This window comes from Eptatretus burgeri, chromosome 18 (genome assembly GCF_056783735.1).
Source record: "Eptatretus burgeri isolate ZD-2024b chromosome 18, Ebu_testis_v1, whole genome shotgun sequence".
Lineage (NCBI taxonomy): Eukaryota > Metazoa > Chordata > Myxini > Myxiniformes > Myxinidae > Eptatretus > Eptatretus burgeri.
The window spans coordinates 11929516-12073694 of NC_140978.1; the positions used below are offsets into that span (position 1 = coordinate 11929516).

At 44.6% G+C, this 144179-nt stretch overlaps 3 protein-coding genes across 6 annotated transcripts in view; 2 read left to right on the forward strand and 1 right to left on the reverse strand.

The window, feature by feature from the left end:
* RAD50 (RAD50 double strand break repair protein) overlaps positions 1 to 14826 on the forward strand; it is an 89098-nt gene extending 74272 nt beyond the window's left edge. For both annotated transcript variants that reach the window (XM_085864346.1, XM_085864347.1), the window contains 9 exons: positions 395 to 505; positions 2626 to 2718; positions 4607 to 4720; positions 5120 to 5247; positions 8339 to 8563; positions 8741 to 8826; positions 9672 to 9814; positions 10198 to 10331; positions 13563 to 14826. In XM_085864346.1, the coding sequence (XP_085720472.1) occupies positions 395 to 505; positions 2626 to 2718; positions 4607 to 4720; positions 5120 to 5247; positions 8339 to 8563; positions 8741 to 8826; positions 9672 to 9814; positions 10198 to 10331; positions 13563 to 13749 (1221 nt within the window). In that variant the 3' untranslated portion in view covers positions 13750 to 14826. The remainder of the gene's footprint in view (positions 1 to 394; positions 506 to 2625; positions 2719 to 4606; positions 4721 to 5119; positions 5248 to 8338; positions 8564 to 8740; positions 8827 to 9671; positions 9815 to 10197; positions 10332 to 13562) is intronic.
* A 14970-nt stretch (positions 14827 to 29796) lies between these two features.
* LOC147008621 (glutaredoxin domain-containing cysteine-rich protein 1-like) lies at positions 29797 to 101167 on the reverse strand. The gene is made up of 6 exons (XM_085863877.1): positions 100823 to 101167; positions 97352 to 97735; positions 89221 to 89286; positions 33764 to 33796; positions 33398 to 33523; positions 29797 to 30542 (listed from the first exon to the last, which is right to left on the reverse strand). Exons 1-6 carry the CDS (start codon positions 101162 to 101164, stop codon positions 30414 to 30416), a joined length of 1080 nt encoding a protein of 359 aa, XP_085720003.1. The 5' UTR covers positions 101165 to 101167; the 3' UTR covers positions 29797 to 30413.
* Positions 101168 to 112050: 10883 nt separating this feature from the next.
* LOC147008622 (phospholipid-transporting ATPase IA-like) overlaps positions 112051 to 144179 on the forward strand; it is a 449885-nt gene continuing 417756 nt past the window's right edge. Inside the window, exons 1-4 of one of the 3 annotated variants that reach the window (XR_015053196.1) lie at positions 112051 to 112545; positions 116872 to 116909; positions 141085 to 141134; positions 142313 to 142430. Coding sequence is in view for 2 of the 3 variants with exons in the window: in XM_085863761.1 (XP_085719887.1) it covers positions 141086 to 141134; positions 142313 to 142430 (167 nt within the window). In the remaining variant the exon portion in view is untranslated. The remainder of the gene's footprint in view (positions 112546 to 116871; positions 116910 to 141084; positions 141135 to 142312; positions 142431 to 144179) is intronic. The other 2 variants (XM_085863761.1, XM_085863762.1) reach the window with 2 other exon arrangements.

The following is a 144179-nucleotide window of genomic DNA, read 5'->3' on the forward strand; positions in this document are numbered from 1 at the left end:
ATTATCCGGTGCGTACTTGGCAGCTCCGCTCAGCTGCACCTGACATGGTAAGTTGAACGCACGTACCCGAGGGCACATACCCCAATTAGCAAGCCGTTCACAGGTTAAGGTATCACGTGAAGTAGTGTAATCCTGCCCGGATTGGCCGTGCCAATCGGTGTTTGTGGTTGCCTGGCAACCTGCCAGTGCGTGGAGTTAACCATGCTTGGCTGCCTCAGGACCTGGTGTTCGGAGGGACCGAAGTGCTTCCACTCGTAGCAAGCCTTAAACCCCGAGTCTGCAACAATATAATGGAGTGCTTGAGAAATTAAGCAAGTTTGTGTAAGTTGTGGAGCATATACAGTTTGTTCACTGCTTTTCCTGATTTGTACTCTTCTTTTTCATTTTTTTCAAGGAGGCAGAAGAAAAAGTTTTTCCACTCATGAGGAGGATCCAGAGTCTGTTGCAAGAAAAAGTTGAAATAACAGAACGGAAGCAACATCAGCATGCACAAGCTGTGGAAGAGGTCTCTCCATATGACATGGGCATTTACATTTCATTGACTCTTGGAATTGTTGTTTTTCTGTTAATCTAAGGCTGATAGTGGAACTTGTACATACACAGTGCCTTCAGAAAATATTCACACCCCTCGACTTTTGTCACATTTATTGTGCTACAGGCTAAATTTAAAATGGATTAAATAAATAAAAAAATTGTTACCCATCTACACAAAATACCACATAATGACAAAGTGAAGAAAACATGGTTTGAGAAATTACTACGAATTAATTAAAAATGAAAAGCTGAAATGTCTTGCATCAATAAGTATTCAACCCCCTGAGTGTCAATACTTTGTAGAAGCGCCTTTGGCAGCGATTTCCACTTTGAGTCTTCTTCGGTATGTCTGTATCAGCTTTGCACATCTGCATTTCGGGATTTTATCCCATTCTTCCATGCAAATTTGCAGAAAGCTTTGTCAAGTTGAATAGGGAGCGTCGGTGAACAGCAATCTTCAAGTTTTTCCACAGATTCTCAATGGGATTCAAGTCTGGGCTTTGCTTGAGCCACTCACGGACTTTCACGTTCTTGTTCTGAATCCATTCCAGTGTTGCTTTGGCTGTATGCTTCGGGTTATTGTCCTGTTGGAATGTAAATTTCCACCGCAGTCTCAGGTCTTTTGCACTCTGAAGAAGGTTCTTCTCAAGGATTTGCCTGTATTTGGCTTCATTCTTTGTTCATTCTTACATTTTATTCCCTTTTCTAGATCTATGCCTCCTCACAATTCTATCTCAGAGTTCTACGGACAATTCCTTGGACTTCATGGGAGAGTTTCTGCTCTGACATGCACTGTCAACTGTGGGACCTTTCATAGAAAGGCGTGTTTCTGTCTAAATCATGTCCAAGCAATTGAATTGGCCACAGGTGGACTCCAATCAAGTTGTCGAGACATCTCAAGGCTGATGAAAGGAAATTGGATACACCTGAGCTCAATTTGGAGTGTCATAGCAAAGGGGTTGAATACTTATTGATGCAAGACATTTCAGCTTTTCATTTTTCAATATTTTGAAAATTTTCTAAAAACATGTTTTCACTTTGCCATTATGGAGTATCTTGTGTAGATCGGTGACAAAATAATTTAAACTTAATCCATTTTAAATTCAGGCTGTAGCACAACAAAATGTGACAAAAGTTGAGGGGTGTGAATACTTTCTGAAGGCACTGTATCTCATGCAGGATGAAAACAATTGACAAACGGTGTACTTTTTTTTTTTTTAAACATGAATTGGTAGTAAATAATGAGCAAGCACATATGGTACATTGGATTTGATGCCTGGTGTTGGCTTAATGCTTAGGGTGGCAGCCTTGGAATCCTAGGGTCCTGAGTGAAAATCCTGCTGCCATTGAATTACCAGGTGGGGTTGACTCAGCCTGTCATCCTTCTGAGGTCGGCAAAATGAGTACCAGCTTGCTGGGATGATTGAGCCATTTGAGTGTCCTGCATCGGAGTGGTGACCCATCCAGGATTGTGCCCAATAGCCCAGGAGACTGTTTTGGCAGCACTGATTCTCTGTGTAGAGTGTGGTCCCAACAGATGGATGGACATTGGATTTGAATCTCACTTCCTTGTATCATGAGCTTGTTCAGATGGGAGCCAGGTTTTAAAATTTTTTATTTGCTTCTACATTATTCACTTGCCTCTAATTTAATTACACTAGTAATACCTGCTCCTTCGAGGAGTGAGAGGGTTTGTTTTTTTCAATTGGCATCATTTCCCCACCCTCAATACCCACTCCCTCTCCGGCAGGGGTCATTGGTTCAACCACTAGCACTATTCCACGTGTACAAACAGGGTGGAGGGTGGAGTAGTTGGGCAATTTATTTAATGCGAAGAGGGAGGGAGGTGAGTTGGAGGATTTATTTAATGCCTACAACCTGACCCTGGGTATCCCAAGCATGAATGCAAAATTTGCTGGAGATTGGCCAAGCCATTTTGGATTCCATAAGGAACAGACATGAAGATCCACAGACATTTCCATATTTTATTGTGGATACTATCTCTTCCCTTGCTTTCACTTGGTTTTGAGTATTTTGTTTATTTTCCAAATGACTTTTCATATGCAATTTTTTTTTTTTAATTCTGATTAGATCAACACTGTGAAAGAGAAGAGGAAAGATATCACCACTTTATTAAGAGAGGTTGAAAGTTATGAAAATTCTCGCAAGGATGAACATCGGAAGGTAACTGACAAGAATTGTTAATTTTGCAGTGTGATTGCAATAAATTTGTTTTCACAAGGTTTTTCAATTCCTTTGAATGTTTGTTTATTATCTTGCCAAAACGAAGTTTTGCAAGATATGTTAGTCAGCTTGTATGTTTTTATCTTGCCAAAACGAAGTATTGCAAGATATGTTAGTCAGCTTGTATGTTTTTTTTTTGTTTTTTTTTTCTGTAATCACGTATAAATCACTCTGCAGAGCACAGTTATCATTGGAAATTTTTGTAACTTCGCATATCAGAGGCCTATAGAGGTCCCTTTCAGTGTACAAAATTTTGAAGGTCAAGGTCAAAGGTCAAGGTCATTTTGTCGCAAATCAGGGGAGTCGACCAAACCCTTATTTTTTGAGTAATTTTGATCGGATCGTCTTCAAACTTAATGGGAATATAGTTCATGGTCTGGCGCTCAGCTGATTAATTTTTGGTGGCGATTAGCCTTGACCTTCATGGTTAGCACCTAAGGTCAAACATATTTGACCCCAAGGTCAAATTTTCAAGTTTTAGGAACCATATCGTGTAGTACCTCAAATTGAACACCTTGATGAGTGCTTTCTAGATATGTCAAGCTTGAGACATTATGATGTCATTTGGTGACGTTATGAGGCAAACGCATATTTTTCATGGTTACTCTAGAACGATTCTCATCAGAATCTCTCGTAGGCAGATATTCCTCAAGGAGTCACTCCTGGTGGATAGCAGCTCTGTTCACCTCAGTGTGACCTTAAAGAAGTCACACGTGGTCACCTTTTGGCAAGATACGGGTCACCCTATGGGTGACATTGGTTTATTTGTTTATTTATTTGCTCTTCTAGCGATGAGTTTATTTATTTTGGAAACATTGTGCTCTGGTCATAAGTCTGTATCTGTTCAGGAAATGGTTCAGAAACATTATGCATGATATCCAACCCCCCCAAAAAATGTTTTGCATGATGGTTACAGTGGTGGCACGTTGCTGAAGACAATGGACTGATGTCTTACAGATTGTGCGTTCAAATCCAGTTGAAGTTATCATTGATAGGGATTTCAATTCATTGCTTCAGGAAGTTGAACTAGTTTGAGGAGTAGTACCATGCCACTGTTGAATTGTCAGTATAAACCCAATTGGTTCATTGTAACCTTTTGGGTGGGATTATCTGCCTGGTTTACCTCATTTGGCCTACATTTGATGCCAGTTCACTGTGGTTGACTCTTATTCCTTTCCTTTGTTGCAGGTCATTCTGAATGGCTATGGGTCTGACCCTTTCCCGATACATAAGGCATAAAAATACCATCGTAAATGAGCAAAAGTGGTGTTGACTGCTCATTATGGCACACAGTGATTTCCCTTTGTGGATTTAGATGATGTTATGACTTTTAAGGGGACGAGGACAGTCCAAATTGCAACAGCTCGGTAATTATGTTTGGAGATATTGAGATTTTTTGCCTGGTGTTGGCTTAATGGTTTGGGTGGTGGGCTTTGGATCTGAGGGTCCTGAGTTCAAATCCCACTCAGCTGTTGAATTAATACCAGGTGGCGTTGACTCTGCCTGTCATTCTTCCGAGGTCGGCAAAATGAGTGCCAGTATGCTGGGTTCTGTATTGGAGTAGTGACCCGTCCAGGATTCTGTCCATTCGCCAAGGAGACTGCGTAGGCAGCACCAATGCTGTGCACAGAGTATGGTCCTGATGGATGGATGGATATTGAGCTTTGATGAAGTTGTCAACATTCCCTCTGTCACCTCACTTTTGCATGATCCAATATTTTATTTCCACCTAAGAAAATCCTTTGCGAACTTTTAATTTCTGTTTTTGATGGTTTTGTTTACATCATGTAGCAGCCATGACTTTCTCCTTTTTATCATCTTTGAGCAGCAGAAAGAGAGAGAGATGGAGCTGCTTCGTCATGAGCAGGCAAATGCAGAAGCCCGTCGGAAGGAGATTGAATGCAACATCACGACTATTCGCCAAAATATTGACACACAGCAGGTAATAACTTTTTGCTTTTATCATTTATGTACGTTTCATTATTTTGAGTACAGGGCATTGGTTACTTTACCAAACAGTTAATATAGTTAAAGAATATCTGCTTGCAAATGGTAGGATTCTTAATCCCATACATTTCCTTTCTTGATATTTGTCTTACTTTTTCTCCAAAATGTTTTCATCTCCCCCCCCTCTTATCTTCCATATTATGTGCTCCCAGTACCTGATTTTTCTCATTTTTATTTCGAATTTTGACCTCCACCACTCATGTCCCAGTGTGCCCAATGTATAAATGGTGCCTTTACATATTGCATAGCAGCCATAGTTTTGGTTCATGCAAATTGTTATGAGGTTTGTTTTTCATTCTCTGCCTAATTGTCTCCCACGACTTCTGTTTGGCAGTTGCGCGAGCGCTCCCTTCAAGACAATTTGACACTGAGACGAAGGCAACAGGAACTGACCACTGTGGGAGAGAAGCGAAAATGTCTTGCAGTACAAATGGGGCACATGAATGTCAATCAAATAAAAACGTGTGTGACATGCCATATACATCCCCTCTACATTCCCTTTTCTTCCTCCACAGATGCATGATGTCCAGTCGACATAATGTTTTGTGTTAATCTGAATTATTTCTGAAATTTGCATGAACAATTTGTATTATGATAATTGATTATAGCTGTGTGTTATAGCATCATTGTTGCATTTACTGTAAATTTATTTATTGTTCATTGGAATTATCTTTTGCGGTTTTTATCTCCCGCCGCGTGGCGGAAGGGGGATATTGTTGTCACCCAGGGTGTCCGGCTGTCCGTCTGTCCGTCCGTCCGGGTGTCAACATTTATAGCTCTGAGTGCGATAACTCATAAACTGTTCGCCATATCGATTTGAAATTTGGGTCACACATGTACCACCTGAAAAGGAAGAACCCTATTGCTTTTGGGCGTGGCCGGATCCAAGATGGCCGACTGGGGCGGCCATCTTGAAAAAAATGTTTTTTTCGCCATATCGATTTGAAATTTTAGTCACATATGTACCACCTGAAAAGGAAGAACCCTATTGATTTTGGGCGTGGCCGATCCAAGATGGCCAACTGGGGCGGCGTCAACATTTATAGCTGTGAGTGCGATAACTCATAAACTGTTCGCCATATCGATTTGAAATTCGGGTCACACATGTACCACCTGAAAAGGAAGAACCCTATTGATTTTGGGCGTGGCCGGATCCAATATGGCCGACTGGGGCGGCCATCTTGAAAAAATGTTTTTTGTAATAAATGGAAAACCGCTTATCTGATTTCAATTATTTTTGGTTACTACGTTCCTCACCCCTGGGGAACTTTTTCGAGATGATGACCAAATGGTGTCTTGTTTCCAATTCACCTCCCTCATTATCTGGAATATGTATGACCTTTTTCATTCAATGGCGGGGGATTCCCCATCTCTGATGGTATATTTCATTTAAAGTTGTTTTGCAGTGTTACTTTCGTGCATCAAACGTGATTGCTGTCTCAGTTTACACGGGTGCAACAAGGAATATATATTCACTGTACTTCACTTTCGTGGAAATTACTTTACAGCGAAAAGTACGAAAGTTAGAATCACGTGAAAGATGAGTGAAATACCTTTTATACGTATACCGTACATTTCAAATGTACAGTATATGTATAAAAGGTAGTATACAAAATGGATACTTTGTTTATGCCACCTGTCTCTCAAGAGTGACTTTCACAGTCTTCTGACGTACACTTCCTTCATTTTGATAAAACTATTTTTTACTGATTGCATTAATTGGTGTCTACCTATTGTAACTGTTCTCTTTGCAGTTGCTAAATGTTACTGTGTTCACTGCTGTTCTGCACAGTGCCTTAATTTCCAAACTTGGCTAAATGTATCCAGGGCTCCAAAACTGCCCATCTTATATCTTGTATGATCTTAAGCAGCAGGTTGCTTTGGATGAATTACTAATCCACCTTCTGAAGCTGTTGTCCCTCAGATAATGTTCCAGGAACATTCTTGTTCTTTGTATATATCAATGACACATCAGTCATTGGAAAATACATGATATCACTTTGCAGGCGACTCCACTCGGAAGGAAAATCGTGACTGCCATGCAGGGTGCTGAAGCCTCCTCCGCTGATCTGGAGAAAAGCAACGTTTATGACTTGGAACGTCTTTTCGTACAAGAAAGACATGCATTTTCCCTTTGTCCCTCCATCAGGACCGGCAGACAAATCCCCCAATTGCTTTTTGTGGTCAGTCTCTGGAAAAGGTACAGACTTTGGAATTCTTTGGCCTTGCTAATTGCAATACCACCTCTTGGGAAGATCACATTTCCAAGCTTGTCTCCACAGTTTGCCACTACATCAGAATTTTCTGCAGACCATTCTTATGCCATATACATCTTAATTTGGTGTACTAAGTCTTCATCCACAGTGTGATGGAATGCAGCTCTCCACTGTGGACTGGTGCTGCTACTTTCAATATCCCCCCCCCATCCCTTGAAGTCCCAGAAGCTAAGCACCCAACCCCTTCTGTGTGTCATTGGAATCTGAAGTCAAGAACTTAAATCTCAGGGTCTGCTTCTTGTCACCATCGGCAGGTTGGTGGCCTTTTTTCGCCATTATATTCTTATCTTTCTCTTCCTCCCCTCTCACTTCACCCAGCCTTTTAATGTTACACGTGTTTTGCCGAAAACTATCTCTGAGTGATCTTCCTCAAGTCTAAACCGAAGACTCGCCTCCATTCTTTCATACCCATCTTTTCTCACCTGTGGAACTGTCTTCCTGAGTCATTATCTAGAGTTCTTCTCTTGAGGATATCAAGTTTGCCCACCAAACCACCTCCCATTCTCTCTCATCCTATTTCCACACCCACTTAGATCAACCGTTTTTTTCAACTTTTTTCTGCAATTCATCTCTGCTAGAGTGGGTGAATCTGTTTTTCTGTCCCACCATCCTATTTTGCCTGTTGATGTTTTGCTCCCTGTTCTGCTCTTCCATGAGCCTTGGAGCTTGCTTAAAAACAAATATATTAAGTATGGAAACATTGTAAAACCGTGCATCAACGATCATTTAATGGCACTGAAATGATAGATGAATAGTCCCCCTGCCCTCCCCCTCATAAAAACATCTTTGTAACCCATTGCAAACCTCAGGGTAACATACATTTATTTTATTTTGGCTGCTTAACTATAAAATGAAGTTGCATGTAACCAAAATATTCCCAACAAATGAGACCTCAGTTTGTATGGTGAACCTCCACTCGCATACACCACACCGTTATTTTCTTATGGATGTGTACAATTTGTTAAATTATCTAAGTGTGTATAAACATGTTTCTTACCTCTGCAATTAAAATTTATTTATATTAGCACCATTAAAATTTCCTTTTTTATGAACCGAAGGACTCATGCCTGAGCATATCAAAAGCCACGTAATTTATGAAAAAGAATTCTCTTTTGATGTAACCAGGCATGATGGTGCTTCATTTTATAAAACTATTTAATTTTTTTTTTGTTATTGATCATGAAATGTCAATGAAAAGTGATCAAAATTCAACATGCTCTTTGCTGTTTTCCCTGTGGTCCTCCCCTTTCCTTCCCCATTGATTGCCCTGTGAGCAGTGAGCAGCAAGAGTTGGTGGAGAAGCTGGACAATCTGAAACAACGTCGAAACTGTGCACAAGGGCGTCAGCACGGTTTCCAGGAGGAAATCCAACGCTGCAACAAGGAGTTGCAGGACCCACAGTTCCACAATGCTGCCGAGAGCTTCCGGCGCATGATGATCAAATCGCGTATCACAGAGCTCGCCAACAAGGATTTGGACATTTACTACAAGGCTTTGGACCAGTGTGTGATTAATGACTATTATAGTATATAACAATACTTATGAAAATTCCAATTTAATAGCCCTTTTGATGTGTTTCATCCCAATTAAATTTTATTTGCAGCAAGTTAATATTGTATTGGAATAGTCACTGTGCCAAAGCGATGATCATGTTTATGCAATGATTTGTGCCAACACAGGGCAATCATGAAGTTCCATAGTATGAAGATGGAAGAGATTAACAAGATAATACGTGACTTATGGAGAACCATTTATCGTGGACAAGGTCAGTCTCTTTGAGGACTGAAGTACCTGATGAAGTTCTCTTGAACAAAGAACAACTAGATAATGTGCATAAAGGTGAACGAGAACGGCACTTGGTAGTGCGCATACCTCCGTCAGGCTGAACAGTTTACGTTTTGTATCCCCCGATAAGCTGGATTTGCATCTGGACTTTAACCAAAATCTAATCAGCTTGTTCTTGTTACCTACACAACTCGTCCACCAAGTTTTGTCATAATCCGGCCACAACTTTTGAAGTATCATGCTATATATCGTTTTTAGTGGTGAACAATCACCTAAAAAAATTCTCAATGGTGAAGAATCACCAAAAATAAATTCTGGTGTCCTGATCCAGATCTTCACCGAATCGATTTGTCCATGTCACGTACCCAACCTGTCCACCAAATTTCGTCTGAATCCGTCCATAACTTTTTGAGATATCCTGCTCAGAGACTGACAGAAACAAGACAAATACATAACCTCCATCCACCTTCGGTGGTGGAGATCATGAGGTTGTACTTTATGGTTTCAGGAATTATTTCTAGATCCTGTTGGTATTTAAAGGCAGTTCAGCAATGTCATAACTTGCTGAAACCATCCTTATGGTTGATAAAATTTTTAATGAACTTGAATAAATTTATTTTGTTCAAATGTAATTGATCTTTTTTGTTGTTGTCATCGTTACACCTTACAGTACTATTCTATTTTGATTGTTTGTGCTTGTGCCCCATGATTTTGATGAAATTTCTAAGCATGACTATTTGTTTGTTTCTATCATGCTGTGGTTTCGTTAAAAATTGTCATTTGAAGATCTGTATTAATCTATGTTGTACATCTATTTCCACACAGACATTGAGTTCATTGAGATCTGCTCAGATGCTGATGAGGGTATGTTAACATCAGACAAACGGCGCACATACAACTATCGTGTGGTCAGGGTGCAGCAGGACACACGACTTGACATGAGGGGTCACTGCAGTGCTGGACAGAAGGTAGGTCGAAGTCACATGTGCTACGCCACACATGCACACTGAAGGTTGCTGCAGTCATGCTTATTTTGTCAATGGATTTTGCCACTTTAATTTATTTCATGATTGCAATGCTTTAGGCAATTATCGTCACCAAAACCTTTCATTATAGTTTTGGCTGACATCAAAAGCTAACAAATGTGCCAAGTCAGATTTTTGTCTTCTCTTAATTTGTAGTTTATCATTCCAGACACTGAAATTGTCATTCTTAACAGGATCTTCAATTTATTGATTCAGCTTGATGAAGAAGCACTTCAGCATTTATTTTTAATTGCCAGCGTTTACGAAGTTCAGAAGAATTGATCTCGCCATATTTGTCTAACTGCATCCTCAATTTTCACATTCAGGTACTGGCTTCTCTTATAATCCGGCTTGCATTAGCTGAAACCTTCTGTCTTAACTGTGGCATCCTAGCGCTGGATGAGCCTACCACCAACCTTGATCGTGAGAACATCGAAAGTCTTGCTCATGCCTTGGTTGAGTATGTGTCCCAACTGAAATGACCACACCTGTACATTTTTAAAAATTACACCAGCACTTTTTAGTATCTAAACAGCAATAATTTCATATTAGTTTGTTGGATAATAAAGCTTTTAACGCAAGGTTAAAAAAAAAAAATCGTTTTATTGCACTGACCATCAATTGGAATTATCCTGAAAATTTTTGAACATGCAAGTCATTTCCAACATTTGCATGAACGATTGGTTATTGGAATCATCATATAATCTTTGTACATGACATTATTATTCCATTTGATTTGTGAAGCTTATGCTATGTTAAACACCACCATTATAAACTTCAAGATATCGAGCAGTTTTAGGTGTTCATGCCTTCTCTACTTGCCAAGAGTAAGCTGTGATTATAATTAGCACGTTTGGCACGCCATCAGTGTTTCGTGTCTTTGTGAGATCAGGAGTATAATGTTATTGAGTACAATTAATAAGTTTTACAATCTTGTAGAATGTACATTTGGATATAAATTATTCCTTTTGAGGGTCCTTCCATGTTTGAAGCTTTGTGAGGTGAAGTATTGTGTAGTTATTGTCATAAATTACATGAACTAGCGAATAACCTGTCTTTGCGGCCGGGTTGATTCCCCCCAGAATTGATGTATATTCGTATGACTTCTAATAATATTGTTGCAGGTGACCATGGGGTGGATATGTGGTCAAATATAACACCTACACAATTCCCAATTTAACGATGGACCATCGAAAGGGACTATACGCCGTCTGCCAGGAAAGCCGAACAGATCTTTGCTTCGTTTTTTTTGGCGTACAGAAGACACTAACGAATGAGAATTTGTCGCTGCAATAGCTTCCCCCTTTATTCAGGACTATGAGGTTGAGCAATCCCGAGGAAACTTAACGCGGGTTTTATATGACCACCTTACGAGGATTCACGCCAATTCACAATGGCTGCGAGATTTACTCGCGCTGCAATTGTAATGCCAAGACCAACACCGATGGTGAGAACAGGTTTAATAAATAATGAGAGAAGAACGTGATAACAGGGGAAACACATATCACAATAATTATTTTATACAAGTCTATTATAAATCCTCGCATCCACAATGTCTCAGTTGGCATTTCACGTTTATCTTATTCATACGCCAGATAGTAAGACAGATAGGGAATGACAAGAGGAAGAAAAGCCTAACCCACAGAGGATACCTGTGTGAGATTGTTTAGAAATTGTCTGCTTGGGGGAGCTAATAATGGTGGACCTCTCAGCGGGCAAGGACAGGTTCGGTCGAGTTGTGTCTGGTTCCCTTGGCCTCCTTAGGACAAAAGCTCTTTTCCCAGTGCTGCTGTGTTTGGGGCTGGCTTCACAGGATGTCTCTCTCAGTGCCACCTGAGCATATTGACCTGAACCACTGAGGCGAAAACTTCTCTTGAACTCCACTCATTCTGAACTGTTCCCCAAAGCCTACTGAGTCTGAACTACATGCTGCTCCTTTACACCCAACGCTCCACCACTCCACACACTCACCCCACGACCGCACGCTCATTGGCTCTCCCCCATGATCCTTCGTGCTACGACATGCCTACTGCTGCCGGCAAGCCATGGCGGTCTTTATCCCAGCGCGCAGCTGTGAGGTGTACTGGGGTCGTCCTTGTAGGGGATGTGCTTGGCTTATGGAGCTGGGTCAACAGTTCACTGTGGGTGGTATAAGTAGCTAAGAGCTTTGGTGAAACCAAGAGTGCGACAATTAACCTTTTAAAAATCCATGAAATAATTTCAATGGCGAGATTAACTAAAACGTTCTCCATTACTGAGTACGGATACTTTTGCTTGTCGTGTTATGAATCGAACATGCATTCTTGGGGGGTGATGTTTGGACACCTTATGCAACTAAACCTAACCTAACTAAATACAAGACGTAATGACTCGGTAAATCAATACAGAACATCATTAAATGAATACGAAAATTTAATGTAATAGAGTGGAAAGACCTCTTATCATTCACTTGTGCTTGATGGATTAGATACAGGTCGTTTTTCACTCGCATTGTTGGGTTTGGGGAAAGTTTTATGAAACTTACTCAACGAAAGTTACCTGATACAATATTACTCAATTATGACGTCCAAAGAAGTGCAGTCCACAGTACAGCACGACATGCAGATTAAAAACGAAACAGGAATGATAGCAGATTTAAAATAAAAAACCCCGTTTAATGGCACCCGACCGATTTAATGGATGTTAATTTACAATACAATAGCACTGTATTATATTCACAGCCTTAGCTTTACAATGGAATAATGACCTTCCATAGTCCTTGAGAGCACATGTCGAGGCGTCGATCACCCTTTACTGAGGCATAAAGACGTCGATGTACTTGAGAGAAAACTGTTCATTATCTATCAATGCATGCGGCCGCACGGAGAGCAGAAAACACCAGGAACACCAATTAGTAATTGAGGAACCTCAGAGAATGCTCTGCTCTAATAGCAGAGTCACCCCCTTATATACGGTTTTATCTTTTAATTAATTTTATTACATAATCGCTCTTCCTTTCATCCAAAGACCAGCTGGATTATCAGCTGGCTTATGTCTTTCAACATCAGTATATCAAAAACAGATAAGCTGGACCTGGGGTTTTCCAGATCCAATTACACACTGTTCTTTTGGATGATTCAAGGTTGACCACACTTATCTCGTACACAATATTCCTGTGGAACACAGCAAAGCAGAAATATATTTATATCTTTTAATTATCTGCAAGCGAGTGGATTGAGTTGGGAAGAAACAAAAAGCTTTAAAAAAGGTACGAATCCCAACACACATACACTTTTCTTTCCGTTTTCACGGACGAAGCACATTTGCTATACCTTTAGACGCAGGTGCGGAAAAAGAATGTGCATCAGCAAAAATACATGGCCTATTGCGAAAAGTGCTCTTCACTTTATTCATTGCATATCAGCGAAAATATGTGAACCGGGAGTGCGTATAATGAGGAGTGGGTGTAATTTTAAAACCTTCTAATTGGAGCACCACAACTTGGCATCACCTTAAATCACTTTATGTTAAAAAAAAGAAAAGAAATTTCTCCATCCCACTTATATCATTTTTTAAAATGTATTTACATTTTTGTCAAATTGGCAAGTTTGGTGTATTCTCTATTATGACTTCTGGTGGGCAATGCGGGCATGCTTATTTGTTGTTTAAATGCTCAATTCACAAATGTGGTGCTTTTTATTTTTATTTTTAGAATCATCAAAAGCCGATCTCAGCAAAGAAATTTTCAGCTGATGATTATAACACATGACGAAGATTTTGTGGAACTCCTCGGTCGGTCTGACTATGTGGATCAATTCTACCGTGTCCGTAAGAACTTGGAGCAGAACTCTGAAATCACCAAATGCAACATTACATCACTGCACCCATGTCCCATGTAAACCATGTTTAGTTTTTCATAGTTTGTTCATGTGAGGCAAAGGTTTTTATTTATTGGTATTGTCAGAGACAGAGACAGAGACAGAGACAGAGACAGAGACGGCCGGAGTGTGTGTGCACGTGCTTTAGGATCCATTAAATAGAATCTCACATGCCTCATTATACAGCTCACCATCCACATTATTGGTGGTTTTTGCAGGTTTCATTATTATGATCTTTACTGTGTGTGTTAGTGTTATCGTGTAAAGGTGCTGTGCACAAAGTATGGTTGTTTCATAAAGGGAACAGGACACATCACATTCATAAAGGGAACAGATTGCAACATCGTAAAAAAAATGCCATACATGCATTGTCAACTGAAGATTTTGTCTGAGAACAAGGGCACAGATGTCTGAAATTTTAGCCACAGAGCCTTCAACTAAATAGGACACATTTGCCAACCCTTTCTTAAGGGGTATTTCTATTAAAACTTTTTATTCCCCACATAAGTGAGCTCATTGAAGAGCTAAATCAGGTTAACAGACTGATAAAAGAGCAGAGGGGAAGAGGCAGATAAAAATGTAGATGCACCACAGTTTGTGAAAGGCAATGGCAGACAGAACAGATTGGGGTTCATCAAATTTATAAAAAGTCATGTGGTTCGAAGAAAAATCCAGGAGGTGGTGATGACAACAGTCATTTGAAGCACGAGGGTAAAAAACAGACAACAGATAGAGTTGGCTCAACAGATGACTAAAGATGGTATAAAGCAATGGAGGTGAGTTTCAGATGAAGTTGGGGAGGTAATATTGTAGGGCTTTCTGCAACAACGTTTGCAATATAAAGGGGCTGAGGAAGCTTGGAAGGAAGAGAGGGTGAGGTGAAGTGAAACTGGAAGGCTTGGCAAATGTGTCCCATGTAGTTACCAGTTGAAAGCAAGATGGTGATCAAAACACAAGACCACTGAAACTTTGATCTCTATCAACGTACATTTGGTTGTGCTTCCATGTTTTGTCACTATTTTGCGATCTCACCTTTTGAACTACATTGCTTGTGTTGTTTTATTTCTTCAATAAAGTCTTACATTTTGCATTGCTCCATTAAGAGTGTACTTTATGGTACCACAGTAATAAGATTCAAACTTCACAAAAATATTTTTCCTTCGAAACCCCCCTCCCTCTCCCCCACAAAAGAAACAACCCCCGTAAACATTATGTAATAAAAACAATGAGTGGAATCTCAAATTGAAATGTACATGTTCCTGAAACCATTCAAATCGTTAAGAATTTTGTTTTTCTCACTTTGGCAGATGGAGCAAAGCTTCAAAACTGAATTGTGGTTTGTTTGTTTCATCATGTGACAAAACGCATGGTGCACGAACATTTTGAATAAAATATGTGACTTTAAATACAGACTGCTGCACATGCATCAGAAAAAAGACCATCTGAAGCTAGCTTTGCACATCCAATTACATTACGAAATGCAATCATGTTTCACAGACTAAACAACGCGATTGTGCTTCATTTACCTGTCTGGCTTTTTTGGAACTCCATGCACTAATGAGCATTAGGTACGATAATGACATAAATAGCATCAAACTGCCCTCAGAAACAATGCTAAACATCTTTGCAATCTGCTCTCTCACAAAAGGATTGGATGACCATCTCCACAGCATCTGATATCGATTCTGCACGAGAATACTTTTACAAAAGCCTACTTTCTCTCGTACATTGGTTCATCCTGTATGCGACTATCCTATCCATCTGCTCAGCAGTGGTGATGCACTTGTGGTCGACCAGCTTGCTTTCTTAACATTGAAGGCAAATCCAACTGAGGGCAACTTTACTTCACTCTGTAATGCAACAAGAGAACAACAAGAGTGTTCATCTTTGGGCAAGGCAGAAGCTATCATCTTGCAAATCTCAACGCTGAACCTTCCAGCCATTCTCCATAAAAGTCCTGATGGCACCTTGTCAATTCCATCTCTGGAACATGCATTCCCTCCTTCACGTCCACTGGCCTCACCACAAACTCTGCTAGAAACGAGGCATAATATTTCAACTTGGTGTTTACCTCAAAGTTTCGAGGACTCAATCCATCCTGCACTGTCCCCCGGCTTATCCTGTCATGCTCGCTGCTGACGGGATATGTCTTTATCACTGGAGAAGGTAGATTAAGTTCTGTCCAGCATCGGTGATTGGCCCAGATGCCATTATCGCCTGTGCTTTCAAATCCTGCTTTGCTGCTCTTGCTACTGTCTGGTCTGGTTACCTTCCATCTGCCTATCTGAAAGTTGGCCAACATCACTCTCATCCACAAGGATGCAAAAATAGATCTTGGCAACTTCAGACCCATAAGTTTCCAGTTATTAAAAAAGTAATTAGGTGAGGGGAGCAACCATTGCGCAACAGCCAATCAGAACGAGGCATTCAGGAAAACCACTGTACGATCACTGTACTTCTTATTCCGTGGCTTCTTTCTTTGGTTTTAATAATTGTTATGGCTTCAATTTCGAGTGACGAAGGATCCAATTTATTGGCGATTCCATGGAACAAGTTTGAATTGCGAACATACCCCGTGGGAGTTCATTCGTACAACTCTCAGGTGAGCGAAAGTAAGGATGACAGATAGTTTTGGAATTTGGTAAGATTTTCATCGCATCAGAAAAAGAAACCAGAACACCTCACAAGAGTGAGGCAAGTTTCATATCATCATTTGCGACTTAATTTTGCCCAGCGCATTTAATTTGCATTAAAAAAAAAAACAATTTTAAGACAATGGGCCGAAAGGGCTGTTTCTCGGCCCAAAGGGCCGGAATCGCACTTTGGACTCAGTTAATGTCTACACATATGTGTCTCGTATATGCCTGTCAATTTTCATCGAATTCTGTTCACGAATAATGGAGAAATAGACGTTAAAATGAACTGTACACAAGAAAAGAGAGAACACGAGCGGTGCTTCGACCTCGTGGGGTGGAAGACCCCACGGGGTAAAAAGTGGAAGAGTTCATTACTTACCAAATTCCAAAACTATCTGTCGTCCATGCTATCGCTCACCTGAGAGTTGTACGAATGAACTCCCACGGGGTATGTTCGCAATTCGAACTTGTTTCTCCCCCCCCACCCCCTCGAGCTGCGAGCATAACAGTTCTAAAACATATCTTCAATGAGCCCTACACAAAGCAGCTGGATGTATGCACAGTACAACACTGTACGTACGCAAAAAACATCTTCCACGAGCCGCGAACGTAACCTGCTTCCTATACGTGTATTGTGGCTTTGCGGGATGTCTCACTATGTGCACTTTAAACATATGGTACTGTACATACTGTATTGTACCTGCACAGCATAAAGATAGTTTCGTGGGATGTCTCACCATTGTAACACTTCATTTCCCGTGATGCCATCCCCATGAGTTACAGAATGAAAACACAAACGGCATCTATTGATGTATCCAGTAATTACCGGGTCGCCACATATAGTCAGGTGGCTCGGTGAAATTACCGTTACTGACCGGATAAAAGCATCAAGTTTTGCATGGAGTCAGGGTTCAACATAACTTCAAAATCTGGGGTGGGTACAATGCTAAACGACTTCCGCTTTCGTCTCATTCCAAGATAGCCGCCTTGATCACACCACACCTGATTAAAGACCAGAGTATTGACTATTTACCCTCTTTGTATAGCTATGTAGTACATTTTACGCCACAAAATAAATATTATAAGACATAGGACCATAAGGATTTTAATTTTAAACATTTTAATGTTGATAGAAACAAAAATCATGGCCAAATTCAAGATGGCGGCTATGTTTTTCAGGTCGGAATATATATTTCTCGCAGTTTAGAGTATTTTGCATGTTGCTTTTCATGAGGTTGTTTTAGGAGGAAATAATGCAGCATTTCTGATTCCTACAAACCTGTATATGAATACCCTAATATACTTTTAATGCAGTAATGTACTTTTTACATGTATCTGTCTTTTAGAGTTCAGGCAATTTCATACATCTGCATTGGCAAAGCAGTGAGCAATCTAGGTTGGCTTTGGAACATTTACATGTAGTGCAGTCCCCTTTGCATGAACATCTGATTAATTCTCTGCAAGCCTTAGAGACCTCAGGAATTGTTATCCAAACAGGCAACCATGTTCCAGACTCCTTAACCCAGCCAAAATCTTGGGGGGAAGGAACCACTTGTTGAGTTTCTGTGCTGGTTGTCCAGATTCCTGCCTGGTATATCACTCGTCGAAGATGTTGAAGCAACGCATTCTGATTAGGTGGTAAACGATCCATTGAAAGATTTCTCCGACATAATAAATCCTGTCTTATTTAATTAACAGAGGTCAGTGGGCTGCTTTTATCACACAGGATAGCAATTCGTCTCAAGAAGTTGGAAGTTATTGGAATCAATGTCAAGTTGCAGAAATTGATGTTCTGCAATATGCACGAAAGTTTCTGTTACATCTTGATATGCGTGCCACGCCTGCCACACTGACTTTTTTTCCCTTTCCCCGGAAGGCAGATGTCGTGTCGCATCCAGATATTGCATGGAAGACGGGCAGTGCAACGGAATTTTCTGGTCCAAGATTAGCGCTGATAGAGTTTATTCTATAGTATCTGTAATTCCTGCCCATACCAAAGGCAACTCAGACATCCACTAAAGGTGGTGTCCTTAAAACAGTGAAATTGGCCAACAAGTATGACGATAATATCAGTATCTACAGTGCGTACTAAAACGCTTTTGCTGCCTTGCTTTAGAGCATGGAGTATGTGAACAACAATCCGCGTGTCCCCTTCCTCGTGATTATATTTCCCCATTTGTAAGGATGACCCTAGCGACAAAACAGACCCATCCGATGTGATATGGAGAGATGTTCCTTCTGGATGCCTGAACTGTGCAACCATGCCAGTAAGAAAGCTTAAAAGCTCCTTTTTATTTTCTGGATCACGTAAATAGCCTAACCAATTCCCTAGTAGCTTTGCCTCTCTCTATATCGAGTGCAGCCTGTGGCTGCTGGTTGCATCATTGGTTGGGACGTGGCTATGCCGCTGATGCAGTGTCCCCCTTACCAGTACACTGGTACTCATTTTGCTGACCTCGGAAGGATGACAGGCTGAGTCAACCTCCTGGTGTATTAATTAAGTGGCGAACGGGGCTTGAACTCAGGACCCTAGGATCCCAAGCCACCACCACAACCACTAAGCCAACACCAGGCTTCGTAGCTTTGCCTGATCTGACACCTTTCTGCGAATACTATTTCGTCTTTTTTTCTCAAGTAGATTCTTTCAAACTGTCTGAAATATGTGTCCCAAACTATGTCTATCCTCTTTGTATCTTATAGATGCTTCTGTTAGTGAGGAATAAATACTTTGTCAGCGTACTCACTGAAGGTAGAAATTCCATTAGTTGGAAGGCAGTGAACAATTTCAGCTCCATCCAGTACCTTACAGTCAAATATTCCTGGTGGATCCATTTCATCAGATGGCTCGATACATTTCAGTAAATCTGATTTACTGCCCGGTAGATGAAGCTTTCCAAAATTTGATAATGAGAGTGGGAATGACTGTATCTCATGGGCAAAAAACTCTTCCAAATCAGATTCCCTGTTTTGCAAAGCAATATATAGCTGACCAAACAGAGCTACATTGTTTTGCAACACCTTCATTTTCTTCCCTTGCTTTGACACTTCCTTTTCCTGAGGTTTTCTGAACAAAGCCAATTAATTATTCTTGATAGTATCATAAATAGAATGGGTACAATCCTCAAGAGCACATTTCACATAGTTCTGGTACTGCTTTCTGCCAGTTTTCTCAAGTGCATACAGAGAGGTTATCACTGATTCATCTGCACAGGTGCGGTTGTCCAGTGAAACTAGTTCTGGGAAATCATCCAAAAATAAACATTACACTTTGAGACTGATTTATGACTGGCTATGCCTGTTGTATCTCTCCAGACTGTGCATCAGTATCTGATTGTCGGCCATCTTGGATTTCCATGTGTCACGTGACTTCCATAAGGTGTTGAAGGTGGTACCCACGCTGAAATCAATCTATAGGTTCTATAGAAACATACAAATTCTGGTGTTTTTATCCGCCAAGTAACGGTAATTTCTAAATATGACACTAAGCCACTTGACTAATATAGACATTACCCAATGGAAACATTCAGCGTATCTTCGTGTAAATCGCCATCTTACAACAAACAGCACCATCTGAGTTGTTACATTTTACAAATGCTCAGCATAATCTGCCTGCAGATAGGAAAGACGTCATGTCCTGTGAGTTAAACAATGGAAATGTTCAGCATATCCATTGGTGTAATTAGCAGCTAGCTACATCCGGACTAATTAGACAATGGCATCACTCACCACATCTATTATCAGCTTCCGAATACAGCACCCGTAAAAATCCCCCACAAACAATGTGCAGACTACTCACATCCTGGATCACAGTGCGAGAGCAAAGCAGCCAGCTTAAAGGCCAAAAAGGACCGGTATCCCTTCTCCCCTGTGCAAACGCTGAAGGGGACTTCATGGTAAAGCCCATGATGCACTGCCGTTCCCTGAAACCATGTGCACTAAAATATCAAAAACAAGCAGGTTCTGCCCTTGGATTTTAGGGTGAACAGGAAGGCATGGGTGACGTCTGAACTTTTTATGGACTGGATCCATACCCGTTTCATTCCTCAGGTCGAGAGGTACCTGGCAGGAAAGAACCTTTCGTTCAAGGTACTCCTGCTGCTTGACAACGCTCCTGGCCACCCCATGGCCCTGAACGGCGCTCACCCAAGCTTTGAGGTCATGTTCCTCTCACTGAACACCACCTTTCTCATCCAGCCGCTTGACCAGGGGGAAATATCAACTTTCAAGACTTATTACACCCAGTGCACCTCATCTTCATCATCAAAATAATTAATTTTTTTTGTATATGCTGTCAAGGCTCTTCTGAGAGCTAACACACAGAACATAACAACAAGAGGGAAGGAAAAAAACAGTGTGGAACACAGCCGTGAGGAAGGGAGAAGGATGGGTGGGGTACCCAGGTCGAAAAACCAGTTAAAACCAGTACACATTTTCAACTGGTCTCTATTGGTTCTAATTGGTCTTTAACTGGTCTCTATTGGTTTCAACTGGTACCAGTTAAATTCAGTCAGAATTCCAATTTCCCAGTTGAAAAAACCAGTAGCTCATATTTGTACCAGTTAAAGTCTTACTGGTTCCAGTTGATACCAGTTGCAATGTTTTGCAATCAACTGGTCCCAGTTGATACCAGTTGCAATGTACTGGTCTTCCAGTTGATACCAGTTACAATGTACTGGTCCCAGTTGATACCAGTTAGTTAAATACATGTATTTCAACTGGTAATATATCACTCTATTCCAATTTCCATATTAAAACCAGTAAGAAACCAACTGGCTTTACTGGTACCAGTTGGCTACTGGTTTTCAACTGGTACCAGTTGACCAGTAAGCTACTGGTCTTTACTGGTTTTTTGACCTGGGTACACAAGGTAAACAAGATGGACATCACTGGGACTTTCAGGAAGGAAAGAATGGAATTTGAAGGAGGTTGATTAGTGAGGGGAGAAAAGATTGTGGTTTTGGATTGGGGCAGATAAGAGATGGTGGTGAACAGTTGTTTTGAATACCTGGAGGGAAGAGTGGGATGGAAGAGAGTGTGTGAGTTTGTTCAAAAGGTGGGGGAAAAAGAGGAATGAAAGAGTGAAGGTCAGCAGTGATTCTTGATTTTGGTAGTTTTACCATAAAGGGGTTGCTGGCGTACCTTGAGTGCCCTGTGGAAATATGGGGGGGGGCAGCATATCTCAGACAGAGTGGGGGGGGGGGAGGCTGGAGAGGAGATGGGAGAAGACAAAGACCAACGACCTGCTTGTGGTGAGAGACCCAAAGACAGTCTCATTGCAGGAGATACCAATGATCCTAAATGCTTTGATTTCCACAGCATGAAGCCAAGAAAGTTGAGAGGCGGGAGCACTATCCCAGAGGAGGGAGCAGTACTTCATCAGGTTGTGGGCGAAAGCTTTGTATGGGGTCAGGAGCTCAGGTGGGCCGAGGAAGGACTTTGCACAATGGAGGATGCCTAGTCGGTGACTGGCTTTGGAAGCTCGCTTGGAAATGTGGTTTTCCCAGGAAAGATCATGGCAGATATGGAGACCCAGAAGATTGAATGAAAGGACTTCTTCAAGAGCATTGTTGAGAAAGTAGATGGGGGGGGGGGGGGTTCCAGATCGTCCTTTTCGAGACACTTGCGAGAGTGTGAGATTTGTCAGGATTGAAAGACATGTTCCACATGTTGGACCAGCTTATGATTTTATCCAGATCTGCAGAGATTGAAGAGGCTGCTGCTTGCCGATTTGAGGGATGACAGATGATGCAGCAGAGGGTGGAGTCATCAGCAAAGAGATAAAGAGGATTTTCCAGTGGGTCAGAGATCATTGATGAAAAAGAGAAAATGAACAGGGCCCAGAACATTCTAGCCTGGACAGGAAGAGGGGATGAGAAAACTCCATTTAGGGCCACACGTTGGCTGCGACAGAAGAAGTATGTGAGCCATGAGTGGAGATGGCCTTGGATACCAGAGGAAGAGAGTTTGGTGAGCAGGGCAGGTTGCCAGACGATAGCGAAGGCACGTGATATGTCTCGGCAGATGGCTCTGATTTCATGTCTGGCATTGAGGATCTCCATCCATTGTTGGGAGAGCATATCCAGGGTAGAGTGACCTGGTCTGAATCAAAATTGATGATCGGAAATCAAGGCATTGGAGAAGAGGAAGGATTTAATATCTGAAGCAATGATGGATTTCATAACCTTGCTGATGATTGGGAGAAGACTGATTGGTCTGTAGATGCAGGGATCTGTTTTTTCATCTTTTTTTTTTAATCCACAATGATAATGTTTGCGGATTTCCAAGCAGATGGCAGATGACCTTGGGCAAATGAGAGGGTGAATAGAACAGAGAGAGGGTGAGCAAGAGCAGCAGAGCAGGTTTTTAGGACACGTGGGCTGATGCCGTCTAGGACCGGTTGCAGAATCTGAGTCGAGGTTTGACAACAAGCTCTCCACCTTATCAGGAGAAAAGGACACAGAGTCCAGGGACAGCTGAGTGCGACTGGGTAAGGTGGGTTGAGAAAGCGATGGGTTTGGGACACAAGATTTAGAAGCAAACACAGAGTTTAGGCATTCAGGCTTTTCACATGGTATCAGCTCTGCGTCAATTTGAGGTAAGGGAGGGGATGGAGGGGAAACACACCAGAAACAGACTTAATTAGATGTCAGTATTTGGAGGAGGGGGACAGGTTTGCGGCCACAGACTTGAGATTAGAAGGATGTTGTTTTCTGGCTTTCCTAAGGGAAGACACACACACTTGTTCTGAGCTTTGTGGAAGGAACTGAGATTGCCTTCATTTGGATTAGCCTTCCATGATGCGAAGGCAAGTTGTTTCAGGACAACTGCCTCGCCACAAGCTTCAGTGTACCATGGGCATGTACCATGGGCTTCAGTGTACCAGGAAGGGTAAGATAACTGAAGAAATAATAATAATGAATTAATTATTTGAGTGAGATAAATTCTTTAATTAATGTTGTTGATTAAACATATTTACATTTAAAGATAGTATTAAATATTGGAGGTATTTAGATTAAAATACAATAAATAAATATTTTTTTCTAAAATACATTGTAAATAAGCATTAAAATAATTTATTGGTAGTTGCTGAATTATGCAATGCAGCATGTTAAAATCGGTTGTTAATGACGTCATGCAAATATTCAAGTAAAGCTAGTTTGAGTCTGTGGTTAGATGGAGGTGCTGTGTAATGGACATGTCTACAAGGTAAAGTGATAGCCTGGTGTTGGCTTCGGATCATAGCGTCCTGAGTTCGAGCTCCGTTCGACACTGAATTAGCACCAGGGGGTTGACTCAGCCTGTCATCCTTCCGAGGTCGGCGAAATGAGTACCAGTGTACTGGTAGTAGGGGCACTGCATCAGCGGCATAGCTGTGCCCCTAACCAATGATGCATCCAGCAGCCAAAAAGGCAGTATACGGTGGGAACAAGGTCAAGTGTTTATCGCTTAATATGTTACACTGGACAACAAATATTTTGCTACCGGGGTGGAAACATATGTTCTTGACTAAATTGAATCTGCTGATTCTGAAATTTAAGTCAGAATTTTCTCAGCACGTCAGGATTTTGAGTTATCCATATGTTCCAATTCCAGTAACTTGCCCTGGTGGGTGATTTTGAGTGATCATAAATTATTGTTTTTTTGTATTTTTAGTTTCATTTATAGAAAAACAACTGTTATGGAATATTCTTACCTCCACCACCGAAGGTGAAGGAGGTGATGTTTTCACCCCTTTCTGTCTGTTTGTTTGTTGCTTGCAAAATCGAAGATTTTTCAAGTATATTGGTCAGTCGATTTTGTTATTATTCTGTGTGTTTGTCTGTTTTTGTTGCCTGCAGGTCACAATTTTAAACCGATCTTCACGAAACTTCACTACTTGGTAGAGTTTGTCATAAGGAAGAAGCCAATTGTTTTTGAGGTCAAAAGGTCAACATAGGCCAAAGGTCAACAACTTTGACGAGATTTCTAAATGCCTCAATTTTCATCCGATTCACTAGAAATTTGAAGAGGGTAGATAATTCATGTCAATGAATTCAATCAACCAATTCTTTTTAAGGTCAACATTGGCCAAAGGTCAACAACGAAGGTGGAATTTCTAAAATCCTCAATTTTCATCCGATTGACTTGAAATTTGAAGAGGATATATATTTTGCGTCAATGAATTCAACTACCAATTATTTTTGAGGTCAAATTTGTTTATGGATTTTGCATGTGTTGTGCTCTACATGATATCATCTTCTTATCATTCTGTCTGCCTGTCTGTCTGTCTGTCGCTTACAGGTCACAATTGTCAACCGATCTTCACGAAACTTCACCACATGGTAGAGTTTGGCATAAGGAAGACGCTTATTATTTTTGAGGTCAAAAGGTCAACATAGGCTAAACGTCAACAACTTAGGTGAGATTTCTAAAATCCTCAATTTTCATCCGATTGACTTGAAATTTGAAGAGGATTTTCATTTCAGGTCACTGAATTCAACCAACAATTATTTTTGAGATCTACATCGGCCAAAATGTCAACACAGGACGGATTTCTAAAATTTTCAATTTTCATCCGATTGACTTGAAATTGGAAGAGGATTTATATTTCAGGACACTGAATTCAACCGCCAATTATTTTGGAGGTCCGCATTGGCCAAAAGGTCAACATCGGCCAAAATTCAAAAATTGTCCATTTTCTTCCGATTCACTTGAAATTTGAAGAAGAGTTGCAATTTGAAGGACTGGTCATTCAATTCAACTCGCATTTATTTTTGAGGTCAAATTTGTTTTCTGGATTTTGTAAGCATCGTGCTCTGCATGACGTCTTCTTCCTATTGTGTTTGGCTGTCTGTCGCCTACAGGTCACAATTTTAAAGCGATCGTCATGAAACTTTACCACATAGTAGAGTTTGTCATAAGGAAGAAGCCTATTGTTGTTGAGGTCAAATGGTCGACACAGGCCAAAGTTCAACAACTTAGGTGAAATTTCTAAAATCCTCAATTTTCATCCGATTGACTTGAAATTTGATGATGATTTATATTTCATATCAATGAATTCAACCATCCATTTATTTTTGAGGTCAACACCGACCAAAAGGTCAAAATAGGCCCAAGGTCAACAACTAAGGTGAGATTTCAAAAATCTTCAATTTTCATCCGATTGACTTTAAATTTGAAGATTATTTATATTTTCAGTCACCGAATTAAAATAGGCAATTATTTTTAAGGTTAACATGGACCAAAAGGTCAACATAGGCCAAAGATCAACAACTAAGAAGGTATTTCTAAAATCCTCAATTTTCATCTGATTGACTTGAAATTTGAAGAGGGTTTTTATTTCAGGTCACTGAATTCAACGAGTCCATTATTATTGAGGTCAACATGAACCTAAAGGTCATCATAAGCCAAGGGTCAATAACTTAGGTGAGATTTGTAAAATCCTCAATTTACATCCGATTGACTTGAAATTTGAAGATTTATATTTCAGGTCACTGAATTCAACCACCAATTTATTTTTAAGGTCCACGGAGGCAAAAAGGTCAACATAGGCCGGATTTCTAAAATTGTCAATTTTCATCCGATTCACTTGAAATTTGAAGAGGAGTTGCAAATTTGGACATTGAATTCAACCACAAGTTATTTTTGAGGTCAAATTTGTTTTATGGATTTTGTAGTTATCGTGCTCCACACTACATCTTAATTAATTGCCAGAATTCTTCGGATTTCGGTAATTATGTTGGTTGGTTGTGTGTGTCATTCTGTGTGTCTGTCTGTTGGGTCGCCAATATAGGTGACCCTTATTGTCAGTAATTCTGTCTGTTTGGATGTTTGTTTGGATGTTTGTTCGTTTGTCATCAGCATAATTGTTAGTAAACGTGGGCGGATTTTGACCTAACTCAGGTGGTAGGTACATCTTATGACCTAGTGCTTTGGAAATTATGATGGTTGCTAGGGACGTTTTGGTTCCCGAGCAACAACCGTAAAACCTTCAAAATCGGTACCGTTCACGCAAAATCAATTCCGAAAGCCATTATCGTAGGGTTATGAAATTTGGCCCGAATGATCTACAGGTGATGCTCTATCAAATACATTCCGTTTTTTCTGATATATGGAATACTTTACCGGCAGCGCCCCCTACAATTAGGGTATGCGCGAAAATTGGCGAAAATTGAAGGCCACCGAGCGACCAGGTGAGTGCATCGATACGAATGAAACTTTGCAGGTTCATGGTACTCAATGAGTACTACAACTTTGCCTCAGGACATATTGACCGATTTCGCTCAGGTCAGGGGTCAAAGGTCAATTAGTGCAAAAATCGATAGTATGCGAGAGCTGGAGGTGCCTTCGTGCCAAACCCTCCTAGGGTTATGATCGTATGCTCATGAAAATTCACACTAATCGTCTGGAATACATTGTGCACAAACGATCGAGCCGGATTTTCGATTTAGATCTTTGTTCATCCACAGCACCCCCTCGAACTTTGGGGATTTCCAATTTCAAACCGCATTTTTGGTACTTTTTATTCAAATGGATACCGAGTAGTTATCAGTAGATGGAACTGGATGAGATTTGATATGCATAATCTTAAGGTGATTCCCTATCCGCTATATGACATCCATTTTGCTCTATATCTTATAGCTTCCATGCTCGGCGACCCAGCGCCGGCTACCGGCTTGTCTGTTTGTGTGTTTGTTTATCCTGTAGCACCCACACCATTTCAGTGATCATGACCAAACTGGGTACAGACGTCGGCCATGGTCCAACTCAGACACTTGTCGTTTTTGGTGAATCTAGGTCAAAGGTCAAGGTCACCGAAAAACCGAAATTCTTATTTTCGCAATAACGTCCGCTAAAATGGTCGTATCGACTTCAAACCAAATCCAAACTGTGCATCTTCTAATACTGCATCCAACCATATGTCTCATTGGGGTGTCACACCAACACCCTTCTTAGCGGCCGGGGATCGAATGTCAGGGGGGGTCCGGTCAAAACTTTCAAATTGCGATAAAAACGCCATTTCAAGTCCGATTGACTTCCAAGTTATGATCATGACCAAACTAAGTGCTATAACTCATTAAACAGTAGCACTATCGATTTATAAGAACCAAATTTATTTCCAGGTTTTTGTTTTTTCAGAGATCATGGAGATATGACAAAGTTATTCTGGCAATTCCTTGCTCAACGAGCAATTTCGTTTGTTTGTGTGCAGGATCTCTCACAAAGTTGTGGTCGGATCCGGATGAAATTTTGTGGACAGGTTGGGTGTGTGACAGGGATGAACTGATGACATTTTGATGAAGATCCAGATCCGGATCCGGCTACGAGCATTTTGAAAGTGATTATCACTATTGAGGGATAGGACCAAAAATTGTATATATAGCACGATATCTCAAAAAGTTGTAGAGGGAATCGGACGAAACTTTGTGAACACGGGTGTGTGACAGTAAAGAAATGATTCAATTTTGATGAAGATCCGAATCCAGATCTGATAATTTTTTCAGTGATTCTTCACCAATTTGGTAATACAAATGCCACTGTATTGTAATCGCTCTCATTCGGTTTAATTGAAGAAGTTTAAAAAAAAGCAAGATTTAAAGGAAAAATGGGATTGTCATATCTGAGCTGCTTGATGCAGAACTCCAAACTCAAACAATAGTAACACATCCCCACGAAACCATGTATTTCTTTACCTTTGTTCTGTGGTGACCTGCTTTGCAAGACCAAGCATGCGCAAACCTTTCCTGGCCCTACATCATGTGTCTGTATCATATCCAGTTCTGATTGGTTCCATATCATAGACTTGAGGATGAATGGGAAGAGGTCTTGTGGAGAGCAAACTGTGAAGTAGTGATAGGCAATTCCTGGAATTTTGGAATTGATTTGATTCCGAGTACTTTTTTCGAGTATACGATGGAATCGAGTACTTTTTGCGTTTTCTTTTTTAGTTGTTTGGGTGGGGAGTGGGAACTATTGTATATGAATGATGCTGAGAAGGGAGGGTGGAGGGGTGGGAGTGTTTTATTGGAATTATCAATATTTGTTATTAATTGGAAAGAGCAGTCAAGAGTCGGATTGAGGCTCATTTGGAATCATCTCCATTTTTATAGAAAACAATGATTCAAAAAATAAAAAATTACAATGACCTGCATGTAATCAGTGGTTTAACTTCAAAATAAAAAAAATCTCCCAAACTTATCTTGGGAGTTTTAAGGTGCAACTCACTTTGTCTACCAACAAGGCAAACATGACGACTAAGGAGCTTTCCAAAGAAGTCCCACATGAAGTGGTGGAGATGCACTGTTCAGGAGAGGGTTATAAGAAGATTTAAAAGTCACTCATTATCCTTTTGAGCACGTGGCCAACCATCATTAAGAAGTGAAAGATGTATCATACTACCCAGACTCTACCCACATCAGGTCGCCCATCCAAACTCAGCAGCTGGGCAAGGAGGAAACTGGTTCGGGATGTCACTGTAAATCCAACAATGACTTTGAAAGATCGGCAAGTGTTCGGGGGGGGGGGGTCCAACATGGGGGTCAGTGTTCATCAATCAACAATATCCTGTTCCCTTCACAAAGCTGGCCTCTATGGACAAGTGATAAGAAAGAAGTCATGACTGAAAAAGATGCATCTAAAAAAGCTCATATGGAGTGTGCGAAAAAGCATCTTAATAATACAGTAGGCATGTGGAAAAAGGTTTTATGGTCAGGCGAGACATAAGTTGAACTTTTTGGTCTAAAATCAAAACAGTACATCTGGCGCAAGACTAACACTGCATATCACCCAGTCAACACCATCCCTACTGTCCAGCATAGTTGTGGCAGCATCATGCGACGGGGCTGCTTTTCATCATCAGGGACTGCCAAGTTTGTCAGGATAGAAGGAACAATGGATGGTGCAAAGTGCAGGAGAATCCTTGATGAAAACCTGCTTGAGTCAGTCATGAATCTGAAACTGGGTAGGAGATTCACATTTCAGCAGGACAATGATCCGAAGCACAAAGATAAAGCCACACTGGAGTTACTGAATAAGTTGAAAATATATGTTCTTGAGTGGCCCAGTCAAAGTCATGACTTGAACCCAATTGAACATTCATGGTGAGACTTGAAGATTGCAGTCCATCGATGATTCCCATCAAACTTTGCAGAACCAGAGCAATTTTCACTTGAAGAATGGGTAAAGATTTCACCATCTCACTGTGCAAAGCTGGTGGAGACCTTCCCAAAAAGACTCATGGCAACTCCACGAGGTAAGGATAATGGCCGTTAAAGAAGTAGGAGGAGACGAGTTGTACAGATGTTCTTGTTATTAGAGCTGTTTTCTAAAGTGCTATTGTCCTTCAGCAATAATGTTTGAGGGATTGGTAGTGTTTAATTTCAGACAGATTTTTTTTTTACATTTGCAAGCCAAGCAGAATGCATGGGTGTGGGATGCCAGGTCACTTTGGTGTGCAGGATAGCAGCTTTTATGTCATCACCACTTGAGATCTTGCATTCTCAAGAATGAGGTCATACATGACAGCAAATAAATATCAAAAAATTAACAACAGCACGTCTTCGTCTTAAAGTAGAATGAATGACTGCCTTCACAAATGTTTTTAAAAATGTGCAGAATTTATTTCCTCTCAACAATGAGAAGCAAATATTAAATGAACCCCCTTCTTCCCCCACATTTCTGATTTGTTTCAGTCATACACATTCATTTATTTCTTTTTGGTCTTTAAAATGCATGTAAATGGACTCCATTCCAACTGCAAGATCCCACATCAAGAAATAATTAAAACTTGCCAAAATGTAAATACAAGATAAAGATGTGCAACACCGTATGAAATGGAGGTAATAACCAGAAAAGTATTCACATGACCTTACTTTAAAGACGTCTTTAATAAATAATTTATATATTATCTATAATGTTAATAACTTAATACAAGCCATTCAGGTCTTGTAAAACCATTGAAGAAGTCGCTGGAGTAATAACCAGCTTAAAATTAAACATCATGCCCCAAAGAGATTCTCCATCACAAGATCAGAAAACAAAAGAGAAGACAGTTTCCTCTCGTGTCGATCTCTAATGTTCATATTGATGAACTTTATCCAAGACCTGTCTCGTCTTTCGCATATGAAGAAACATCCAAATCTTTTCTCTGAAGACTTCCGAACTTAGAGGCTCGTACTTGAGTGTCGCCAGTCTTGTGTTCTGCAAGCCAAAGAACACAAATGTTGAGCATTATGTGATGATATTATGATGATTTTTATTTTTTTTAAATTAAACGTAAGGTTATAAGAAACACAAACTTGTACTTGGTGTTCAGCATTTTTGTTTGACTTGCGAAGGTGATATGAGTTGTTGAACATGAAAGGGTTTTACTCGTGAGTTCAGATCTCTGTTGTTCTCACCTGTATTATATGATTGCTTTGAAACACCTTATACTTTTGATGTAATGATCATGAATTATAATGATTAACTTGCAGGACAAAGACTGTTCTGGAGACGTCGGTGCGGTGGACTTTAAAAAAACAAACGTGAATTACAAAGACTTTTGTATACAATGGTTGAATGCATGTGAGATATGGGATTTATATATGGGAACCTGTGTTCTTCCCAGCGTGAGCCAAGGGTTCATATGGGAGCATTAGCAGGCCAACCCACTTGAGTATTTCAACACAGTGTTTTGTTGTTAAATACTGTACCAAGACATGTCGAGTACTAAGTGTAAATGTTGGTTAAGTACTACAAAACGGATTCTCTGCATCTGCTGTTAAACCTTGAGGATTGCTTCGGAGAAAGCATTAGGGAATGATTTTCCAACATGTCAAATCAAAACAAAACACAATTATTGCAGAACTTCCTTGTATTACCTGTTTTAAGAGATGCATCTTATCTCTTACAACATGATTTTGTATGATCTTATAATAACGGCCAATGTCTGTTTGTCAGTTTTGCTTCTCCTCCTAAAATGATTGTAGCACAAAGTTGAAAAGGGTACCATATTAATCGCAAAGGATTGAGGCAATGCAGGGCCAAAAAAAATTGATTTGGAAAAACGTTTTCATTATTCACATCGATAAGTGCCCAGACAAAGCAAGCGTGAACTTTAGTTTGTGTGGCTTGGTGACAAGTCCATAAATGCTGCTGATTGGCTGTGTGAGGCTAGGTGCATTGTCATCGTATTCTGGCAAGTGACATCAATACACCTTTTCCCATTCTGTGAATTGCAAAAGAGGAAAAAAAAATAGATATATCTGTGATCATAAAGCAATCGCCTCGGGCAAGCCTCCTCCGGTGCCCGTGATCCAATGATGGCCATATTCGTTTTGGACTACCATATGACCTTGACCTTTAACATTTGGGGATAGAGTGCAAATTAAGAAAATGTGTCCCCATCTGCAATCCATCCCAAAAACTCAACATCATGAAAATCGGAGGAGATTTATTCAAGTTATGATCAAACAGCTGGTTTTTGTTAATTATCTCACAATCCGAAAAAAAAAGGTCAAGGACACGAATCAAATATCAGGTGCACAACTTCAGTGCAGGTACACGATTATGATGCAATTACATGTTGGAAGTCCAAGCGCTCTTTGAGATTTCTCATTGGCAAAATTGAGCGATGACAGAAAACGCATTTTTTCAGACTGCCATTTGACCTTAACCTTTAACTCTGGAGGGGTATGATGTAAATTATGTGTAAATGCTCCTTGTTTTAGGCTATCTCGAGAGGGCAATTTGGTTCCAATCAAACGGAACTTAGTTGAGTTTTGTTGAAGCATGTTAGAGTCCATAATTAGGTCATGCCCTTAAAATTGGATCAGCATCAAAATAAATATGTCAACCACACATACCTTTTATTCCCATTACTGATGCAAAATTTCATTCTGAAAGTCCCAGCCGGATCCGAGATACAGCTTGGACATCGGCAAAAAGGGAGAAAAACCTAATTGGTGGTTTGGTACTCCTCGTGGGTGTAAGACCTTGACCTTTAACCCAGAGTGGTATGATGTAAATTACTCGAAAATGTGCCGCGCTTGATCTAAGCTATCGAGAATACGTAATTTCATTCTGATCGGACAAACTTTTGTCGAGTTATGATGATAAATGTTTAAATGTCTATAATTGGGTCAAACCTTAAAATTAGGTCAAGGTCAACAAAAAGTATGTCATTGTATTTCCATTATTGATGCAAAATATAGTTCTGAAAGTCCCAGCCAGCTCTGAGACACAGCTCGGAAATTGGCAGACAAGGAAGAAAAAGAAGAAGAAAAGATTTAAATAAATGTAAACAGTGGTTTAGTACTCAGAGGGATCGAGGAACTCTGAAGTATCATGAAAAATTGGGGGGCACTAATTGTAGAAACGAACCTTACAAACAGCGATGAGCCTTCCTCTATCCATTAGGGGGAGGCTTAATTGGACAAACAAACACCAACAAAAAGTGGGCCTGGGGCTCACGGTCTTTTGTGTGCAAGGACATTGCATACGTCGTACAACATTGACCAAAGTGACTCGAGCTCTAGCCTGTCTTGGGAATTTGTCATTGCAGTACATCATTCCTCCGTTTGGGGTAAAGAACAATGCAATGGTGCTGCTTCGCCACAAATGAGAACCATCACGTGATTGAAATGTTTAACTTTGACCGTTGCTGTTTGGACAGAATGTTTCATTGGGTGTGTTGCAGTTTCTGTGCATGCATTGCTTAATTGATTGTGTGCTTCCCATGGAGTTTTTAGTCTTTCCCGAAATTAAATGTTAAACCTGCTCTTCCTATGCAGTGCCAGCAAGGGGTGTTTCATATCAGAGCACCATATTTCAGGTTGCGTGTTCTGATAATATTAGTAGGATTTCCCATCTGAATTTAGATTTTGGACGTCAATACTTTGGTAGCCACGGCGTAGTTTTGGCGAGCCATGGAAGGGGACCGTTGGTTAACGGCAACTTGGGGGCATTTCCATGCATCCTGTGCGCTATATACAAATCCTCAGTTGAAATACATGGAAGTGCTTGGAGGATGTGGCTATGGTGTGGTCATGGTGAACCAAAATCCCCAAACTCACCTTGCACTTGTTTTTCACAATCCTTTCCATTCGCTTGTGGAAATCCTTGCAATGTGCAGGTAATCCCTTGTTCCTGCTTTTTACGATGACTTTGGAAAATAAGCAAATGTCATTGTTGGTCCAGTTCTGCAAAAAGAGAACACTTATTATGATAAGGGCAAAGCTGTCACTTCAAAAACCTTCAGTGTTCGAACAGGTCGAAGTTTGAGTGCGAGCCACATACATGGGCCCGTCTCGAACGTGTCCGTGCGGAGTGTACATACTTATCCGTTTACACAAAAAGAGTGAAATAAACGGCCAACTCATCAAGTTGACCTCTAGATTTAACCAATTTTATAGTCACAGTAAAATAAAGCTCAAACGTACCTCTTCCATCAATGGATATTTTGCTTCAGCAATCTGCAAGGAAGAAAGAGTGGCATTCGAATCAATCTTCGGACCATTCCAAACCAAACATCAGTGGTTGCTTGATATAATATCGGACAAATGCATGGATTGTTGAAAAAAGGCAATTGTTAGCTCTGAAATGCGATCATGTAAATGTATACCGACGTACGTTGAAGCATTTCTCATCTGTCTTTTCAAAACCGTTCATCAACTTTGTGAACAGAATGCTCGTGAAGCGGAATTTGCCGTCCACGAAGAGCGCACTCGCCAAAAGTACAAAGAGCCGGACACCGGAGAAGATGCGCATCTTGGAAGGCAACTGGATTCGAAGCACCTTGAGATGAAATGAGAACGTTTTCTCTCCTCGAGCTCCTCGACCCGTTGCCTGCCTCGAAAATGGAGCTGAAAATCAGTGGTAGTCATATTTATACGATTGGCGTTAAGCTCATGAGCTCGTTTTCCCTTTGATATCATTGCTGCTGGAAACACCAGTGGGCCGTACAGTGGAAGCCTCGACAACACAGTGGAACTTTGCTGAAGAGCGACTCGGGGCTGGGTCACAGTCAGAGAGCTTGAGGTTGAGGCACGATTCGTCCGACGGAAACTTCCTTGAGGTTACCGTGGGGGCTTGTCACTCGGATGCTGCAACATCCGTGTCAATGGCCAAGGGGCTAGGGGTCGAGGAGAAGACAGTTGGTCTAATGGAATCGCTGCATGTTATTCCAGTAAGTGTTCCTCCAGTGATGCCTCCTTTTAATCCAAAAATAATCTTTTTTTTTTTTTTTGAGATATCAGGATAGCACAGCTGTCTCTAAACTGGGTCCATTCACGATTCCCTCCGTCATAAACCTTGAACTGAATCAGAGTCCTATTTTTTGCTTGGGGTTCAACCTCACATGTCACTCGCGATCAGAATGGCAACTTTTCTTCGAAGTTGGGCAAACGTCTTATTTGCGATTCGTCTTGCTCGTTATTCCTTGCATTGCTCAGAACGAGGAAACTATTAAACGTACAGGGGAAAAGTTTGACTCGATATCGACTTGTGACATATCGGGATGCTACGTCTATTGAAAATATTCGTTTGTTCTATAAAAAAAATCCCCTTCCCCCAGTGTTGCTCTATAATATTCCATAGAACTTATGTTCTTCCATACATTTTGTTCTTTTGAAATTTAATTTCTGGCTGGCCTTTTTCATGGGTTCAGTTTTCCATCTTCCCTGTTTTCTACATTGGACTGGCAGGATATGCACGCTCACCTCTGAGCTGTCTCGCCTTGGTTCAAATGTTGGCTCACCGATCAACTGTCACCCTGGTGTTTTGCAGGCAACGTGTGGCATCAATATGTGAGCCATCCCTCAAAATGATTTTAAGCTGGAACTTGGTCTGCCAGCATTATTTGGTGGACATTAAATATCTCATGGCATATTTTGCAAAGAGGCGAGTTATTATACACCTTGAACAAATTACAAAACTTTCATACTATCTCATCCTCGAGAATCCTGCATCAGAGTGGTGACATGTCCAGGATTGTAACCCTCGCAAAGTGACTGCTTCGACAGAAGTTTGTGTGTGTTTTTTCATTTACACATCCAATAAATTATATCGTTGTCGTGTTGCTTGGAATTGCTCAGCCGGATGCATATCGTTGAATTATCTAAAAAAAAGGCCGTTGACGTGAAACACGTGAATTCTACCCCATGGTTTCTTTGTTTTTAATGCAGCAAACTCTCTTTATAAGATAGCAAACGGTGTAACCTGGTTTCATGGAACCTCCAAGAAGCCCACACCACTTGCTACCTACAATGCAGGCATGACTTTGTAATTTGGTCATGGTGTAGGCAATAGCTTTTCTACTCTTTACGAAGCACACCGTGAAATCTTTAATGCCCACCACCTCATGCGAGCAGATGGGATGCCCAGGTTAACGCTCATCTGAGGGACAACACCCACATTGATGCCTCGCCCTGCATGCAAGACATCAGGATGACAGTTTAGAACTTGGCTGAGATTTGAACTCAGGCTCGACATCTCAGAGGCATGTATACAAATGTTGAGTCCAACCTATATTCAAACGCTGTCAGATGTGGATAATAGTGTTATGGTACTGTGATCCTCAATGACCGACACGCCACCCGGCGGGTGGAGGATGAGATCTCCTCGTCCAAAAATTAATTTGGCACAAATCAGCGTCTGAATGCAAAGACCCTGGCGGGATTGCCAACAATAGGGCTAAGTGAAGGATTCGGCAATGCGTATTTGAGGCATGTAAGCGTGGACCAAATTTGCCTCTTTACCAGATTCATAAAGCCAATTTCCTCAGCAATATGGATCCTGCTCTCGAAGACCACACCAGTTTTCATCAAGAGCGGAATTATTACAGAGAAACAATGTGTGGGGAGGGGTTGGGAGGACACGCCATGCTCTGTGACAATGCAATCAAATAAATCAAAAATAAACAATGGTCCCTAAAACCATGACGACCTCAATAATTACGCCTTGACGCATTAATTGGGGGGGGGGGGATATGGGACCCAGAAGGAGTTTGACGTGGTGTGGGTCGGTCATTCAGCTTGATTCACTCTCCTCTCCATCTGGACGTTTGGTGTGCAGCAGTTCAGTGTAGGTCCTGACCTCATGTTGCTCCCCATGCCTTCCCTCCAGGACCTCTAGCCCTTGAGAGTTGAGTTACCAATAACGAAACTCGACCAGGCAATCAAGACCGACAACCAACAACAAATCCAGTAGCGTTCCCCCCCCAACCACCTGCTGACCCTGTAATCGTCGTGGGTCATGCCCATTGGCTGTGGCACTGAGGAAAATTGTCATTTGAGGACAGATTGATGATGTGGGAGATTTCATAATGTGGGTTAGGGGGTAAGTTGGGGCTTACACACAGACACTTGGCTCGGGAGACAAGAGCTTTCTAAATATGTGCATGACACTTTCTATCATTATGGGAATTAAACTACACTTATGCGACCAGGTATTATGAAATAACTATTCCAAGCTATTCCCCATTTTACCCCTGGAGTTTTATCCATAACAATAGTTTCCATTAATGGATCATGAATAATAAAAAAGGATAGGATCTTGCATGTTCACCATGCGGATTTTCCAATATCATAGACGATATCCACCTGCAGAGTTAATCCCCAAATTGCAACTGACCGATTTTACATCAGAGCTGAGGCATCCAGTAACTCGATTAAGGCTATGAAGTCTTAGTACCTTTTGCTAGTGTTCATACCTTGTGAAAATTGAACTCTGACTCCTCTAAAGCATAAGCATTGCCAACCGAGATGCAAAATACCATTGACCATTATTGTCCACACTTTAAGTTATCCCTCATTTGTTGTTTACTGAACCGATTTATAGTGTCGTTATGGTTCTGTGAAACCGGCACTCCCCCAAGGCAATGGCATACAACATATAGTGGTCCCGAAACAGTTATTTCATGAGTATTCGTTTTAGATAGCACCTACGTCATGTGTCGTGGGTTTATGGGGCATTATGCATTGCGCGGGCTCCAGGTCGTGTTTTCCTTTCCATTCTTTCCCCATCTTTCATTCTTTACATTATTTTGCTTTGCTGTACACGACCTTTCTTCACACGTGCATGCACACCAAGGAGCATAGCAACAGAGGCAAGTCAATTGCATACGCGCACCATTTCCCATTCAAATTGTGTGCCATTATCCAACAGCCGTTACACGTCAGACTTCACCAGACTCAAACCCAACATCGCAGCATCTCGTGCACCACCACAATGCTTGTATGAAAATCACTACACCATCAGACCACAACCCAAGCTCGCTTTATGTTTGCCATGAACAACCATAACGAACGACCAACCACCTCCATCATTCACAGTCAAAACGCGCGACCAAATACGCACTGCCATGTTAATCTCGGAGCGAGATCGCATGGCAGAATGTAGAGCAACTGAGCCAATATCCGCTTCCGAACCATTGCATGAGTGGAGCCAACGACATGGTAATGGTCCACACACCACTGTGGGCATTAGAAAACACCCATCACTCAACTTGATCCACTCCCAAGCACTGCCCCTACCAGAGTATTATAAATGGCTGTGCGCCCCGCACATTAGGCTCGGCTCGGTTCTCTGGTTTGGTTCTCTGGCTTGTTTTTCTGGCCGCCTGTTCTTCTGGTTACGGGTTCGAGGACAATGGAGCTTTGTGGAGAGAACAGAGCGAGTGGAGCAAGCGAGGGTCATGGATTCTACAACCAAGTGGAAGAGCCAGATGGCAGACCGGGCACAGTTTAGACCGGACATTTGCTGACCTCCTGACACTTCTTTGTTCGGACTATCTTATCACGCGTTCTTTGCTTCCAACCATCCCACTCCTTGATCCATACCTTTACACCTTCCTCTCTGCACATCACTATGTCACTCACCTGCACCTTCCCTGACTACGCACCATAGACACCCTCAGTTTTCCTCCCTCCCCTTCGCCTTCCTCAACGACTGTGTTTGCGTTGGTCCGTCAACCCTGCCCAGTAAACAGAGGTCACCAAACAACTCAAAACTTTCTCTCTCTCTCTCTCTCTCTCTCTCTCTCTCTCTCTCTCTCTCTCTCTCTCTCTCTCTCTCTCTCTCTCTCTCTCTCTCTCTCTCTCTCTCTCTGGACATGCTTTCTTGGGGAATGATTCTCATGGCACGTTTCATTAGCATAAGTAAGATTGTAGAAGTTTTAGGATTGGGGTAAGTCTGCACTGCCTTATGTTTGTAAATAATTGCATTTATTTTGCTGCACTTCACCAATCCTTGCTTTCCCCTGCTTATACATATTATATTTGTAATAAATCCCTTGCTTATTGCACACATACCTTTCCTCACCCTTGGTGTGAATATATTCTTTGTTATTATATATGTACCCAGTTCAGATAATCTTTTCCTCCATTGGTCCAGCATAGTCCATCCATCGCATTAGCCAGGAAGTTATACCCCATGTGATTTACTCTTGTTATCCAGCACACACTCACTGTATCCCTTGGCAGTAATCCGGTGTGCGTTGAGGGCACAAAACTCGCTTGGTGTGGCCGTCTAAAGGAAAGGTACCCCAAGCGAAGTTGTGACACCCTACCAGAATGGCAGTAACAATCGGTGTTTGTGGTTGCTTTACAAGCCACCGGGCCATGGAGTTATCTGTGGCTGGTGGCCTCAGGACTGAGAGTTCGGGAGGAACTCGAGTGCTTCCCCTCGTTGCAAACCTCGAACCCCAGGTCGTAATTATTATTTCTCTCAGAGAGAGATTGCTTCTCAAGTTTATTTTATTTCCAGCAATTAGTCCATAATTACCCTGGCAATGTTGTGATACTTTGCAGTGTCATAAAGGTAAAGCATTCCATCCTTTCCAAATGCTTTTGACAAATTAGTGAAAGGTCTCTTGGCAAGGACACTGAGCTTTACACTCTTTGAGGTCCCCTGGCTGCTGTTGCTCCAAAGCGGACACAAACCTTACACAGTCTTCACTGGTATTTGGGCTGTAGGATGACGATGGGTATTGCTACACCCAAGAATGTTGAAAAGTTAACGTTTTGTGGGTTTTGTCATTGCCCTTTTTACTGTTTGTTGGAATCTTTCTCAATCATTTTGAAGGTATGAAGTGCTGTTTTGCATTTTCCTAATTTACATTATCAAGGGTGTTCAGTGGAACTCTGTTTATTACAATATCACCAATGTCGAAGAATGGAGTTTCGAGAATGCGAGAACTGAAATTTGGTGTTGCACTTTTCCAATTCTGTGTTGTACGTTCCGATGTCTGTTGTTTGCTCTTCTGTTTGAACGACAGTCCCCCATGTCAACCTCTCTCTGATTAACACTCGATTGTTCCAAACCTTTTTTAGATTCATCTCTGCATTTTCCCTCTTTCCAAATGATGTGTAAACATTAAACAAGGCTGTGATCTTCAAATGGCAGAGTTTCGTGAGTAGAGAATCAGCCATCTTTGTCTTGCCATAAACAGGAAATATCAACTCTCTGGTCTCCCTCAGATTTTCAAATGGTTTTTATCTGTAAAATAAAGAAATGTTACCCATTTTGATTTAAAAGGTGATTACAGTTCAAATAGTAGAATTTTTGTTTCCTCTCCAACTGCAAGTCCATGATATGAGAATTAATGTTTATATTGTTACAGCTGTGGAAATTTGCACTACACCATAAAGGTTCTCAGATCAGTTATGACGCTAAGTATATGTGTAGTTAGATTTCCCCACCGTTGTTTAGAGGGGATTTCCGTGTTCACAGGGCTGTGATCCTTTGAGATAGCCGTTTTTCTTTTCTGTATCATTATTTTGGACCAATCATCCCCCCAACAACCAAATCGCCATCACCCACAACATCCCCAAACAACCACAACCAAACCCCCACCACCTTCGCCTTTTTCCCTTCCCTACCATCAACAACGCTACCCCACAAACATGGCATCGCCTTCGTCCCAGAGACAACGCTGAAGTCACGCGATCTAAAGCGGCCGTTTTGTGATTTCTACCACGTCTGCTCCGTCAATGCCGAAGTCGCGCGATCCAAAGCGGCCGTTTGGTGATTTCTACCACGTCCGCTCTGTCAACGCCAAAGTCGCGCTGTCTCAGGGCCGTTTGGTGATTTCTACCACGTCCGCTCCGTCAACGCCGAAGTCGCGTGATCCAAAGCGGCCGTTTTGTGATTTCTACCACGTCTGCTCCATCAACGCCGAAGTCGCGCGATCCAAAGCGGCCGTTTGGTGATTTCTACCACGTCCGCTCCATCAACGCCGAAGTCGCGCTGTCTAAGGGTCGTTTGGTGATTTCTACCACGTCCACTCCGCCGAAGACGAAGCTGCGCCGAGAGGCAAAAGCCTCGGAAACTCACACACACATCGGCTGGTCGGGTGGGACGAAGCCGCGCGGGCGGACGGAGCTTGGTGCATTACACGCATCGGTTCGGCGGGACGAAGCTGAGCTGACAAGGCGAGGCTTTGGTGATTCCTACCACGTCGGCTTTGCCGGGGTCAGGGGTCACGCTGACAGGCGAGGCCACGATGATTTCCACCAGGGACGCTTTCCAGAGGTTGGAGGTCAAAGGTCAGAGGTCGGATTCTTCCACTCCCCGGCCTATATAAGGGCGAGCACAACGGAGCTCGAGGCAGTCTGGTGGGGTTGGAAAACAGGTTGTAGGTCGAAGCAGTGATTCAGGGTAAGGTAGACGGGGCAGACGGAGGCTGGTCGATGGAGTGGAAGGACGAACAGGATGAAGCTCGGGTCAGAAGTGAGAAGCAAGGAGAGCGAGAGTGGTGAACGGAGCAGGGATGTAGAGAATGGTTGAGGGGCAAGCCAGAGGGTTGACTGGGGAGCACTGCTGGGAAAGGGGCGTCGTGGAGGCCACAGCTAGGAGTTTTGTCGGAGCCTGTGTGGTCTAGGGTGCTCACGGAAGGGAGCATCAGCAATTCCCCTCTCCCATACCGAGCTTTGTGCTGAGAGATTGCCGGTAACCCGTCTTGCCAGGAGAGCGTTGACATGCGAAGAGAGTCCCGACAATCCTCCTCCCATACCGGGCATCAACAACTCGCTATACCGGGCATCTGCACTGAGAAAGCACTGGTAACCCCGTCCGTTCCCTCCCCAACCGTGGTGCCGGCTGTGTAGCGCGAGCCTGCGCGGAGAACGCCGGAGAGAGCTCACCGTCCACGCCAGGAGCACGAAGTCAGGTGCGGCGACGCTGACATTGCGGCTTGCCCGCCATCGCGCCAAGAGGGCGCGGGTAAGACCTTTCGGTCTCCTGGACCTGGCCGCTCATCCAGGCTCCACGTACATTTGGTCCACGGACCTGTCTGCCACCCTTGCCTTTGAGGGTGGCTTTTCTTTGCTTTTGTATAAGTGCATGTTGTGGTGCCGTCTTGAAAAGTAGACTTGTCCAAGTAACTGTGAATAAACCCATTTATTCGGTTGTAACTTCAATTGCTTGCTTTCACTGTATCACTGATTATACGTGCATGATTCACTGTATGGCTGTAAATACGTGCCTTGTCTGAGTGTGTAATAAACGTGCTTGTTGAACTGTTCCCCATTTCGTTGCGTCCTTTTTCTCTTGTTTGAAAGTTCCATCTTGCATCACGGAAGGAATTGGTAGAAGGGTGTAAGCACCCAGTAAATAGAATTACATCCGTCAGGGCCGGCGATAACACCGCTCGGTTATCACTGAAGCACGGAACGGACCGCTTAAGCGGTTCGTGTCCTCGGCCGGCCAGCGGCGAGGTACGATCGCCCGGTTAACTACTCACGCAGGTACTTAGGTAGGTCGAGTTTGGCGAACAACCCTATCCTGCGTGGGTGGCCAATTGGCACGATTGTGGTGGGGTCGAAAGACCCACCCGTGACTTGCTCCCGGCGTTGTTCCGGGAGGGTCATGACTGAATTATCCGTTCCGGTGGGCAACGCGGTCACGATTCGAGTTCGTGGCCGATCGTACGCCGGGCGGACCAGAATTCGTAACAATATCATTGGTTATATCCTGATTTGATGATGTGGGAATATTTAGCTGACGTAACAAGGCAATTCGGAGAGTATCTGATGCAGATGTTGAAGATAATGAAGGGTATCTACAAAATAAATGCAGAACAGCTTTTCAGCAGGACAGTGACATGAGAACCAGGGACCAAGCTGTGAGAGTAAAGAATAAAAGTGTTAATGCATGGTATGATTTCCCAGGAAAGGTTGTCGCACCAGAAACAGACGATAGGTTTAAAATGGAATTATTTAGGTGTTTAGACCCATTGGAGATGGAGGTGTACACAGACAGACCAAGATTGTGGGTACAGGTGTACATGGATAGGCAGATGGGTGAATGGATACATGTGCAGCGATTGTCAGTAGGTCACGTCAAACGGCAAATGTGCCGACGACGTTTGTTCATTCCCCAGTATAGAAAGGTGAGTTTCTGGCTAATTGGAGCATTTTAAAATCAATTTTACTCTACCTCCTATCCCTGATTTGCATCTAATCTATCTATAATTCCAGCAATCTGTGTGTGTGTGTCTGACCGCTGTTTCTCAACAACCATTGGTTTGATCTAATTAAAACTTGCCAGGTATATTGCTGAGGACCTGTGGATGTGTCTTTTCAAGGTTTGATTATAATCGGACAAATGGTTCCCAAGTTATGGCCATTTATTTACCAACCAATGACAGGACACGCTGCGTAGGCGTGGCCGATGGGGAAGAGATCCTCAGCCGCGTTCCCCATTACGGGTTACAACGTACGGACTTCTGCATAGTGATGACTGAGTGTATTCTAATAATTTCTCGATTTATTTTGCGCATTTATAGATAAGCACAATGCCCCAATCCAGTCGTCGTTTATGAGAGCGAAGGAACGGCCTGTGTGGTTGTTTGAAAGTTTTTTTTGCATGTACGGCCACTCACGTACGGGCACGCACTCGTATATAAAATATTCTCAAGGCAAGACCTGGGCTACCCTTTCTAATCATAATATATTGTTACTGCTGTGGAAATTCGCAATACACACCACAAAGGGTCCTTAGATCAGTTATGACGATAAGTAATTGTGTCGTTAGATTTCCCCACCGTTGTTTAGAGGGAATTTCCGTGTTCGCCAGGCTGTGATCCTTTGAGATAGCCGTTTTTCTTTTCTCTATCCTTATTTTGGACCAATCATACCCCAACAACCAAATCGCCACCACCAACGCCCCCAAACAACACCGAAACACCACCACCTTCGCCTCTTTACCTCCACAACTCCATCCCGCAAACATCGCTTCACTGCCATTCTCAAACGACGCCTGCCAACCACCAAACTCCCACCACCTCCGCCTTTCTACCACACGTCGTGCCATGGGCTGTGAATGCGTTCCTTTCGCCTCAAAAAGCGGATCAGGAATGCTTCACGCCCCCTTTTCATCATTCCAATGACTGAGCATCGGGTGGTGTGGCCCCACCTCCGAACCCGCTGTGATCCAGAAATTTACATCGACGCCCCTCCCCCGGGCTATATAAGCGTGAGCACAATGCAGCTCGCAGTGCAGTACGTCGGCAGAAAAGTGAAGAAACAAGTGGGAGCAGTGCAGTGGCAGTAGCAGTGTCGGCGGGGCAGTCGAGTTGGGGGACGGAGCTCAAAGCTGATGGCAAAGGCAGACGGAGAGCGCCGGAGAGCGCTCGCCGACCACGCCAGGGGCACGAAGCCAGGCGCAGCTACGCTGACATTGCAGCTTGCCCGTCATCGCGCCATAAGGGCGCGGGTAGGATCCTTCGGTCTCGTGGACCTGGCCGCTCATCCAGGGTCCACGCGCATTAGGCCCACGGGCCCAGTCTGACTCCCTTGTCTATGAGGGGGTCTTTTCTTGTGTTTTCTTTGAATGCGTGTTGTGGCGCCGTGTCTTGTAAAGTAGAAACTGTTTCAGTCCATGTCAATAAGCATTGCTTTATTCGGTTGTAACTCTTGCTTGTAAATTGCAGTCTTACTGTATGGCTGTGAATACGTGCTTGCCTTGTCTGAGTGCGTAATAAATGTGCTTGTCGAACTGTTCCCCATTTCGTTGCGTCCTTTCCTTTGTTTGAAAGTTCCATCTTGCATCACGGAAGGAATTGGTAGAGGGGTGTAAACACCCGGTAAATAATCACATCCTTCGGGGCCGGCGATAACACCGCTCGGTTATCACTGAAGCACGGAACGGACCACTTAAGCGGTTCGTGTCCTCGGCCAGCCAGCGGCGAGGTACGATCGCCAGGTTAACTACCTGCGCAGGTACAGGTAAGTCGAGTTTGGCGAACTACCCTATCCTGCACGGGTGGTCGATTCGCACGATTGTGGTGGGGTTGAAAGACCCACCCGTGACTAGCTCCTGGCAGTAGTTCCACGGAGGGTCATGATTGAATTTCCGTTCTGGTGGGCCACTCAGTCGCGATTTGAGTTACGTGGCCGATCGCACGCCAGGCAGACAGAAATTCGTAACATATAATATTGTTACGGCTGTGGAAATTCGCAGAACACCTTAAAGGTTCCTTCGATCAGTTATCCCGGTAAGTTGGTGTTAGATAGGTTTCCCCACCGTTGTTTGGAGGGGTTTATTCGTGTTCACCGGGCTGCGACCCTTTGAGATAGTGTTTTTCTTTTTCTATCGTTATTTTGGACCAACCATACCTCACAACCAGATCGCTACCACCGACATCGTTCCAAAACGGCGACAACCAAACCACCACCACCTTCGTTCGCCCTTTTTACCTCCACAACCATCAACAACCCCACGCCACGAACATCGCCTCATCTTCGTTCCAAATACGACGCCATCTTCACTGCAGGCAGAGGCAAAGGGTTCTCTCGCCATTTTGAACGCCGGTGATTTCTACCATATCCACTCCCCGGGGGGTCGGAGGTCAAAGTGCGGAGGTCGAATCTTGTCTCCCCGGCCCTATATAAAGCCAAACAGAACGGAGCTTCGCGTGAGTCGGTGGAGCCGTGAGTCTGGAGGGATCGGAGAACCAAGCGTGAGTCAAGGGCAGTTGCTGCGGCAGTCTGGAAGGATCGGAGAGCCTGGAGAACACCAGAGGGCTTCGTGGAGACCACAGCCGGAGAGAGCTTGGCAGCACCAAGGTAGTCCGAGGTGATCGGACCTCGGCCCGATTCGCGCCTCGCTGAAGGATGGGCGGGGTCTGAGAGGGCATTAACTCTTGCTGAGCATCTAGCCTGAGAGGGTATCAACTCTTGTAAAGCAACCACGCTGAGAAAGCGTCGGTAGACCCGTCCGTTCCTCTCAACCGCGTTGCTGGGGCCCAGATCACCTCGCCGTCACTGTCCTTGCTGCCGTGGGGAGAAGGCGGCACGACCTGCCCATCGTTGCGAGGCCGCAAACCAGGCGCGGCTGTCCTAGCCGCCGTGGGGACGAGACGTCGCGACCTGCCCATCGTTGCACCGCGAGGGTGCGGGTAAGACGCATCGGTTTCGTGGGCCCGTTCGGTCATCCCGGCTCCACGCCATATAGGGTCCACGGATCCCGTCTGTCACCCTTGTCTTTGGGGATGGCCATTTCTCTTTTGAATGCATGTTGTGGCGCCGTCTATCAAGTAGACTCGTATAAGTGATTGTGCATTCTCATTGCTTGTATTTGGTTTTATTGCTTTCTTGACTGTATACGTGTTCCATTGTGTTGGCTGTACATACGTGCATGACGGTCTTGCCTGAATTATGTGCAAATCGTTAATAAATGTGCTTGTTGAAACGTTCCCCGTTTGTTGCGTCCTCTTTCCCCGTTTGAAAGTGCCATCTTGCATCGTGGAATAATTGGTTTGGGTTGTGTGAGCACCCGGTGAGTAAAATCACATCCGGCGAGGTCGGGCGATAATATCCGCTCGGTTCTCACTGCAGTACGGAACTGACTGCTTCAGCGGTTCGTGTCCTAAACCGACCTGCGCCGAGGTACGGTCACCCGGTCGACTGCTCGCGCAGGTACTTAGGAAGATCGAATTCGGCGAGCGACCCTATCCTGCGTGGGTAGACAATTGGCACGACCGTGGTGAGGTTAAAACCCCCACCCGTGGCTGGTTCCTGGCGATTGTTCCAGGAGGGTCACGACTGAATTGTCTGTCCAGTGAGCGATGCAGCTGCTCTTGGAGAAACGCGGCCGATCGCACGCCAGTGGGCGCGAATTCGTAACAATATAATGGGCGTAAGCCTGGAACTTCTAACACACTTTTCTCTGAACAAATTCCGTTCATACTTCCGAAATCTTCACATTATGTGTTCCATGTATTTACGCAGGTGATAGCGGATTCAAAAAATCGAATATAGATAGAATTTTCAAAGAGGGAATCGATGACGTCACAATCAGCAGCATTCGGCGGCAAACCGTTGGCCGGGTCTCAGACGATGTGCTTTACTTAACCAAGTCCATGAGTTCAGGATGTTTGTTCAACTCAGCATTTTCGACTTTTATCCTGCCATGTTGTTAATCTGTTGATGGAGGTAAGACAGAAATTATGAATATGTCAAATAGTTCGTGTTACTCATCCGGCACTATGTATCAAGGCCAACAATCTAAAGCGACCGGTCTCAAACTCTACCATGGGCACCCAGACACGCCATCAATATGAACTGAGCTGTTGAATGTAGCGCAAAACATGGAAAGAAACTACCGTAACCAAGTACTGTGATCCGTCCTGTCCCCCATACCCGTCGTAGACTGGTATCTGCTCGTGTTATTTAATAGTCTTAAGGAAGGACCATTTAATCAAATAACTCTCAAAAAAGACAGCACAGTCAAGTAAGACAACTTGATCTTTTCAAAATAATAAACAGATTATTTTTATTTATTCACAATTTTTTTTTGCCCAATTTTGTTTGCTGTAATTGTTGTGCTTGGAATAAACCTTTGAACACCTTCACTGACTTTAAATGCAGGGTTTCTTTGGCGAACCTCCTTTTGATATGCTGATTACCTCTGCCACCAAAGGTGGGTGGAGGTTATGTTTTCACCTCTGTCTGTTACTTGGCAAAAATTTTTTTGCCAAGTACATCGATCTGTTCAGTTAAGTTTTGTCTATCAGTTTTCTTGCCTACAGCCGATCATTGTGAAGCTTTCGCACACTGTATAGTTAGGGAATTTTAGCAAATTGTATTGAGCATCTGTGAAAAAATTGCTTACCAAAAAAATTCTTCACTAATGTATTCATCTCCGTGTCTACTAACACCTATCAATTAGTGCAAACCCAAATCCTTGTGGAAAAATCTGGGGAGGAGATCAAAGTTCGGGTGCTCGGAGAGCCTTCGCGAAAAAAATCGGAAAATTAAAGTCGATTAAATTTAATAAAAAAAATAAAATTAAATTAAAAATGTTGAATCTCAAGTCTTCCAAGTCTTTGGAGGATTTCCCATGGAACATGAGCATGAAAAGATCACAGCCTGCTTTAATGATATCACCTTTCTCAGCTCGGATGTCCATAAACACGTCCATTGCCCTCTCTGCTCCATCAGTCTTGCAGAGCTTGCTTAGCAAAGTTGGTTTTCTAAACCCAAAAATTGCAGACACTGTATCGCAGCCAGAGAAGCTGTGCAAGAAGATGAGATACCTCCGGTATATCTCTGGGAGGGCCTCCCGGATCTTTCCGACATTGTAAGATGTTTCTTTGGCTGTCGTGAGGAAGATCGGATGGTCTTCAACATGATGAATCAGCATAACCAGGACGTCTGTGTCCTCAGCCCTCACCTCGACAGGGGACTCTCTTGCCTCATCTGGAGCTGCGCGGACGATGGAGGTGTCGGCATCATCGGAGCATTGCTGTACACCGATTCCATTCCTACTAAATGTCTCAGCAAGGAGCAGAACGAGCTGGGCTTTGTTCTTGTTATCGAGGAACTTTTCTTTTGCAATGATGATTTTGAGATCCAGACGAATCTGAATGCCACAGCATGCATTCTTTGTTCGTCTCAAGTGGTCATGGTCCTTGGTAGAGCTGCCATATCCATCAAAGACCACCGTTATCCGGAGGCGATGGCTCCCCATGGACTTCACAAACCGGAGGTAGCTCTCGGCAACATCCTTCCAAGTAAGGTTAGCCTCCCACTTGACATTGCGCAGGAGCCACCCACCATCAACCACAAGGCTTGTGTAGGGGGGTTGTTCGACAGGTGCCACACATGCCTTCATGGACCTTGCCAGGGCAGCCTTGTCTGGCTTTCACAACTTTTGATTTTTGTCAAACGGAGACATTGGTTTTAGCATCAACTGAAAGCGCAGAGCTTCTTTGGTCTTGACTTCATGCTCACTGATGACAATGAGGCAGTTGATTAGCTTCAGTGAGTCAATGACCAGCTTTCACGCCATTGACTTTGGGTCCAGATCTGAGGCTTGCAAGTGATTTGACCTTGTGTTTAGTTACCATTGCATCCACAACAGTTTTCCCATCCATCTTAGCCTGTATGGCTCTGCCAACTGCTTCTGCTTGATCAGCGTTGACTTGGTCTTCGGGAGTGCTGCTGAACCCAGTTGAGAAGGACACCAGAGTCTTCTTGTCCCGTGTGGCATCGAAAGGGTTGACTTCCTCCAACCACCCAACTATGGTGTTGACAGCATCGTTATCTCTCTTCATTTGGGCTCTTTTAACGTCGGCGTGGACAGGTACCCCACATTTGACCATGCTTCTTTCTAGCTCTTGGTGAATGAACGAGATGTGGTTCAGAGTCTGAACCCAAGACTGATAAGACTCATTCTGAAAGCGGCCTCTGTTTAGACCACCGGAGGATTTTGCCTCACGCATGAGTGTGGTTTCTATCGTGATGTCGGTCCATGTGCCGGACCATTCATGGTCTAAGAACCTGACTACATGGTTGCTGTACAAAGTGAACTTGGATCGAGTTTCCTGGAACATGGGACTCTCCTGTCGCTGATGCATCAGCTGTACATACAGCCTTGCTCCCTTTGCGTACTGATGGTGGCCCGCTGCTGCGAAGGTATTGAGCATTCCAATGATGCAGCTGAGATGAAATGAGCATGAGCACAAGTATAACCAACAATATAACAGTGGTTTCAAAAATGTTGTATGCTGGTTTCAGCACAATTTGAACAATCTGAATCAATTGAGCCAAATTACCACAAAACACAATCTGAGATATCTAAAAATGTATCGTATCAATATTTTACGGCCAGGGATTCGTTTTCCCTCAAATCTAATGGTTGGAATCAATTCAGCACCCCAAAAACCCCTAGTTAGACATCCCACAAGTCAATATTGCCAAAAGTTAATTTTTCCGATTTTTATTTTATTTATTTATTTATTTATTTTCACACAGGACCTCTGAGCACCCGAACTTTGAATTTTTCACAAGGATTTGGGTTTGCACTAATTGATAGGTGTTAGTAGACACCGAGATGAATAGGTTAGTGAAGAAATTTTTTGGTAAGCAATTTTTTCACAGATGGTCAATACAATTTGCTAAAATTCCCTAACTAGTCGGCATCATCCCTACGATCGATGGTCAATCGACAAAGTTTTGTGAGGTCAACAGAGGCCAAAACTTTTTAAATTGTCAATTTTCATCCAATCGACTTGAAATTTAAACAGGATTTTTCATATCTGCTGACTGAATTCAACCACCAATTATTTTTGAGGTCTCAAGGTCAACATTGGCCTAATTTCTAAAATTGAGAGACTGCTAAAAACGACATATATCATAATATCTCAAAAAGTTGTGGACGAGTTATGCCAAAACTATGTGGATGAATTGGTTAGGTGACAAGAACAAGCTGATTCGATTTTGGTTCAGATCCAGCCTGATCAGTTGGATATAAAACGTAAACTGTTCAGCCGAGCAGAGGTAAGAGCTCCACTGAGTGCCGTTCCACTTTGTTCTGTTTTGCCAAGTGTCGCTCCACGAGTGATTTTTCATTTGTCTTTCTGTTTGTTTTTCTGTGAACAAGATCTCTCAAAAAGTTGTGGATGGATTTGGATGAAAATTGGTGGAGAGGTTGGGTGTGTGACGAGGAGGAAATGATCAGATTTTGGTGAAGATTCAGATCCGGCTACTAGAATTTTTAAAGTGATTCTACACTATTGAGAGATCGGGGCAAAAATGATATTGTTCTGTATCGCATGATATTTCACAAATGTAATGGGTCTGATACGTTCTCATTGATCAGGGATTACGTGGCGGAGGTAGGCGCTCTACCGAGTGCCCTTTTAGTTTTTAATGTTTCTGAAGGTTTTGATTTGATCGAGGAATGTACTGTATTGTAATTCATCAACAATAGAAATTTATTTCTGACGTCCCAATTCTGCAAAATTTTTGTCGTCAAGTACGCACAATTAAAAAAGTTGCTGGCGATTTTCTAGGAAATCCAAAATTTTTGTCATGCACCTGAGGATGAGCAGTTCTGTGTTTACACTGATCACAAGCCATAAATGCATGCTTTCCAGGCAATGCCTGATCGCTTTTCGCAAAGAGAAGGCCGACATCTTGTATATTATTTCCGAGTTTGTGGTTTCGTGTCGCGCTATCTTCGACTTTGTTCTGCGCTCGAGTAACGTGATATTCGGCTTACATTATCTCAAAGACCATATGAGGTGCATGGTACAAAAAAAGTCAATAAAATGGTTCTGAAACGGTGAAATCGTATTCCACTTACTGCATTAAAGTAAAATTACTACTGATAAATAATCTGCATCAGTTCCTTTCTCAAACACACCCACCCCAACATGTCGTGCAGAGCGCGGGTTATGCTAGTCTTAATTAAGTGTCTCAATTTATCACGGAAATCACCGTCGCTGATACTTTCTCACGGATTGATATCACCACCCTCAACACAATACCCCCATAAAGTTTTGACTATCACCAAAGCGCAGCAGGTAGACAAAGAAACGGTGGCATCTGAGAGCCAACTCCACATCACTTTAGTTTAACAAAATGACTTCCTACTTCTCAGGGTATGATTGTTTGTTACCTCTCGACTGGCACTCCTTGTCCATACTTTCCTACTGAATTCAGACTTGCATTTCATGCCTTCCACAATCTGTCTCATCCTGCTATTGGAGCAGCACAGCACCTTTGCACTTCAACGTTTTGTCTGATGTGGAGTGAACTGGGATATGAGAAACTGGTTTAAAACTTGTTTGCGATGTGAATGAGCGAACAACGTCATCATACTGTGATACCATAAGTTTCGACTACAAACAATATTTATTCTCGTTTCGACCATACACATTGATTGTCGTCAATCCTTTCCCCTCATCCAGCAGTAATACATGTCTGCTCACGTGTGTTGACTGTTTTATGAAGTGGCCAGAAGCTATCCTGATTCCCAACATAGAGGCAGAGACAATAGCTGAAGCTTTCATTTTCAGATGGGTCGCTGTGTTTGGTGCCTCATCCATTATTATCATTACTGATAGAGGATGGCAATTTGAGTGCTCACTTTTCAAGCAACTGAGTTACTTGGGGGAGTAAATGTACCAGAACAACTTTGTACCACCCCACTGAAAATGTGCTTGCTGAATGCTTCCATGGACAACTCAAATCTTCAATCAAAGCACAAGCGGAACCTCAACGCGAGACGGAAATCCTACCGGGAGTGCTTTTGGGCATCTGTGATACCGTGAAAGCTGATCTGTGGTGTTGAACAGCTCAGTTCGTATTTGGATCAACAGAGAATGTAATCTCTAATCTGTGCGGGCGGCAAAAAAGTCAAACGCTCCAACGAAGGGTAAGGCCCAAAAATGTTCGCTTCTCTTCTCTCCATGGTGAATCAATCACCATTGAAAGTATTTTATTTCCTATCTGTTTGGATCAACACTTTGCCTTCCTGGGGAATTTGTTAACGCATCTCAGATTCAGACCAATTCGGACCCAAGGAATTTTGTGGACAAACTGCAGAAGAAAATGAGCGAGTCACATCCAACTTGCACTGGAGTTCAACATCGTGCTCTGAAGCTGTGCACACAAAGATCTATTGTCTTGTTCAGTAAACCTTTAAATATCACAGATTGGACCATTTGTGGCCAACTTCTCTGTATACCTATTTAGTTATTGCAGGGCTTCATTTCAATCATTCGCGGTTTCTTAGCAGTTGTGAGTCATTATTTGCATTCCATGTGGGTGGTTATTTCGCACGAGAAGCCTTTCAGAAAAGAAACACATCAACTGTTAATAATAAACGAATCTACTGTGTGGTATATCTGTAAAAGTGAGGTGAATATCTGTGCAAGTGCCAACTTTCTCTCCTTTTTATAATGCTATAGCAATACTAAGTCTAGCCACATCAAATTCCATTATTCCTGATAGTTTACAAACAACACAAATTCCAACCCCCATCAGACTTGTTGGTGTGTCTGATTTCAGTCTGGGAGGTTACTGGTTCAAACCCTGTCTGAGTCATTCTCAACGACATTAAAAAAAAGCAAACGAGAACAGCACTTGGTAGAGAGCATACCTCTGCCTGGCTGAACAGTTTACATTTTATATCTAACTGATGGGCCGGATCTGGATCCAGACCTCCAAAATCTAATCGGCTTGTTCTTGTCATTTACCCAACTCATCCACCAATTTTTGTCTGAATCTGTTCACAACCTTTTGAGATATCCTGTTCACAGACAAGCAAACAGACGGACAGAAAAACAGACAGGGGTAAAAACATAATGAAAAGTAGAAATAGTAATAAAAAAAAACAGCACTTGCTGTTTCCTTCCTTGATGTTCAGCATTTAAAGGGTTAATAGCATGGACAATCCCCATGAGTTGACATCTACGGGGAGTAGGAGATTTCTCCAAAGGAAATGTCCCCCCACTGGGTGTTGTGTTAAAAGCAGTGTAATTGTTGTGATGCTGCTGATACTTGAATGCCATGACCATCTATTGTCCTGTATTGCATGTGTCATGGGTATGTCTCTGATTATGGTCTTTTGCAAAAGTGCTCTAGCATGGTGTTCTAACAGCCACCACCACTTGAGATAAGAGCAATCACTGCAGGAGGAGGCCATTAGGCTCATGAAGCGCATGAAATGGTTGCCAACATATGGCTGTTTGTCTGTGTTCTATCCTTTTTAAATGCTGAGCAACAAGTCTTTGGTAAGACTTGGCCAGAATTCAAACTGCCTTCCTCCCAGACTCAGAGCGGATGCTTTAACCATTACCCCACCACCACCACCACTGGCTCTCATGTAAGATTCCATTTGTAATCACGAGACTTTAACAGCATTAAAATGGGAGGAAGTGACAAAAATATATCGTGTCCACTTTGTCAGTGGCAGTATGAATGCCATTTTTTTTTCCTTCCTGGTTACTCCTTTTTGCATTGAAATAAATGTGGGTGGTTTCAGAGTACAGACCTCCTGACACCTCTCATAGATCGAGTGCTCCTGTGTTTCCAATAAAACGAAGTTCACACGCTTTTCATTGATTATATTCCAGAATCCTAGATTACCTATGGAAAATGTCTACAATTTTACTCACCCCTTGCTCCTACACTGCTTGTAAGCAAATGTAGGTGTCATCTCTCACCTTCGACTCACTGGTGAGTCAGTATATAGATATGGCAATGGTTTGTAATTCCGGATGGAGAAAAGCAAAAAAAAGCACAAGAAAAAAAAAAAAAGCGTTTTTTTCCCCCCCATTTTGTGGTCATGGGATTCCAAATTCCACTTCGCTACATTACTGCTTTCTTGATGGGGAAAACCTCCAGCATAACTTCACAATACTGCGGTGGCAGTTATTGAAGCCCGTGGTAAAAAATACCACTACGGAAGAAAAGGAACCCTTTTTGTTCTTGCGCTGGTTGAAAGAGCTCAAAAATGAGAGGTGTTCAATAAGGAATGTCTTGAGTTGTATACACCTGGCGCTGATCTATTCAAAAAAATTGTTTGGGTAAAGTTACCATGGATTACATGAAGATGATACGAACATGAAATGAAAAAGACACCAAAGTACATCACTGAAGTACTAAATTGAGAGATGGCCGAATTGTTCATCCACATAATTGTTGATAAATGTCTTCCAGCCTTGAACAATAATGGCTGAAGTAATAACAATTCTTCCAACAGAAGGAAGTGACATTGTCTCTCGGGTATTGCACCCGCACCATAATAATGTTTTTAAAAATCGGATTTATAAAAACAATACGACCACAATATACCACAACCTATTGAACGCCATTTATGCATGAACAGTGAGAAAGTCTCCTGTAAAACTCAGTCTCCCGAAAAACTCACTCGCTGTCTGTCGTAAAGTCGCTGCGGTGGATTGCAAGATATGACAAAATGTGTAATTTATGAAGGAAAAGGGCTCATTGAGATTCCCAGGGAGTCACACCGGTTACTGAAAAGATAATTATACCATGTGTGCACTATTGTTCAAGCAAATCTTGCAGTACCTCCTCCTTGTGTAAATAGATGTGATACATGACCCTTTTATAAGGTATCTATTTGTTACACTCCACAGGGTGGGGAGGGAGGAAATCGGAAATGCCAACGTTGGGAAAAGGAACATGAGGGAAAAGGATAGGGATGGAGGTATCTCTTTATTGTGTTCCTGTAGGTCAGGAGTAAATTGAGAAAAAGAAGAGAATCTAGGATGGTAAGGCAAGGAAAGGAGATGAACAGAGTTTGGGAGAGAAGGGAAGGAAAATTGGGAGGATATAGGAGTATGGGGATACAATAGAAGGGAAGGAGCAGAGAAAGGAGAGTGGGTAAAGAGAAAGGAGAGTGGGTAAAGAAAAATTCTGCCATGTTGGCAAACAAAATAAATAGATGATTCCAAAAGTGAAGGACAAAGGAAAGCAGAATCAGTGATGGGTTAACGCAAGGACATGCAGGGCCCTTATTGTTAATCTCCACCATCAAAGATCAGAGGTTACTGTTTTCACCCCTTTCCGTTTGTTTGTTTGTTACTTACGAAATCTAAAGATTTCGTAAGTATATTGATCACTTCCGTTTCTGTTTGTTTGTTTGTGTTTGTTTGTTTTGTTTGTTTGTAGGCACGATAACTCGAGAACGGAAGAAGCTACCAATGTCAAATTACACCACGTGATTCAGGAGGGTGATGGCTAGCACTGATTAGATTTTTGGTAAAAATCGGTCAAAGGTCAAGGTCACAGTGAGGTCAAATATTCGATTTTTGATGGTTTTGTACAGATAACTCGAGAACGGAAGAAGCTCCCAATGTCAAATTACACCACGTGATTCAGGAGGGTGATGACGAGCGCTGATTAGATTTTGGTCAAAATCGGTCAAAGGTCAAGGTCACAGTGAGGTCAAACATCCAAAACATTCGATTTTTGATGGTTTGGTACAGAATCATCGTAGAAACTTCTGGTTTGCGTCGCTACCTTCTCTCGAGACAGCTTTTATTAGACAAGGTCAGAGGTCAAGTTGACGATTTCGTAAGTACCAGTCGATGACTGCTTGTTTGTTTGTTTGTGAACAGTATTACGGAAAAACTCCTCGACGGATTTCGACGAAACTTGGTGGGGGATTCGGTATGGTCCAAGGATCATGCCATTAGATGCCGCTATGGCGGCCATTTTGAAAAAATATTTGAATTTTTTTTTTTGCATTTCTACATGTTTTAAGTGATTTCCAACCCCCCCAAAAAAAATTTTTGGAGAAAAAAAAATTTTTTTGCAACTTTTTTTTTCAACAAAATTTCGATTTTGTTTTTTTGCATTTCTACATGTTATAAGTGATTTCCAACAAAAAACATGCCAAAATTATAATTGCGGCTGATTTTGGAACTTCAGGTGGATATACCCACGTAAAATCAATGTCTGTCTCAAGGAATCTAGTTTTGACGAATGAATTGAGTATGTAAAAGTAAAAGGGAAAGTTGCAAACTATAACTCTGTGAGCACTGTTGACGTCAAATTGAATGAACAGGAGGATATCAGGTTCACTTGAGTGACCTCGCAGTATTGGCGGCGGAGGTTTTGCACTCTACCGAGTGCTCCCCCTCTAGTTTTTCTTATGTTTCTTTATTAGGGTACCAGAAGCCTTACAGGTTGTGTGTGGTACCCTATTGTTTCTGTTGAGATTATTTGTTGTTATTACTTGCAAAATCGAAGATTTTTCTCGTATATTGGTCAGTCGATTTTGTTATTCTGTATGTTTGTTGCCTACAGGTCACAATTTTACACCGATCTTCACGAAACTTAACCACATGGGAGAGTTTGTCATAAGAAAGAAGTCTATTATTTTTGAGTTCGAAGGGTCAACACAGGCCAAAGGTCAAGAACCAAGGTGAGATTTCTAAGATCCTCAATTTTCATCCGATTGACTTGAAATTTGAAGAGGATTTGCATACCAGGTCACTGAATTGAACCAGCGAATTATTTTTGAGGCCAATTAGGCCAAAAGGTCAACATAGGCCGAATTTCTTAAATTGTCATTTTTCATCCGATTGACTTGAAATTTGAAGAGGAGTTGCACATTTTTTCATTGAATTCAACCGCCAATTCTTTTTGAGGTCAATTTTTTAAAAATGGATTTGTGCAAGTATTGTGCTCTGCATGATGTCTTCTTGTTGTTATTTTTTGTCCCATTTTAGGCCTTTTTTCTCAATGGTTTCCTTAAACGTGTTTTCTCAACGACTTGTCCGATTGACATGAAATTTTAACCATCAGTGTGACTCCTCATGCTGATTTAAAAAAAAATGATAGTTACGACATCATAGGTCATGTGGGGTGCCAGCAATGTTGGAAAAACAGAAAAACCTTGGATGTCTTCTCTGGAACTGCTGTCTGGAAAAAATTGAAACATGGCTCATTGTCAACATCTACACAAGGGCTATGAGTGTTGTTAACCGTGACATCATCGGTGAAGTGTTATCCCGGTGAACATTCGACATGTAGAACGCTGCATCCCATCAGCATGAAAATTTCTGAGGTTCATCTAGGGAAAGATGTGAACACAAAGAAAATGATTATGATGTCTGTGGTATAGCCTGCGGGCATGCAGGGCGGGGCATGATGATGGGAGGAGGGGTCGTCGTGGTCATCGTGTCTGCCAGGAATATAAGGAGTGCGCGCCGCCTGAGGCGTTGTAGTGATGCTGTAGTCGCCCGGCTTGTGAGTATGCTGAGTACGTAATAAAGGAGAGCCGTGGGCAAAGTACGCCCGCGCTCGCGCTTGTGCAACACAGCCCGGCTCGACTGTTCCCCCGCTCGTGTCTGCCTGCCAAGCATCTCTATCCACGACACCACAGTTGGCTGACGAGGATCTTCGGATCGGCGTGTGCAGGGTGGCAGCGAATAACCCGTGCGGTTCCAAGCTACGGGGCCAAGGGTCTCGCCAGCACGAGCATGGCAGAGGGTCGGTGCACGGCGCACGAACGCGTGCCCGCCTTCGTCGGAATCGACTTCGGCCACGTCGAGTGGGCAACGGCCGCGCTCAGTGTTCGTTTTATTGAGGCACGACAGATCGGGGGAATGATTTCTGCAAAGCCACGGCTAAAGAACGAGGACACGCGGTTCGGCTCGAACGCGGCGTGGGACGTCGCGCAAGCTCTGAAGAATGTCCGGGGTCTCGATGGTCGGGGCGCAGCAGGTGGTCCGGAGGTCAGCGCGATGTGCCAGGCGCGTACGGCCGCGCGCACGGTCTGCGGCGCGGGTCGTGGGCGAGCGTTGCAATGCAATCACTCGGACGGCGGTCTGAGCACTCGAGGACGTCTACGTTGTGTGTACCGAGAGTCATCGCCCATCATTACAGTCATAGATGGCGGTGTGCGAAGCGGTCCTTCCGTCCCGGGTCAAGACCTACTGCCGGCAGGGTGTTCGGTGCATGGCGTGCACGGTAACGCCCCGGGTCGAGTTTGGCGGCCGGGGCACGGAGATTCCAGCGACCCGGAGCGGGAGATGCTGCCCATGTTGAGCCTGGTTTCAGTTGGTCCTACGGTGACAGGACCGATGCCAGTGAATGTCGAAGTGACCGAGGCACTGATGCTGCCCATGTTGAGCCTGGTTTCAGTTGGTCCTACGGTTACAGGACCGATGCCAGTGAAGGTCGAAGTGAATGGCGAGCCGACCGTGTTTTGCGTGGACACCGGGGCTGCAGTGTCGGTCATGGGCGAGCAGGCGGCTCGTGGTCTTTGCGGTGTTCGCCTAGTCGAGACGGCCTTGTCGCTGTACACGTACACCGGTGAAGCGATTGCACCGCTTGCGAGGGCCGACGTCTCAGTGCGCTACCGAGGTCGACGCGCCTGGCTCTCGGTGTTCGTGGTGCGTGGGGAGGGGCCCGCCCTTTTGGGTCGGGACTGGCTGGCGCACCTCGGGCTGGATCTCCAGTTCGTACCTCCAGGTGTGCCGGTGCTCTCTTCGATGCTTTCGTTGAGGCCCGAGGGCGAGGTTCTGGCGGCGGGAGCCGCGTCGATGCAACGGGAGCGGCCGTTCGTTGCTGCCTGCAGCGGTGATGTGCGGTTCGGGAGCGGCATCAGCTCTCGCGATGAGTTCCCGCGCTTCGGCAGCATTCGTGAGGTAATGCGCACCAGTGTTGTTCGGGCAGCTTCGACGGCGAGCTGCAGCAAGCCCGTGGCGTTAAAGGAAGTCGCGAGTCACAACATCGAGTCAACAACCAAGAGATGGACTCGTGATGTGGGTTGTGGGTTGCTGTTCATTGCATATTTGTTTTTCATTGCTCGAGTGATGCGGTTTAACGTTGTTGAAATAAATGCCAGCAGTTCCCGTGTGAAAATGGGTTTGGCGGAGATCGATCGATGGGATTTGTATTATGATCAATGTGATGTGGGGGCTTTGGGAGCGGTGGGGGCGAATAAAGAGGGGTTATTGGCCTCCAGTTGCCCCAGGCCACGGGTAGTTGTTTTGTCAGGTGCTGGGATTTTATCAAAAGAACGCGCTGTACGGAAAAATGAGTTTGCAATGGTTCCTGTGCTGTTCCTATTGTTTTATGACGAGCCTGTAGTTAAAATGTGGTTTAAATGGAATTGCTACCGTCTAACTGCCGTGTGGGTCTCGGAGATCGACTCGGAGCCCGGACTGGTGCGCTGGTCGGCGTTACCCCCACCTCTGGTTGCGGCAAGGTCAGACGTGCCTGGCGCCGGGGGCGCAGCTCTCTGTGTTCGCTCAAGGCCGTTTAGACGAGCATTGGCATCTCAACTGATTGTGGTGCGTGGGTTGTTATGGAGCATTGGTTGCGTCCAGCCAGCGGGGCTGTTCAGCGCCCCCATCCAAGGTCAATCGAGTCTGGCGCTGGCGCCACGGCTTCCAGACAGCGGGCTTCCGGCCTCGGAATGTTTATCTGCTTCAGGTCTGGCTGGGGGAGGTGTGCCGCCTTGTGGGCCGGAGGCGTTTGATGGTGCCGGGGGAGGTTTGCTCGGGAGATCGCCGCGGCCTCGCCGAAGGCCATGTCAGCATGAGCCGCCTGGGGGCGTTTCCGCTGTGTAGTGCTGCTGTGCTTCTCGCCTTGCTGCTTCATATCGGTAACGCGGTCAGGGTTTGGGAGGTGCTGTGTGCACCTCCGTCTTCGGAACCTGGCCGTGGCAGCTCCACTAGCTCGCTTCCACGCATTATATGATGTGATGTGCGGTTATACTTCGCTGTTTTCTTTTTTGTGCCTTGTCTACTGTTATACCGTAGTCCTTCGTGCTGTTTATGCTTATTATGATGGTGATCATTTAATAATCATAGTTTTAGGAGGGAGGAGTGTGGTATAGCCTGCGGGCATGCAGGGCGGGGCATGATGATGGGAGGAGGGGTCGTCGTGGTCATCGTGTCTGCCAGGAATATAAGGAGTGCGCGCCGCCTGAGGCGTTGTAGTGATGCTGTAGTCGCCCGGCTTGTGAGTATGCTGAGTACGTAATAAAGGAGAGCCGCGGGCAAAGTACGCCCGCGCTCGCGCTTGTGCAACACAGCCCGGCTCGACTGTTCCCCCGCTCATGTCTGCCTGCCAAGCATCTCTATCCACGACACCACAATGTCATCCATCACATGGTTTGGCAGCCATATTGTTTTTTGTTTTTGAAGGAAAATATATTTTTCTCCAGAACCGATTTAGAGATCGAAGTGAAACTGTAAACAAATGATCGACTAGCAATGCTGAATCGCGTTTGATAACTATGACACCATAGGTCACATGGCCTGGCAGCCATCTTGGGTTTACCCTAAAACCTTCAAAAATACTCTTCTCCAGAGCGGCTAAATAGATTGAGGGGAAACTTCACAGACATGTTCCTTATGACTTGGGGATACTAGGGTGATAAAGAATAATTGATACGTCACGTGATTCGGTGGCCAAATTGGATTGAAGAAAAATATTAAATAATGTTTTCTCTGGAAACGCTTATCCAATCGAAGTGAAATTTGGGAACTATAATCTCCCGCCATTGCTGCATACATTTTGAAAATGATGACATCATAGGTCATGTGGTGTGGCAGCCATATTGGATAGAAAAACGAACCTTATCCGATCAATAGGAAACTTCACACTCGTGATTCGCTGCCTAATCATGGGCAGAGTGCAAATTTTGAATGCCATAGATCACGTGGTGTGGCAGCCATGTTCGTTTGAAAATCGAAACGTTCAAACCCATTTTCTCCGTAACGGCTTAAGATGTCAATATGAATTGCATCACATTATATGGAGCAATGAGAGTGGATCACAACTGCAAAGCTTCAAATCAATAGCTCAAGCAGTTTCCGAAATATGATTTTTAAATTTATTTTCCGTGAAACGAATCTCTTCTTCTTCTTCTTTCGGCTGCTCCCGTTAGGGGTCGCCACAGCAGATCATCCGTATGATCCGCATTGTGATTTGGCACACGTTTTACACCGGATGCCCTTCCTAACGCAACCCTGGTCGCCTCTTATGACACAGGGATATGGTACACCTATTTTAACCGGGGTATACACCGGCCCAGTACACTGGTACTCACTTCGCCGACCTCGGAAGGATGACAGGCTGAGTCAACCCCCTGGTGTATTAATTCAGTGGCCCAACGGGGCTTGAACTCAGGACCTTTTGGATCCCAAGCCGCTGCTCTAACCACTGTGCCAACACCAGGCTTTTCCGTGAAACGAATGTTGCTGCCAAAACCATGTGACTGATGACGTCATTGTTAAATAAAATACATGCAGCAAGGGTCGTGGGTCATAACTGCAAAGTCCAGTATTGATTGGTTTTTCTGTTTCAGAGAAATAATTATTTTATCATACCCAATTAATCATATTTTATATACAAGAATTGTCTTTGCAGCAGCATATGAACCCAGAACAGCACTTGGTACAGTGCAAACCACCACCAGGCTGAGCAGTTTACATTTTATATCCCAGTGATAGGCCTAACCTTAATCAAAATCTGACCGGCTTGTTCTTGTCACCAACCTAACTCACCCAATAAGTTTTGTCCTTTTTGAGACAGTCCCAAGTTTTTGAGATATCGTTTTTGGTCCCATCTTTCAATGGTGAAGAATCACTTGAAAATCACTTGAAAATGAAAATTTTTTCATACTGATCGGATGTGGCATTCTACATATGCAGTTATGACGTCAAAACGATGGCACCTATGACGTCATTAAAAAAAAATCAAACTCATTCCCCATGAGGAGTTCTTGCTTTGTGCTAAGTTTCATTTTTTTCCTTGGTGCAGTTTCAGAGATAGAGGTCCAAAGTTTTTCCTTTTTTCCAATATTGCTGCCACATCACGTGACCTATGACGTCATAATTTGCATTAAAACATTCTACATGAGTAGTACCAACAGTGAAAATTTCATCTCAATCCGACAAGCGGTTGCGGAGAAAAACATGAAAGTTCTGTGTGGACAAACAGACAAACAAACAAATGAAAAATCGTGCTTAGCATGACACTTGGCGAGTTAGTTGACCTTTCTGTGTGGTGGTCCAAGCTGTAATGTCATGGAATGTGTGGTGTTTATTTGTTCGTACATTAATAAAATGACGCGACGTCACAAATAACAATTATCAGGCGCGCGTTGTCATGGTAATGGCAGCAGATTGAAAATTTTCACAACTAATTTAAAGCCACCATGTAACATTCAACAACTTATCATTGGTGCTTGTTGCCTTCATTCTGATCGTAGAAAATATTTGAAAATACCTCGAAACATTGCTTTTCAACCATCTTTACGATCTTCGATATCAGGTTTGAAATATGTTCTAAAACAAAAATATGTATTTTATGTGTGTTTTTCATGTTTTGGGTGACTCTGACCTTGACATTGGGTCAATTTCGATCAAACTTTGTAGACATGTTAATATTACATGCATAAATAGACAGTATAAGTTTCAATATAATAAGTGCAAAACTGTTTGAGAAATAGCCATGTGTAATTCACAAAATTCCCCATTGCTTTATAATGGGCGATAATCTAAAGTGATGCAGAATCCAGATCCTGATCTTGAACATCACCAAAAGTCACATATCCTTTTGCACTGTGGATTTCCATCAGCTGTTAAAATTTCATCCAAATCGGTTAAGAATTGTGACTTGTAGAACGAATAGAATTTTTTTAAATCACGCCAATAGCTAAAAACTTTGACATCATACACTTGTGAAAACTGTCCATAATTTGTACTCACATGCATTTTAAAACATTTAGATATTCCATTGAAGTTTGTTTTGGCGTCAACAGGAAGTTGCTACGACTTCCGGTTACTGAGTTATGTTCAAAAGCTTGTTTTCACCTTTTTTGGATGTAACGTCGTGACGTTAAGTGCGATTATGACGTGATTTGTTCCCAGACTATTTCAGCAAGATTGGCTATCACGTGTTAAAATTTGAGAACGATTGCTTCAGTAGTTTCGGCTGCACACGAGCGTAAATATTTTTTTAAAATGACGTCAAAAGGCAAATCTTTGACGTCATACGCTTGCGAAAACTATGCGTAATTTGTAATAAGATGCATTTAGTAATCATTTATATATTTGAATGAAGTTTACTTTGGCATCAACCGGAAGTCGCTACAACTTCCGGTCACTGAGTTATGTCCAAAAATGTGTTTTCACGTTGTGTGACGTCACGTCGCGACGTTTAGTCCGATTAAGATGGGGTTTGGACGCGGACCGTCTCAGGTGGATTGCCTATCAGGTGTAAAAATTTAAGAACGACTGGTCCAGCCGTTTGGGCTGTAGACGACCGGATAAACAAACAAACCAACAAACGGAACAGACAAACATACTTGACAAAATCGAAGATTTCGCCAAGTAACAAATGAAATTCCTCGTTGAGCAAGGAATTACCCGAATAACTTTGTCATATCTCCATGATCTCTGAAAAAACAAAAACCTGGAAATAAATTTGGTTCTTATAAGTCGATAGTGCAACTGTTTAATGAGTTATAGCACTTCGTTTGGTCATGATCATAACTTGGAAGTCAATCGGGATCGAAATGGCGTTTTTATCGCAACTTGAAAGTTTTGACCCGACCCCTCTGACATTCGACCCCCGACCGCGAAGAAGGGTGTTGGTGTGACACCCCAATGAGACATATGGTTGGATGCAGAATTGGAAGATGGACATTTTGGATTTGGTTTGAAGTCGATATGACCATTTTAGCGGACGTTATTGCGAAAACAACAATTTCAGTGACTTTGACCTTGACCTTTGACCGAGATTCACCAAAAACGACACGTGTCGAAGTTGGACCATGGCCGACGTCTGTATCCAGTTTGGTTATGATCGCTGAAACGGTGTGGCTGCTACAGGGTAAACAAACACAGACAGACACAGAATGACACACACAACCGACCAACATAATTGACGAAATCCGAAGGATTCCGGCAATTAACAAACAAACAGAAAGGGGTGAAAACATAGCCTCCTTTGGCGGGGGTAACAATAAAAAAGGCATATCATAAACAAACTGAAAATTATTTATTCACAACACTGCACATTCTCATGTACAACGTATACAAAAATAATTGAATCATACACTGCAGGAATCTGTCGCAAAATATTGAAGGATATGAAAAACGAAAGACAACATTTCGAAACACCGACTTTATCAATCAGGGTAAATATAAAGTCACATGGCATCAAGATTAACACTTAACATCCAGTGTTTGTCTTATACATTAAAAGTGCATGACAATAATAATAATATAATCATCGATAAATATGTCTTGTTTTCTGCTGTGAACATAAATGGCAAAATACAAGTCTGGGTGGATGATGTAAGGAAGGCAATTTATCTAATCACAATGTATTAGCCACATAATTATATTGGCTATTGTTCCTGAATCAAGCTGCAGTCAACAAAAATTGCTGATCAAATAAAGGATGAGAAGGTCCAAGAATTTCCACTGATAAGATTTTCTCATCACATTCACCATCTTCATAATGCATGTAAGACATCATATTCTGTAGAATGAAGAACTAGTCTTGATGGTGAAGATAAGTTCTGATCTTCGTCGGCGGATCGGTAGAACAATGGATGAAATCAACAGGATGTTGATTGAGGTATGCTCACAATCATTGATATTATGCACTGATAACACTTGACAATGCTTATAATGGCTGTGAAACATCAATAAATCATGTCGATGTCCATAAAATACTTATGTTGCAGGAGTGCATATTTGTCAACAGTGGGGGGAGGGATGTTGCATGACCAGAATCCACTATTTGAATGTGGACAAACAGCTTTAAGGATGGTTGAAATAAAGTGAAGGAGGAAGAAGACATATGACATCAAGTAGTTATGAGAACTGATGAAAACAGTGTTTTTAAAGTTTGTGTGTCCTGAAATGTCAATCTCTTGATTTTCTTTTCTTCCAACTTCTTTCTGCATGCACAATATGTGCATCCATCTCCCCTCAGTATCAATAATATACGTATGTAGCAGGACTTTAACTTAACCAGCGCACTCACTACCCCTCATACTTTGACACAGTGATGATTGTTAAAGGGTAAAGGCCTGTTTCGTGTTCCTCTCTGAGCATTTAGTTTATGATGCTGGTATCCCAGGTTCAAATCCCATATACAGTCCTGCACTATGTTGATTGGTCTATCCATATAAATTATACGCTTGTCAATATGCCCATCCATCACAGATGACGGAATCTCACGAGATTGTGAATTAAACGTTGCTGGTGGATGATAAACGTTCCAAAGTGTCTTTCAACTAAGAGGAGGTGCCATAAGTGATGGCTCCCTGTCAAAAATCCAAATTCCTGCTCAAACCAGGTTCAGAAAGATGGTCACCACAAGGTCTCTGTTACCCATGGTAACCACTAATGTGGTTCCGCATTCATCAGCTCGCTCATGGAATAGATGATGATTGGGGGATAAACAAAGGGAGAAATAACAAATTAAGTTTCACTTCCAGTTCTTCAAATGCAGGAAGGAAATTACCCATGAGAGTGAAAACTTTGTTGCCTTGGCAATTTTCATTGAATCTGTTCCCTTTGTTATTGAATTCTCTCCTGCTTTTGTCACATATTTTGATGGATGATATCTTTCACTCAGAGTATGCGGGTCATAGCCAGCACCTTGAACAAATTCTAAATTCCTGCCATTTTCAATCGGTCAGGCAAGGCGATTCGTGAGAGACCTGGGCCAATAACGTTCCCTGGTAAACTCCACGAGAAGATGGGAATAATTGGGGTCATTAAAAAAATGTTGTGCCATACAAAAGAGCAAGATTCTAGAGAATGTAAATTTAAATGATGTATTCTTTATATAACACAGGATCATAAGGTCAGTGTGTGTGTGTGTGTGTGTGTGTGTGTGTGTGTGTGTGTGTGTGTGTGTGTGTGTGTGTGTGTGTGTGTGTGTAAATGCAGTTAATTTCATTAATTGAATGAAATGAGCTATGCAGTCATTCTTGTTCATAGGATTGAAGGATTTTAATATCCTCTTCAGGTCTACCTGCACTAAGCAAAAAGTTTAAAATATTAATATCAAGAAGATAGACTTAGACTGACTTGATGGACTTACATTCTTACTCCAGATCATTTGGCCTGCAATTAATTTTTCTGCTTTGTCACAAACTTGAGAAATTCAGGCTTCACAGTGGTCACAGAGTTGCAAGCCATTCTCATTGCAAGCTGAACAGCGCAAGGCTGGACCCAGGTTAGCAAAGTAACCACAGTGATGAGGAGATACCTTGCAACCATGACACATCCGACATGGTACAAAGCGGAAGCCACCACAAGCCTTGCAGGTCATAGTCACCGACTCCTTCTGCTTGCGGTTTGTGTAAGGGCGGGAAGAAAGAGAGACATTTAGTTTGGCAGACGGGAATCGTACGTCATGGGAAACAGCTTTGTGGTTAGCTTAGGTTTCCTCTTTCTGCTTTGTATTTTACATTGTGTTTTCCATCCAATCCATCACAAGTTATGACAGTTCAGGGGAGAACGTTGCTGTACATCTATGGACTATAAATTTAGCTCTGCTTTCTATTTTCTTTTCAAGCATACCCTTGAAATTGTACTTTTAAAATATTGTTGTACCAACTTCTGGGTTTGTATTCAAATAATGGTTGACCTGTGCAGTTATGAAATACATCTGACTTTCATCAATTCAAGGCAACTACTTCGATTTGTGAAAATTAGACGAGGTGAAATATGATTAATTTTTAGCTCACCTGGAACATAGTTCAGGTGAGGTATTAGCATCGTGCCGTTCCATCAGTCAGTCAAACACTCGGATCTTCTTTGAAACTTGACCACAACCTTCATCACCCATGATGTACTAGTTTTTTTATTTAAAAAAAATCAGGGTCTATGGGGGCTATTAAGGGGGGGGTGTCAAGTGGGTCCAGGTTTGACCCCCCCCTCCAAATTGATATTTGCTTTCTTCTCTGTGATTAAATGACCACAACTTTCATCACCCCTTAATGCTAAAACTAATAGTCCTATTTTCACCAAACTTTGTCAAACTTCTGAGGACCAAGGCTTCCTGATGCCTTGCAAATCCCATAAAAAATTGCATATTAAGGACAATTTAAAAGTCAAAGGTTCATCGCAATCACAATTCTGGGATCGCTACTTTTGACTTCTTTTCAAAAAGTATTCACTCGATATAGATATAACTTGGTAGGAATCATCTCTGCATGGTGCTTTCATTAGTTTGTTCAAACCATCGACTAATTTATATATTTTGTTGGTCATCCATGCCTACCAATGGTTCCCTGTTTCTAGCAGGTAAGTGCAGAGGCGTTTCCCCTATTTTATTTATTTATTTATATTTAAATCGGAGATATCACCTACTGCGTTGCATATGACATTTGAAAGCTGCATCCATTGTTAATGCCACTTTACTGTGCATTGGACTCCAGTAGGAGCTCACAGGAGACAATGATGGGAATACAAATGCAAAATTTAACAGAATAGAAAGAAAATAACATTTCTTTGGCTGCAAAAAAAGAACCTGGGAAACTCCATGGAAACAGATCAAATCATTATGGAGGATGGTGATGAACCAACACCCCTACAAGGCATATCCATGGTGGCGGCCTGTACCACGATGACTTCCTTTATTTTAATGCAGATTAGCCAAATCGAATTTCTGCAGTTTCATTCATCCAGCCAGTCAAGGGTCAATCATCCAGCAATTAATTTTAATACTCCCCAATTCTGATCTCCCAACAACTAAATTAAATCTCTGACAGTAATAAGTCAAACACGAGTGACAAGAAATATCAGGTAGAAAAGCAATTGATCTCATTTAATTAATAAAACACAAGTTAGCAGAACTCGGGATATGAGCCACAAAAATGAATAACAGTATGTGAGATCACCAGTCACTGGACATTTAGTGTCGAGCAGTTCTTGAGGAAAATCCAGGGTCTTTGAAAACCAACAGCAAAATCCTTGAATGTCACAGGGGCGGAGGTTGAGGGAAGGAATCCACAATATGTCCACAGCAACAGAACACAAACCACAGGGAATCTGCAAGAGAGACAACCTCCACTCCATGTCCAGAGGTAATGCCTCAATGTCACCGTCAGTATAAAGGCACTGATAAAATATCCAGCATCTGAGATGACAGAGTTATGGAATCGCCATTGGCAAGGCAAGCAAAGCCGCTCAACCACAGAAGGTACCGACAGTGAAGAATGATTGTAGCTGGATAATACTGTGATTCCTCTGGAGCACAGCCCAGATTCTTGAAAGCTGTTTTCCTTGGCCTCTTCAGTCACCAATCCAGTATAGAGATTAAGTATACTAAATAACCAGACCAATTTACCAGATGCACCCTTTCTCCTATCAATGTGTCCAACAACTTTGTAGTGGTTATAATAATTACTCAAACTGTTATGTCTCACTCTCAGCCATGATCTCTCTTGGGCAAGTCACATTTCAAAGTTGGCTTCCAAAACTAGACACCAATTGGGCAACCTCTGTTGAGCAAAGTCATTCCTTGGCACACCTGAGCTCCTATCCACCGACGAGGCTTTTATCCACAGCTTGATAGAGACTGCTCTCTCTTCTGGACTGGCACCCCTGACTCGCACCTTGCTCAATTTGACGCCGTGGAAACCAAGGCCTTCAAGATCATTGGAATCTCTTGCGATGAAGCTGAGTCTATGGGCCTATCACTTAGCCATTGCTGATAGGTCTGTGATCTCTCAGTCTTCTTCGCCTCCTTTCTGATATTGCACCCTCTGGCCTCTCCGTGCTTTGCCGCCCAACTCCCCAGGTATCTGCAGGATGCACGCGGGCCACCAGCATCCCCCTCTGAGTGAAACTACCAAAATCAAGAATCACTGCTCACGTTCACTCTTTCATTCCTCTTTTTGCCCTCCTTTGGACCAAACTCCCACACCCTCTTCAATCCCATTCTTCCCTCCAGGTCTTCAAAACAGGTGTTCACCACCACCTTTTATCTTCCCCCATTCAAAACCACGATCTTTTCTACCACCGTTAATCCACGCCAAACCCACCTCCTTCAAATTCCCTGCTTTCCTTCCTTAAAGTTCCTGTCATGTAAGGACCTGAAAGTCTGTCGTGTCCATCTTGTTTACCCTGTGTACCATGCCCCATCCCCCTCCCTTCCACGGATCTCCTAATGTTTCTGTTCCCTCCTGTTTTGTGTTTCCCTCTCCCACCCCTCTTATCTCCTGCTCTCCTTGTACGTTCTGTGTGTTAGCTCTCATACGAGCCTCGACAATGTTTTCAAAAAAAAAAAAAATCCTCGGCCACCTTGCTCTCCCTCAAGGGTATCCATGGTTACCTCACTGGGGTCTTAATTCACCTTTTTTTTTTTTGGCCTGCTCAACCATGCCTCGACTTGGAACAGGCCGCAACAATTTCTTCATGATGGTTTTTTTTTCTCTCCCTTTCCTCACTCATATTATCGAATGCCTGATCATCATAACTACAAATCGCTGGATACATGGGAATGCTTATAAATGTCCAGAGACGCCAGCATCCATGGCTTTATTTAATTTCAATCCATGCCATAACCTTGAGAATCACTTAAACTAAGCCGAGTTATAAAATATATGCTCCAGAATTTATCTTAGCAGTAGTTTTGACTGCAAAAAAGTGTTTATTTGTCTAATTGGGACATAGTTTGATATTTTGAGCATCTCTGGGAGGTGTGTGTTTAACATGACAGTTCAGGGATTGCTCATTGCTTGCCAAACCAGCCCTTCCTTATCAACCACTTTTTTAGAGTGCTTAAGCCACTTGGCGAGCACTCTACAATATTCGCATTGTCACTGAATACTGCATATTGATCGACCTAAACAATGTTCAGAGGTCAATCGCCTGCATTGGCCCCGCTTTGTTCTTCGATCACTTCGGCATCGATAAACATGAATAAAAAAAATGAAACATTTCATTAATATCACAGCAGGATAGCCGAGAACTACGCATGCTCGATCCAAGCTATCTTGCCTGGGTTAAAATCCCGACCCACCTACAAACGGTCATCCCGGTGTTTCACAGGCAGGGGCATTCATCAATATGTGTCGTTAAACTGGACGTCACACCTGTCAGAATCCCTCCCAATCTCCTCCCCTCTTCCTCTCTCTCCCCTCCCACTCTCACCTTCTCACTCACTCGCTTGCCTTCCATTTTCCTGATGCTGCCTACCCCCCCACCCCTCACACTGCCTCCCCCCCTGCCCGCTGCCTTCCCCTCATGCTGCCTTCCCCTCCCTTCCTCTCATGCTGTCTTCCATTCCCTCCCCTCATGCTGTCTTCCATTCCCTCTCCTCATGCTGCCTTCTATTCCCTCTCCTCACGCTGTCTTCCATTCCCTCTCCTCATGCTGCCTTCCCTTCCCTCCCCTCACGCTGTCTTCCATTCCTTCTCATGCTGCCTTCCCTTCCCTCCCCTCACGCTGTTCTACTGCCAAACCTCCTCCACCACCATACTTTTTTGTCCAGGGGTCGAGGAGAGGAAGGACTGTCAAAGAATGTGCGAGTTGGACAAATAAATGCTTCCTTTTTTTAAGCAGTCGGAATGCTGCTCAGATCGATTCAGTTTTTTTGAAGCGATGAATCACCAGATCATGCATGGCAGGGTAGCCGAGAGGTACGCATGCTCGCTCTAAGCTGTCTCACCTGGGTTTGAATCCTAACCAAGCTATGAACTGTTATCCTGGTGTTTCACAGGCAGGGTGGTTCATAAATGTGTGTGCCTTCTCTCGGATAGACGTGAAACTGGGCGTCGCATCTGCTGGAATCCCCCCCTCCCCCACTCTCTTCTCTCCCTCTCTCCAACTGCACTCTCATCTCCCCTCTCTCCCCCCTCCTCTCCTCTCCTGATCCTCACTCACTATCCCCTCCCTTCTCTCTCCCATCTCTCTCTCTCAATCCTCTGCCTCTCTCACCCCTATCCCACCCATTTCTCTCTCTCCCACCACACCCCCCTCTCTCCCACCCCGAGCCCTCTCTCTCTCTCCCACCTCTCTCCCTCTCTACCTCCCATCCCTCCTCTCTCCCTCCCTTCCATCTATCCTCTCTCCCTCCTCTGTTCTTCCCCTCCCTCCTCGCTCCCTCCTTTCCCTCTTTCTTTCTCTCCCTTTTCAGTGTATATATATACTCCTCCCATGTTCTTCTCGCTGAAGAAAGCTGCATAAAGCAACCAAGAAAAGCAATGCAACACAAGCCCCTTGCTGTTTCACACTCTTCCTGAGTTCTTTCTCCTCCAGTTGCAGATATTTACAAGTAGTACATACATGAGAATCCCAACGCTGCATGCCACCCTCAACCGCCGGACCGGTTTGTGTCTGCAGTCTGCAGCCTCCCTTCTCACTCATCATTGATCCGTTGACCCAGTCTGGAGGCAAGGTGACCCTTCTTCAACCTCACGTACAGGGTAGCTGATGGTCGGTGTGGCGGTCATGGCTTTTTCCACCTATATTAGCGCCGAAGGAATAGCCTAATGTTGGCGCAGTTGTTAGGGCAGCGGCTTGGGATCCAAAAGGTCCTGAGTTCAAGCCCCGTTGGGCCACTGAATTAATACACCAGGGGGTTGACTCAGCCTGTCATCCTTCCGAGGTCGGCGAAATGAGTACCAGTGTACTGGGCCGGTGTATACCCCGGTTAAAATAGGTGTACCATATCCCTGTGTCGTAAGAGGCGACCAGGGTTGCGTCAGACAGGGCATCTGGTGTAAAACATGTGCCAAAACACTATGTGGATCATACGGATGATCCGCTGTGGCGACCCCTAACGGGAGCAGCCGAAAGAAGAAGATTAGCGCCGAAAGAATGTCAACACACGAACAAGAACATCAAGACAAATATACAAAGGTGAGTACATAATATAAAGGCTTCCAGGAATGATAGTTTTTAGACACAGGCAGTAGGAGGGGTGGACGTCATCTATCTAATAAAAAGGGATGGATATCTAATATCACAATTAATTACCTTTATGCTTGGCTGAATACACTTATTAAGGAACTACCAACCATACGAAGCAATGTTAGTCCCAAAGAGTCAATTCCACAACAATATATATATATATATATATATATATATATATATATATATATATATATATATATATATATATATATATATATATATATATATATATATATATATATATTCTCCACCAGTCGATCTGTCTGTCCATTTGGGGAGCCGCTTCCCAGTTCAGGGTGCGGTTTCCCCCCCCCCCCCATTCAGCGAGGGCCTTCAAAATCAAATTGCCGCCATTTTGTTTGCTGTACGTCGATTTTTTTTTTAAGGCTCTCATTTTCTTACTCTCTCAGAGTTTTATCTCAACCCTTGATTTGACATCTGATTTCATTTTTTGTAGTCGCTAAGATGGGTTAAGTTTCATTTTCAACAAAAGGTGAGAAAATCGGACGAATATCGGCGTTTTCAAACAATGCATTCTAATAGCCTTTTGAATGTATCTGGTCAGACATGAAGTGGGGAGGGGGAGGGAGGGGTAGAGGAGCAAGGGAGGGGAAGTCGAAGAGTGAGGGTAATGGGAGTAGTGAGGGAAAACTGAAGTTAGGGATCGAAATGTAATTTTATTTTTCATGTTCATGGAGTATATATATATTTATATATTTATTTATATATATATATATATATATATTTATATATTTATTTATATATTTATATATATATATATATATATATATATATGTTTGTTTAAGGTGAGTGATAACTCTTTTCCCACCTGTATAATGAAACAATACTTCAATAAACTTTGTACGTAATGAATTGAATATGTGGACTATCGATGGAATCCAATATTTATTAATGACGTTTGGTGTTAAGGTATTTTTAATTTTTGAAGTGAAGTATATTTGATGTAAGTCAATTGAGGCAGGTTCTTCCCCCTCTCAAGTCAAGTCAATCCTCCCAAGTTAATGAAGTCAAGGCAGAAGTAAGTCACTCCATACCCTCTCCTACCCCTTACCCCTACCTCCCTCATCTCCCCTGTGGATGATCTTCTCCTTTTCCCCCTGCAGGAATATCTGTCTGTCCATCCGTCCATCCCTGAACTACTCCCTCATTTTTTGGGCTAGCCCTGTCAAAGCTTCTGTGGAACGTTTTGGGGTCCCAGCAGATGTCCTAAGATGGGGAGGGGGGGGGTGGGGTTCATAAATGCCTCAATACAATTATGATTTTGACTTTCAATCTGTATGAAACTCCACCCGATCTGGAAGTCAACGCAATCACAGGTTCGGCAGAACCATTCACTGGTTTGATAATATTTCTCAACACAACTGTAATTTTGAGTTTACACCCGGAGCAACCCACTTGTATCCATTCTCAGGTGGATAGGAGGTTACAGAAATTTCCCAATACAATTATGATTTTAATTTTCGATCTGTATGAAGTGTTTTGTATCCACTCTTTCTCGCCCGGTGGCAGATTCATTTGTATTGGGTGTCACATGAAAACGGCATCAATATCCGTTTATCTCACGAGTGTTTGTCATATTGTATTTTGTTATATTAATGGTATAGTGGTAATTTGTGATTGGAATGATACTGTTTGGAATGAAAATAGAGATTGAGTTTAAAGCAGAATGAAATGATGTGAGAGTTTCCACCTGTGACATCTGTGGATTCAGGTCAGGTCAGGCCAGATTAGATCTGTGACTTGCTACAGGTACAATGTAAATTTGCAATAACCTGTTCCATGGTCGGGTTGTCGGCGACTAAATCGTTTCCCTACCCAGGTTTCCTGGTGAGGAGGATGTATGATGTGGACACCTAGCAGGATTAAAAACAAACCCTGTCAAAGGGTGGAGGAGCTCTTTGTGAGCCAATGGCCATTCATATATAGTGCCCAATTGTGTCCGTGGATGTCCTCCTGAGATTGGGTTACTTTTTGTTTCGGAGGTTGGTGGCAGGATTTGCACTCTGGTCACCGCAATGCCCTTCTCTCCACAAAACACAAGACAAACGCAAAGAAAATTGAAAACCCACTCCGTGGGAGTAACTCCTGTGCAGCTGTCCTCAGCAGGGCAGCTCACCGGATGACGGGATAGGGATAAAGCCTTCGGGACACACATTCCTTGATGATAGGAGGAAAACTACGGGGTAACTTTACCGGATCAGATTGTGGTAGTGTGTTTCGGGGTGGTGCTGAAGTGTCATCCACCAGACGGCGGTCTCCTTGGGTTAACCTGAGGCAGTCCCTTCCGTTGGGTGCCTGGAATGTCCTATCCCTAAGAGAGGATGATCACCTGTCTCTGCTATCATCTGAACTCAAGCATTTTAACATAGGTATTGCAACACTCTTTGAGGTTCAGAGACCAGATAGTGGCGAGATCATGGCGTGTGGTTACACCAACGATTGGTCTGGTCTCTGATGGTTACCATGCCCAAGGAGTTGCTGTAGCTGTGTCCAATAAGCTGACTCCAATGATAATTGAGCTAACACTGGTCAACGAGCGCATTTTGAGACGAAGGATTCATCACTCCTTGGGTGTTGTTTCCTTGGTCTCTGTAGATGCTCCGACTGAGGCGAGTGATCTCACCGTGAAAGACACATTCTATGCCACGCTCGAGTCTGTGGTTGATCGGTGCCCCTGGTGAGATACTCTTCTAGTCTTGGGGAATTTCAATGCATCGACTGGAACTGATAGGGATGGTTATGTGACATGTGTTGGTCCCCATGGGTCTGGAAACTGTGAACCAGAATAGCATCAAGTTCTTTGACTTTGCAAGAAGTCATGGGCTTATGGTGGCTGGTTCATGATTTCAGCGCCCACAAGCTCATCGCTGGACTTGGTATTCCAACGGTGGTGGTGTGGCAAAGGAGATTGACCATGTCCTCATTGACGGTCACTGTAGGATGATCCAGAACTGCAAGGAGTGCTCAATTCCTCAATACCGACCACAGGCTTGTGGTAGCAACTCTGATGTTGCAGATTAAATCCGGGAGAATGGAACCATCCCAGACTAGGCTGGATGTTGGCAAGCTCAAGGATGAGAGGGTAGCTGGGGTGTTTGTGAACAGGTTGAGTGGGGATTTGGGCGATTTGGGTACTTTGGGGAATCCTGAAGAGTTGTGGAGTGCCTTCAAGACCACCATCCTTGATGTTGCTGGTGGATCTCTTGGAACTCATTGGAGGGGAAAGAAGAATTTTGTCTCTCAAGGGACACTGGATACCATTGGCCAGAGTAGCAGGGTCAGGCTTACTGGTGGAGCTGAGCTGTTCAGGGTGTTGAGGTGTAAAACTGTACATGTACTAAGGGTGAACAAGGAGGCCAATGTATGAGGAATCTGTGAGGTGGTTGAGCATCAGCTCTGGTCAATTGATTCTCATCCTGCTTCCAGGGGAATTTGTGCTTTGTGTTCCTCCAAGCCCATCTCACAGTGTACTGCAGTTGGAGCGGAGGTTGGTGGGCTCTTGACAGAGGAATCTGAAGTGATGGTCCGCTGGCCCGGTTACTTTGAGCAGCTGTACCAGGCTGATCCAACAGCTGTTGAATTGGATGTCAGGAGTGTTGCTATTCCTATGGCTGACCCTCCAATTAACTTTGATCCATCTTTGTTTGTGGAAACAGGCTGCAGTGAACTGGTTGAAATGGGACAAAGCTCCTGGGATCTGTGGCATCCATGCTGAACTTCATAAGGCTGGGGAAATGCTGTACTCATGTCGTATGCAGTTGTGTGCTCTGCCTAGAACACAGGCATCATCCTAACTGACTGGAAGAGGGGCCTTGTTGTCCCTCTCTGGAAAGGGAAGGGTGATTGCCAGGACTGCAACAACAACTGAGGGGTGACGCTGCTATCAGTGGCGGGCAAGGTCTTTGCTCAGATAATTCTTGATAGGGTTCCCCACCATCTGCTTTAGCACCAGCACCCAGAGCAGTCAGGCTTTACACCAAAGAGGTCAATGATTGACCATATCCTTGTCCTTTGGGTCCTCACCAAAGGCAGATGAGAGTTTTGGTTTGGGCTGCTTGCAGCCTTTGTTGATCTCTGCAAAGTGTTTGATTCAGTGAAGCGGGATATCCTTTTGAGGGCCCTTGTGGTGCTGAATGAGGAGTTGGAGGCGCTCGGATTTTGGGTTTCCTGGGTCAAAACTAAGATCCAGGCTTTCAATGACAGCTTGTATGCTGATATCTTATCTGTACCTGTTTCTGGTGAGGATGTTGAGGTCACCGAGAGATTCACTTACCTTGGCAGTGATATTCATATCTCTGCTGGCTGTGAGCTAGAGGTCAATAGACGTCTGGATCGGGAGTCATGGATTCACTCTATCATGGGGTGTGGCGCTGTCAGTACCTTTGCAGGAGGATAAAAGCCTGAGTTTTCAGGTCCTTGGTGCTTCCATTCTTGCTCTACGGATGTGAAACTTGGACTCTGTACAGGGATCTGAGATGGAGACTTAATTCCTTTGGTATCAGGTCTCTTTGGAGAATCCTTGGCTATCGCTGGTCGGACTTTGTGTCCGTTGAGACTCAGATGAGATTTGTTACCTGCATAGTCCGTGAGCATCAGCTGCAGCTGTACGGACATGAAGGCTCGTTTTCCTGACGCTGATCCTTGTCACCAGATTCTCTCAGCGAGAGAACCTCATGAGTGGAGGAGGCAAATGGTCCGACCACGTTCCTCGTGGTTTCAGCAGGTTGATCGGCATCTCAAGGAGATGGGGATGGGTCAGGCATCTGCCTGGAGAATGGCCAGACGGAGGCCCCTGGAGTACCGGCGGAAAGTGGACGCAGAGACGCACTGCTCCGGTGCATGCTCCCACACCTGACCTGACCTGACATTGGTGGATTCGGCATTTGCAGTTTCACTATGGTGACGTCACAGAAATATGTGCCACTTCACTTCTGTTGGGGTCAGCTGCTGGAAGTTTTTTGCCCAAGTCCTTCATGAACCAACTGTTCAGCCCCCTCCCGTGCATAGCACGGGTACCTTGCTCGTATATATATATATATATATATATATATATATATATATATATATATATATATATATATATATATATATATATATATATATATATACATACACTTTCCATAGATAATCTTTCTGAGGGAGTTTCAAATCCGAATTATTTGATTATCAACTGTTGTTGTCATGAATAAACAAGTAAAAGCACGGAGGTTTCAATTTCACTCTCAAAAATAATTCTCAGCAATTGATGTGGCCAGATTTTTTAAGCACTGCTGAAAACGATTCAAAAAATCGAAGTTACACCTCAACCACCTTGTTGAACAATCGATGAATAAAATCACATTAATTATTTAATGGCAATGTCATTTAAGCTCTATGTTATGGGGTCAAAATAATTACATCATGTAGTTTCGCAAATATTGCTGCAATGTCAACAGAGAGGTATCGAAATGGAAATATATGGATTGATGGTGATGGCATATGATGATCTTTGAAAAGATTAAGCATGTCATGAAATGTGTCGGTATAAGAGTACGAGTTCCTATGATATCGGTTCTATTCATGCAACACGTGGAATGCTTCTATGAGATGCAAGGTGATGTTTTTGTGCGATCCTTTTCCATATCCTTCAGGCAGTACCTGTCCCTTGATCTCATGGGCAGGGTGAGGATAATTGATGAACATGAAAACATAGAAGGTTCCAAAAGATGTTCTATAAGACTAAAGTATGGGCTACTTACTGGCTACACCATTACTTTATAGTTTCTTGCGTAAGGTGCTTCGTGAATATTCTGACAGCATGGCATTAAGCATTATCTTGCATTAGAATTTGATTCAGGCAATATGGCATCAGCAAAAGGTCTGATAACAAGATACAGGACGGTCAATGTATCACCTTGCAGAAAATCCACCTCTTGGAAGCACCATGAGGTTTACCCCTAGTCTAGCCACTTTTGACTCACACTGTTGCAATTGGATTGTTTTAGTCACAGCATGGAACTCATTTCAAATGAATGTGTTCGAAAGGACTTATTTCATGTCTGAAATGTAAATGCATGGTTGGTTTGGCCGAGGTTGAACTCGGTGAGGTCGAGACCGTTTTTCCCTGCCGCATGAAACACCCTGCAACCAATGCCTGTAGAAAGCGGATTTTTTGGAATGCTGGCCGCATTTTCTGTCCAATCATCATGTAATTTTGTTGAAAAATTATCCATGGGTACGTGCTTCCATGTTCAACTTTTCTTATCAGTCACTCAAACTGTTGCGGAGAAAATGAATTGAAGACGGAATCAAGGAGAAAACGTGAGGGTGGAAGAAAAAAAATAGTTTGGGCCTGGCTGACAGTTCACAACATGGTCAAGGATGGCTGTGGATGCCTATGACTAGTTTTACTTTCTTTTAAATAATGAATTTGGAATATAGATTGTGGCACACTACCATAAGCATGCTTGTGAAGGAAATGTGCAAATGTAAGAAAAGAAAGCATGTTAAATTTTCAACAGCTTGAGTGCTTCATAAAACGAGTGATAACAATGGGTCAAGTAAAAGTAATGTAAACAAAACAAAAATACTCCAGCGGAATTGAAACGATAAGTTTATTCAAACGATAAGCTGTGGCACATTATTGAAATGCAACAAAAGATAAGTTACTGCAAAACAAACCAGGAACTCTTTATCAACAAATGTAGTGATTTTGGATCCCATTCAAATGTTTTTTTCACATTTCCTGTGACCAAAGTGGTATTGTCTTATTATAGAATACAGTGCTGTGATAATAAGGCAATGGAATTGTGATCTGACAATCTTGGCGTGATAACGTGAATTGCTTTCAATATGGCATAAGGTTATCATTACAACTGTGGCGGGTGTTCCAAAAAGACCCGGACAACTTTGGTTGTTATACATTTAGAATCACAAATGATACACCGTTACCCTTTAGTTTATATTGTTGCGGTTCTGCAAAACCCCATGCCTCGAAAGCAATGACACCCAACATACAGTGATCCCCAGGCAGTTATTTTGTTAGTCTTCGTGCAGTCAAACCTTCACCTCATGTCTAATGGGTAAACGGGACGAAGTGTGTTGCGTGGGTCTAATAGCTAGGTCTAACAATTATATCTCTGTCTTCTTTTCAATCCTAATTTCTATTTCAACCCTTTCCTTTTATTCATGATACAAATCGAAGCAGGCACCGCACCCAGGCAGCTACCCTATGAGAGACTCACCACCAACACTGTACAGGACGCGCATGGCGTGCCCTTTCATTCGAATCTGTGTGCCAATTTACAATGGCATCTCACCTTGCTCAACTTTCGCTCACCAAAAGCTCACCACCTCGACCACCAACATCTCCCGTGCACAGGAAAAATCATGCCATGCCTCCACGCACCTCCGCATCGATGCAATTTGCCACCAAACAGGGGCGTGCTGCGCGGTCCAGGCCACTCGGACTGTGTGGACGGGCCAAGCGTGTTAACAGCGCCAACCGCGTCTCGCCAGGGATTCCCCGAGTGGGCATGCGGGACTGACACGACCCTCGGCCAGTCACTAGAACACGGCCTGGGAGTTCAGTGCCGTGTCGCGCCGGATGTGCGAATGAGACCACTTCCGGCCCCAGGAGCCTGGCAGGGTGGGGCTGGGACCCAATAGGGGAGCAATGGAGCATGATTAGGGTGACCGCGTTGCTTCACGTCATCACCCCACCCTTCGCCCAGGGCTTATAAAAGGCGGATCGTGAAGGCGTCCACCCTCTTTCTCTCTCTCTGCACTTCCTCGCCTGCCTACCTCACGCACTTCATCCACTTGCCTGCCTTGCCCACTTCTCCGCCTCTCTGCTCCGCCCTCTCTTCACAGCACCTTGTCTGCCTGTCGCTGCATCTACACTCGGGTTTGGTGTGCGACTGACGTTCTTCTGGACCAGTGTGGAGCACACGTTTCCACGAGCCCCGGCAAAGTGATTAAGCAGGAGATAATGCGCCGACTTTCGAGGTGTGATCGCTCATGCGGAGCATCCCCCAAAGTGTACTGGGTTGTGCAGTCAGCCGACTGCGCCAGGAATTGCAAGGCCGTTAGTCCTCATCTGCTCTCCTTCCTTCTGGCTATGTAATCTTCATCAGGTTTGTGTGTGTGTGTGTGTGTGTGTGTGTGTGTGTGTGTGTGTGTGTGTGTGTGTGTGTGTGTGATGGCGCCTGTCATAGCATAAGTTAAGATTGTGGAAAATATAAAGGGATAAGTCTGCTCTGCGTCTGCTTTGTAAATTGCTTGCCTTTTGTCGCACCCCACAAATTCCTTGCTACCCCTGCTGTACATAATAATAAACCCCATTCATTGTACCATGTACCTTTCCTCGCCTGATTGTAAATAAATGCTTTGTGTAGAAATGTTCCCAGCTCATTTTCGTCTTTTCCTTCATTGATCCAGCATGGTCTGTATCCTAGCCGAGCCGGGATGTTGTACCCCAATGATCTGTTTTCAAGCCGGTACGTCCTTGTCAGTTACGCTCAGCTGCATCTGATCCAGTAAGGTGATCCGGTTTGAACAAGACGCACCAAGGGCATGTTCCCCGGTAATTAGATCATGTGACCATGAGATAACTAGTTTCCAGTAGACGGAGGACCAAAAGTCACGTGGTTGAGTTATTGGCTTTCACTGTTGATTCGCAACCCGCCGCGTCACGGAGTTATCTGTGTTTGACGGCATGCTTTTCAATCCTGATTTGGAGTCTGGTGGGAACCCAAGGTAGCTTCTCGCCCCTCATGGTTTTCTCGCCCACACCCCAGGTCCGCAACAATATTATACAGAAACTCATAAAGTTTCATGAAAACCATCAATACACCTCAATGTGAGCTCTGTTGGTCGCATGCAGGACCTCAAGGAGTTACACGAGTTCTTGCCATGTTTGGCTCAACATGTTTGCATCCACCAGTGCGCATGCAGCTGTGATCTGAGAACGAAGATCCTACAGGTTTGCCACCTTGGTGTTGTAGACAACACCTTTGGCAAACCTCACAGAAAAAAAGGGGGGTTATTTCTGGTGATCGTGGGGGCCAGGCGGTTGGTCTGTCTCAGCCAATCCAGCGACCTGGAAATTTTTCATTCATGATGGCTCGAATGATTAAGGCCCAATGAGGGGGAGTCCCATCCTGCTAAAAATGATATTGGGTTGCAGGTCTTCAATCTGTGGGAAGGCGAATCCTTCCAACATGTTCATGTGAATTGTTGAGGTCACGGTATCCTCTGCAAAGAAAAACGGACCCACCAAACAGTCATGGAGAAGGCCACACCACACATTGACGTGTGGACTGTCGCGTATATGTTCAATGACCACGTGGGGGTTTTCAGAGCCCTACATCCTCACATTGTGCCAGTTGACCTTCCTCGAGACATGAAAGCAAGCTTCGTCTGAGAACATGGACCTTTTTCAGGTTATCTTCGTCATCTTCTATACTACTGAGCATTTCCAAGGCAAACGCCTTGCATTTGGGTCCATCATTTGGTTTGAGTTCCTGCAGAATCTGCTTCTTATCGGCATAAAGCTTCAGTCTTTTATACACAATCCTATGCACAGTCGTGGTTGATAGTCCCAGGTCTCTGGATGCACATCAAATTGATTTTCTCGGACTTTGTTGAAATGATTCACACACTCGTTCCACATCTGCTGCACCTGTGCTTGGTCGACCGGTAATTTTCTGTTTCTGACAACTTGCAGTCTCCTTAAACCGCTTGGACCACATTCTGATACTAGTCTGCGATGGCGGATTCTTTCCACACCTTGTACAGAAATTACGCTGAATTTGCGTGTCGGATCTCGTCTCGATGAACCATTCGACGCACTGAGCTTTCTCCTGTGGAGTCGCCATTTTTTTTGACATTAAACCACCAAACCTGAACACATAAGACAAAGGGTATCATTGCATCATTTGTGCTACTAAATATATGAACAACCAAAGTTGTCCAGGTCTTTTTGGAACACCTGTGTATTATTTAAAGTTGTGAGACATTAATAGAGCAAAGGGTGCATCTGGTAAATGTTCCTGGTTGGGGTAAATGTTTTAGGAGACTTAACTGTTATATATTTTGTTCTCTTTGTGTGATATTGTTAAGGATTCAGCGGTGGCGGGGATTCGCACCTGCCTCTTGACCCCAGTGTTAAGGATTCAGACGTCACTTAACAGCACCGCCGTCTCTGGGGTTATAACACCGGCTGGTTCGGCACAATTCTCGGGTTACGCGCCTCAGATCACGATACCAAAATACACCTGTGCCTTGCCAGCTGGGGGAATAGCCCCCGGCTACAGACTGGATTTGTCAGAGACCGAGCGGAGTCTCCCAGTCCGTAGCCCGTTTGGTTTTATATACCAATTAAGCGAATTGCTTCTCAGCACGGCATGAACAAACCCAAAGCGGTAACTTCATAGGAATCAGCCAGATTTATTGGGGACACATCGGGGAACACAACACAAGCAAGCATGCACGACAATGTTATAATTAATCTATAACCTGTTCTTAACTTGGGAACTACGGGTTTCGAAGGGGACCCTAGCGAGATAAACCTTAGACAACATGCAGACAAGACACGGACAGCATGCAGACAAGACACAGAGTACTTGGTGATGCCTCATGTACGAGAGGAAAAGTGTCAAAGGCACGAATGCAGCTCGTGACAAGCCGATGTCAACGGATTCAAGCACCCGGCTCGAGCACGCCGCGTGGCAAAATGGCGGCGTGGTCCTTTTGTCGCACCCCCCACGCACGAAGCCTCAGCGCGTTCAGCCCTCGTAAGGTCGACGGCCCAAGACGAAAGATCTATGGTATGCTCCAGCTGGCTTTTCACAAGTCCACCATACAAGTCCAGGCCTGGCCTGTTCACCAGGTTAGGCCAAATCGGGGTGTTGGGCTCCACAGGCGGATCGATGGGACCACAAGACGTGTCGGGCCGTGCGGTGAGTAAGGACAGAGGCTCCGTGGTTAGACACAGGTTGAACCTGTCGATGACCTCCTCATAAAGTCGATCGCCAACTCATACAGCAGCCAGTTCCTCTCGAAGTAGATTGCCGACTAACCCTCAGGTTCAGTTCCTCCGACTGCCGATCACCCGGCTCGACACTCGTTGTTTCTTTGTTGCCTTTCCGGCGCTCGCTCGCCTCCCAGCTGACGGCAGACAGACCTCATGCAGTCCCTTCCCTGCCTTTCTTTTGGCTCGCTCTTTACGAAAAACCGATCGCGCCACCTTGGCGCTCAGTTTCACCACTGCCTTCCCGGCGCTCACTCGCCTCTCAGTTTCACCACCGCCTTCCCGGCGCTCCTGCAGTTTCACTCCCTTCTTTCTTTTTGGGGTGCGCCCCTTTTCGAAGCCGACAAACTCCTCCCCCTCCCAGAGCACTGGGCGGAGACTCCTTCGGAGAGGGGAACGAAGAAGAAGAACCTCTCGGTCCACCACCACTGTACGAACAATAAACAGCCTCTTACATCTCCCGACACACATGTAACGTCCATTTACCGAACAACCTGGCTAAACATGCATTTAATGGGGGATCTGGGCTAATCCTATATTTAATAACACACTAAGGGCCATTTCCACAACAATATAATGTGTGAGCCAATTTTTTGCTGTCATACTTTGTTTCACTGTTTTTTAATTGGGAATTTTGAGTTTAATTTAATTTAATTGACTCTTCGACCCCTTTCAGGACATGAGAGCTAAGAAAACACAAGAATACGTACGTCCACAAAACGAGTGACGTCTGGATACAGATGACCAGATATAATGCATTTTTAAGTATGACTCAGCATGCAAAATTTGAGAGACCATTTGACCATTTGATAAATTAAAAAACACAACATTAATTGGAATGAGAGCAATTGTGAAGACGACCATGATTTACCTTCAATATCGTATGTACATACCTATTTGTATTTTTGCATTTGAGCACAAATTACATAATAGATGTTTGAAAGGACATCTTTGATGTACCATTGTGCACTTGGCTGTGAGGTGCCCAGCCTTTTATTTTTGTACCCATTGTCAGGAAAGAGCTACGGATCAGAATGAAACAGACAAAAACAGGACGCAAAACATGCATGCATGGGTTGGACAAGATGGACAGAGAGGATGCATGGGGGTGGACAACACGAATACAGAAGTAAATTCGAAGGAGGAAAAACTGGAAAATTGGAAGGAGGAGGGTAGAAAATATCACAGTTTTGGATTGGGGATGATTTGAGATGGTGGTGAATAGGTGTCTTGAAGACCGAGAGGGAAGAATGAGATGAAGAGGATGTGGAAATTGATTCCGGGGGGTGGGGGGGGGTAAGAGGAAAAAATGAGCAGAGGTGAGTAGTAATCCTGAATGTAGGTAGTTTCACCAGAAGGGGGTTGATGGTGGACTGTGTGAGCCCTGCAGAAATCTGTGTGGGGAGGGGGGAGGTGGTGGTGGGGGGGGAGCATGGAAAGACCAGAGGGTGCAAGACCAAAAAGGAGGTAGTAGAAGACAGAGAGACCACTGTCCTTTCTTCGATGGTGAAGTGATAAGCCCATAGACTCAGCTTCATTGTAGGATATTCCAATAATCTTAAAGGCCTTGGTTTCCATGCAGCAAGATGTGAGGCAACGGACCAGATGGGAGAGCACTACTCCATCAAGATGTGGATGAAGGCCTTGAAGGTGGATGGGAGTTTGGGTGTGCCAAGGAAGGACTCTGTTCGACATGACAGAGAATGCCCAGCTGACAGCTGGCTTTGGAAGCCAACTTTGAAATGTGGTTTGCACAAGAAAGATAATTGTTGTTTCAGAGCAACTACCTCATCACAGGATTCAGTGTACCAGGGCATAGAAGAAGGGTAGGATAACAGAAGATGAGATGGAATCCCTGGGTGCTCAAGCAGATGATGGTAACATATGATGATGGTAAGATGACCCAGGTAACATCCCTGGGTCAGATTGCGGGAGAGTGTGTCGGAGTGGTGCTGAGGTGTCGTCCACCAGACGGCGGTCTCCTTGGGTTAACCTGAGGCGGTCCCTTCGGGTGGGTGCCTGGAATATCCTATCCCTAAGAGAGGATGATCACCTGTCTCTGTTATCATCTGAGCTCAAGCGTTTGGACATCGGGATTGCAGCTCTCTCTGAGGTTCGGAGACCGGATTGCGGCGAGATAATGGTGGGTGGTTACACCTACTATTGGTCTGGTCGCTCTGATGGTTACCATACCCAAGGAGTTGCTGTAGCTGTGTCCAATAAGCTGACCCCAATGATAATTGAGGTAACACCGGTCAACGAGCGTATTATGAGATTAAGGATTCGTCACTCCTTAGGTGTCATTTCCCTGGTCTCTGTTTATGCTCCGACTGAGGCGAGTGATCTCACCGTGAAGGATGCATTCTACGCCACACTCGAGTCTGTGGTTGATCAGTGCCCCAGACGAGATACACTTCTAGTCTTGGGGGATTTCAATGCATCGACTGGAACTGATAGGGATGGTTATGAGGTGTGTGTTGGTCCCCATGGGTCAGGAACTATGAACCAGAATGGCACTAAGTTCCTTGACTTTGCAAGAAGTCATGGACTTAGAGTGGCTGGTTCATGGTTTCAGCGCCCACAAGCTCATCGCTGGACTTGGTATTCCAACGCTGGCGGTGTGGCAAAGGAGATTGACCATGTCCTCATTGACGGTCGTTGGAGGATGATCCAGAACTGCAGGGTCAACCGGAGTGCTCAGTTCCTCAATACTGACCACAGGCTTGTTGTAGCAACTCTAAAGCTGCACCTTAAATCCTGGAGAATGGTACCATCCCAGCCGAGGCTGGATGTTGCCAAGCTCAGGGATGAGAGAGTAGCTGAGGAGTTTGCAAACAGGCTGAGTGGACACTTGGGGGGTCTGGGTGCTTTGGGGGGTCCTGAGGAGTTGTGGAGCGCCTTCAAGACCACCGTCCTTGATGTTGCCGGTGGATGCCTTGGAGCTCACCGCAGGGCAAAGAAGAATTTTGTCTCTCAAGGGACACTGGATACCATTGACCAGAGTCGCAGGGCCAGGCTGAATGGCAGAGCTGAGCTGTTCAGGGAGCTGAGGCGTAAAACTGTACGTGCACTGAGGGTGGACAAGGAGGCCTATGTGCGAGGAATCTGTGAGGGGGTAGAGCATCACCTGTGGACAGGTGATTCTCGTCCCGCTTACAGGGGAATTCGCGCATTACGTTCATCCAAGCCCATCCCTCGGAGCACTACAGTTCGAGCAGAGAGTGGTAGGCTCTTGACAGAGGAGTCTGAAGTGAAGGCCCGCTGGGCCGGTTACTTTGAGCGGTTGTACCAGGCTGATCCCCCAACTGTCGAGTTGGACGTCAAGGGTGTTACAATCCCTGTTGCTGACCCTCGAATCAACTGTGGTCCACCTACGCTTGTGGAAACACGGGCTGCGGTGAACCAGTTGAAACGGGGCAAAGCTCCAGGGATCTGTGGCATCCATGCCGAACTTCTCAAGGCTGGTGGAAATGCTGCACTCGTGTCGTTGCATGCAGTTTTGTGCTCTGCCTGGAACACAGGCATCATCCCAACTGACTGGAAGAGGGGCCTTGTTGTCCCTCTCTGGAAAGGGAAGGGTGATCGCCAAGACTGCAACAACTACCGAGGGGTGACGCTGCTCTCAGTGCCGGGCAAGGTCTTTGCTCGGATAATTCTCGATAGGGTTCGCCATCATCTGCTTGAGCACCAGCGTCCAGAGCAGTCAGGCTTTACACCAAAGAGGTCAACGATTGACCGTATCCTTGCCCTTCGTGTCCTCACCGAACGCAGACGAGAGTTTCGGCAGGGGCTGCTTGCAGCCTATGTTGATCTCTGTAAAGCATTCGATTCAGTGAATCGGGACGTCCTCTGGAGGATTCTTGGTCTTCGTGGGGTGCCACCAAAACTGATCGATCTGATGTCTGAACTCTACTCTGGTACTGAGAGTGCTGTGAAGTGTGGTGGTACCATCTCTGACTTATTTCCAGTTGTTACTGGAGTTCGTCAGGGATGTGTACTTGCTTCCACACTTTTCAGCACTTGTATGGACTGGATTCTAGGGAGGATGTCGGAGAGATCAAGTTGCGGTGCGTCATTTGGGAATGTCAAGATCTCGGACCTTGACTTTGCAGATGATGCAGTCATCTTTGCGGAGACTTTAGACATCCTCTTGGGGGCCCTCGAGGTGCTGAATGAGGAGTCGGAGCCGTTGGGATTACGGGTTTCTTGGGTCAAAACTAAGATCCAGGCTTTCGGTGACATCTTGGATGCTGCTGTCCTGTCTGTGTCTGTTTGTGGTGAGGATGTTGAGGTCGTGGAGAGATTCACTTACCTTGGCAGTGATATTCATGTCTCTGCCGGCTGCGAGTCAGAGGTCAATAGACGTCTGGGTCGGGCCTGGGGAGTCATGGACTCACTGGATCATGGGGTGTGGCGCTGCCGGTACCTGTGCGGGAGGACGAAAGTCCGAGTCTTCAGGTCCTTGGTACTTCCAGTCTTGCTCTATGGGTGCGAGACTTGGACTCTGACCAAGGATCTGAGACGGAGACTTAATTCCTTTGGTACCAGGTCTCTTCGGAGAATCCTTGGCTATCGCTGGTCGGATTTTGTGTCCAACGAGCGGTTGCTGAGAGAGACTCGGATGAGATTTGTTACCTGCATAGTCCGTGAGCGTCAGTTGCGGCTGTATGGACATGTGGCTCGTTTTCCTGACTCTGATCCTGCTCACCAGATTCTCTCAGCGAGGGAGTCTCATGAGTGGAGGAGGCCAGTGGGTCGACCACGTGCCTCATGGTTGCAACAGGTTGACCATCATCTCAAGGAGATGGGGATGGGCCTGGCATCTGCCTGGGGGATGGCCAGACGGAGGCCCCTGGAGTACCGGCGGAAAGTGGACGCAGCGACGTGCTGTTCTGGCACATGCTCCCATACCTGACCTGACCTGAGATGGAATGAATCTGTGCATAAGAGAGAGCAGGTTTGTGTGGAAAAATTCCAGGGCTGAGTTAATATCAAGGGCAGTGGATATGTGAGGCCAGTCCTGAAGAAAGATGGCTGCTTGCAGTCCCTTCCAAAAATTTCTGCCCTAACAAGACCCAGAAATGAGATGGGAAACAACGAGTCTATTTGCCTGTGGAAATACCAGCATAGCACCGCAATAATTTGTGGCCATGGCATGGATGATGAAGATGTCATAATTCTTGAAATTCTTTTGAAATTTTTTTTCCAAGATAAGTGTAGATGACTTTTTTTTTTATCTTTCTTTTTTAAAAATCTTTATGAAGAAGAGGAAGGATTTAATGTTAGAAGCGATGATGGATTCCTTGACGTTGCTGATGACTGGGAGAAGGCTGATTGGTCTGCAGTTGCAGGGATCTGTTTTTGCACCTTTTTATATAGGGCGGTGATGTTTGCTGATTTCCAAGCAGATGGCAAATGAGAGCAAATGAGAGGGTGAATAGAACAGAGAGAGGGTGAGCAAGAGCAGAGGAGCAGGTTTTTAGGAAATGTGGGCTGATGCTTTCTGCATTGGTTGCAAAGTCTAAGACCTCTGCAAATGGGCAAACGATCCTACAAGCTACTGCGAGCAGACAGCACTTGCTTATCCTTCCACACTCTAATAGCGGGAATACCTGTTACATTTTAATATTTTCCCAAGGTCGGTCAATCATGTTCTGAACAGGGCGGTTTTCTCGCATGCAGGAAGGCGAGAAGGCATACAATAATAAAAGAAAATCAGGCATACAATAATCCCTTAAGAAGAGTGAAAAATATATTTTTGGAGCTATTTTATCTCATGACCCATGGAGCCTATTATTTAATTATATTGGGTTAGAAAAAAATTCCCTCCACCCTAAAATTTTTGTGATTTCACTTAAGATTTAGACATAATTATTTAGGCCATGAGTTCTGAGCGTCAACTATGGAATCAGATATCGCATATCAGATTTTTTTAAAGCCTGTATGATAGATTATTCATTGAGTTTGCACATAGCCTCACAATGCCAATCAGCATAAACCTGCCAAGAGAAGAACGGACAGCTATCTCTGTCACACACACACACACACACACACACACACACACACACACACACACACACACACACACACACACACACACACACACACACACACACACACACACACACACACACACACACACACACACACACACACACACACACACTCAAAGAGAGAGTTTTGAATTTTACCTTAAACATTTTCAACACCTCTCGAAGACCGCCCGTCTCATTCAAAACCATAATTTTGTCAGCATTCTGTGAGGAAGAGAATATAACTATGAAGATTCCATTCATATCTGAAGTTTCAAATAAACAGGGAATTTTAAAATGAGCCACAAAATCATTTTTGCAATATTCTACCGATATAAAACAGTGTGGATTTGTGTGCCCTCCCTTCAGAAGCAGGGTACGATTTGTAAAATTTCCAATGGCGGACGGTGGGGGATAAAATTGACCAACATCATGGGTGTTTTTTTTTGTTATTTCTGACTTTTACGATTTATAAGCTGTACATAGCAATAGCGACATAGAGCTGAAAAGTCACATGACATTAAAATATAGCCCCATGGGGAACTGATGGTTATTTTCCCAACAGGGAGAGTGAAAATGAGGGATTAGGGGGAAGGGGCCATTGTCCTCCTTCCTGAAGTGGTATTCTCATGGGGAGCACAACTTAAGTGAGCGGCATGTTCCTTATGTTTCATGAAGAGCTTGGTCTGCATCTGGCTTTTGGTTTCTGAGAAGTTTTTACAATAGATTACTTGAATTTGAGGTGAAACTCCCATTTTCAGGCTTTTTGGGGCGGATCCGGTCGGGGAGCACAACCCCATGAGACCTTGCTGTTCTGATGTCTTCTTCTTCTTTCGGCTGCTCCCGTTAGGGGTCGCCACAGCGGATCATCCGTATGATGCGCATAGTGATTTGGCACATGTTTTACGCCGGATGCCCTTCCTGACGCAACCCTGGTCGCCTCTTACGACACAGGGATATGGTACAACTATTTTAACCGGGGTATACACCGGCCCAGTACACTGGTACTCACTTCGCCAACCTCGGAAGGATGACAGGCTGAGTCAACCCCCTGGTGTATTAATTCAGTGGCCCAACGGGCCTTGAACTCAGGACCTTTTGGATCCCAAGCTGCTGCCCTAACCACTGCGCCAACACCAGGATCTCGAAGAACCTTGCTGTTCTGATGTATTATACCAAATTTGCTCCATATAGGTCATGTAGTTTGTGAGGGAAATATGTTTTAGTGAATATGAGGGATGAGTGGAGGAAGGCTGTGGCTCCCTTTCCAGGGGAGATCTGGCCATAGAGAGCACAACTTTAAGTTAGGGCATGGTCACGATGCCGCATGGCCATTTTGGGCTGGATCCGGTTCTGTTTCTGAGAAGATTTTTTTAATGAAATCGCAATATTTGGGGCAACCCCCCCTTTCGCTCCCTTTATAGGGGTGCATCTGGATCGGAAGCACAACCCCACGAGACTTTATTGTCCTTATGCATTGTACTAAATTTGGTCTGTATTGCACAAATAATTATGGAGATGTTTTACTGAAAATGAGGCATTTGGGGAGGGGGCCCGTGGGCCCCTTTCTGGTGGAGATATGGCCATGAGGAGCACAACTTGAGGTTAGGGCATGGTCCCGATGTCTCATGGTGAGTTTGGTCTGGATCTGTGTAACGCTTTCTGAGAAGAAGAGTTTTGAATAAAATACCAATATTTGGGGTAAATCCCCTTTCACCCTCTTCATTGGGGGCACATCCAGATGGAGAGCACAACCCCATGAGACCTTACTGTACTGATGCATTGTACCAAATTTGGTCCATATCAATCGGGTCATTTGTGAGAAGACGTTTTAGTCAAATGTTTATGTACATATGCACTTACATAGGGGATATATATATATATATATATATATATATATATATATATACATATATATATATATATATATATATATATATATATATATATATATATATATATATATATATATATATATATATATATATATATATATATATATATATATATATATATATATATATATATATATATATATATATATATTGTTGCGAATTCGCGCCCGCCAGCGTGCGAGCGGCCACGTAACTCGAATCGCGGCACGTCGCCCACCAGACGGACAATTCTGTCGTGACCCTCTTGGACTAATGCCGGGAACTAGTCACGGGTGGGCCTTTCGGCCTCACCACGATCGTGCCAATCGGCCCCCCACGTGGGATAGGGTTGTTCGCCAAATTCGACCGACCTAAGTACCCACACGGAGGGAAGACTGGGCGATCGCACCTCGCTGCAGGTCTACTCCGGACACGGGCCACTTAAGCGACCCGTTCCATACCATCGGGATAACCGAGCGGTGTTATCGTCGACCTTGACGGTTCCGATTAATTATCGGGCGTATTAAGCCCACTACCAACCCTTTACGTGAAGCAAGATGGAGATTCAATTAAAGAAAAGACGAAGCGAAACGGGAAAAACAGTTCAACATAATTCACATTTATTCCGCGCCACACGGAAAGCACACATATACAATTACAACAATTATGCACCAAAAGCAGATGTTACAAAAGAAACACAACAATGCAGATCTACTACCGACTACGCGATCACACGGCAACACTTACACCGTTTTACTTTACAGACGGCGCCGCCAACACATATACTCAAAAGCAAAAGAAAAGGGCCACCCTCAAAGACAAGGGGGCAGACGGGGCCTGTGGGCCGCGAGACCGGGTGGAGCCTACCCGTGTTTTGTGATGAGCCGCAAATGTGGCGGCGGTGCCCTGACTCCGCGCTCCTTCGCGGGTTTCGTTGGCACTGCTTGGAGTGGGGTGGGAACGGGGCCCCCTTTTCGCACTATCTCAGCGCGGGGGGGGGGGGGAAGGGGGGAATTGTTGATGCTCCGGGGAAAGAGGATAGCTGGCTTGCTTGGCTCCCGCGACGAGCGACTCCGCTGCGACCTCGTCGCCGACCGCCGTCTTCCTTGCCTCGGACCCGAGGTATCCGGTCCCCTCCTCAATTCACCTCAGCCGACTGCCTCCAACCCTTCTCCAACTCAAACTCCAACTCCTCTCCAACTCCGACTGCCTCCAACTGCTTCCGACCCATAACTCTCAACTCTTCTCCAACTCGCCTTGACCGAAAAACTCTCACTGAATTCGCCCCGTGCTCGGCGCTTTATAGTGGTGTAGGAGAACCCATATGCAAATTTCTGGATCAGAACGAGCTCGGGGGTGGAGCCACGTTTGCCCATTGGACGGAGAAAAAGGGGGTGTGAATCTCCCCTGATCCTCGAATTTGCATATATCGATTCTACTCCGACACGCCTGGAGGCGGGGCCAAATCGCCCCGCGCTTGCTGATTGGACGGATCAGAAGTGGGCGTGTATCATTCCTGATCCGACTTCTCCTCGGAAAGGCCGCACCTTGTACCCGCGGCTCAGCGCGTGCCCTGTACGAGTCCAGGACAGCCTGACGCTCGGTGCCCACAAGCGGTGCGGGAATGGCCGCAGAAGGAGAGGCGAAGGTGGTGGAGGGTCCAAAGTGCTGGTCCATGGCCACAGTGACGCTTGGAATGGCGGTGATGCGATGTTTGCGGGAGCGAGCTGTGAAGGTAAAGGTCGTGGCTGTTGGCGTTGTTGTTGTTGTGAAGCGGCGTTGCGGTTGGTGGTTGTTGTGTGATAGCGGTTGAGACGTGGTTGGTTCAAAATAAAGATAGAACAGAAAAACGGCTATCTTAAAGGGTCGCAGCCCGAATGAATCACATTTATTCCCTCTAAACAACGGATTTGGGGCTAACTACACATGTACTTACAGAGATATCTCACCTACGGGACCTGAATGGTGGTTTGCGAATTTCCTCAACCGCAACTATATATATATATATATATATATATATATATATATATATATATATATATATATATATATATATATATATATATATATATATATATATATATATATATATATATATATATGGATTTTTCAAATGTCAGATTGAAATACAACAATGTAATAATGATGACGTCGTTGATTTTCATTGGTTAATTTGCTGTGTCTCAGCTTGGAAAGAGGTGGGCTTGGTGAGGGTTCATGGGGGTAGTAAAGAACATGGTTGTGGATGGTGGATGACCTGAGATGGGAGTGAACAGCCATCTTGAATCCCTGGAGGGAAGAATGAGATTGAAGAGACTGAGGAAGCTGGTTCCACAGGTGGAAAAAAAAAACAACAACGAATGAGTGGAGGTAAGCAGTGACTTTGGATTTTGGAAGTTTCACCAGAAGAGGATTACTGCCAGACTGCTTGCACAATGCAGAAACCTGGAGGAGAGGGGTGGGGATGGTGTATGGAAAGGGCATATAGTGGGTGCTGAGACAAAAAGGAGGTGGTGGAAGACAGAGAGACCACTGACCTGTCTTCAATGTGAAGGTGATAGGCCCAGAGACTCATATTCATTGTGGGAGATTTCAAGGACCTTTAAGGCCTTGGTTTCCACACGATCAACCTGAGAACAGCTGGAGAGATGTTGACTCTCACAAGTACATGATCAGATAAACCAATTTTATGACACGGATAGCATGCTTAATTCTCCTGAGACTAGATTTGTTTTCACAAATGCAGAATCAAAATCTTTGTCTTAATCTCATGACTTCAAGAATGCAAGTCCATTGTCCTCAACATTAAATCACAAACATACTCAACTTCTTCTTCCTCTTGTGTATAATATCATGCAGCTCACAGACTTAAGTCCAAGTTGGATAGCCAAATCATTCACAATGTGGTGGACAGTCTGTTCTGGGTGACTGCAGTCTCATGCATCTGTCTGTCTTTGAAAGTCCATTTTTGGAGGTGTTGTGATGTCCTTGCATGGAGGGTATGACTCCTACTGATCGCAGTCCACTGTTTCCGAAAAAAGGTCAAAACCTGGAAACTCTTCAATCCAAAGACCCACCAGGTCTTTGTTGGCAATGCTATCATCTGCTTAGAGATTGCTCCACTTGTACTTTATGTCAAAACCTGCATCACTCAAAGTATTTGCAGAACCCAGAAAGGTTTCTGTGACTTGATTCACATATTTGGTAAGTATTGCAAGTCTTCATGGATTGGCAGTTCTGGGTTGGCTTCAATGCAGTCAAACTCTCACCATTCTTGCCTTCTGGTGCACATCAGGGGGTGGGCTGCTGTTAGACAGAACTGAGAGCCACTGCTTAGGTGTTGTTTCAGTGTTCCGCAAATTGACAAATGCAGCATAACGATTTACATACTCAGCAATATGCATTAAGTACCATAGCACAATTCTTGATGACGACTATGTTAAAAAAATATTCTTGACTTACAAGTTATGCAAGTCTGTTTCCCATTTTTGTCTAAAATGCTCACATTCTAAGCTGAGAAATACGGGACTTTCAAAATGAGGTCATGAATTAGGAACATGCTCGGCCCGCATGCGCAGAAACCCCTCAAAACTGCACTCATCTGGGCATGTTAACGTGTATTGTGCATGCAAGATAAGGACTGCAACCTAAAATGGCTCACAAAGTTTCGAAAAGGATCTGAAAATACTTGGAAAAGTACCTGAGAGAAAGTGGTGTGCTTCTTCACAACAAAATAGATGGAGAACTTTCTCATTTCACAGAAAGGGCTGAGATCTTGCAGCCGCCCGAACTGCAGACTCCCGACGACAACAAAGTAATGGCTACCAACTCTTCGACAAAGGACATCTTCACAATGTGAAAATACACAAAGCTTGTGCCAGCTATATTTACGTGGGAGGCAGATGTACCAGGCAGACTTCCCTGAGGGAGACACCGTATCTCGTTTGGGTGCTTCTGAACACTAATGACAAGGTCATATCTGGGGCTTGTGAATGCTCATGGTAAGTTTTACATCAACGTTTAAAATTATATGTACTATTAATCATGTTGGGGGAGAGGGGGGGTGGGTGGGACCTGTGGTCACTGTGAGGGATGTTGTAAGTATATTGTTTGTTTGGTTCCAGGGCCACAAAACAAATTATACTAGATTTTTGCATCTCTTGCACGTGTGTGGAGAAGCGTGTGTGTTTGTTATCTCCTGCTACTGCTCACTTGTATTAACAGGAAACGGTAGGAAATCGACACCTCTCATATTTCCGATATTTTTGTGTGTCGGATTTGCATCCAAGAACACAACAATTTTGGGTTATCATTTTGAAATTGCCACTCTTTCGTTAAAATGCTGAAAAACCTCTGACTTTCTAGCAAAGGCAGGTTAAAAGAGCACCGTCGAGCAGAAGTGAATTGCTGAAAATGCACACACAGTACATGCTGTGTCTGAGTATGAATGCTAACGAGGTTTAGGCCTCGTTAGCATTCATACATCATTTTGAAAGTCCCATGTTGAGTATTGGTTATTGACAAAATAATATTCAGGTGTGCAACCAAAATAAGATTCAGGTGTGCAACCAAAATATGATTCAGGTGTGTTTAGAACTTCAACATTCTTCATATCAAAGCATATGTGTTCGTTGAACCTTGTCTCCAGCCTTTCCCTATCCTCCAAAGCCGAGTGTGATCTGGCCAGGTCTGTATCTGGTACACATTCCCCTTCAATTCCCTCCCTCCTAAAGGATGATATCATACGGGACACTACTCAAGAAAAAGCTGAGTTCCTTAGCTCTGTCTTCACTCAAAATGCCAAGCTCTTAAATCCATCGCTTCTTGTACTCAACCTTTTCTCCCATTACAGAATGTTCCCTACAACATGTGGATTTCTGTCCTCCCTTCGTGGACAAGTCTTACCCAGCTTGACAACTCTTCTGCACGTGGTTCTGATGGCATAAGTGCTCTAATCCTCAGGAACTGTGCCTCAGTCCTATCATACCCTTTCTTCTCTTTCATCGGTTCCTCTTGGATGGGCAACTTCTTTCTTCTTGGAAAGCTGCAAATGTCACTCCCATCCATAAGACCTCTGATCTCTGACCAACACTTTAGCTTGCAATTTTGCCATTCCACCTTGTACATCGTGCTCCTTCTGACACAGCAGTGGAAGGATGCCCTGAACCATAAGCAGGAGGTTAGGATGATCTTTATGTATATCTCTCGAGCCGTTGACACTGTCCGGTGCCCAGCCTTGATTTCAAGGTGTTCTTCCTTTGGTATTCAGGAACACCTACTCAAGTGGCTGTCTGATATCCTCCATGAGTGAAAATCGTGCGTGGCCCTTGATGGTGTCCTTTCCCATGATATTTCTTTTCAGGCTGGGATTCCACAAGACAGCGTTTCTTTTATCCTATGGGAGGACGAGTTGCACATTGTTTTCACTGGCGGTGGGCAGGTTGCACATTCCTTTACCCAGCGACAAGCAAGTTGTCGTTCTTTTCCCTAATAGTGCGAAGGTATCATGTGTGTTCTCTTTCTGCCGGTGGTGTTCAGGTCACATGTTCTTTCTCTATTTGCAGGCAAGTCGCACGCTGTTTTCCCAGTGGCGGGTGAATTGCAGGTTTTTTTTACCCTGCGGCGTGCGAGTCGTTTTGCCTGAACTGATTCTGGTTGTCAACTCTGGTTATGATGAAACAAAGCTATAACTGTATAATGTCAAGTTATATGAATTGAAGGAAGTGCCCAAGAGTTAATATATCATCATACCGGGAACTAAGAAATGTTCACCATGAACAGTGTTAGCAGAATGCAAGCTGTAGCAGTTTAGGCGAAAATGTTCATTTCTAATCGGAACTCTGAGTTCACTCAAACTAAATATGCAACTTGTGTTTGGTCCATACTTAGCTCAGGGGCATCCTACTCACTACGAGCTATCTACTTTGGGTTCAATCACTGATAGGGGTCCCATCGAACTATAACGTGTCACCATGATGCTTTTGCAAACAAGGAGTTACATCACAGAGTGTGCTATCCTCTCAGAGGGCATCTTAAACTGGCTGTCCCAATGGCTACCTCCTACCACACTTCAGGATTTTAAAGAGCCCTCAGTACCTTTATTAGATTAGGACATTGTGTTGGTACTTTGTCCAAGCTCCAAATTCGTGCCCAAGATGAGGAGCGTTTTCATAATTCCCTGCAATACAGTGACCTCTCAAGCGACCTCTGTATTTTCATCAATGAAACACTTAACTTGTCATGGGTGCCCTGATGCACCAAAGAAGGTATGGTTAAGACCAACTCAGGAAGTTCAACAGTCATAGAAATGAACAAGACATGCATCACAAAACAACATTTCGTTTTTCTGCCACAGAATTTGTGATTACAAATAATAAATAAGACATGTTGATGAAGTGAAAAAAAGATCAACTTACCCCAAAGTATATGCCATTGATAAAAACAGCTGGCAATTCAGGACTGGGTGAATCATCGGTGGTATTTGAGCTTCTTGTTTGGCATGCGACTCGACCTCTTGAAAGGAGGTGCCCACTCTTATCTGCAACCTGCCCATTATTCTGTGGTCCTTCAATGCCATTACCCATTTTAGTCCTCTCAGTCATGATCATCCCATTGAGTGATTGCCTCTGTATCAGCTCAGAACCATATCCACCATTGAGTGCCACATCACGCTCCTCAAAACGTACACTGTGCGTGTGGAATACGTGGCGTACCTTTTCACAGCGCTCGTGCGTGGCACGCACCACCCGCAAGCTTGTGGTGTAAACAACAATTTTCCCAAGCTCGATTGAGAATGCATCCTGCATTTCCACACCAAGGGATGTGCATGAACTCAGGTTCGAAGATTTCAACTAATATTTCCTCTTTAACTATGCATGTTACTTTCGCAATATGATGCAGTAGATATTGAAAACTAGATTTTATTTTATGTTGTTTCACACAAGCTGTTTTGATGGTTGCTGGCAGATCATATTTTAAAAACACAAATAACAAGACAAATCAAAATGATAGCAGATAGCATGTCCAAACATCTTCCTGAACACATCAAATATGGCCTCTCTGTAGCAATAAAAATGCACTACATTGTGGAAAAACGAAGTAAAGGAGCTGCACAGTTCACAGTTTCCAGTTGGTGGTAAAGTATAGACTCAGGCATGCAACACACATAGCAACAAGTCATCAAGGCCAAGGTCAGCAAAGCCTGGTCAGCATGGCTAGAAAAGTCATCATTCTTGTACATCGCTCCCACTTGGTAACAAAGATGATAATTTGGGGTTGCCTATTACACAATACGCAGTGCAAAGTTCAAGTGGACATATTCAAGTCTATCCTTAATGACATTAGGCTGATGTAAATCAGACTGAGTTTGGAGCGACATCATTTCGACTTTGATGTCATCGTATGTAAATATGCTTGAGCACTGGTTTATTGGGGGATTTCCAGTACCGAGTGAGCCAGAAGAAGGAAAAGTAGATCAGATGGTGGTGGTTTGAATAAAGAGAATTCACTCTAAATCCGAACATCTTGGACGTCTTTCTTCCACACTAAATTGGTGACCCCGACATTATCGAAATGGATGGACAAGGAGTTACAAACGCGCAACCAGTTAACGGGAATGACCAACCAGCCGTGCTCTTTACGGTCGCTCAACCAGCTTCATCGGTGGCAGCGGTTTCGATCAAGATGTTGCCATTCTGGCCTCATGACCTGTAGCTGTGGTTTACACAAGTCAAAGTGCAAATCGACACCTGGAACATTACGACCGAGTTGATGCGGTTCTAATAAATTGTTGGCTCCTTTTCACCAGAGTATGTGATGGAGGTGAGAGATATTTTACGACAATCTTCAACAAGCAACCCATACTCAATTTTGAAGGCCGTGCTCAGAAAGCACATGTCCCCCTCCGAGCACTTTCACGAAGTTCTTACAGCCGAGGATTTAGGACATTGAAGACCCACACAACTACTGTCATATGCAGCAGCTTCTTGGTGACCGCCATGCCACCTTCGACCAGTCGCACTCTCGTGAGTTGTTCTTGCAACGTTTATCACCACACATCTGCATAATACTTGCAGCTAATGCAGAGCTGACACCAACCACCACTGCTGATCTGGTTGATCGTCTCATCGATGCAGTTACACCGACCGTTGCTAATGTGACACTTCCACCACAGCACATCGCACAGCTACAATCTAAAATGGCAGACCTGAAGAAGCTCGTCCTGGAGCTCCATGGTATGCAATGCCAGTCGTGCCAGTCTTCATGTACCCCTTGTAGGAACAGCGAGAAATGCCATACCTCGAGCTACCGTTCGCCTTCACCTTCCATGACCACTCCAGATTGGTGTTGGTATCACGTGACCTTCGGTGCTAATGCTCATCATTGGAGAGCACCATGCTTGGAGAGTTGTTGACCTTTGGCCTATGTTGACCTCAAAAATAATAGGTGTTTGAATTCATTGACCTGATATGCAAATCCTTTTCAACTTTCAAGTTGATCAGATGAAAATTGACAATTTTAGAAATTTGGCCTATGTTAACCTTTTGGCCGATGTTGATCTCAAAAATAATTGGTGGTTAAATTCACTGACCTGATGTGCAAATCCTCTTCAAATTTCAACTCAATCGGATTAAAATTGATGATTTTGGAAATCTGACAAAGTTGTTGACCTTTTGACCTCAAAATGAATAGGCTTCTTGCTTAAGACCAACACTCCCATTTCTTGAGGTTTCGTGAAGATCAGTTTGAAAAATGTGACCTGAAGGTGATTATTGACATTCAAACAAACAACTGAAAATTGAGGATTTTAGAAATCTCACAAAAGTTGTTGACCTTTGGCCCATGTTGAGCTTTTTGTCTATGTTGACCTCCAAAATAATAGGCTGGTTGAATTCAATGAACTGAAATGTAAATCCTCTTCAAATTTCAAGCTAATCGGATGAAAATTGAGGAATTTAGAAATCTCACCTAAGTTGTTGACCTTTGGCCTATGTTGACCTTTTGGTTGATGTTGACCTCAAAAATAATTGGCTAGTTCAATTCACTTGCCTGAAATATAAATCCTCTTCAAATTTCAAGTCAATCGGATTAAAATTGAGGATTTTAGAAACACCACCTCCACCTTAGTTGTTGACCTTTGGCCTATGTTGATCTTTTGGTCGATGTTGACCTCAAAAATAATTGGATAGTTCAATTCAGTGACCTGAAATATAAATCCTCTTCAAATTTCAAGTCAATCGGATAAAAATTGAGGATTTTAGAAATCTCACAAAAGTTGTTGACCGTTTGACCTCAAAAACAATCGGCTTCATCCTCATGACAAACTCTACCATGTGGTGAAGTTTCGTGAATATCGGTTTAAAATTGTGACCTGCAGGTGATAAACAAACAGACAGACAAACAGACGGAATAACAAAATCGACTGACCAATATACTTGAAAAATCTTCGATTTTGGCAAGTATCAAACAAATAGACAGACAGGTGTGAAAACATTACCTCCCATCCACCTTAGGTGGGCGGAGGAAAAAAAATGACCCGATACCAAGACCTCAAAAATGAAGTGAAAAGACCAGGAAGCTGAAGAGCACCAAAATTGTGCCTGTGATAATTATTGTAGCAATGGGAATGATGAAGAGGGACCTCACAGAATCCCTGGGAATATTACTACAAACGAACTCTAGTTGGAATCTGTCTGGGGCTCAGTGACGACCCTCAAAAGAGCTCTCGGAACAAAACTTTGAAAACAAAACTTCACACCTTAGTCCATGATTCGTGATCTTTTATTGAAACGGAGGGGGACCTGGGAGGGCTCCTTTCCACCTTCTGAAAGCCACATTTAGAGATAACACACACACCGAAGAAACAATTTGCATATACCTGGACTCACGTTTTCCAGGTGTGCAAGGCCAGCCAATCCACTGAAATGAACCTGCGCCGTCGACACCTTGTGCTGCACTCCACGCACAGTGCCTTTGGTGCTCAAGATGTGCAAGCGTTCGCAAAATGTGTTGGTTGTTGAAGCGCCAACTCCACCTTCGCCGAATGTCGTGACATCTGACACTTGAGTGTGCTTTTCACTCTCAACTCCCTCGAAGCTGTTCTTCGGGTCGAACTCAGGTGGTCCTGTCCCTTCAAAAACTCGACTCAGAACACGGCCACTCACCGAGGACAACACTTTGATGCGGGTTCGACGTTCACCTGTCCCTTTCACAGTGGTCTCTTCGTCCATGGATCCCGCTGTAGAGTATACCGAACACACACTTCTCACTAATTCATGAGCCCACGCATGATGACGTGGTGGGGGCTTGTTGGGATGTGCCTGAGGTTTGATAACCTGGAGATATATATATATATATATATATATATATATATATATATATATATATCGACGATTACTGGGTTTGTGCAGGATCAGATGTTTGTTCATTCAGTTGAGGGTTTAGTTTTCACTTCTCTCGTTTCAGTATCTGTCACACGTCCATTATCCTGCTCGCCTTTCACAGTCATGAATACAAGTTCCCTTTCAAGGTACTTGAATGCAGGAGGAGAATCCACGAGACCCATCAAAGCCTGCACAATGGTTGCCAACCAATGGTTGTTTGACGGTGCTTTATGCCTTATAAATGCTGAGCATCAAGCAATAACGTCTTTGGTATGACTCGGTTGGGATTCGAACCAGCAACCTCCCATATTCAGAACGGATTAATTTAACCATTATACCTCCGAGTCATGGATTTATTGATCGGTTGCTTTTCTCAAAATTTCAATACCTAGGATTGTCATTAAAGGACGAGCTGCATCTGGGCTGAGATGAAAAGCTGTTAGGGAACCATTCCTCTCGAAAGGATCCAGAAAGGAATCAAAAAACTGCCGACAGACCTGTTAGTTTAACTTCAGTTGGGGGGAAAGTTGTTAAGAGATGTTAAATACGGGTTAGGTAGGGAACCATTTAGATAAATTTATACGAATTAAAGGCAGTCAATCCATGTTAAAAAAACTTATTGGAGTTCGAGGAAGCAGATTAGTTCTGATTGGGTGGATGATGGAAGTGCAGTGGATGGAGTATATCTGGAGTTTCAGAAGGCATTTGAGGAGGTACCACATCGGAGCATGCTCGATAAGGTGAGGGTTTGTGCTCGGAAGCAACAAGTGGCTGTGAGTGGGAGGATTTGGGGCTCAGGATGTAAGAAGTGGAGTACTTCATGGAACAGTAGGCTTCTGCATGATTTATAATTCACATCAATGATGTAGACAGTTGCGTTAAGAGTTGGCTTTCCAAATTTGCAGATGACACAAAGCTTGGAGGTATTAAAATTATAGCAGAGAGGAGGGGGAGGGGGGGTGATCAGATGCAACAAGGTGTAGATACTTTCATTGATTAGGCAAAAGATTAGCAGATGTAGTTTAACATAAGGACATGTAAGGTGCCGATGATGGGTAAGGATAATGAAAATAGGGACTACATATAATAATGCAAGGGGTAATTTTTGAGCATGTGACATAGGAGAAGGATCTGTGAGTGGTAATAGATATGGGTTGGTAAGCAGACAGCAGAGTGCTTGGCAGCTATTGGTAAATCGAAGTGGGTTTTCGTTTGTATTTGCAGGGGGATAAAGTATAAATCAAGAGTTTACACTGTTGCCAACAGGAATTTAGTAAGGCCTCATCTTGAATATTGTAACCGTTTTGGTCACCACATGTGAGCAAGGACATTGCTGCCATTGAGGGAGTTCAGTGGAGAGCGACTAAATTGATTTTGGGGCAAGCAAGACAAAGGCATGAAGGAGCCGTTAAAGGACTTCAGACATTAGAAAGGCGATTACAAGAATCTCGCAGAGATGTTTAAGATGATAAAGGGTATAAACTAAATAAATGCATGTTTTTCAGCAGAATGGACAGTGATATGGACCATGGTTGATAGTCTTAGAAAAAAAAAAAGAGAGTTAGGATGGTATCTTAGACACGGGTCCATATGTCATCGAGTAGTTAGCCCATGCATGTGTAGCGAAAGCGGAGTTAAGCAATTGGTTTACGTCTGTCCGTTTATGATGGAGGAACAACTTATTTAGATCGAATGTTATATTTTGAATACGAATCGGAACGTGAATAGGAAGACAAGTTTGCCGTTTTATCGTATATCGGCTCAGAATTAGTCCCAATCGCACATGCGCAGAGAAGAGTGAGAGAACATTTTTACTCCATTTGCCTCCCTGGCAGTCAAACGGAGTAAAAATCATTCCAAACAGGAAACTTACTGTTTTTAAGGATGTTATAAAGAACACAAACAACAGGCACGAAAAACTAATGTCATGTGTTAGATCGGGTGGTGTCATAGTAATGGTGTAATATGGTGTAAAAACAACTAATGGGGATTTATTTCCCTGACAAATTAGCATGTACCGTTAACACAATATCCCTTTAAAACCCTCCAACATCATCATCACATTCATCACAATCAACTCGTCTTTATCATCGCCATCATCGACATCGCCATCGCATTATTGTATCAGGTTTATCTTCATTATTATTAAAGTTAAGTTTCATGATCTTTATAACTCAAGAATATAAACTTTATTTTATGTTCTTAATACCAGAAAATAAGCCTGGTGTTGGCTTAACAGTTCAGGTGGCTGTCTTAACATCTTTGAGTCTTGAGTGTTTGAGCCCCTGCCTCGCTGTTAACCAACACAAGGTGGGTTGACTTAGTTAGACGAGTGATAAATTCCACAAATGTGGCTAATTGGACTGTATGAAGCATTTTTGAGAAAAAGCTGGCAAACAACTTTTTCTGAACTATTTTTTGGGGCTGAAAATGAATCTTTTGTTTACCAGGATAAATTTTGACTTTTTATTTCAGAAAACTATATCAGTAGGTTAAAGGTCATCAGATCCGCACCTGGATTGTTTATCTTGGTTGTTCAAATCACATAGTATAGATGGTGCCAGGTGGTTTATCTGTCATGATTCGTCAATCATTTACACTTGGCCCCATAAACATAGTTGTTTGTCTTCCGGGTGGTAGTGAAAAAATGATGCGGATGGAGTTCAACATGAATGGCAAGATGTGTTGACGTGATGGCCAAAGGTGTAGACTGTCCACCAAAAGTGACGTTTCATGGATCATCTTGCCTTGTAGTAGATGGCCAAGCTGCAGTCGTGGCACTTGGAAAACTTGCTGAAGTAACAAACTTTGGTCAACTTGTTGATGTGTTTGTTGAACATATCAGCAATGCAGGAAAACACTTAAACAGGATTGTGTTACATTTGAATAGTACCGAGAGACCTCAATAAAGGCTGGCACTAGGAACAAACGATCGAAAAAGCCTCGTCCGATCAGGGTTATCGAAGACAAGCATATCCCAGTGCCTAATAAGTGGACTGACTTCTTGGCTATACCAGCCAACAAAAAAGACACTGCTCTTTTGCTTTCAAACGAGTTCTTCACAAATGCACCAGTGGGAAAGACCCCAGTTGTTGCTGGTGGATTCCAGGCTGAGGATGAGGTGCAAACAACCGACCCCCATTTTGATATTGAGTTGCTCCATGCGAATCATGAAGAAGCTGATATGCGGGTGGTCTGCATTGTGTCCACCCAGATGCTGACATTGTTGTAGTTTCCACACGAGACACTGGTATCTTTATGCTATTCATTGCACATTTCACTGAGATGAAATGCAAACAGTTGTGGCTGAAGGCTGGTACATTTAAGAAACCAAAATATTGTTGCAGGCTGGGGGTTGGGTGAGAAGACCACAAGGTGGGGGAAGCTATCTTGGCTCCCGCCAAACTCCCCGGAATTGTAGGCCGTCGCACACGGATAATTCCGTGACGCGGCGGGTCGCTTAACCGACCGTGGATGCCAATTACTCAACTGCGTGACCTAGGGTCCTCCTGTCTATAGGTTATCAAGTTACCTAATTAATCACGTGATTTAATTACCGGGGAACATGCCCTCGGTACGCTTTGTGTGAACCGGATCACTCCACCGAATCAGATCACTTTTCCGGATCGGATGCAGTCGAGCGACACTGCCAAGAACATACCGGCTAAAAGGAATGGATCGTTGGGAATAAAGTCCCGGCGAAGCTAGGATTCGGACCATGCTGGATCAATGAAAGAAACCACAAAGACGAGCTGGGAACATTTCCAATAATAATTTATTAACAATGGGCAAGGAAAGGTATGTGGTACGATCAAAATTATTGGGGTGTGTGGTGCAGAGATAGGGAGAGAGGTGTGGGGCAGAAAATAAACAGGCAACTTACAAAAGGGACACAGAGCAGACTTAACGTGAAAATAATAACAATAATAACAATAACGATCTTCTGCAGTCTTCCTTAAGCAGACAGGCGCCAGGACACACACACACACACACCCCGATGAAGAGGGAGTATTGACACAAGAAGCGAAAGGAGTTGAGGCTACGATCTCGGTACCTTTGTTCTTGATTGCACGAACGCGCCACCAATACGTTTCGGGGGGGGGGGGAGGGGGGAATGCTCCATAGTGCGGCACCCGACAGCTGGCGCGTCGTCTCTGGTTTCAGCAGAGCATGTGGAGACCGTGTTGGTGAAGGAGGGGCTTGAGTGGAGAAGGGGCGGAGTCCAGGGTGCGTGGACGGAGTGGAAGGCGGGACCAAGTTAGCGGGTGGGATCGACGTCGTGTGGGTGGAGATGAGGAGGCGGAGTCCAGGCAGCAGGAGGCGGGTCGTGGCGATGTCAACGAGCGAGGCGAGGGTGAGGCCAGAGCGAGAGAGAAGCGGAGTCCAGGCAGCAGGAGGCGGGTCGTGGCGATGTCGACGAGGGCAAGGCCAGAGCGAGAGAGCGAAAGAAGAAAGACAAAGGCGGAGGGACCACTTCGACCTTCATAGGACTTTCAGCGTGCGGGGAGGGGCCACCCCGAAGCGAAACATCATCACCTGAATCTGGCGCTCTGATTGGCCCCGACCCCTCATGTGGCCTGCTAACTTTGGCCGGAAACCTCCTCACTTCGTTTCTGGCATGGTCATCTCAAACAGCAGCAATATTCCACTCTGACCCCACGACATGACACGAATCGCCCACACCGAAATTGGCACGCGAATCGTCCTGCAAAAACCCCCGGGCCATGCCCTGGCGACCGGCTGAGGGTCCCGCATGCCCGCTCGGGCGCCTGACCAGTGCCGATCAACCCGCCCGCTCTGCGCGCGCCAACGCGGCCCGCACCGCACACCACTCCCCAGCTCGATTGCAGCTTCGCTGGCTGTAGAGACGATAAGACGTTCACCATCCATGGGGAATACTGCTGCTGCCAGCGAGGGACGAAGGTACATCGTTATGGATAAATCCATGCATGTTTCGCGAGCGGCGTACGTGTCTGCCTTCGAGCACATTCTTTACAGTGCACGGGGTTCGGCCATCACGCACGTGACCAGCGCCCACATCAGCACGACTCTGCTAGCGTGTGCGCGGGGCGAACACCGATATGTGTCAGATATATGGTTGAAAAGAAATGCACCGCTTTTACCTCGCACACCCGCATCCCGCCCAAAGTGGCGTGGAGTCGCCTTTATCGGCCTCCGTTATCGTTTCCTCGCAGCGGTGCCGCACGCGCTGGCCTCCATGAGGACCCACCTCACAGCGAAGGCGCAGGTGGCTCAGATTTACCTCAGGAATAATCAGACGAAATGAAGAAAAAATGATGTAAGGAAACCAAGCTATGAGATCATCGCAACGCACTCCCTTGTTGTCGCGTTAGACAAATGGAAAGGGACTATCTACACGTATAATAATGGAATAACTGTCTTGGGACCACTATCTGTTGGATGCATGTTGTTCCGAGAACCGCAACAATATATAGGAGTGCATGAGTTGCGAAATAAGTCATTATTTGATGAGCAGGTATTTGAGACACTTCTTCCTTTCCATGTAATAACCAAATGTGACACGGTGTCATACCTCTCTAGTCATAGTAAGAAGACAACATGGGAAGTGTTCATTACAGACAACCGTCTCCTAAGTGATCTTGTAAAAGGAGAATTGACCCCAGGCATAATAAATGATGCAGAAATGTTTGTGTGCAAAATATACACTCAGTGTACAAAATATTGGGAACACCTTCTTAATATTGAGTTGCACCCAATTTTGCCCTCAGAACAGCCTCAATTTGTCAGGGCATGGACTCTATAAGGTGTCGAAAGCGTTCCACAGGGATGTTGGCCCATGTTGACTCCAATGTTTCCTACAGTTGTGTTAAGTTGGCTGGTGGTGGATCTCTACTCGGAATAGCTCGTTCCATCTCATCCCACAGATGTTCAATTGGATTGAGATCTGGTGACTGGCCAAGCCACTGCAGTGTGCTAAATTAACTGTCATGTTCGAGGAACCATTCCTGGACAATCCTAGCCTTGTGGCATGGAGCATTATCCTGCTGAAGAAATCCATTCACAGATGGATACACTGCTGCCATGAAGGGCTGCACTTGATTGGCAATGATGTTCCGATATCCACTGGTTGCTCCACTTTTATCAAAGGGCCCAATGTGTGCCATGAAAACACACCCCACACCATTACACCACCACCAATAGTCTACAATGTTGACACACGGCATGATGGATACTCGTACTCATGTGTTTTTTTTTCCATACCATAGTCCTCCCACCAGTGTGAAAGAGCAGGAACCAGGATTCATCAGACCAGGCAATGTTTTTGTAGCCCTACACAGTCCAGTGTTTTCGTTCCTGAGCCCACTGCAACTGTAGGTTCCTGTTTTGTTGCTGAAAGAAGTGGAACTCTGTACGGTCGTCGGCTATATACCCCATTAGTGTCAAGGTATGACAGGTTATGCATTCTTTTATGGATCTTTTGGCACCAATGTTGTATTGGACTATCAGCTGACTAATTGTAGCCGATCTGTTTCTCTGCACAATTCGTGTCAGTTTCCTTTGGCCTCTTTGGTCAATTAGCCATTTTCAACCACTGGCCTGTCGTTGGCTGGATGTCCTTTGGGTGGTGGTCCATTCTTGACACACTTGACACAAACTGTTGAGCGTGAAAATCCCAGCAGCATTGCAGTTCTTGACGCACTCAAACCGTTGCGCCTGGCATCTATTACCATACCCGGTTCAAAGGCACTTAAATCTTTTGTCTTGCCCATTCACCCTCTGAGTGGCACACATACACAATCTATGTCTCAATCATCTCAAGGCTTAAAAATCGTTCTTTAACCTCTCTCCTCCCCTCCATCTACACTGATTGAAGTGGATTTAACAGGTGCAATCAATAACGGATCATCGCTTTCACCTGGATTCACCTGATCAGTCTTTTTCAGGTCAGTCTTGGAAAGAGCAGGTGTTCCTAATGTTTTGTGCACTGAGTGTACAAGGTAGCAGGAGCAACAATCTGTGACAAAGCCCGTGTGACATTGTTTTCCTCCAAATTGTTTTTCCTTGTGACAAATGCAAATCTCCCGAGTCATTTCCTCCAACAACGGACACTCAGCTATTCCACATTCAGCGGGCACACTACCAAAGTATGGTATGGAGACAGGCCTTCAGTCCGCAACCTGTCCCACCCTCACCGACAACAAAACTGGTGGATAGACAACATCTACAGAGTTGGAACTTTTCTGCATGGACCTCGCTTTGTGTACAGGGGCATATTCATGCTGAAACAGGAAAGGGCCTTCCCCAAACTGTTGTCACAAAGTTGGAAGCATAGAATCGTCTAGAATGTCACTGTATGCTGTAACGTTAAGATTTCCCTTCACTGGAACTAAGGGGCCGAGCCCAAACCATGAAAAACAGCCCCAGACCATTATTCCTCCTCCACCAAACTTTACAGTTTTTTTTTGTATACATTGTCAAGGATCGTATGAGAGCGAAAACAGTTGGCAGTATGCATTCGGGCAGGTAGTGTTCTCCTGGCATCCGCCAAACCCAGATTCGCCCGTCGGACTGCCAGATGGTGAAGCCAGATGTGTTTCCACTGCTCCAGAGTCCAATGGCGGTGAGCTTTATCATCAGCCGATGCTGATTCATCAGCCGATGCTTGGCATTGTGCATGGTGATATTAGGCTGATGTGCGGCTGTTCGGCCATGGAAACCCATTTCATGAAGCTCTTGATGAACAGTGCTTGTGCTGACGTTGCTTCCAGACGTATATATCCGCATTATGCGCTTCAGCACTCGGCAGTCCTGTTCTGTGAGCTTGAGTGGCCCACCATTTCGTGGCTGAGCTGTTGTTGCTCCTTGACGTTTCCACTTCACAATAACAGCATTTACAGCTAACCGGGGCTGCCCTAGCAGGGCAGAAATTTGATGAACTGACTTGTTGGAAAGGTGGCATCCAATGACTGTGCCACGTTTTAAGTCACTGAGCTCTTCAGTATGGACCATTCTGTCTATAGAGACACTGTCAATGTTTGTCAATAGAGATTGTATGGCTGTGTGCTTGATTTTATACACCTGTCAGCAATGGGTGTGGCGGAAATAGCCGAATCCACTCATTAGAAGGGGGTGTCCACATACTTTTGGCCATGTAGTGTATCTGCATTTTTCTTCAAATACTGGACTTCTTCACATTTTCCATTTGTTTTCGATCTTCCTTGCACCAGTACTCTTTTAATTCTAAATAATGAGTTTAAAACTTAACACAGTTACTGTGGATATGAAATGATAAATAAAGCCTTTTTGAGTGAAAGTAAAATTTTGATGACCTTTGACCTACTGACATATTTTTCTGACCTAAAAAGTCAAAATTGAGCCTGGTAAACAAAAGATTCATTTTCAGAACCAAACAATAGTTCAGAAAAAGTTGTTCACCAGCTTTCTCTAAAAAAATGCTTTTGACATTCACCTTTCCTGAAAATGGCACCAATCCAAGTCTCTCATCCTTCTGAAGTCGGAAAAATGAGTACCAGCTTTCTGGAAATGGGGCACTGCATCCCCAGCACAGGCATGCTCCTAGCACGGATGCAAACAGCAGCCACAGGCTGCATATAGAAAAATAAACTTATTTTCATGTTCTTAATAACTCTATTATTCCTGAAAAGCAATGCACAAATATGTTAATTGAGGATACAGTTTGGACAAATTTTAAAACTAAAGCCCCTAACCCTATTTTCCCCATTACCCTCTAAGTTTGCGGATTTGCGGTTCACAGGGATTTTCAAGAATATAACCCCCTCTCCCCCCCCCACAAAATGGCAACGCCCTCCTGTATTAACTTGAACACTGTGTGGGGTATCATGTTCCATGAACTCTCTAGTTAATGCATGGAATGATCGAAGCTGATCTACCAGGAAAAATCACAGAACCATGGGAAAGCATCCGCAAATGAAAACATCCGAAAATAAGTGCAGTGTTGTGCTCACTGCAGGTGGGCGACCTGGGACAATGACAGGTCATGCTGCAACTCCTGCTATTTATTATGTACCTACGTATGAAGCACCGTTCGTTTTTGCTTACAATGCGCAAAGCATACCCCACTCGTATTTTAGATACTTATATATAGGAGTTTCAGTGGGGGGTTGGGGGTCGGGGGGGGGGAGTAGTTGTGTGTGTTGGGGGAGGGATTGACACATTAGGGTTGGGAGGGGGTGAGGACTTGGGGTTGGTGTTTGGTTTGAAGGCTTGACTCCTTTGGGTTGGAAAGGAGAGGGTGAGGATGGAGGTAGAGGACTTGGAGTTGGTGTTTGGTTTGAAGGCTTGATGCCTTTGGGTTGGGAGGGGGTGAGGACTTGGGGTTGGTGTTTGGTTTGAAGGCTTGATGTCTTTGGGTGGGGAGGGGGTGAGGACTTGGGGTTGGTGTTTGGTTTGAAGACTTGACGCCTTTGGGTTGGAAAGGAGAGGGTGATGATGGAGGTCGAGGACTTGGGGTTGGTGTTTGGTTTGAAGACTTGACGCCTTTGGGTTGGAAAGGAGAGGGTGAGGATGGAGGTCGAGGACTTGGAGTTGGTGTTTGGTTTGAAGGCTTGATGTCTTTGGGTTGGGAGGGGGTGAGGACTTGGAGTTGGTGTTTGGTTTGAAGGCTTCATGTCTTTGGGTTGGGAGGGGTGAGGACTTGGGGTTGGTGTTTGGTTTGAAGGCTTGATGTCTTTGGGTTGGGAGGGGGTGAGGACTTGGAGTTGGTGTTTGGTTTGAAGACTTGACGCCTTTGGGTTGGAAAGGAGAGGTTGAGGATGGAGGTCGAGGACTTGGAGTTGGTGTTTGGTTTGAAGGCTTGATGTCTTTGGGTTGGGAGGGGTGAGGACTTGGGGTTGGTGTTTGGTTTGAAGACTTGACGCCTTTGGGTTGGAAAGGAGAGGGTGAGGATGGAGGTCGAGGACTTGGGGTTGGTGTTTGGTTTGAAGGCTTGATGTCTTTGGGTGGGGAGGGGGTGAGGACTTGGGGTTGGTGTTTGGTTTGAAGACTTGACGCCTTTGGGTTGGAAAGGAGAGGGTGAGGATGGAGGTCGAGGACTTGGGGTTGGTGTTTGGTTTGAAGGCTTGATGTCTTTGGGTTGGGAGGGGGTGAGGACTTGGGGTTGGTGTTTGGTTTGAAGGCTTGATGCCTTTGGGTTGGAAAGGAGAGGGTGAGGATGGAGGTCGAGTTTCGGTCTTGAAATCACGTGTTACATTCTGTGTAATTTCCACGGGTCTGCTCGGGTACATTCAATCATAACCTCCTCTCTCTCTGTCACCTTGGGTTCACCTGCCCCTGCCCCAACCCCAACCCCAACCCTTCATTGGACGAGCAAAAATAAAGCTGAAATTAAATTAAATAGCACGAGGAAATAAAACCCAATTATTGAAAAGTTGAATAAACAGTCCTGTCCTGCGCATGATGGTTTCTCAAGCACAAATCAATATGCACCTCGTTCTGCTGCACCACGTGACTTCAACATTACGCCAAAGCACGTTGATGACGTCATGTGAGTGCAGCAGAAGTGAGACCCTCAGAATAAAATCGCCTCCTTGTTTAACACGGTCTCTGATTGGTCGGATGCGCAGAATAGGAGTAAAAGCAAAGCAGTTTATTTATTTATTTATTTAATCGTTTTATGAGCACAGGTTGAGATAAATCGGTGTGACCTTTGCCCTTGTTAGTTATAAATAGTTACCTCGCTCGTATTAGTCAGAATGATTCGGCCCATTTGATCCGTTGTGCTGTTCCGTTAACTCGATGAATTATATCCTTTTGACTTTTTGGTGTTTTTGTTTTTGTTTTGTTTTAAGCAAGGCGACCGCTCAAAATTAGACCGGGAGTGTTTCTGAGCGGTGTATTTCATCCGTTCATTCAGCTCGGTTCGTTGGTTGCTATTCAAATGCAGATGTACCACAGGGAGTTTATATTTTCCGGGTTAAATGTAAAGCAATGTCGGTTCACGTTGTTGTTTCGAGCCTCAGACATCACTGAATATGCCGTTGGAAGTGGGACTCTGAGAGGAGATTAAATTGATCATTTGTTGTAGTCACTGCCAACATATCGTACTTCCGCGTCAATACGGAGGCTTGTTTGGAGTGGAACAAAAACATCTCGGGTGTTTGTGTTTGTGCGGATTGGGTTATAACTCCTTCCCCTTCCCAGTGTGTTTACCAAGCAGAGTCGACGTTTAAACAGATCACGTCGAGCTGTGTGGATGAATCTCTGAGGTACCGACACTGCATCCTCCACTCCTCCACTCCTCCACTCCTCCACTCCTCCACTCCTCCTCCACTCCTCCACTCCTCCTCCACTCCTCCTCCACTCCTCGTCCTTCACTCCTCCTCCACTCCTCCTCCTCCTCCACTCCTCCTCCATTCCTCCTCCACTCCTCCTCCACTCCTCCTCCACTCCTCCTCCACTCCTCCTCCACTCCTCCTCCACTCCTCCTCCACTCCTCCTCCACTCCACTCCTCCTCCACTCCTCCTCCACTCGATGATATTTTCATCGTGATCGATAACATCAACTTCCGTTCTGACCATGATGTCGGTTCACTTGATTTAAACCGAGAGATGTCGACTTCGGTGTATACCTGATATTGTGTATCCCTGATAACGGTGTATACCTGACATCTGTGTATACCTGACATCTGTGTATACCTGACATCTGTGTATACCTGACATCTGTGTATACCTGACTCTGGTGTATACCTGACTCTGGTGTATACCTGATATTGTGTATCCCTGATAACGGTGTATACCTGACATCTGTGTATACCTGACTCTGGTGTATACCTGATATTGTGTATCCCTGACATTGTGTATCCCTGATATCGGTGTATCCCTGATATCGGTGTATCCCTGACATCGATGTATCCCTGACATCGATGTATACCTGACATCGATGTATACCTGACATCTGTGTATACCTGACATCTGTGTATACCTGACATCTGTGTATACCTGACATCTGTGTATACCTGACATCTGTGTATACCTGACATCTGTGTATACCTGACATTGTGTATCCCTGACATTGTGTATACCTGATATCGTGTATACCTGATATTGTGTATCCCTGATAACGGTGTATACCTGACATCTGTGTATACCTGACTCTGGTGTATACCTGATATTATGTATCCCTGATAACGGTGTATACCTGACTCTGGTGTATACCTGACTCTGGTGTATACCTGATATTGTGTATCCCTGACATTGTGTATCCCTGATATCGGTGTATCCCTGATATCGGTGTATACCTGACATCTGTGTATACCTGACATTGTGTATCCCTGACATTGTGTATCCCTGATATCGGTGTATACCTGACTTTGGTGTATCCCTGATATTGTGTATCCTGATATCGGTGTATACCTGACATCTGTGTATACCTGACATCTGTGTATACCTGACATCAGTGTATACCTGATATTGTGCATCCCTGATATCGGTGTATACCTGACATCTGTGTATACCTGACATCTGTATATACCTGACATCTGTGTATACCTGACATCTGTGTATACCTGATATTGTGTATACCTGACACCTGTGTATACCTGACTTCGGTGTATACCTGACATCGGTGTATACCTAATATTGTGTATCCCTGACATCTGTGAATACCTGACATCGGTGTATACCTGACATTGGTGTTTACCTGATATTGTGTGTCCCTGATGTTGTTGTATACCGGACATCTGTGTATACCTGACACCTGTGTATACCTGACTTCAGTGCATCCCTGACATCGGTGTCTACCTGACATCGGTGCATCCCTGACATCGGTGTATAACTGACATCTGTGCATACCTGACTTTGGTTTATACCTGATATTGTGTATACCTGATATTGTGTATACCTGATATTGTGTATACCTGACATCTGTGTATACCTGACCTCGATGTATCCTTGACATCGGTGTATCCCTGATATTGTGTATACCTGATATTGTGTATCCGTGATATCGGTGTATAACTGACATGTGTATACCTGATATTGGTGTATCCCTGACATCGGTGTTTACATGACACCTGTGTATACCTGACCTTGGTGTATTTCTGACACCTGTGTATACCTGATATTGGTGTTTCCCTGACGTCTGTGTATACGTAACATCTGTGTATACCTGACCTCGGTGTGTACCTGACACCTGTGTGTACCTGACACCTGTGTGTACCTTACATCTGTGTGTACCTGACCTCAGTGCATTCCTGACTTCGGTGTATTCCTGACCTCGGTGTATATCTGACATCTGTGTATACCTGAAAACGCAATCTTGTCCACATATCGTGCATGATGTAGGTCTCCCTTCACGTTTCAACTCATTCTCCCATTAGGACCTCAGTGTATTCTGACATCTGTGTATACCTGACATCTGTGTATACCTGAAAACGCAATCTTGTCCATATACCGTGCATGATGTGGGTCTCCCTTCACGTTTCACCTCGTTAGCCTATTAGGACCTCGGTGTATACCTTGCACAATATTAGATTTATTTACTGTTTAATTTTTTTTAATAACACGAACCAACCTCATGAACATGATGTTGATAATCAACATTAACTGACGAGAGAACAGATATGTTATGTACAAGACATATGGTGGGTAACAAGACATGTGGACCACCTCTCTGGAAGAAGCGATGACCGGTCGTGCATAGGATGGTAGCCGAGTCGGGTTGTGGTTGGTTTATCAAGTGGCACATGCGTGATGGACCGATGAGCCTTCTGTGGCGACATTTCCTTGTACATATTAAATTTACTGCTCGTTTTTTGGAGTTAATTTGTTGTGGAAACTCATAAAATGCTGGTTCTTGAATTTCAAGTCAGCAATGAGTGCACAGTACTTTTCCTTCATGCATCTGTGGACTTTCAGCAACTTTCTCACTCAGTGCATTATATATATATATATATATCTTGGTCTGATCAGAATAATGAAGGAAAACGAAGTATGTTGGTGGTGTGATCACAATAATGAAGGTGTTTTGAAGGATTGTACGTGGTGGTTTGCCGATTAATGTCCTACTGTCATGGAAGTTGCATATTTGACAAGAAAGCTCTCGGAGGTGTTTTACTTGCCTGGGTTTGAATCCCGGCCCAGTGCGAACGTTTTTATGTGGAGAGATTGAGTGGAACCCGAAATAGAGCAATCCTTCCTGTGTTGGTATTTTGGCAAAATTTCCAAATTTCTGCCCACGTAACCCACACCTCCGAAACCTCAACAGCGAGTCACAAATTTCATTCAAACATGATATAATGGTCACGGCGATTGTTCAGCTGACCTCCTGTGGGAAGGAGGAAGAAGCCAACAAGAGCAGACTTCGCCTCATAAAGAGTCATTTATAAATTGATTTAATTACGTGAAGACTTTTTTCACTTCATATACACAGCTATCAAAATATTTGTTTCCTTTTCATATTGGCGGAACCATCGCCCTTAATTTAACGATATTTCACAAATGAAGGCTCGTACATCGTATATGCATATTTATCCATTTGTGATTAATGGCGTGTCACCGATCCTTGATCCTTGTGACAAGTTCGACACAAACTTTGGTCCATTCTGGTTTTTGTGTATTTTTAAGCGGTGAAGCCGCTTCACTATTTGGTCATTCCTGTACGTCCGTCTGTCTGTCTGTCCGTCTAAAATAAAGAAGAAGAACCTCTTTACCCCAACATGTTTAATTCTAAGGGGTTCTAAAGAGTTCTAAAGTGTAATTCTCATGGATTTTGTTCATTTCTAGGCTTTTCCTATTTCATATTAAAAATGCCAAACTGAACTGCTTCCTTTGGGCATGGGTGCGAGTTTATTTGTTTATTTATTTGTGTTGTGTTGTTGGATCAAGCCTGAAATAAATGGTTGAACAAACATTCTTCTCATCGGCTGCAGTACACAGTGATATGACAAGGGGCCATCGCCTGAAAGTAAAGTAAAGTAGAGGAGAGTTTGGACGATAGTAATGTATGGATGTTTCGGTCAGAGAGTAACTCGTGCATGCAATGGTTTCCCTGGAAAGGTCGTGGCAGCAGAAACGGGATACAAGTTAAAATTGGATCGGTGCCTCGATGCATTGAAGGTGGATGGGTGATGGTTTCTGGTGCTGATTCTTCACGCAGGGATGAGGGACTGAATGGCCGCCTCCTGTGCCATTTTAATTTAATTTTTGTACACATAGTCGTGGCTCATGGAAGAGTTGGTACTCGTACACTGAACGGATCAGGATGCAACAGGACAAAAGGAATTGAGAGATGAGGTGTGGGGGTGGGGAAACACCAACAGCAGAGATGGAGGCAAACTTTGGATACAGAGGGGAAACTGGAGATTTGGGAGGGGGAGGGGGGATCGGGTTAATGAGTGTAGAAAAGATCATGGTTTTTTGATTGGGGATGATCTGAGATGGTGGTCAACAGTTGTCTTGGGAGGAATGAGATTGAAGAAAATGTGTAAGTTCCTTGTATGTATATCCTTCTATGTATCCTTAGGAAGTGTACTGGTGATTATGTTGTCCCATTTTTTTTTTTTCCTAACTTGCTGTTTCCTGTTTTGTTTTAGGAACACGATCAATTTCTCTGCAGAAGATGCACTCATTGGTAAGGGTGAGGTGCTGAGTAATGCTCGTGTAGGGGTGAAGGGCTTGCGGTGGTTTGTAGTTTAAGGGAGGGTGTGTGTAATAAAAATATTTATTTTGTGGTGGCACAGCCAGATACCATTGATTGCCGCTTTGATGATTCCCTGAGGACATTAAGAATTAACCACAATGTGTGTAATGGCATGGCATGTGGACCAGGCAAGCTGGGTCCAGACAGGCAGATTTACCCCATTCATGAAGTTCATTTATGAGATCATTCGTTGGTAATTTCCATTCACAAAGGGTGATTACTTGGTACTGATGGTGAGTTTTTTTTTTCTCATTTGATAGTAAAGACTGATTCTTGCAATGAAAACTCTGCCACAGTACGTGTATGCTTTGTTAGTCTGTCGGTTTTATTGTTGCTCTTTTGGCCGGTTATATTATCAGAGAGCACGCTCATACTCTCTCTAGGGATGACGTGAAAAAATTCCTCCCCATCTGCTACACACAAGACTAAAGTTGAAATATCTTTAATAAAAAGTCACTTTGGCTACATATGAAAACCACCTTGATTTGTTCAGCTGATTCTTGAGGCACTGATCACTTCTCAGTTCTCCAGACCATGGGAAAAACTAACAAACAAAAAAAACATGACATCGGTCAAACCCAGAAATTCATCTTCTCGTTAATAGTAATAATAATAATAACAAGTCTGGAGACAGCGATGGTTCACGAGCAATGTACACGGTTGGCCTATTTATATTTTTTGACCTTCGAGGGGACACCACGGGCAAACTGGGGGAATCACGAAAAACGTAAATGATGAAAGTTGTCGTAATCGAAGAGCACTACAAATCGACCACGCATTGCGAAATCCTAAACGTAGTTCGCCTTTTAAATTTTTTTTATGGCGGGAATCGGGAAAAACGTAAGTGATGAAAGTTGTAGTACTCGAAGAGCACTACTTGCATACCAACTTTCATTCGAAACAGGCCATGGGCAAACTGGCGGGAATCAGGAAAAACGTAAATGATGAAAGTTGTAGTAATCGAAGAGCACTACAAATCGACCACGAATTGTGAAATCCTAAACGTAGTTTGCCTTTTTAATTTTTTTATGGTGGGAATTGGGAAAAACGTAAATGATGAAAGTTGTAGTACTCGAAGAGCACTACTTGCATACTAACTTTCATCCGAAACAGGCCATGGGCAAACTGGCGGGAATCAGGAAAAACGTAAATGATGAAAGTTGTAGTAATCGAAGAGCACTACAAATCGACCACGAATTGCGAAATCCTAAACGTAGTTCGCCTTTTTAATTTTTTTTATGGTGGGAATTGGGAAAAACGTAAATGATGAAAGTTGTAGTACTCGAAGAGCACTACTTGCATACCAACTCATTTGAAACAGTTGAAAACCCGAGGAGCTCGATGCCCAATTTATTGATTTTTTTTTGACATTTTCTAAGTTCGTGACCTTGTGACCTTGACCTTGGGGCGAAAATGAAAATTGAGCTCCGTGGGGCTATGCAGATGCCATTGGGTTAACCAAACACCGAAACCCCTGCCAGATTCGGCAAACCCCCTCGGAGAAGATGTAACTTGAAACCGGCTACCCCCAAAAAACACATGTTTTTTCCGCAGCATGCTCATTCTCAGGAAAACACAACTAGATCATGATATAAACCTCCCACCCAAATTTTATCAGGATCGGATCAAAACCCACGGAGCGGGACAGACAGACAGACACACCCATAATGAATATAGTGGTCACTTACTGACTCATGAACCAATAATAATATTTGTTTTCAGACTGCATGTTTCCGAGCTGCCTCAATCAACGGCAATGATTCTCATACCATCCGACAGAGTTTTACCTCGTGCGTCATCCTTTGGTATTGTAATTTTAAAAGCTTGAAAACGATTCCACGAAACGTACGAAAAACTACATTCCTCTGTAAAAGAATAGGCAGGAATCTGAGGGGTAGGCAGGCTGTATGACTGTCAATCAGCCTGATGGGGGCGGGGTCCCTATGCATTTGCCTCAATGTCGTACTTATGGACATCAAATAATATCAGCAGAAATATCATGCCTTGGGAACTCCCTTGTTCTTCAGTGTTATAGTTTAGAAAAGAATATAATGGTGGGGTACCAGTGCTTCACAAGAGACACACGTGATCATGAATGCTCCTCCAGTCAGTCACAGTACTGCAAGGTAAAAGCGAACCATGTGATCAAGAACCTTCTCCAGTCGAGGTTTCTCGGCGGTAGATTCGCGACATACCTGGTCATCTGCATTGTCCAAAACAGGCTGAACAGAAGATATCCAATCTAACTCTGAATTGAATAAATATTTGAACTGACATTTGGTGTTCCTTTCATCTTTGTTTTGGCATACTATATTGGGTGGAGTGGTCATTGTTCAATTAGAGGTAACTCTTTATTTTGCTCATTTGCACATATCATCACTGGCTCGCAACAACATGGAGCTGTGCATTCTGCATTTGTCGCACACATGTCTGATATTGAGCCATTCATACTTTCCACTGGTGTGTCCAGTGTTGAAGCTGACATAAGAGCTTCTCGCATGGACAGGGCAGGTACTTGGGGATACAGAAAACGAAATTCTTACTCCATCACATTCGCTGAACACCTCAGTGTACAGAGACATGACAGAAGTAAAGAGACACCATGTTTTAAAATAATTTATTTATTGAACATTTGAAATATATTTGATCCATTTTAATACAAACACTAGTATTTTGTAGACTTGCCATTTGCAGATTTCAACACTTCTTTACTCTTTTAGACATAAAACTAACGAGTTCAGAAATTTTCTCTTGTGGGATTTCTGTCCAGGCTTCATGCAAAAGGTTTAGGAATTCTGCCCTTGATGTTGGTTTCCAGGACTTTTTCCATGCAGCTCAATCCGATATGGCCCAGAGGTGTTCAATGGGATTCATTTCAGGAGACTGACTTGGCCATTGAAGTGGCTTGATCCCATTTCTGTCCTGCCATTCTTTGGTTTTTTGCAGTGTGGCATGGAGTTCCATCTTGCATGAACAAAGTGTTGTTTTTGACCATCTGACCAGTGGAGAAGTCAGGGAGCCGTCCATTCTCAAGGATAGAAATGTGTGTTGTGGTGTTGATGTTGCCAACACACTCCACAAGCTCTGACCGACCAGCACTCCAGATTGCTCCCCACACCATCACCGAAAAACTACAGTGTTTGACAGGTGTCTGTAATCGGTTCAAAGAGAACTTTTGACTGGGAAGTCTCCAGACCCAATACGTGTCCACTGTCAGAAAATTGAGCAAATAAAGACTCATCTGAAAAATTAGTTTTGCCAAAACTCCAAGGGTCTGGTGGCAATCTCGTCAGCCCACTTCTTTCTCCTTTGAATGTTGGCTAGTCTAAAGAAGAGGTTTTCTCCTCACTGCTCTTCCATAGTAGCCCAGTTGATGAAGATACCCTACCGCAGTTCTTGAGCTAATTTGGACCTCCTCTGCAACATCTGATGCCTTGCAACGGGGAGTTTACTCAATGGACCACTTGACAGCTTGAAGACACCTTTCTGAGGGCCCAGATCGACCAGAACAGGAAGCTGTGGATTCCTTGCCTTTGCTGGTGAATTGCACAATCACCCGATTGACCGTATAAATCCGAATGCCAAGGTTCTGTGCTCTCTGACGCTGGCTGACTCCACCTTCCGATTGGCCAACAATTCGTCCTCTGAAAATTGCAAAGGTCATGTACTCCCTGGGTTTGAGGCATGGTTAATTGTCATACAAGACCCAGGAACTCGTTTCTGCAAATAAATAGTTGAATATTAGTACAAATCACTGAGTAAAAACTGCGTTATACAGATAAAATGAAGAAATTTAAGGGGTCGATTTACTGTTGTCCTGTCTCTATGTGTACAACAGCGAGAGTATGGATTGGCTAGGGTACTCCCCTATGCATGTTGATATAAATTTGCCTGATAATGTCATGCAGATTGCTATATGTACATCAGGCTTCAGCATTATCACTTTAATGATGTTCTCTTTACTGTTAATCCACAGTAATTTTTTTGAACATTTCTCAGTGCAGGTCATTGCACTGTGCTCTGAGGTTGGATGAAGACATTATTACCGTGTTCGTGAAGTGAAAAGCAGGGTTAACCGATCGGTAGCGTATGTACGTACTGTAAGTTGTACGTGTCTGCATTTTGTTAAGAACATACAGTGGAAAGAATTGAAACTTTACCACATCTTATATGACTATGTGAAATAGCAGTCACTCTTTTGAGGTCAACATAAGCCAATTTCTAAATTCCTCATTTTTCATATGATCGATTAGAAATTTGCAGAGGATTTTCATTTCAAGTCACTGAATTCAATCACCAACTATTTTTGAGGTCAACTTAGGCCAAAGGGTCAACATCGGCCGAATTTCTAAAATTGTCAGTTTTCATCCAATTGACTTGAAATTTGAAGATAATTTTCATATCAGCTCACCTCTGTAGTGTCCATCTTGTTTACGCTGTGTACCCCAGCCCCATCCCTCCCCCTTCCACAGAATTTCCTCATGTCTCTGTTCCACACTGTTTTTTCCTTCCCTCTCCCAGCCCTTTTGTCTCTTGCTCTCCTTGTTGTATGTTAGCTCTCATACGAGCCTCGATAGTGTATACAAAAAACTGAATTGAACCACCAATTATTTTCGAGGTCAACATAGGCCACCAAAAGGTCAACAATCGGCCCGATATCTAAAATTGTCAATTTTCGTCTGAGTGACTAGATTTGAAGAGGATTTTCACATTTGGTCATTGAATCCAACTACCAATTACTTTTGAGGTCAACATAGGCCAAAATTTCTGAAATCCTCTTGACTTGAAATTTGAACAGGATTTTCAGATCAGCTCGCTGAATTCAACCATCAATTTTTTTTTTAGGTCAACATGCACCAAAAGGTCAACATAGGCCGAATTCCTAAAATTGTAAATTTTCATCTGATTGACTTGACATTTGAACAGGATTTTCATAAAAATTACCATCATGTGTCATGCTTATGCTGAAATGTGTCATGCTTATACTTATGCTGAAATGAAATACAGGAGCTTCTAATACTTTTAACTTGACAATATGGCTGCCAGACCAAGATCCACTTGGTCTGGCAGCCATATTGAATCTAAGGGAAAATCTTTGAAAATCTTCTTAGGAGAAACCGCTGAACCGATCGATACAAAATTTAATTAATCCTTTACCTGTAGAAAATATGGTTTGATCATGATGATATCATCGGTCATGTGGTCTGGTAGCCATATTTTTTTTTTTTTTTTGTATACCTTGGTCGAGGCTCGTATGAGAGCTAACACACAACTCACAGCAAGGAGGCATGAGACAAGAGGGGCGGGAGTGGAAGGGACAAAACATTGGGGAACAGACACAGGTGAACTGTGGAAGGGAGAGGGATGGGGATGGGACGGGGAACATGGCGAGGGGAAGATGGACATTAAAGGGACTTTCAGGAAGGAAAGCAGGAGATTTGAAGGAAGTGGGCTTGGGTGGATTATCGGGGGTAGAAAAGATCGAGGATTTGGATGGGGGAAGATAAGAGGTGGTGGTGAACAGCTGTTTTGAAAGCCTGAAGGGAAGAATGGGAAAGAATAGAGTGAGGAAGTTTATTCCAAAGGCGGGAAAAAAGAGGAATGAAAGAGTGAAGATGAGCAGTGATTCGTGATTTTGGTAGTTTTACCAGAAGGGGTTGTTGGCGGACCTTGAGCGCCCTGTGGAAATGTGGTTGGGACAAATCGCAGAGAGAGCAGGGGGGGGCAAGGCTGGAGAGGAGTGGGTAGAAGACAGAAAGACCACCGACCAACCTGCGGTGATTGAGTGAGAGGCCCAAAGACTCAGCTTCATTGCGGGAGATGCCAATGATCTTAAAAGCCCTGGTTTCGACAGCGTGAAGTCGAGAAAGGTGGGAGGCAGGAGCACCAGCCCAGAGGGGAGAGCAGTACTCCATCAGGCTACGGACAAAAGCTTTGTAAGTGGTCAGGAGCTCAAGAGGGCCGAGGAAGGACTTTGCACGACGGAGGATTCCCATTCGGCGACTGGCTTTTGAGGCAAGGTTGGAAATGTGACTTTCCCAGGAAAGGTCATGGCAGATAGTGAGACCCAGAAGCTTGAAAGAAAAGACTTCTTCCAGAGGATTGTTGAGAAAGTGGATGGGGGGTTTTGTAAACGGTCCTTTCAAGAGACATAGTGAGAGTGTGAGATTTGTCTGGATTGAAAGACATGTTCCACGTGTTGGACCAGTTTGTGATTTTATCCAGATCTGCAGTGAGCGAAGAAGCTGCTGCTTGCCGGTCTGAGGGATGACAGATGGTACGGCAGAGGGTTGAGTCATCGGCAAAGAGAAATAGAGGATTTTCCAGAGAGTCCGAGAGATCATTGATGAAAACCAGAAAAGAACAGGGCCCAGAACGCTACCTTGAGGAACTCCAGCCTGCACAGGAAGAGGGGATGAAAGAACTCCATTTAGGGCCACACGTTGACTGCGACAGGAGAGGAAGTCTGCGAGCCATGAGTGGAGATGGCCTTGAATACCATGGGCAGAGAGTTTGGTGAGTAGGGCAGGGTGCCAGACTGTGTCAAAAGCACGTGATATGTCCAGGGATACGGCTCGGATTTCCTGTCTGGCATTGAGGACCTCCATCCATTGATGGGAGAGCAGTAGCAGCATATCTAGGGTAGAGTGACCTGGTCTGAAACCAAATTGATGATTGGAAATCAAGCCATTGGAGAAGAGGAAGGATTTCATGTCTGAAGCGATGATGGATTCCATAACCTTGCTGATGATTGGGAGAAGGCTGATTGGTCTATAGTTACAGGGATCTGTTTTTGCACCTTTTTATGCAGGGCAGTGATGTTAGCAGATTTCCAAGCAGATGGCAGATGACCTTGGGAAAATGAGAGGGTGAATAGAACAGAGAGAGGGTGAGCAAGAGCAGAAGAGCAGGCTTTGAGGACACGTGGGCTGATGCCGTCTGGACCGGTTGCAGAATCTGACTCGAGGTTTGAAAGCAAGCTCTCCACCTTGTCAGGAGAAAAGGATACAGAGTCCAGGGACAGTTGGGTGCGACTGGGTAAAGTGGGTAGAGATAGTGATGGGTTTGGGACACAAGATTTAGCTGCAAACACCGAGTTTAGACATTCAGCTTTATCACGTGTGGAATCAGCAGTGCGGCCATTTGAGGTAAGGGAGGGGATGGAGGGGGAACATACACCAGAAACAGATTTGATTAAACGCCACCAGGATTTTGAGGAGGAACAGGCATTTGAGAGTTCAGACTTGAGATGAGAAAGATGTTGTTTTCTGGCTCTCCTGAGGGTAGATACACACTTGTTCCGAGCTTTGTGGAAAGAACTGAGATTGCCCTCAGTTGGGTTTGCTTTCCATGAGGCAAAGGCAAGTTGTTTCAGGACAACTGCCTCGCCACAAGCTTCAGTAAACCAAGGGCGGGAGGAAGGGTAAGACAACTGAACACGAGAGGGGATAAATCTGTGCATGAGGGAGAGCAAGTTTCTTGAAAGAATTCCCAGGATGAGTTGATGTTTGAGAAAGTAGTGATAGGAGACCAGTCTGTCAGTTTGATGGCTGCTCGGAGACCCTGCCAGTCGGCTTGAGTGAAATGCCAGACTCGACGGCGGTGAGGTGGTTCTCTGATAACAGCCAGAGAGATGTCCACTTTAATAAGGACGTGGTCAGAAGAACCAATTGGAGCGAAGGAAGAGCAGCAGATATTGTCAGGGAAATTTGTCAAAATCAGATCCAGAAGAGATGGAGTACCATTGGTTGAGATCCGGGTCGGGAAGTTGACCGATTGAGTCAGTCCCAATGAGTCACAGAAAGCTTTTGCTGATGTCCCATGGCAGGTGAGAGAGGTACCCACACCTAGCCAACTGGCGTGATGACAATTGAAGTCGCCACATAAGAGGAAGAGAGAGAGCTTGGATGAGAAGATAGAAGATGGTCCATGTTTTCGGAGAGTGAGGTGTAGATGGAGTCATCACTGTTCGGTGGACGGTACAGTACACATATAAACATGAGATGGGAGTGGAGGGAAGCCGAAGCCAGAGGTATTCCTGGGGTGTGGGGGAGTGAGAGCAGTGCAGGAGAGTGAGGAATAGAGTCTTTGATGAAGAGAGCAACACCTCCACCAGGACGAGGCTCAGGTCTGTCATACCGTAAGAGGGAGTAAATCCAGGAGAGATACTTGGGAGTCAGACACGTCTTGGGAGAGGAAAGTTTCTGTTAGGCAGATAATGTCTGGTTTGTCAGTGGCAACCTGCATGGAAAGATCTGAAAGGTTTGAGCGAAGGCCCCGGATATTTGAGGTCCACACTTTTAATGAAGAGGTAGGGGAGGAGGCTTTTGGTGCAGGAGGTGGAGGGGGCGGGGGAGGGTCGGACGAGGGACGAGGGGGGGAGGTAAGGAGGGTTGCTGAAGGAGTGTGGGTATTGCAGAATAGCGAGGGAGGGGGCCGAATGAGGAGGAGAAAAGGCTCTGTGGTGCTGTGAGAGAGGGGGGACAAGAGACAAGGAAGATGGCAGTTGAGGATTTGAGGAGGTGGAGTGAAGAGATGGAGGTGAGAGGGCAGTGGAGGGAGGCAGGTTGGTGGATGAGAGGGGGGCAACTTAGAGAAGGAAGAGTGAGGGGGATGAAAGGTGGGAGAAAGGTGAGGGGGGAATTTTTGAAAAGAGGTGAGAGGGAGGCTTGGAGGGAGAAGAGTGGGATGGTTGCTTTGAGAGTGAGAGTGAGGGGTGAGGGGGTGAGTTGGCACTGAAGTTGGAAAAAGAATGGTTGATGGAAAGCGAGCATCCATGGCAAACTGTGGTTTTTAAAAGTTTTAGGTCAGATATACGATTTAACACAATTCTTGATGGATGCAATGAAGGCGAATTCAGAGCATGGAGAGAAGAAGCGCTGTAATAGTTGGATTTTTTAGGCAAGGAATGAAGGAGAGGTCGAAATGAGAGCAGTCTGTTAAAATAGCAGAAGAGTAGTGCATTGTGAAACAGTAAAGAGTACCACATGTGTGAGAGAGGAAGATGAAGCATTATAAGATCGTTTTTGTTGTTAATATTAATGTATGAGAGAGTTCAACAGATTAGGTCATGGAAGTGTAAAAAAAAAAAAAAGAAATCGAGGAAGACGAGGAGGAAGTTAAGAGGAAGAAGTAGCAGAATCGGGAGAAGGTTGTTGTTGTTGTTGTTGTTGGGTTTTTTTTTTTTTTTTTTTTTTTTTTTTTGAGATAAGAAAGAGATTAGTTGGGAGAATGGGGGATATTTGGAAAGTGGGGAGGATGAAAATTGAAGGTAATGGGGAGGATAGAAATTGAAGGTAATGGGGAGAAAACAAACAAACAAAAAAAAAAAAAACGATCGAACACCAAGTGGAACCGGTAGGCCTCAAGCCTAGGACTAGGCCTCAAACACCAGGTGAGAACGTCGACATAAATACTCACAAAATAGCACGATTTTTGAAACAAAACCGAACTAGGAACACACATTAACATGTAGGTGAGAAAATTAAACAGTTAAAACGGGACAAATAACAACCGGAACTTAACTTTGAGAATGTCAGCAGGGAGCCCCGAAGGAGACCTCTTGCCGCTCAAAACCGGAACCGGAAATCGACGGAAATATTGGATCAAAGGAAAAAAAAATTAAAATAAAAAACCTGAAAAACAAGAATTTGCTCACACCAAATCCTTCTCAAGACTGTGCAGGGTATCATTGTATTCCAGGAAGACCATCTAGTTCTTTGAGAAACGAGCAATAAGACAGAGCTGCAAGAGGCAAGTCTGTTACGTAAGACTTGCAGGAAGACATGCATTATTTGACATTGCTGACTAAGATCTCTTGGCACTTTTGCTCAAGATTGGGTATCCTCTGAGTACCATACCATTCTGTTAATCCACATTATAAAAAAAAATTACAGAAACTAGTGAATAAAAATATTTATGCTGAATAAAAAAAGCAATGTAGTGATGATAAATTACAGTGTAAAAAGGTTTTGAACAAGACAGGAATGATATGAGTTCAGAGAGTAGCTAACAGTATTGCCATCACATAACAATCCCTACATCACTGCCTCCTTTACACTTCATCAATTATTGCTTCAAGCTTCTACGAACACTCCACTGGTTACAACAGTACTTGATTACTCTTGTAGTGTAGCCACATACTGAGACTCTACAAATTAGCAGCCCAACTACAATGTTCATACCAGTACATAAACATCAACTTCTTGCAAACTGCATGCACATCTCTAATTACAGCATTCTATAATCATCTGCATTTGGGATTGATTAGTCCAACAATAAAAAAATAAGAGTAGGAAAGACAACTGAAGTTGCAAGAACTCCCTGAAATTGTGTAGGAGCTTCTTATTCTTATGTTGAAATGAAATACAGGAGCTTCTAATACTTTTAACTTGACAATAGTCTGGAGGCAGTGATTTGGAAATTGTTATGTGATGGCAATCCTACTCTCCAAACCAACATTATCCCTATCTTGTTTAAACCATTTTTTTAGAATAGTTTGTCATCCCTACATTGCTTTTTTATTTAGCATAAATATTTTTATTCACTTGTCATGAATACATTTCTCCTATGTTATGAAGCATCTTGGTGTGGAGCAGACCTTTTAAAATTTATTTTTATTATTATTAATTTTTATACATGGTCCAGGCTTGTGGAAGAGCTAGGACACAGAACAGACCAGGACACAACATAACAAAGGGAAAATGCCAAAAGGCTGATGGGAAAAGGTACAAGGTACAAGGTAGACGGAGACAGACAAACAAGAGATGCAGGTAACAATGAGGGTTAGAGGAGAATGCAAGGGGTGGACAAGATGATACATAAGCAAAATTTTGGGAGGGTTGGGGGTAGTTTAACGGGTGTGGAAAAGATCATGGCTTTAGATGGAGTAGACCTGAGGCTGTGGTAAACTGTTGTCTTGAAGATTGGAAGAGAATAATGAGATTGAAAAGAGTGTGGAAAGTGGTTCCATAGGTGGGAAAAGAGAGGAATAAATGAGTGGAGTTGAGCAGTGGTTTTGGATTTAGGCATTTTCACTATGAGGGGGTTGCCGGCGGACTGTGTGCATCCTGCAGATACGAAGAAGACAGAGATACCAACGACCTGTTGATGATGTTGAAGTGATGAGCCCATAGACTTTGCTTCATAGCGAGACATTTAAATATTCTTGAAAGCCTTGGTTTCCATGGCATCAAGCTGAGTGAGATGTGAGGTAGGGGAACCACCCCAGAAGGGAGAGCAGTCCTTCATCAAGTTGCAGATGAAAGCCTTGTAGGTGAATATGAGCTCAGATGTGCCAAGGAAGGACTTTGCACAATTGAGGATGCCCAGTCGGCATCTGGCTTTGGAGGCCAATTTTGAAATGTGGCTTGCTCAAGATTGATCATGGCTGAGAGTGTGATGCAAGAGTTTGAGTGACTGAACCTCTTTGAGATTATTGTTGAGAAAGTAGATGGAAGGTTTTGTGGAACTGTCAACATAGAAATGGAGATTTCTCATGATTGAAAGACATATTCCAAGTGTTTGACCAGTTTTTTGATTTTGTCAAGGTCTGAGAAGGGGGAAGAGGCTGCTGCCTGTCTGTCAGAAGGATGAGAGATGTCATGGCAGAGTGGAGTCATCAGCATAGAGATAAAGAGAATGTTCCAGAGAGTCAGTGAGATCATTGATGAAGATTAGGAATAATATGGGGCCGAGAACACTGCCTTGGGGTACTCCAACCTTTGCTTGGGAGAGAAGAAAGGGTTCTGTTGAGAGCCACATGCTGGCTATGAGAATGGAGGAAGTCGGTAATCCAAGAGTGGAGTTTGTCTTGGATATCATAGGCAGTTTGGAGAGCAAGGGGAATGCCAAACTGCATCTAAACCTCGAGATGTGTCCAGAGAGATGGCACTGATATGACTGACATTGAGGGCCTCCAGACATTGTTGGGAGAGGAGAAGTAACATTTCGAAGGTGGAGTGACCAGGTCTGTATCCAAATTGATTATCTGAAATGAGGCTGTTGAAGAAGAGGAATGATTTCATATCAACTGTGATGATGGATTCCATGACCTTGCTGATGATTGGTCTGTAGTTAAGCAAATTGGTCTGTAGTTAAGGGGATCAGTTTTTGCACATTTTTGGTCTGTAATGTTGTGATTGCTAATTTCTAAGCAGATGGAAGATGACCTCTGGTAAATGACTGGGTGAAAAGGGCAGAGAGATGAAGTGCAAGAGCAGCAGAGCAGATTTTTAGGACACGAGCTGATGCCATCTAGTCCAGTTGCAGAGTCGGAGTCAGAGTTGACGGTTTCCAGAAATGTTTCCACCTTTTCAGGTGCAAAAGGCACACAATCCAGGAGCAATTGGGTACGATTGGGAAGGGTGATTACAGAGAGAGGGGTTAGGGACAATATTTTTTAACAAACACAGAATTGAGGCATACGGCCTTCTCACGAGCAGTCGGCTGTGGTGCCATTTAAAGTGAGGGATGGGATGGAAGGAGACATCCATCAGAGACTGACTTGAGAAGGTGCCACCAGGTTTTAGATGAGGGAGACAAGTTTGAAAGTTAATTCTTGACATTGGACAGTTGTTGTTTTCTGGCTCTCCTGAGAGCAGAATGCCCATTTGTTATGGGATTGTCACACACACACACACACACACACACACACACACACACACACACACACACACACACACACACACACACACACACACACACACACACACACACACACACACACACACACACACACACACACACACACACACACACACACACACACACACACACACACACACACACACACTCCTTTGATAGCGATTGTCAGATACTATCTTGCATGTGGATAAACACGTGTCAAACTGCCTGAGATCTCGATTCATCACATATTTCAATCATAATTTGGGACTCCCTACTCGATGCGGAGCATCTCAAAGTTCACCATAGAAAGTGTCCTTGGGAATAAACCGATCGTAAATGCAGTGGATGTGTCCTGCCCATCGCAGTCACTCTTTTTTTTCAGTCTGGTCGAGGTATGCGCTCTACTGAGTGACATTTTAGTTTTAAATGAAATGCACTGCTAGAATAAAGTATTTAGCAAAACCATCCCATGAAAAGCTTCAAAAACTCAGACGCCCTCGCCGTACTTTTCAGCACGAGACGAAATTGTATTAAAAGCAGTACTGCCTGAAACCGTCTGAACATATCCAGAAATGTGCTGATAAAGGTGACCTTCGAAGAAATACAACAGCATGAATGAAGGTCAACTTTTAAATTTTATTATTATTATTATTATTATTTTTATCAGTATGGTGCTAAGGTTTGACTTGACGTATTTCACCTTTCTGGACTGATTGTCAGGTATTTTATCATCCCGTCTAATATATAGGATGTGATGTAAGGAACACAGATGGAACCTGTTCAGACATTTCTCATACTGGCTGTAAGTTGACCAGGAATTTCGAGTGTACAGTATGTATCAAACTCGTGTATACTTTTATTCTGATTGTAAGTTTATTGTTTTGTCCCACACCCTATCTGAAGTAAGCAAACCTGTTTATGGCTTAACTGATGCAAACGTTTACTTCAACATCCTGTTGCACAGAAGTGGTAATAGTTGAGCCAAGATAGCAGAACTTGTCAACAAATTTGAGCTCATTGCCATCGGCGGTTATGCAAGGGGCCCTAGGACCCAACCCCTCTGTATCATAATGACTATCGACTCTCTTTATTTCGGCTGATTCGGGCAATAAAACCTCACAGATGGTGAAGAAGTAGAAGAAGGCATTTCACATCACCTGGAATGCATGTTGAGTGTGAGCGCAAATAACTCCATCGTTTGCGAAGAGGAGTTCACGGATGAGAACTTTAATGGTGTAGTTTTGTCTATAACAGGGTCAAATTGAAAAGTTTGACATCTGCTTCTTATTTTGAAGAGCAATCCCAGAAAGCTTGTTTGAGCAGGAGTTCTGCTGATGCAAGCACACAGCATTGTTTGATTCCATTTTGGATAGTGAACGTTTTGGACTAACTTGTCAAATTTAATTATCGCTTATTATTGTATGCCATCATAAAAAATGCTTTGACGATGCTTCACAGTATTGGTTGGACACTGGACCGTCCACATGCTGTAAACCGCACATTGAAGCCAGAACAACTATGAGTCAAAAGCTTTGGTAAGATCGATAAATGCCAAGTGCACGGTATGCTTTTCCTCAATGCACCTCTTTGGTAGTTGCTTCAGAGTGAACGCTGTATGAATGGTGGACCTGTCAGATCTGAAACCGCATGGACTTTAAGGATGCATATGGTCGATTAGTATCTCGAGATGCTGGAGTAAGATGTGTGCCAAAACCCTGCTAACTGAACTTATAAGGGGGATAGTTCGATAAATCGTCGCAGTTTCTATGGTCTCTTTTGTTTTTATAAAGTGTTACCATTTTTACATCTCTTAAATTCTGTGACAAACCACCATTTTTCCAGGCTAACAAAGTAAAACCATAGCATATAGATGCAATTGCCTTATTCACCATGTTAAGAAGTTCAGAAGGTATACCATCAGCTCCAGCTCCTCTCTTGGCTTCATATGTTGCAAAGCTGTGATAAGCAAGCTCAGTTAAAGATTGCTCATGATCTCGTTCATGCAAGGTAGGTTGTTCTGTGATGCATCTTGAAATGCGTCCTCTGTTGGCTGATGTTTCACATAAGTATAGATGTTCGTAATCCTCCACCCAACAATCAACAGGATGATCTCTGATTTAGATTTCCAGGAGTGTAGAAAAGCGGTGCAGTTTTCTTGGAATGGGTCCAAGTCATGCCTGGTGTTGGCTTAATGGTTAGGGTGGCGGGCTTTGGATCCTTGGGTTCTGAGTTCAAATCCCACTCAGCTGTTGAAGTAATACCAGGTGGGGTGAACTCGGCCTATCATTCTTCCGAGGTCGGCAAAATGGGTGCCAGCTTGCTGGTATCCTATGTCGGAGTGGCGACCCGCCCAGGATTGTGCCCAATAGCCAAGGTCTGCTTAGGCAGCACCAACGCTCTGCACAGAGTATGGCCCCAATGGATGGATGGATGGTCCAAGTGCTTCCTTCATGCTGTTGTGTTTCTTCGAAGGTCACCTTTATCAGCACATTTCTGGATACTTTCACACGGTTTCAGGCTGTACTTCTTTTGATACAATTCTCTGTCTTCTGCTGAACAGTACGGCAAGGGTGTCTGAGTTTTTGAAGTATTTCATGGGATAGTTTTGCGAAGTACTTCATTCCAGCTTTGAATTTCATTTATAATTAGAATGGTACTTGGTAGAGTGCATACCTCTTCTAGACTGAATAGTTTACGTTTTGTATCCCACTGAAAGGCCAGATCTGGATCTGGACCTGAACCAAAATCTAATCTCGTTTTGTCTTAACTCGTCCTCAACTTTTTGAGATGTCATGCGATGTAGGGTTGCCATAAAGTCTGGAAGCATAGGTGAATATACATTATAAATGGTTTATTGACATTGCATTACAATACATGATATGTTCAATGACATTACATGACATGTTCAATGTGTTGTCCCTCATGAGAAATGCACAGTTCAATGCGCTGTGCAAAATTGCAATGAACACGGTGCATTAATGCAGCATTTCAATCAATTCTTGCACATGCATCCGTGATGCGTTGCTTCAGATGATTCGTGTTTCTGATTTCCACTGAATAAACCTGCGCCTTCAGCATACCCCAGAAGAAGTAATCAAGGGGGTTCAGATCTGGTGAGCATGCAGCCCACTCCACAGGGCTACGTCGTCCAATCCAGTTTGGGAAATTATCCAACCATTCCTTCAATATTTTGTTTCCATAGTTTATGGCCACCCTGGATATTGTTTTTGGCCCCATTTTTCAAAGGTGAAGAATCACTTGATTGTTTTTTTCTCGTATTCACATCCAGATTTGGATCTTCAGAAATTTTTTTTTTTATCAATCTGTCTGTCACACACCCAACCTGTCCACCAAATTTCATTCAAATCCATCCACAACTTTTTGAGATCCTGCAGACAGACAACCCATAGAAACATAACCCATAGATTCTCTCAACAAATTGGCAATTCTTCTGACTTCCTGTGTAAAAGCTGAAACAAAATGCTTGTGTAATAAGCCTGCCATCTCACTTTCCTCACGAGCCACTCTCCCAGGGCTATTCCTCAATGGGCCCGCACTGATCCTAAACTCTTCTTTTCCCCCTGATAAACTGAGAGAATGCCTTGCTATTATGCTTCATATTCTTACCCATGTCCTTCTCAAGCTGTCCTTCTCACCACTGCCTGCACTTGCTACATCCTCACGACTGCCTGCACTCGCCGCATCCTCACCACTGCCTGCACTCGCCGCATCCTCACCACTGCCTGCACTCGCCGCATCCTCGCCACTGCCTGCACTCGCCGCATCCTCGCCACTGCCTGCACTCGCCGCATCCTCGCCACTGCCTGCACTCGCCGCATCCTCGCCACTGCCTGCACTCGCCGCATCCTCGCCACTGCCTGCACTCGCCGCATCCTCGCCACTGCCTGCACTCGCCGCATCCTCGCCACTGCCTGCACTCGCCGCATCCTCGCCACTGCCTGCACTCGCCGCGTCCTCGCCACTGCCTGCACTCGCCGCGTCCTCGCCACTGCCTGCACTCGCCGCGTCCTCGCCACTGCCTGCACTCGCCGCGTCCTCGCCACTGCCTGCACTCGCCGCGTCCTCGCCACTGCCTGCACTCGCCGCGTCCTCGCCACTGCCTGCACTCGCCGCGTCCTCCCCACTGCCTGCACTCGCCGCGTCCTCGCCACTGCCTGCACTCGCCGCGTCCTCGCCACTGCCTGCACTCGCCGCGTCCTCGCCACTGCCTGCACTCGCCGCGTCCTCGCCACTGCCTGCACTCGCCGCGTCCTCGCCACTGCCTGCACTCGCCGCGTCCTCGCCACTGCCTGCACTCCCCGCGTCCTCGCCACTGCCTGCACTCGCCGCGTCCTCGCCACTGCCTGCACTCGCCGCGTCCTCGCCACTGCCTGCACTCGCCGCGTCCTCGCCACTGCCTGCACTCGCCGCGTCCTCGCCACTGCCTGCACTCGCCGCGTCCTCGCCACTGCCTGCACTCGCCGCGTCCTCGCCACTGCCTGCACTCGCCGCGTCCTCGCCACTGCCTGCACTCGCCGCGTCCTCGCCACTGCCTGCACTCGCCGCGTCCTCGCCACTGCCTGCACTCGCCGCGTCCTCGCCACTGCCTGCACTCGCCGCGTCCTCGCCACTGCCTGCACTCGCCGCGTCCTCGCCACTGCCTGCACTCGCCGCGTCCTCGCCACTGCCTGCACTCGCCGCGTCCTCGCCACTGCCTGCACTCGCCGCGTCCTCGCCACTGCCTGCACTCGCCGCGTCCTCGCCACTGCCTGCACTCGCCGCGTCCTCGCCACTGCCTGCACTCGCCGCGTCCTCGCCACTGCCTGCACTCGCCGCGTCCTCGCCACTGCCTGCACTCGCCGCGTCCTCGCCACTGCCTGCACTCGCCGCGTCCTCGCCACTGCCTGCACTCGCCGCGTCCTCGCCACTGCCTGCACTCGCCGCGTCCTCGCCACTGCCTGCACTCGCCGCGTCCTCGCCACTGCCTGCACTCGCCGCGTCCTCGCCACTGCCTGCACTCGCCGCGTCCTCGCCACTGCCTGCACTCGCCGCGCCCTCGCCACTGCCTGCACTCGCCGCGTCCTCGCCACTGCCTGCACTCGCCGCGTCCTCGCCACTGCCTGCACTCGCCGCGTCCTCGCCACTGCCTGCACTCGCCGCGTCCTCGCCACTGCCTGCACTCGCCGCGTCCTCGCCACTGCCTGCACTCGCCGCGTCCTCGCCACTGCCTGCACTCGCCGCGTCCTCGCCACTGCCTGCACTCGCCGCGTCCTCGCCACTGCCTGCACTCGCCGCGTCCTCGCCACTGCCTGCACTCGCCGCGTCCTGCGCCACTGCCTGCACTCGCCGCGTCCTCGCCACTGCCTGCACTCGCCGCGTCCTGGCCACTGCCTGCACTCGCCGCGTCCTGCGCCACTGCCTGCACTCGCCGCGTCCTCGCCACTGCCTGCACTCGCCGCGTCCTCGCCACTGCCTGCACTCGCCGCGTCCTGCGCCACTGCCTGCACTCGCCGCGTCCTCGCCACTGCCTGCACTCGCCGCGTCCTCGCCACTGCCTGCACTCGCCGCGTCCTCGCCACTGCCTGCACTCGCCGTGTCCTCGCCACTGTCTGCACTCGCCGCGTCCCTGCGCCACTGCCTGCACTCGCCGCGTCCTCGCCACTGCCTGCACTCGCCGCGTCCTGCGCCACTGCCTGCACTCGCCGCGTCCTCGCCACTGCCTGCACTCGCCGCGTCCTCGCCACTGCCTGCACTCGCCGCGTCCTCGCCACTGCCTGCACTCGCCGCGTCCTCGCCACTGCCTGCACTCGCCGCGTCCTCGCCACTGCCTGCACTCGCCGCGTCCTCGCCACTGCCTGCACTCGCCGCGTCCTCGCCACTGCCTGCACTCGCCGCGTCCTCGCCACTGCCTGCACTCGCCGCGTCCTCGCCACTGCCTGCACTCGCCGCGTCCTCGCCACTGCCTGCACTCGCCGCGTCCTCGCCACTGCCTGCACTCGCCGCGTCCTCGCCACTGCCTGCACTCGCCGCGTCCTCGCCACTGCCTGCACTCGCCGCGTCCTCGCCACTGCCTGCACTCGCCGCGTCCTCGCCACTGCCTGCACTCGCCGCGTCCTCGCCACTGCCTGCACTCGCCGCGTCCTCGCCACTGCCTGCACTCGCCGCGCCCGCGCCACTGCCTGCACTCGCCGCGTCCTCGCCACTGCCTGCACTCGCCGCGTCCTCGCCACTGCCTGCACTCGCCGCGTCCTCGCCACTGCCTGCACTCGCCGCGTCCTCGCCACTGCCTGCACTCGCCGCGTCCTCGCCACTGCCTGCACTCGCCGCGTCCTCGCCACTGCCTGCACTCGCCGCGTCCTGCGCCACTGCCTGCACTCGCCGCGCTCTCGCCACTGCCTGCACTCGCCGCGTCCTCGCCACTGCCTGCACTCGCCGCGTCCTCGCCACTGCCTGCACTCGCCGCGTCCTCGCCACTGCCTGCACTCGCCGCGTCCTCGCCACTGCCTGCACTCGCCGCGTCCTCGCCACTGCCTGCACTCGCCGCGTCCTCGCCACTGCCTGCACTCGCCGCGTCCTCGCCACTGCCTGCACTCCCCCCGTCCTCGCCACTGCCTGCACTCGCCGCGTCCTCGCCACTGCCTGCACTCGCCGCGTCCTCGCCACTGCCTGCACTCGCCGCGTCCTCGCCACTGCCTGCACTCGCCGCGTCCTCGCCACTGCCTGCACTCGCCGCGTCTCGCCACTGCCTGCACTCGCCGCGTCCTCGCCACTGCCTGCACTCGCCGCGTCCTGCGCCACTGCCTGCACTCGCCGCGTCCTCGCCACTGCCTGCACTCGCCGCGTCCTCGCCACTGCCTGCACTCGCCGCGTCCTCGCCACTGCCTGCACTCGCCGCGTCCTCGCCACTGCCTGCACTCGCCGCGTCCTCGCCACTGCCTGCACTCGCCGCGTCCTCGCCACTGCCTGCACTCGCCGCGTCCTCGCCACTGCCTGCACTCGCCGCGTCCTCGCCACTGCCTGCACTCGCCGCGTCCTCGCCACTGCCTGCACTCGCCGCGTCCTCGCCACTGCCTGCACTCGCCGCGCCCTCGCCACTGCCTGCACTCGCCGCGCCCTCGCCACTGCCTGCACTCGCCGCGCCCTCGCCACTGCCTGCACTCGCCGCGCCCTCGCCACTGCCTGCACTCGCCGCGCCCTCGCCACTGCCTGCACTCGCCGCACCCTCGCCACTGCCTGCACTCGCCGCACCCTCGCCACTGCCTGCACTCGCCACTGCCTGCACTCGCCACTGCCTGCACTTGCTATACCCACACCATTGCAAATCTCCTCGGAAAACTCACTCCACAACCATAAACAACTCTTCTCTTCAAGTTTGTTTTTTGTTTAAAAAAAGAAAAATTTTTTTTTTCTGACCTTGTGGTGAGGCAGTTTTCCTGAAACAACTTGCATTTGCCTCATGGAAGGCTAATCCAACTGAAGGCAATCTCAGTTCCTTCTACAAAGCTCAGAACAAGTATGTATCTTCCCTAAGGAAAGCCAAGAAAACAACATCTTTCTAATCTCAAGTCTAAATTCTCCAGCCTGTCTCCCTCCTCCAAATCCTGGTGGTTTCTAGTTTAGTCTGTTTCTGGTGTATGTTCCCCCTCCATCCCCTCCCTTACCTCAAATGGCTGCACAGCTGACATTCCACGTGAAAAGGCTGAATGCCTAAACTCCGTGTTTGTTTCTAAATCTTGTGTCCCAAACCCATCGCTTTCTGTACCCACCTTACCCAGTCGCACCCAGCTCTTCCTGGATTCTGTGTCCTTTTCTCTTGACAAGGTGGAGAGCTTGCTGTTAAACCTCAACTCAGATTCTGCAATGGGTCCAGACAGCATCAGACCACGTGCCCTAATAACCTGCTCCTCTGCTCTTGCTCACCCTCTCTCTGTTGCAGATAGGTTTAAATTAGAATTAGATGGGTAACTGGGAGTATTGGGGAGAGAGGGGTTTCAGGATATTGGCAGGACTTTAGGTAGCTGAGAATGGGTGGGTGATTGTGTGTATCTTTGCAGTCATGTCTGTGAAAGTTTGGGCAAGGAATAGTGTGTGGTTCGTGTTGTGCATTTCTCACCCAACAACTGCCTTCACCCATCCCCCCCCCCCGGAAAAAGGAAAAAAAAAACAAAAAGAAAAGAAAGTAGAATGAAAAAAAAAGAAATAAATATTGTTACGGCTGTGGAAATTCGCAAACAACCATTCAGGGCCTGTAGGTGAGATATCTCTAAGTACATGTGTCGTTAGCCCCAAACCCATTGTATAGAGGGAATTTATGTGATTCATCCAGGCTGCGACGCTTTGAGATGGCCGTTTTTCTGTTCAATCCTTATTTTGAACCAACCATGTCTCAACCGCCATCACACAACAACCACCTTAACCACCACGCCAGCCATCATCACCAACTGCAACCACGCTCCAACCCTCGGACGACAACAACAATGCCAACAGCCACGACCTTTACCTTCACAACTCGCTCCCACATCATCGCATCACCGCCATTCTCAAACGGCACCATAACCATCAAATCACCACTGAAAACCCTCCACCACCTTCGCCTCTCTCCTTCTATGGCCATTCCCGCACCACCTGTGAATACTGAGCTTCGGGCTGTCTTGGGCCCGTTCAGCGATACGCACCGAGCCGCGAGCGCAAATTGCGGCCTTTCCGAGGAAACTTCGGATCACAAATGCTACACGCCCACTTCCCCTCCGTCCAATTAGCAAGCCCGGAGCGGCTTGGCCTCGCCTCCAGGCGCGTCTGTGTGAAATCGATATATGCAAATTCTAGGATCAGGGGAGGTTCACGCCCACTTTTCCTCCGTCCAATTGGCGAGCGTGGCTCCGCCCCCGAGGTCATTCTGATCCGGATATTTGCATATTAACTTCTCTTGCCGGCCTATAAAACGACGAGTGCAAGGCGAATCAGGGGAGAGTGAGTCGAGTCGGGTGGCGAAGTGATCGGTGTGGCAGTCAGTCGAGTTGGGTCGAGAGTGAGTCGAGTCATCGGTGTGGCAGAGAGTCGAGTTGGGTTCTGGAGTCGGCTGAGAAGAGTTGCGGGAAGAGGCAAAGGAGCTCGGGTCTGAGGCGAGAAGGACGGCGGTGTGGAATCGCTCGTCGCGGTGTGGAATCGCTCGTCGCGGTGTGGGATTGCTCGTCGCGCGACCCAAGCCAGCCAGCCATTCTTCCTCCACCAGGGCATAAACAATTCCCCCTTTCCCCCGCGCTGAGATAGTGCAACAAGGGGGCCCCGTTCCCACCCCACTCCAAACGTCGTGCCAACGAAACCCGCCAAGGAGCACGGAGTCGGGGCACAGCTACGCGGCCACATCTGCGGCTCGTCCGCCAACGCATCACGAGGACGCGGGTAGGAATCCCCCGGTCTCGCGGGCCTGGCCGCTCCTTCAGGTCACGCACACATATTGGCCTACAGGCCCGTCTGCCCCCTTGTCTATGAGGGTGGCCTCTTTCCTTTGCTTTTGAGTAAATGTGTGTTGGCGCCGTCTGTAAAGTAGAACTGTATAAGTGTTGCCGTGTGTGCGCGTAGTCGGTCGTAACTCTGCGTCGTTGTTGCTTTTGTTTTTGTTGCTATATGTGCATTTTGACTGTTTGGCTGTATATGTGTACTTTCCGTGTGCCGGGAAATAAATGTGCTTTGTGTGAACTGTTTTCCCGTTTCGCTTCGTCTTTTCTTTATTGACCCTCCATCCTGCTTCACGTAAAGGATTCTTAGTGGGCTTAATACTCCCGGTAATTAATCGGAATCGTCGAGGCCGACGATAACACCGCTCGGTTATCACTGTAGCATGGAACGGACCGCTTAAGCGGTTCGTGTCCGGAGTCGACCTGCGGCGAGGTACGATCGCCCGGTTTACTATCCGCGTGGGTACTTAGGTAGGTCGAGTTTGGCGAACAACCCTATCCTGCGCGGGTGGCCGATTTGCACGATTGTGGTGAGGTTGAAAGCCCACCCGTGACTGGCTCCGGGCGATAGTTCCCGGAGGGTCACGACTGAATTGTCTGTCTGGTGGGCGACGCGGTCGCGATTCGAGTGACGCGGCCATTCGCACGCCGGCGGGCGTGAATTCGCAACAATATATTTCCCCATTTTTGTTTTATCGCTCTTTGGATATCATTGAGCATGCCACATTGTTCTCTTTCCCCCAATGAAATTGCGTCGTTGCTGGGTACTTTTGGTATTCGTGTGGTGCAAGGGTGATGGGCTGATGGGCCCCCTGCTGCGTCTAGTTTCCTTGTTATTGTGAATAATTGGGGCTGTTAAATTAGTAGTAGTGACAGTGCACGTGTAACCTCTTTCATCTTTTGAAAAAGTATTGCTCTACAACACTACTTTTATAAACCACAGCACATCACACAACAAATTTTTGACAATGAAGAGGTATTCTTTTCGGTTCAGGTGCTGTTCTATTCACACTTTAACTTACCTCACCACTCATTAAGATCTCGTCAATGATATGCTCAACATCCTTCAAGTCAAGAAAAATATGACCATGTCTTACTCGCTTCTTCATCACCTTCCGGTACTTTCTAAAAGTACCTGGGTAAACCAAAGCTGACATGGATCCAACTCGATGCCATTTCCAAGTATTCTTGGAGATTCTCTGGAAGAAGAACACCTAAACATCATAAATGATCAGTTCTACGGTATGCATGAAATACATGGTATTGAAACATTTACATATCGTGAATGTTTCTGTGTTCAATGGGCTTCCCATACTATCACATCCCATACCATGCCATGTCCTACCATCCCATCTCTTGTCTATGCATACTATATTTACTAGTTTAAAAAAAAAAAATAGATTGGCTTTGTGAGACTAAATGTTTCATAAACGGAATGCTTGGTTAAAATTTGAATCTATTTAATCAATTGATGCGGTTAGGCTTTATCACAAAGATGCCATTTGGAGAAAAGAATCATTGGCAAAACAAACAAGCCAGCCGTGTTCTGGTGGTGCACACAAGCCTTGTGGTTATTGTTGTTGATGCAGGCCTTGCAGATTTAATTATTCGTTTGAGTATAATTTTTGCATTTTTGAGAATGGCACTGTTTACCTGCGCGCAACTTGGTTTGAAATGTCGGGTTCTGCAAGGCATTGAATAAAATTGCTCAAAACGTTTTGTATGAACAAATTCCATTGGCTGGGTTCTTCATTCGGCAGTGAGAGCAGTTTGATAAATAGAAAGAGAAAAATTCAGCATTCAATATTTGGTTCTATTCCAGGCAGATCCACAACCAGACCATCTGTGGTCCCATTCTATATTGCATCGTCGCTCGGCAGGCCCGGGAGTCACGTCGCAGCGTCTCGTTTCGGGCGGATGGTTTTGAGCTCCATTTGCTGGGTGGGAGCGTGCCATGTTTCGCTGCAGTCCTTTGTGTATTAGATTCATTTAATAAAGTACTGTCTTCTGTGGGTGACCAGAATGGCAAGCCACGAGTTGCCGCTGAGCTTTGAAATGAGCACGAGAACAGGTGAGTGCAAGCACTCTGTGTGCCACCTCGATCGTTGATGTATTGCTTTTATTGCCTCTATAGGACATTATAAATGATGTAATGGTTGTCTGTTTATGGATGCTTGTCGGTCGATCCACTGATTTGGGGCTTTCTCTTGTGGTTTTTCTTGTTTTCCTTTTTGTTTTTTTTGTTTAAACTTGCAATTGGAATCGCTGATCGATTGGTTGTTTGTTTAAGGCAGAAAATTGACATATTAACTTGGTTAACTTGAGTTACAAGTTTTTTTTTTTTTTTTTTTTAGATTTTGCTTGTAATTGCAAAATATCAAACTATGCAATGAGGAATACTAAATTTTATTTGCCTTTAATTCTCGAAGAATAATGTTTTGTTTGTTTCTGTATGATTAAACATAATCTTAAAAAAAATGTATTAATGGAGAAGTGTTGCTTTTCCACCAACCATTTTCTATTGTGTACAAGTTGTAATTTGCATTACAAGTGTAAATTACTTGGCTACATCATTTACGAAGGGATGATCACTTTATGTGAGAGCAAAGTGAAAGGAAAGTCGTGGAAACAGACAGGCCTCGGCCTGCATGCATTGTGTGCGTTCTGATCGATGTACAGGTGTGGCTGGTTGGTTGCAGTGGTTATGACAAGCCACTGCTCCTGACTGCTGTGAGTGAGACCCTACTAGCTAGTTATTGTATGCAGCCTGTGGCTGCTGATTGCATCATTTTTCTGGGGGTAGGCTGTGCTGCTGATTCAGTACCCTGTATTACTAGTACACCAGTACTCATTTTGCCGACCTTGGAAGGATGACAGTTTGAGTCAACCCATCCTGGTGTAGATTCAACGCCTGACAGGGGCTCAAACTCAAAACCCTAAGATCTTAAGCCAGTCACCTTAACCGTTCAGCCAACACAAGGCTCTTCTTTCTCCTTTGTTGCTTCGGTGTTCCTCCACCCTCCTTATCATCATTCTTTGTGACTTGTGTCTCCTAGATATAAAGGTTTTGCAGCTGTTCAGCACAATAAGTCCAAGGTTTTGTTTGATTCTTGAATGTACTCCACTGCCCACCTCTGTCCCTTTTTATTTATTTATTTATTTTTTCTCCTCTAACACTTTGAATGCATTGGTATTGCATCACGAGCACCCTGTAATGACCCAATTGTATATTTGATATTTTGATCGTAGGATCTGCACAACTTGGCGAAGACATGTCTGGGAATACGTCTTTGGCTGATCATCAAGAGATTCGCACAATCTTTATCAATCAAACACAGCAGCAACGTTTCTGCAACAACAAAGTCAGGTGAGTTGACAACATTTATTATGGATTTGCTTGATAAAGTATTTTGTTTGCCATCACAGCATGATATTTTATATTTGGGATTGTGGGGTATTTTTACACATGATTCAATGCAGGTGTTACACAGTCACATGATTCGGTACTCATGTTGCTCTAAAACCAAAAAAAACCTTCAAAAATCTCTGAAATGGCTGAACAGATCAAGACAAATTTACACGTATGACCGCCTATCCATGAGGAACAAACCGTTCACACATATGACATCATAGGTCACATGGTTTGGCAGCCATATTGTATTTACTTTAAAACCTATAAAATCTTCTCCAGAATGGCTGGACATCACACCGCATCACACAAATGTTTCCCAAGCCTTGGGGATACCAGGGTATTCACAAATAATTGACGAGTCATATGGTCTGGCTGCTATATTGGATTAAGCGAAAATATTTCAAAAAATTCTTTCTCTTGAACTGCTTCATTGATCGCCGTGAAAGTTCAAAATTATTTATTATTATTGATTGGGAAATATATGTTTTAAATTTCAACTTGATCCGATGTATGGTCTGGCCACCATAATTTAATTTTTTGATCTGGGTTCTTTTTGATTTAAAAATTTTTTTTTTTGAATAAGGCTCACTTGACCGTACTTAGATGGGTTTGAGGGTAGAGGAGTAGCATCTGAAACCCAAATCCTATCCAGGTCCTCCTGATGACTTCATCTTTTGCTTTTTCCTTGTTTGGTTCCTTCTGATTACTTCAATGCAGGACTGTACCTACAGTATTTGGTCTTCCATTTGGCTTGAATTGAATGAATTTTAATCCCATTGTGAATGCAATTGAATAATAATAAACGTCATCGGGCAGGGTCAAGTGTCCGTTCAAAGCGGGGGTGCATCAAAACGAGACGTCTTTGTTCCCGATCATCACTGCCAGCGGTAATCAAGTGACGGTTCTAATTAGTCTATTATTCATTATGTCATACACCAGCACACAAGCACCACACAAAATGCACAACACAAAACAACACAAAAGCCACACAATACAAGTCCTGGCGAGGGTCTAGAATCTCTGATTGCTCTTTTTCTTGTTTCAATTGAATTACAGTACATACATGAATACTGTAGAATGCAAATTGCTTTCTTACTGCTTCCAAAAGCCTCCAGTTTTGCAGTACTTTGACATGTAATATATGGTGGTGTATAAGCACATCAATGGTGGTAAACTTCCAGAATTTTTTTTTCTTTCTTAACATGACCTTTAAAAGAATTATTTTATTTCAAATGAATTATATATTTAAACACTGCGTGGAGTCAGGTGTTCTATGAACTTTCTCGTTGTTTAGGCATTGATTGTCGTTATCACAGTACTAATCTTGTTAAATACATTGTTGTCGTGCTAATTCTCCAAAAGGCTAGGTGTTAAAAGGTGTGTGAGTAGGATACATGTTTTGGTTTGAACATGCAATCACGCAGCACATACACGGCACCACAATAGTGCAAAAATAGGTGTGTAAATTGTGGATTACGGTGTGTAAATAAAGTTGGGAAAAGCCTGACTTAATGCAGTTTCATTCAAGGCTATAAGGCACCAAAAGGTGAAAATTTTGGTGGGGGTGGGAGGGGTGGGGGGGGGTGGTGTGGACTTTCTATAAGTACTGTACATTAATTGGAGTTGTGCTGATCCCATGTAGCAAGTCTGAATGTAATCAGCCCAGGACTAGAAGGAGTATCACAACAAACAAATACGCAAACA

Bases quoted from the DNA above. Each gene is read 5' to 3' on its own strand.
- LOC147008621 (XM_085863877.1), bottom strand. From the start codon at position 101,164: ATGGACGAAGAGACCACTGTGAAAGGGACAGGTGAACGTCGAACCCGC. The intron at 97,736-100,822 runs GTGAGTCCAGGT...GTGGAAATGCAG, and splicing joins GCCTTGCACACCTGGAAAAC to GATGCATTCTCAATCGAGCT. The intron at 33,524-33,763 runs GTACGTTTGAGC...CTCTTTTTGCAG, and splicing joins AATATCCATTGATGGAAGAG to AACTGGACCAACAATGACAT.